Source organism: Symphodus melops, assembly GCF_947650265.1.
Source record: "Symphodus melops genome assembly, chromosome: 12".
In the NCBI taxonomy this organism is placed as follows: domain Eukaryota; kingdom Metazoa; phylum Chordata; class Actinopteri; order Labriformes; family Labridae; genus Symphodus; species Symphodus melops.
This window is the reverse complement of record NC_136702.1, coordinates 19,536,284-19,649,670: the sequence shown is the minus strand read 5'-3', so window position 1 is coordinate 19,649,670 and position 113,387 is coordinate 19,536,284. Positions and strand designations below refer to the sequence as shown.

Sequence of the window (113,387 nt, the reverse complement as noted above, 5' to 3'; positions counted from 1 at the left end):
CTTGGATCAGTGACATCATGGGACATCATCATCTTGGGCTCAGTCCATAAGGACTTGGGTTGGGAACTGGAGGTTCGCTGATTCAAGTCCTGATGCGGATCAAAATATGAAAGTTTTGATCCGCATTTGATCCAAATTTCTTGAGCACTGCTGAGGTGCCCTTGAGCAAAAAAACCAAACACTTACCAGCTCAGGGGGCACCTCCAGTGGGGGCAGCCAGCGAACTCTGAATCTCTCCATTAACGCATGTCCCCAGGTCCTGTTTGTGCATGTGTGATTCAGGCCTGTGTGTGAGAGGCATGCGTCTACAATAACAGAGTGCGAAATAGAGTTTCTCCCTCAGGAATTAATGAAGAGTATTTAAATTAAAATAAAATAAATCATGGGTTTGTGATGACACATCAAGGGGGGCTTGGGACCGAGCTTTACATGTGGCTATTGCTGCTGCTAACAGGAGGAGGTAGGAGACGACGGTTTTCCGTGGATTTTGAATTTTTGCACATAGATGTGCCTAAACATGCACAAGACACCTGGAACACACACTAAAGAGCATCTAAATTCAGAAAAAGGGATGGCCCAGGCTGGAATGAAACCCAAGGCTGCTGTACGACTTAGCTTTTATGACTCGCGCTCGACTACATGAGCTGATCATGTTGCCCCCTCTGCCTTTAGTGCTGATCTGGACTTCCAACCTTGGGCTAACCTCTTGTTGCTGCTAGATATTTCCACTTGAGCATAACAGCACGTAACTTTCTACAAATCCAACAGGGCAGAAGTTAACCAATCAACATACTGGTATCCAGTGAGAATGTCACAGTCAGTGAGCTATAATTTACTGCACTCCAGTGGATGGTATAGAGGGCTGGCAGCACAGCCCACTAATTGAGAAAGTGAGGTGATAAGGCTAACCAGATTCTCCATGACTTTCCAGTCTCTTTATCTTCTCATATATTCTAAGAGTGAAAGGCGGGTGCTGAAGTCTTAGTAATTAAGCATTTTTCCTCTTGAGATATAAGTGAGCATACAAATGAATCAACAGAAATAAAAGGTCACATTCGTCACTCATCCACACAGAAGATAGCAGTAGCTTTGACACTCTTTCGTTTTGGCTGATACAGGAACAAAAAGTGCTGCCAGGGAAGCTTCAAAATCCCACACTGCCATCACCTCACTGAACTGATTCCTTGAATTAATTAAACACAGATGGGAGGCAGGCAATGTTCTGTCCTGTAGTTATCTTGGTTGCTTTATTGCAATACAGTTGTAATTCTTGCCTGGATTAATTCCAATGGCAGTGTTTTCTTTTTAATTAAAGGGCTTGTGACACTTTCATTTACTGGAGTCTCAAGGACGAAGAAGCAAATGATCGGTTAAGGAAAAAGAAAAACAGAAGTCAGCAGGGACTGAGGAACTGATCAGTGTCTCAAATGTTCAGCTTCAAAGGAATAATATGTAGAATTGTATTAGAGTGCTTACATTCAAATAACTTGATTAAAAAAATAATTGCACCTGTGTTATATATCTTATTGTGAATACTTACAATTCCTGAAATATTTCTAGAATTTATCAAAGCCCGAGAAATCTGTCTGTGTGTCTTGTCGTAGCCGCTGTGACAGACACAATTTCTAAGGAGACACTGGATGTTATGTTGAAGACTGCTACATGAAAACAAACTACCATACTGTTGCTGTATGTGCTGCAACATGTACATTTTACTTTGATAGATCACTGGTAAAAGTATCATCATCTTCCTGTTTTGCTCGCTCTGTTTTCCTTGAAATCCCAAATCTTGGGGCCGAAATGTACCCCTTTATGTTATGAATTTAACATTGAGTGTAACATTTTTAACAATTTGACTTCAGAGGATGTTTAAATTTACTAAAAGAACATTTTGTATATTAAAAAGAACACCCTCTGCAAAGTTCACTTTATTTCATATAAGAACCATTTGCTTAGGACTGGGTATACTTTTATTCAGCAAACGTTTTTGGGATGTTTATTAGAACAGTCTTTACCCCCTGATAACACTCAAAAAATGATGTGGTCTGATCAAGGAAAGAGCATTCTTCTCTAGCTGCTGTAGTCCTGTAAAAAGTCCTACCTATCGCTGGTGCTGAGTCCGGATGGAAAGTAATGATGAAATTGCTCCATGGATCTCTGTCCTTACTCTGTCCTTTCTGTGGACAAGCGCGCATTTAAAGTCAATTACCACCATCTGTTGAAAGTATCCAGAGGATGTTATATTTTGGGTATTATACAGTATGATCATAAAGAAACATAACAAAAAGGATATTATGAGACCTTAAAGCTTCTGTTTATAACTTTGATTTGTGTCAGTTTTGGTGACTCATGTGGACAAAGCATGGTCCACCTCATTGATCTATTGATCTCATCTGATCAGGTTTTTTTTCCGGCTTTCTTTAACAGTATTATAAACGGAATTATTGCCAGGATAATTGTTAAAAAAAAATGCTGTTTATTCTAAATGTAGTTAATCACTCCAACTGACACCTACATCAGCAACTGTGGCTTCACACATTTAAATCAACTGCATTAGTCGGTCTCTATGGTGGCAGAATCTTTTGCTTTTGTACTTCAGAAAGAGGCATCCATAATCATCGCAGTCTGTTTCAGGACATGCTAAAACTCCTGAACAAAGCTTTAAGAAAATCTTCTCCTGTGGATCCCTGTTAGTGGCAGGGAGTTGTCTTAATGAATATAATACAGTATGTTCATGAAAAGATTTAAATGGATTTTGAAGGTTTTTTTTTTATATATTTATTTTTATCTAAGAGGGGATTCAATCACAAGAGGGGCTTTTTGGGATGTGAAGTATATGCTCCAGTTTCGTTCGCTGGAGGTCATACAAGAATGTTCAAGAATAGTCAAGAGGACAAAGAGACATTTATATTCGGATCCCTTTTTGTTCCCGTCACAGCACATTCTTTAGTAATAACATTCATTACTTCAAAGTAAGAGTAAAGGGAGAAAGCAGTTGCACAGTCTGTAGAAAATTGGTTTGGGAACTGGAGGGTCACTAGTTAAAGTTCAAGTGTGAATTTTACTTCCTGAGCACTGCCAAGCTACCCTTGAGCAAAGCAATAGTTGTGAGTGTTTCTGTCACTTACATTTGACAATAATAGCTGAATCAAATAGACGTAAAGTGGCAAAGTTTTGATTTTGTTTTTTTGTTGTAATGTTCATGTTATGTAAATCTGTTCTGCAAATCTGCATAGAAGCAGAAAAAGGAAGTAGCAACCATGGCAACCACTCAGGGGCTGAGTCTGTCCTTTTAACTGTGGATGTTTTTTGTTATTTTTGAAAAGCCAATAACAACAACAACCCTCTTCCGACACTTCAACATCTATTGTGCAGTTCAGAGGACAAAACAGTCCTGAGTATACAGTACATTTGTGCTCAATCAGATCACAGAACTGGACTGGACGGGGTCAAGCGTTCTCGAATCTGGGCAAAGGTCTCTGGTGTAAAACCTACCTTAAAGATGAGAACTTTTTTTTTTAAACTCATATGCATTTCTAAAATTTACTTTATTTGTGCCTGCATGAATATCTATAAATTGTTTTGGAAAATGCTTTTTTCCCCAACTTTAAACTTAAGACCAGCATGCTAAAGAGCTTCACTGTAACAAAAATCTCAACTCTAATCGATGAATCAGCATATTTGGTACGAATGTACAGTTAGCAGAAAATGTTAGCCCATTATACTTATAAAAAAAAAAACAGCAATCTGTCCAGGGTCTGTGTGATCCTCTCTGATTTATTTACACAAAGGTGTCAATGTGTGGGTGCAATGGATGACAGATATGATGCAGTTCTCCAGTGTCTGACTGCTTGTCAGACCATCTGTATCCGTCAGATGTATGAGACACAAACAACAAACAATATTCTGGGGTGCTGAGTCACCGCTTCACATTAATTTGCAAGAACACATCAATAAGTATCGTCAGAGACCTGCCAAGTGTTCCAGGAGTCACCATTTCTGACAGCTTTGCCATAAAATATGACCGCACTGTAGTTGTATGAGGAAAAAAGGCACACAGGCCAAATAATCTGTAACAATATATAACTGCTATTTAAAAAAAAAAAAATTTGAATTATTTAACAAAACTGTTGTTGCTGTTGCGTCACCATGAATGTATTTGGAGATCATAGAGAAAGAGGTTTGAGCCACATCGAAAAGTTTTACAATATCGTAGGACAACCTGCCATTAAATATTAATTCAGTTTATTTGCACACTTAGAAGAGTCAAACAGGAAAAAAAAATAAACGGTATAATTAATAAAAGGTGAGGTAGAAACCATGAGGGTTCATCTGAAAACCTCAATTTAAGAGATGAAGCAAAATAAAATAGAACAATGTAAAAAGACAGGACATACAGTTATTAAAAGAAATGACAAAATCAAGACAGTTCAGTACTTCCCACAAATCTTTCTGACATCGAACCACTTTTAAGTCTTATTTTGTACATGGAAAAAGATAGAAAATCAGTATGTAAATACAAATGTTTGTTTGGTATTAGATCAACAGATTCTCTATACTACTTTAAAAAAAAGCCTGAAAACAAATTTTTATTCCCTTGCCTTCTCTTGCTGTTGATTCCTTATCATTCCTTAGCACTCTGTTTCTTGGAAGACAATCATCTGTGTGTGTGTGTGTGTGTTTTTGTTTTTTTTATGCGGTAGCTGCATGCTTTCTGATTGTGATAGTTGAGGTTCACTTCTCAACTATGGCTGTGTGGGTCTGTGAGCAAGTGAAGTATGCCTGTACCAAAACTTAATATTCGTGCTGAGCTTTCAACTGGTGTTTAACTACATATGTAATAGCATTTAAAATTGCAATATGGAAAAATAAAAAAGTCTTGTTGGTCTGGTTTTCTTTTGAAGCTCATTAGGTGTATTTTTTAATAAAGACTCGCCATAGCCAGGTCAAGGTTGATACACCCTGGCCTATAGGAAAGATGCAAAACGCGTCATATTGCATCACATGAAGAAAACTTCCAGGCAAAGAAAAACATATTGCTTGTTCAGACCCAGGAGCAAACATCGTTTTGAATGGCTCACTGAAAATGCTTAATAACAAAGACATTTTTGAGAATATTGATATTTTTATAATTCACATTGACAGACAACAGTGTGGCATGATTTCAAAAATTCTTAAAAAAAATTTTTTTTTTCTCTCATACCGCTTTTTGGTTCTGATCCATTTCAAGTAATTCTAATCATGATTTATTTAATTAACATGAGAACAATTCTTAAAGATAACATTTGATATTATTTTTGTTATGATGGCAAACCTTTACCTTTTCTTTACCTTTGGACTGAGCAAGGAACTCATGATTTCAATTGATCACAGCTTAAATCATGTTTATGAGTCACATTAAATTACCTCTTTTTAAGATTAAACAATAAAATGGCCTTATTTGTCAAGCAATTACATTTTTACAGTAACACTTATAAAATGGATCTGGAAAACGACAGGTGAGGAGGAATGGTACCACTATTTCAGCCCTTCTTTAAAAAACGTTTTTTTCTCTTCAGCTGGATGAACTCCACAGCATCACAACAGTTTTGTTCAGTTTGAGCTTCTTGAGAAGTCGTTCAGTTACTTTGACCTCCTTAGTTTTCTTGTGTGCCCCTTTTTCAAGTTCTTTGACTTTGCAGTCATGGTGAACTTGTATTCACTCTCTGAGACCATATCTGTGATATTTTCCTTTGATTTCAAACCTTCCATTTCTTCTTGCTGAACTTCTTACTTGTGACCTTTTGATGGCTCCCCCCTCTTCATCCTTTTCCTGACCAAAGTCTAAGCAGCAGTTCTTTGCCTGTTAGTCTATCAACCCTATTATGACATGCAAATGCTCTGTGGGCTCGATAGTTTTCCTTTCACTTCAACGCATGTCACTGTCCTGACAATGTTTATTTACAGAAACATTTACAAAGACAAAGAAAGACAAAACACCACAATACAAAACCATGGTCAGAATCTTTTGGGACACTTGCGCATTATGCTGTGTGATAGATGCCTGACTGGAGGTCAATGTGAATGCAGCAGATTTTTCTTTCCTTGGGACTCGCCATTTGTGAATGGCATTAAAGTGCACAGCTTCCTCACTCATTAAAGGTTGAATGTTGGCCTAAAAAGCTGCTTTGCGTGGGCTCACTACAAGGGCGAGTGTGAATTATAAAGAAAACACATGCTAACAGCTATTCTTCGCTGTATAAATCACATTTGCTGTAACTGGGCACAATTCTTGACTTTGTGTGCGAGTTCCCTTTAAAAGATGAGTCCTGGCTGCATGCTGTTATACTTTGGGAAGATACCTTCACTCACACCCCAGCTTGGCTTAAAGGTTTCCAAGAATACAGAATATAACAATATCACAGTTAAGCTGTTATGTTGCTATCCTGAAAATGAGCACAGTTTCTGTGATAGGCACACGACTGCAGGCAAAGGCTTAGAGATTATCACAGCTGTTGGCAAAATTCCTTACTGTGACAGCAAGAGATAGCCTACTTCTGATATATTGTTTTTATATCAGAGCAGTGGATTAACTCAAGGCTGCCTGGATAAAAACATTTTCAAGAATGTTAGATAAAGCAAGCTCACCTTCACTTAAGTTTAACAATGTCATTTTTCAGGAAATATTTCAACTCACAAATGTCATGTTATTTATTTTGTAGTCTTTTAATTATGCACTTTAGGTTACTGATTCACAACTGGCCAGGGACTACAGCTGGAAATTAGGTGCAAAGGCTTGATGGGTTGAATAATATAACTGTCCCTAAAGCTGAAGGCCATCCTCGTTGGGAGGGGGGGGGGGTTGTTTGGGCAGGCCATCCTCACCAACAGTCCCAAGGAACCTTAGAGAGCTCAGCAGCATAACTATGAGCTGGTCCTAAGCCAGCCCTAACTATAAGATTTATCAAAAACAAAAGTTTTAAGTCTATTTTTAAAAGTACCTAGTTTGTCTGCCTCCCGGACCCCAACTGGTAGACGATTCCAAAGGAGCGGTGCCTGATAACTAAAGGCTCTACCTCCCATAGTACTTTTAGAGACTATAGGCACCATGAGCAGCTATATAGTAGCTTTACATTGCAAATACAGTGACACAGAACTAGCAACTGTGAGCATCTTTTATGGAACGATCTACAAAATACCCACCCCAAATCTCCTGACAGCCCTGGAGATAATGTCTCCCATTGTTGAAGCTCGACATGGGAAAAAAAAAAAAAAAAGTTTCTTGGCCGAGGTCAGGTGCATCACTGATCCCACTTGACAGCTCAGTTTGAACCTGTTGCTGTTTTTTTTTTTTTTTTTACGTGTGACAGGCTGAAGCCATCTTAAAACTCCACTGTGCAGCATTTAAAGAGTCTGTCAAAGAGGTATTTAAAAGCTTCAGTCTATGTCACAACATCAGGGTGTAACACAAACTGGTGTAATTTTCAGATGGTGAGCAAAAAGTATGCATTTAATTTCCTTTAATGTCTATTGAAATAAGTTGGTTCCTTTTGTTCTTTGCCTCGAGTTCACAGTGCTGTGTGAAGAGAATTTCAAAATCATATCTTTGGTCCATAGGGAGTTAGAGTCATTCCTACGGTCGTGAGGGCAGAGAAAGAAACAAGGTATTTGGTGGCAAGAAATCAATTTGATGGATGTCTGTGGAGAAGAACTTAAATCCACTCAGGGACTAAGCAGAAATCCTTCAGGCAAGACACAATGTGTCGTCATCTTGAGCAGATGTTATCACAAAACTTACAAGACCACTCTTTTTGATCACCTCTGTAACATATCGGGAACCCATCATTGATGAAGAAAAACACTTTATTAGTACTCGTAGGGGAAATTCATATACTTTACCCTCTGCTGTTGAGAGATGGTACACACACGTGCACAAACAGGATCCCATGGACTTACACCAATAGATATGTCTGTTAGGCAGGGCTAAGAGTTTGAGAACCCAAAATGCAGAACACAGAGTCAGAGGCAGGAAGCGGGTGCAAAAGGGAGTTTAATGATCAACAGGACTGTATGAAGATCCAGAAGTTCGGGGGAGGGTCAAGGGCTGAGTCGAGCTGGGGCGTTTGAGGTTGCTGGGGTGAAGAGTTGTCGGAGGAGTCCAGAAAGATGCAGGAGTGGGATGGAGGCAGGAGTTGAGCGCCGGGAGACTGTCAATGAAGGAGAACAATGTTAGAATGATAAATACGGAACAATGGGAATCAATTTTCTAATAAGCAGCAAGACCACAACTGACTGCGTAAACAGAGTCTAAGATCTGGCAGAGTGGTGGAGTTGAAGCCCAGTATTTGTAGCAGAGTTGATTGGAGATGAAGAGCAGCTGCAGCCCAACTCCTGCACACCAGAGTCCACTCCTGCAATCAAGAACACACACACACTGCAGGCCAGGATTAAGCAGTGGTCATGACAGTACCCCCCTTTCTACGTGCGCCTCTTGGCGCACCTCCTGGTTTGTCAGGATGAGTCCGATGAAAGTCCCGCACTACAGACGAGTCCAAGATTTGGCGGCGTGGGATCCAACTGCGCTCTTCTGGGCCGTACCCCTCCCAATCTACCAAATACTGTAGACCACGGCCCCGCCTGCGCACATTTAGCAGTCGTCTAACTGTGTAGACAGGCTGGCCATCCACCAACCTGGGAGGAGGAGGGGGAGGAATGGGAGGGCAAAGAGGGCTAGAGGAAACGGGTTTGACTTGGGAGACATGAAACGTAGGGTGAATGCGAAAGGAGGCAGGAAGCTTGAGGCGAACTGCACAAGGGTTGACAACGGACTCAATCTCAAAGGGGCCAATAAACCTGGGTGACAACTTCCGTGATACCACTTTGAGAGGGAGATTTTTAGTGTTGAGCCATACCTTCTGCCCTGCGGTGTAGCTGGGAGCTGGAGTCCGGCGGCGATTAGCCTGTTCCTTCATTCTTGTGGAAGAACAGAGCAGAGAGTTCCTGGCTTGTCTCCAAACTTTAAAACATCGCCGCATATGGGCTTGAATTGAGGGGACCGCCAATTCTTGCTCCTGTGCAGGAAATAAGGGAGGTTGGTAGCCGAGAGAACAAAGGAAGGGTGACATACCAGAGGAGGCGTTAGGCAGGGTGTTGTGGGCATACTCTACCCAAGGGAGTAGAGAGTTCCAGGAGGATGGATTGGAGGAGGTGACACAGCGAAGTGCAGCCTCCAATTCCTGATTAGTCCTTTCTGTTTGACCGTTAGTTTGAGGATGGTACCCAGACGAAAGGCTGGTGGTGGCTCCCAGGGCAGAACAGAAAGCCTTCCAGACTTGGGAGGTAAACTGGGGTCCCCTGTCAGAGACAATGTCAGTGGGCAGGCCATGTTGACAGAAAACATGCTTAACCAGAAGGTCAGCAGTCTCCCTAGCTGACGGAAGTTTAGGCAGGGCTAGAAAATGAGCTGTTTTAGAAAAACGATCGACAATATTGAGAATTACAGTTTTACCATCTGAAGGGGGGAGACCAGTAACGAAGTCCAGAGCGATGTGTGACCATGGACGACTGGGAATGGGTAAAGGACGAAGGAGACCAGAGCTTGGTTTGTTGGATGTCTTGTTTTGAGCACAAATGGAGCAGGCAGAGATGAACGAACAGGTATCCGCATCCATGGTAGGCCACCAGAACCAACGACGAAGAAAGGCTAGAGTCCGGTTCATGCCGGGATGGCAAGTTAGACGGGAGGCGTGAGCCCACATGAGAACCTGAGAACGGACAGCATCAGGGACATAAAGACGGTTAGGGGGACCATTACCAGGGTCTGCTTGGTGGTTCTGAGCCTGCTTCACCAGAGACTCAATCTCCCATGTAACAGCCGCTACCACACAGGTTGGTGGCAGTATAGGTTCCGGGTCAGAACTGGGCTCCTCCAAGAATTGCCGTGAAAGGGCATCAGGCTTAGTGTTGCGGGAACCTGGGCGGTAGGTTAGTGTAAAGTTAAATCTGCCAAAATACAATGTCCATCTCGCTTGTCTGGAATTCAAACATTTTGCTGATTGAATGTATGAAAGATTTTTGTGATCTGTCCATACCACAAACTGTTGTTCTGCCCCTTCCAGCCAATGTCGCCACTCTTCTAGGGCCAACTTCACCGCAAGCAGTTCTCGATTGCCAATGTCATAGTTTCTCTCTGCGGGAGATAATCTACGGGAAAAAAAAGCACATGGGTGAATCTTGTTATCTGTAGCGGCTCTTTGTGATAATACTGCTCCTACTCCAATATCTGAGGCATCCACTTCTACAATAAATTGCCGGGCAGGGTCAGGCTGGACCAGAATGGGAGCAGTGGCAAAACAACGCTTGAGTTCTTTGAATGCCGTTTCCGCCTCAGAGGTCCAACAGAAGGGGAGCAGTGTTGAGGTGAGAGCAGTAAGAGGAGCAACGAGGCGACTGTAATTCTTAATGAACCTCCTGTGGAAGTTGGCAAACCCCAGGAAACGTTGCAGCAATTTGCGGTTGGTGGGTGTTGGCCATTCAGTCACTGCAGAAACCTTTGCGTGATCCATTTGCACCTCTCCCTGTGCAACAATGTAGCCAAGAAAAGAGATTTTAGGGACGTTAAATTGACATTTCTCTGCCTTAACAAACAACTTGTTCTCCAGTAGACGCTGAAGGACCAACCGTACATGCTGCTTGTGCTCAGAGGGTGTCTTGGAGAATATCAGGATGTCGTCTAAATACACGAAAACAAACCTGTTTAGCATATCTCGAAGGACATCATTCACGAGGGCCTGAAACACAGCTGGGGCATTGGTCAAACCAAAAGGCATTACCAGGTACTCAAAATGCCCCAGCGGAGTGTTGAATCCTGTCTTCCATTCATCACCCTCCCGGATGCGCACCAAATGATAAGCATTGCGCAGGTCCAATTTGGTAAAAACAGTGGCTCCATGGAGAGTGGAGAAAGCAGAATTGATTAAGGGCAATGGGTATTTGTTTTTAACAGTTATATTGTTTAGCCCACGAAAGTCTATACAAGGTCTAAGGGTTCCATCTTTTTTACCCACAAAGAAAAAACCAGCACCCACCGGAGAGGAAGATGGACGAATGATTCCTGAAGCAAGGGAATCCTGAATATACTTTTCCATGGCCTCATGTTCCGGTCGGGAGAGGTGGAAAAGAGGGCTGTTGGGGAGAGGGGCTCCAGGTTGTAGGTCAATAGCACAGTCGTACGGACGATGTGGTGGTAGAGACAGTGCATTATGTTTACTGAAGACTGGTGCAAGGTCATGAAACTCTTCAGGAACTCCAGAAAGGTCAGGAGGCTCAGGCAGGATCCGGGGTTCGGTGAAGGCTGGGACAAGGGCAGAGTGCAGACAATTAGTATGACAAAACGTGCTCCATGAGGTGATACTCCCTTTAGACCAATCTATCTGAGGATTGTGCAATTTAAGCCAGGGGATTCCGAGAACCAGAGGGGTTTGAGGACAGTCCATGATGTGTAATTGGATTCTCTCTTGGTGATTTCCAGATAACCTGAGCATAATGGGTACAGTCTGGTGGGTCACCTTTGCTAGCAATAACCCGTTTAAGGCTTTAGCATCTACGGAGGTGTCTAAAACCCTGGTCTCTATTGCCAATTGTTGGACTATTGAACGATCAATGAAACTCTCATCAGCTCCTGAATCAACAAGTGCAGAAAGGGATAATGACTGTAATTGCCACAGGAGGGAGGCACTGAGCTGAATACGGTAGGGAGATAAACTAGCTGTGTGGCTCACCAAGATCTCTCCCACTACTGGTGAGCCACCTCTTTTACTGGACGTGTGGGGCAGGTGGCAATGAAATGGCCAGACTGGCCACAATAGAGACAGGCTTTGGAGGCAAGGCGACGGGTTCGCTCCTCAGGTGTTAACTGGGCTCTACCTAACTGCATAGGCTCTGGTTCGACTCTTAGAGTTTGGGGTTGTTCGGGAGCTCTAGTTAGAGAGCGGCCAGGCATTGCAGAAGTGACGTTTTGGAGTTTAGAACCCCTCTCCCGACGGCGCTCTCTGAGTCAATTGTCGATCTTAATAGCCAGCGAAATCAGTTCATCAAGGGATTCTGGTTCGTCCCTGGAAACAAGTTCATCCTTAATAATATCATTCAGGGCATTCTGAAACGCCCCCTGCAGAGCCTCATCGTTCCATCCACTCACTGCCGCCAGGGTACGAAAATCCACTGATAGTTCAGCCACACTGCGAGGGCCCTGCCGGAGAGAGAGCAGACGTTTAGCAGCATCTTTCCCTCGGACCGGGTGATCGAAGACCTTCTGCATCTCCGTGATGAAGGCCTTGTATGAAAAACACACTGCTGACTGGCTTTCCCACACGGCTGAACTCCAATCACGTGCAGTTCCTGACATGGAGTTAATCAAATAAGCTATACGGGAGCGATCGGTGGCATAAGAGAGGGGCTGTTGTTCAAACACTAAAGAACATTGAGTCAAAAAGGCTCTGCATGAGCCAAGATCGCCATTGTAACGTTCAGGTGCAGGCACGAAGGGCTCACGACCCACATGAGTAGGGTTAAGATCCAGGTTAACTGTAGCAGGAGGTGGAGGCTGAGGGGGCGTGGCCAGCACTGGTGGAGTAATGACCATCTGGGTGAGGTGATCTGTGAGGGTGGCCACTTGACCAGTGAGCAGACTGATCTGTTTTAACATAGATTCGTTGTTTTCAGAGAGAGCTCTTAAAACCTGCTCGTGTTGTCCCAAAAGACTGCCCTGGCTCGATAGAGCAGTCTGAACAACTAAAAAATCCAAGGGCTCTCGGGGGTCTGTGTCTGCTGGGTTCATCTCAGGGCCAGATCTTACTGTTAGGCAGGGCTAAGAGTTTGAGAACCCAAAATGCAGAACACAGAGTCAGAGGCAGGAAGCGGGTGCAAAAGGGAGTTTAATGATCAACAGGACTGTATGAAGATCCAGAAGTTCGGGGGAGGGTCAAGGGCTGAGTCGAGCTGGGGCGTTTGAGGTTGCTGGGGTGAAGAGTTGTCGGAGGAGTCCAGAAAGATGCAGGAGTGGGATGGAGGCAGGAGTTGAGCGCCGGGAGACTGTCAATGAAGGAGAACAATGTTAGAATGATAAATACGGAACAATGGGAATCAATTTTCTAATAAGCAGCAAGACCACAACTGACTGCGTAAACAGAGTCTAAGATCTGGCAGAGTGGTGGAGTTGAAGCCCAGTATTTGTAGCAGAGTTGATTGGAGATGAAGAGCAGCTGCAGCCCAACTCCTGCACACCAGAGTCCACTCCTGCAATCAAGAACACACACACACTGCAGGCCAGGATTAAGCAGTGGTCATGACAATGTCAGAGAGCATTCATGATCTGGTAGGCTTTGGTTACTTGCTCAAGGGCACCTTGGCAGAAGTAAGGAAGTAAACTGGTACCTCTCCAGCTACCAGACTAATTTGGGTTCCAACTAAAGTCCCTATGGACTGAGCTACTCTTGTCCAGACAGAGCTACTGCTGCCCGAGAGCTGTTGACAGCTTCTCTCTTTGACATAAAGTCCAAAACCAAGTGGATGGCCCCCAAATGTGGCCCTTTCCTCACCTTAGTCCTCAGTGCCGTGTCAAGTCTCCATATTACCAGGTGTGTGTGCGTAAATCTTTATATTTTGTCTGAGTACACTTTACAATAACGTGTCTCTCACCACAGCATTAGCCAACCTGTATCAAGTGTTATTGTTAAAAAAGCACAAAGAACAAGCTTGACCTTAAAGCAAAACTCAGGTAAACTCAGTGCAGCGTTTCAATGCTATTATATATCAATATCATTAGGAAAACAGCTTTGAAAGGAAAAGAAAAGGTCTGAAACCAAACAAAATGACTTCAGTCCCTGACTCACCACCCTTGTGAGTCAGTAAAACACCTACGTCAAAGACTGAATGGTGACAAAGAGGGAGACGTGTGAAGTGTAGCTTTTGTGTGCTGCTTTGTGATTCTTTTTGCAAATGTGGCTTCGGTGCCCATTTACAGAAACATAATAATTGATTCCCATTCATGGTTCAGCCATGCTAGGAAGCTTTTATTTATCTCTCCCAGTCTGTCAGCCTGACTGATGAAGAGTTACTCTTGCTGGAAATCACTTTGGCCGTGCTGATGGGCATCAATGATTCTTTCACTTCATGATTGTACTGTGACCAGCAAGCCTCTGTGCCAGGCAGGGTTCTTCTAAATGCCTCTCTCAAAGATTGCTAGGGACAGATCCACACTGGATATTGATCTCATCCTTGGATAAAATCAAAAGAAAGAAAATACACCACTTTCAGGACTCAACTAGGTCATCTCAAACTTTCACTTCACTCAGACATCTTTGTTTTTTTTTTTTTAAATCAGTTTTTCTTTACGCCTTTGATGGCAAAATTATGTTGTTAAGTTTCAACAATGACATTAAAACATTTTATGTCACCAACATCGACATTTCTCTTTCATATTTATTCTTCTCTTCTTTTTGTTGTTTATCATCTATATAATGTTTGTGATCTCGCAACACATTCTCATCATGGCAACCACTCCATTTGTCTGTCTTATTCTCATGTTTCTCTCCCCTGTCTGAATGACATCCATAAATCACCGCTCTCAATAAAAGCTTTCTCTGCCCTCTACTCATTGCCAGATTGTTCCAACCTTGGCTCCTCAATGTAATTATTGCTCCGTTTATGTATGTACCTGCCGCTCACGCTGTTGTGCACTGTGTCGGATTCCTCTGTGATTTGCAGGCACTACTCACTGACTACAATGGATACTGGAACTTCTAACTACCCCTCCCGTTTGCACATTTTTGAGTCAGGTTGAGATAAATTCCTGTTCACTAACATGACCCGTCTACCTCTCGTGCTTTTAGGTCCAGATCAAGACTATCCATACCATTAACATTTCTAAATAGTGTCATTATAGGATTTTGGTACGAGAAAATTAACTTTACAAGAGTTAAATTAATTCCCAGCTCTTTAGCATAATTTTGTAATTGGGATAGCCCTAAATTAGCTAAATCTTTCTTTGGCACAAAAATGCTTCTGGAGACAAGGACAATTTTGTCGATGCTTGCTATTATTACCTAATTAATGAGCATTTCAATTTGATAACTTCTTTCGGCAAATGCAAGGATAGAGGGATTGCAGGTGTTGCTCTATTAGACCAGAGGTGTCAGTGTGGTAGAGCTGTCGCCTTACAGCAGTTTTGTTATCATGCTGGCGCTCAAGGGCGACATCTACTGGATTCAAAAGTTGAATTCACATTCTTCCTTCAAGCCCAATCAATAGATTGATATATACACTGCTCAAAAAAAAATAAAGGGAAACTTTAAACAACACAATTTAAGTCAGTCAGACTTCTGTGAAATAAAACAGTCTGGAGACGCTGTGGAGAACGTTCTGCTGCCTGCAAAATCTTCCAGAATGACCGGTTTGGCTGTGGGTCAGTAATGGTGTGGGGTGGCATTTCTTTGGGGGGCTGCACAGCCCTTCATGTGCTCGCTAGAGGTAGCCTGACTGCCCTTAGGTACCGAGATGAGATCCTTAGACCCCTTGTGTGACCATATGCTGGTGCGGTTGGCCCTGGGTTCCTCCTAATGCAAGACAATGCTAGACCTCATGTGGCTGGAGTGTGTCAGCAGTTCCTGCAAGAAGAAGGCATTGATGCTATGCAGTAGGATTTTAACCAAGAAAGAACAGTGTCAGTAATGTTGAGTGAGTGTTCCAAAAGGGAAAGAAGATTATTATGGGTGATGGTATCAAGGGCTGCAGTGAGGTCGAGGCAACAAACTCACTTTATTTCCTCAGGCAGGTCATTCCAGAGTCGAGGGGCCCTGTTTGCAAAGGCTCAGTCTCTTTCGATTTAAGACTTGATTTTGGAACAACCAGAAGGGCATATTGAGGAAATATTAGGGGTCAACATTTCATAGATGTAATTCAGATCAAGACCAAGAAGAGCGTTTGAAGAGATCAGTAAAATCTTGAAACCAATTTTAAAAAGAGACAGGTAGCCAGTGGAGGTAAGCAAGGACAGGAGTGATTGGGAGGGATTTGGGGCTGATGATCATCAAGTCTGATTTTGCATAGTTGAGAGAGATAAAGTTGCTTTTTCAGAAAGAAAAAAAAAAAAAAAAAAAAAAAAAACCGAGCCAAAATTTCTTATTTGACTATAATTTAAACAATAATTTAATCTTCCTCTTAAAACAAAAAAGTACAAAAAACCTTTTTTTAGATGCAAATGTGTTTTAATCATTTCAACTTTCAATAAGTGCATGCAGCATCCTCTAATGTCTTTACCACACAATATAGTATATAATATAGAAGCCATAGAAAATGTTCAATGTATATGATTAAGGGAAGATTCTAATTATCTTGGCAACAAGCATCTATAGTGCATTACTTTCAAACTAGAACACCCAGCAGTGTTCATATTTGTATGACTGCGTTGCTGTCATGTGCGTGCTCTGCTATAAAGCAGGGATCATGTTAATTATCAAAAGCTGAAAATCCACAAGGGAGGTGGAGTGGAGCAAAGGACTGGACTGTAAAGTGAGGAAGATGGGGAGGCCTTAATTACATACTGAAGCAAGGTCGTGCACACAGTTCCTAGCAATCATATGAACGGGCCACTCAAACCCTTGCCTCTTCAACATTATAGTAATTGTGTTGAATACCAATAAATGCTAAATCAGACATGGAGAGAGCACCATGACAAAAACAACTTGTTTTAAAATTATGCAATTCCTCTCATGCCTTTGTTTTGAACAGCTTATTCATGGGGCCAATTTCAGGAAGCAGGTTTTGTGCAAACACTGAGTCATTTGACCCTGAAATTAGGGGAAACTCTGGGTTTTCTATTTCAGCAGGAGAGGTCTCTCAAACCTGAGAAAGAGGGGTAACTCAGGCCTGGTCTAGAGGGAGAGTTTACTTTAGCTGCCAGTCAGTTACTATGGTAACGAAGGCTGTTAACCCAACCTGTCCGGGAGCAGGTTTTCTTCAATGAACCCTGACTCTCTCCGTCTCCTGCCTCTTTCAGAGTCAGAAATGCTGTTTCATTTCCTCATTCTGTCATTAATTCTGTGTCATGCCTTGTTAGTGAAGATTCATCGTTTGTCTAAATAGACATCGAGTTTGTTTTGATACCATGATGTAAAATTACCCATTTTGTCGAACATGGAATGTATTAGACGAGCCGCCTCGAGATGAAGGTGCTGCATTACTCCACAGGGAATAAGAGCCGAATATGTCAGGAGATGCTAATTTAATTAGACTAATTAATAAACTAAACAGGATAAAGGTAAGAGGACATTTGGCCTTTGTGTGACTACACCATTATGTTGGGGATAAAGATTTAAATACACACTGAATGAAGTTCACCATGTTTAATATGACGAATATAATTAAAATAACACCATGAGCCAAGCTTGCTATGTTTCACTTCGAGCTGGCTTAATGTCACTGTTCTTCTGCTGGATTGCATCTTGTGAGAAATAATCCCATTTCTCAAATTGGGAATTGCCAGATTATAATTATGATTTTATATAAACACAAATTAGTATAATCAATTACTGGTTGATGTAAGCGGCTGTTTTTTCCTACAGAACTTCTCTCTCTCCTTTGCGTTGCAGCAGTGTTACTTCCCCCCCCCCCCTTCTCTAAAACAGTTTACATTCATCGCATTTCTGCATAAAGATGCGACTATATTTCGAGAGGGTAAAAGTACACCGAGTTTTTTTTGTTACCCGTTGCCATTGTGAATCATCGTATCAGGGCTCTATCAATGTTTGCTTTTTATTCTCATGGTATACGTGCTGAACACCAAATGAACTTACTCAGAGTTGATTTAACAAACTCAAAACTGAGCGTTTCCCACCGGAGGGTAAATTAACTCAGTTTGTTGAACTGTATTTTAGAAATGGGCCCATGCTTCCAAGCAGTCTCATACATAAACTGAGACAGAAACTTTTGATTGCGAGATACCTTGAGCAAATCGAAAACTTATTGGGAAGCCTACAACCTCCCCTCCCGGTGCTTTTCTCCGTTTCTTGTTCATTTATTTTTCATCTTACTTTTATTTTTCTGCTCAGCGCTTTGAGCCTCTAAAAGCGCTATATAAATATAAAGTATTATTCATGTCAAAATAAACGGTTTACAGCATGCAATGTTCTTTCCCCCATAATGCTACTGTGCTGACAGTGTAACCCTCGTTTCTGATCGTCTAACATTGAGTGACAAGTAGCAAATGTTCTGAAGGGTCATAACAGCTTTATTGAATCTTAAAGTAACTCATTTGTTACAAGTTGACATTTGTCTCAGTAATGCTTTATGCGTTACTCCCAACATGGAGGAGGCTTTGCATGAATGCTGATATTTTGATTGTCATGGTGAGGAGGTATCCCTCCACATCTGGTGTCTGGAAACTGCAAATTAACTGTATAACCCACACTCACTGTCACTCATTCTGTGCCAATGGTTGCAGGATAAAATGCAATCACTGAGGTAAACAAACACTGGACATTTAAACGTTTGCGTTGCTTGGTGACAGTGAATATTCTGATAAATTGAAAATCTTGTGGGCAAAACGAATAGATTGATCTAATTAACAGTCTTTGTTACAATGACTGTCAGTGTAAGGATGGAACATCATGTTGTTATATTGTCACCTTGACTGGTGTGATACAATGGTCAAACTGCTGTTATATATATATATATATATATATATATACACACACACACACACAGTGTTTTAATTGAGTAAAATACAGTGCTCTAAACAGACTCCACTGTCAATTTAACCCACAACATCGCTTCTTCTCGGTGGTGGCACTCGTGACATAAATAGGTGAAGTATGAACACAGGTTAATTGGCCAAAGAAGAAGTTGACAATTAAAAGAGAGGAAGAAGAAAACATCCGTGCAAAGAAGTTTAGACATAAAGCCGGGATGGGAGGGGAAACCCAGAGGAATTATTTTTTTTATTTTTTTTTTAGAAAAGAGATCTCAAAAAAGCTTTCATTTATTTATCCTCGACAACTTTGAGCTCCATGTGAGAGCTAAATAAGACTATGGCTTACGTCTCCAGCTTCTCACCCTGGGCTCCAGATAAAATAACTGCTCAAAATCTCAACCTCGTCTCCCTTTCAGTTCCAAAGGAGATCTCTTCAAGTTCTGGTATGATTTTAATTTTTGTCTCAACTTTTGAGGCTCTTTCCGAGTTCAGGTGGAGAACTCGCCTCCTTTCATTTTATTTTGATCTCAAAAGGAGCAAAAAGAGCATTGTGCTCTTTATGATAAACATCTATCTGTGACATGAAAATTTACTATTTTAATGCAATACATTCAAAAACATTTTAAACATTTAAACAATTTTTTTATTAGGATCCCCATTAGCTACCCATTTAATGGCAGCTAGTCTTTCCTGGGGTCCTCTTTAAAATATAGGTCTCGTTACAACCTTACTGGCCTCCACTTATTCTCTTGGAGACAGCTACGAACACATGTCCTTTAGCAAGACACTTAACCCCGAAATACTGCGCCCCTGCTGTGCCAGGGGCGAATCAATGGGATAAGTTGAACATATACCGGTGGGTTGTTGATTCGAGTCCCGGTGCGGACCAAATTTGGAAGTTTGTTAGGTAGCGAGAGAGGTGCCAGACAATTTCCTGAGCAACGCTGGGGTGCCCTTGTGCAAAACATCGAAAGACCATTCGAGGGGCTTTTATGATCTTCAGTTAATCAGCTATTGTGACACATTATTGAATGAGTCACTTGCAATACATCAGGTATCTGAGAATTGCTGAATCAAATATTGCAGTTATATGCTGCTCTCTCTAAAAGACATCTGTGACTTTATCGTTCTATTAGACCTATTCCCTTTTGACTATTATTAGATCACAGCTGCGCTGACATGAAGAACAGCACTCCCTCTCATGTGCTTCAGTCTGATAAACAACTCTGTTCCTGATGAATTACCACAAGAGACAAGGAGTCCCCAAGCAGCTTCATACACCCTCAGATGTTCATACAATTACTTAACTAAACAAAAAGGCAAGTGTTACTTCGTTAAATGTCTAAATGTAACAAAGGTAGCGACGAGGCAGCACAGAGAGTCTGACAACTAGTGTGGACCCACAAACAACAATGATTTGACGACAAGAGAGACTGAGATTAAATAGACATGGGGTAATCAAACACAGGTGAGACTAACGAGACAGGTGAAGACAATGAGGACAACCAACCCTGGAGGTAAACGTGAAACACTGAGGAATAACACTACAATATAAATCAAGAAAGACAAAAGATCAAGAGCACTCAGGACTGTAACAATATCAGCACACACTAGAACATAAGAAACCCAAGGAAAACAGGCTACAAAATAGAGGAAACACAAAAGATTAAACTAGGAAACACAAGGGAAACAAGAAGCAGAAGGATAAATTAAAAAGAAACTTGAACACTGAAATCAAATCATGACAGTTTTGCTTCAATCCTGTATTTATAACATGATCTAGTGTTGCTGCGGTACGATTTTGCTGACAAGTCTCATGTTTCAAATAACCGTGTAATCGTTTTTAATTTGAAGGCATCTTACAAATGTACTCCAAAGGCAAAAAAACTCAATAGTTGATATAAAGGACGTCATCGACAACATACCTGTCTATCAGTCTATAGTCCTTCTTACTGATCTAGGAGCAGGCTGAGTTTAAAATCCGTCCGGCTGTTGGTCTGCAGAGCTAACGTGAGTTGCAACCCTGATGTCTGTAACAGCAGGCTCTTTAGAAGAGCGTTGTTAAGCTTGGTGCTGCTTTCTTGAGACAGAAGTGTTCCACTCTGCACACAGACTACAGCTCACTTCTATATTTTTGTCATTTAACTTGACCAGAGGACAATAATGTTGCTATTTCCGAGACAGAAAGCTAGTGTCGGAATGAATGTTTGTTTACTGCACACAATGTTCTTCAACATAGACTCTTCAGATATAAGGAGTCCCCAAGCAGCTTCATATACCCTCAAATATTCAAACACGCATCTGTCAGCTTCCTCATCCTATCTTGAACACACTTCATAGATCATAACCTACAATATCAACAGTTAACTGTTGTGTATAAATAAGACATTTTGGAGTGTCGTGGCTAATGCACCGTCCTCCAACCCAATCTACATCCTCTCTGGACTTTTTGTCCCCACTCACTTAACTTAACTGAACACAGAGACAGGATTTATACAAATCCATCAAACTACAGGTATTACAGTACAAAAAGGAAATTAGTCCTTTGAACGCAGCTAACATTTGATTTGGCTCTCTAGAGGGATGCTTTAAATCCAAGGTCACATCAAAGGCAAAAAAAAACAACAACAATCCCTGCACATCATATAAGATGGCTAATGGAAGTTCAAAGGGTGACAGAACAGATACTTGTTGGAAACATGACAGATTTATCACCTGCCAAAGGGAAGAGGAACGGGAGGAGAAGGTGTGGATGGGTGTTAGAGTGTAAAGAAGACAAGACACATGATTCCCAGAATGAGACAACCAGATTCATTGTACAGTTTCTGCTGCAGCAGAAGAGGCACAAGTACCAATCACGATCCTTTTGTTGTGACAAACGCTGCATTTAATGCACAGACAAACATGCACATAGCAGACACAATCACTGAACATCCTTCAAATGTAGCCCCTTCACATTCAGCACATATGGGAATTTTAAATAAACAAAACACAATCATTTGTCTTAATAAAACAACCGATGTGCCAAGGAGAAGTATGTGCTACTGTCCGAGACAATGTTTTTTTTTTGCTTTGTAAGCAGTAAACATTGTAAGTAAACTGAACCTCAGGTGTTATCGGTAGAAGGCTATTTAAAGGTCAACATCAATACATCTCTTGAAAAATGATCAATATCTTCTGTATTTTTTCTTGACCTATTTTAAGAGTCAGAAGTAGATGAAAACATCTGTGAATATTTATAGTTCAACTGGTACATGTGGTTCAAGAATTTTTCCATACAACATGCAAGATTCTTTACAAAGTGGGCAGTCATAACAGGCAAACACATTAGGTCATCATGACACATTTCTTCAACTAAAATAATGTATCATAAGATGGCGTCCACCTCTTGTAATGGTATTTTAATCAAGCAGACAGGAACTATCTGATAAATGGCTGTAAATGACACTTTTTATGGAACTATGGATTTGTGTAGAAAATTCCTCATGAATAGTAATTTCCGTATACAGTGGATGTATTTAATCAAATGGCAGGATCTGTTTGCAATAACAGTTCATGAGTTTTCTTCAGCTATGTTACGCTATATGTTTGACTTTGGTCTTTGTATTTCAGTGTCATATTTCTCTGGTGTTTCTGTGTTGTTTCTTACTGTGGCTTATTATATCTTCAGTAGCGTACTCTAATTATGAAGTATCAAGCTAAACTACAACCAGTGAATGTGCCCAATGGCATGGATGGATGTTCCACTTGTATGATTCTAAAAATGATAAATGATGAGGTCTTCACAGCCGTAGCTCACTAAAAGCACCAACATTGATTTTGTTTCTCGATTTATTCAGAATTTGCAAGGTTTCAGTGTCAAAACAGTGGACATTGGTAGGGAGAAAAATCTGCTAAATAACATTCAGCTTCTTAGCATCTCACCATGCTTACATAAAATATTTAACTTTTTTTTTTTTAAATTTACATAGGAATTCATTTAGTTTTTAATTGCATAAACTAGTGGTTCCCAAACATTTTCGTCCAGGCCTACCTTTAGCTGAGGAAAATATGGTTACCCCCCCAGTGCACATCGACACATAAACATAAATCAGTAATCACTTACTACACAGCCAGTCACACGCTCCGCTTAAAAAACAATTCCATATTCATAAAATTAAATTGAACTGCAAAAAGTACAAAAAAAAGCAATCACTGTGACAGCAAACGCCTAACAGACCTCTTCTCAAAAAGGAGCAATTAAAAGTGATCCTGCTCCATGAAAAGTCCCTATTTTGAAGATGTTACAACAGCCATTGCTGGGAACAGATTCTTTTTCTTTTCTTTTTTAAACTGGATGCTCTGAAGATGAACAACTTCTTTGAGGAAAATCCACACAAGAGTTATACTTCCTTCAATAATTGATATGAAGAAATCGACAGGCTCCTCCGCGTGTGGAGGATGTAATGTGTTCAAGTGGAGTCTTATCTTGTTTGGCTTCATTCTGTAGATAGCTAATACTCTAGGAGACAACACACACAGTGGTCTCTTGTTGTTATCCAGGCGGGATATGACTAATCATATTTTCTTGTCTTTGTTTTAGTAGTTTGAAGACGTCTCTGGAAGACCACCAAAACATTTTTTGTCATGCTTTGCTCGCAGAGCAGAATGGCAGATAACACCACATCCCACTTATGGAACCACTGGCACATACAGTCAACGTTAACTTTGATACTTTGTTTGGACTTTGAATTACGAGACTGGAATGTGTAGGCAAAGTTCTTCCTTGGAACATTTTCATCAGTCCATACCGCACGCTTAGACATCCAACTACTGCTACAATGTTTCCTCTTCATCCTCGGCTGTTGCACTTGTATTAAAAACAGGCAGATTTTCCTTTAGCGAGATATCGTCCACCATTTTTGGCCCGCTGTCCTCAGGTTCCTCACGTATGGAGGCGTCTGAGTTACCAATCACGTATCCTGGGAGTGTGGCGTGCATGCTGATCGCAGGACCTGTACTTCGATAAACACGACTTGAAACAAGTGTGGTTGAACGTGTGGAAGGTCCAGCCCCTGCCAGGTGGCTGCTGGTGCTGTTGGTGTTGAGGCCGACCACCACATTGCTGTAGTGGTAGCGGCCACAGACCACTGGGCCCTCCCACTCAAAGGCCAGGTTCCAGCGGGTCCATGTCTTCTTTATCTCTGCTTGAACCTGTAGGGATGGGACTTATATAAACTTTAAATAGCAAGAGTTCCATAGCAGAACTATCATTCCCAGCATTTCTTTTCTCACAGAACAATTTTCAAACATTGTTTTTATGTGTTGGGTTTGAAAGTGCTAATTGAATCTTGTTCTTTATATTTCCATTTATTTACTGTAGACTGAGTATTACTAAGGAAACTGTCTTTTATTGGTCAACATTTTTACAGGTTTACAACTGTTACACAGTTGATGGATTTTCTTTGTTACTTTTTCAGAGCACATAAGTTATTTACTTCTGTCAGGACCTGAAGAAAATTTCAACCAAAATCTTAAAAAGAGTATCTGTAGAAAATTACCTACCCTGCCTTTAAAGTTGTTGAAATGTCAATCAATTAGTAGATTACAGTATTCGGCACATTCGGATAAAGCTCATAATAAAATGTTGCCTACAGTACCAACATATCAAAGAATCTCAATCAAACATTTTATTTCAAGAATAGTTTTTATATTGTAGTTTGTTGAGGAAATATGATGACATATTCATGACTTTTGTGTTCTGTTTTGTGTTGTTGCTACAAGGACAATTGGTTTGTGATCTGCTTTGAATGGAATACAATGAATTGAACTGAGCCTGAAGTAAAAGCTCTCTAATATTGTTACTGGGGACCTTCTAGTGGGCTTTGTGTGGCTATGTTTGCCTGCAGATTTTTAAGTCTAAAGATAAAACAAAAATGTATCCTATATAGCTCATACTTTTGTGATGTGTTAACAAGGCAAACTTTCATATCTGGATTGATATCAGTGCTTAATTGTCATTTTTTCATGTGCTTGAGGGACGTGTGATGTGGGAGAGAAAGTTGACAACCAAATACAGTATATGACAAGTGTTTATTCGTTGGAAGAGATAGAGAGTAACGTTTTACTGCAAACAAGTAGTTTTTTCCTTTGTGAGGTCGCTCACTCTTTCGCATCCGCGATGATGGTGAGAGAATCAAGCAACTGCAATGAGGTGTGTGTCACACTGATTGGCTTTGATTCAGCCCAGGTGTGGGAAGCTTTTATATACCCTGAGTCTCCAGTGCGCTGCGTTGACTCATTATCTCACCTTCAGAGGTAGTGAGAGGTGCTTCCTGTGTTTTCTCAAGTTCTCTCTGTGTATATATAAACACTAACTAAAATCTTTGTGTAGGAGTCAAAGCCTTTTCTGTTATAGAAGGTCTCGTAGCCCTTTCCTTTTGTTGTGTTTTTTTCTGGGTCTCCTGAACAATTTTGGTTTTAGGTTCCACCCCCTAAAACCAAAATTATATTTATATATATATATAATACTTCTGGGATAACTTTGCGACAACATTACCTGCTCTTTTGTTAATTCAAGAGTAAGGTCCTTTACCTGCTTTTTGTGAAGTGTCTCGATAATGCCTGTTATGATTTGACGCTATACAAATAAAGACTGATTGATTGAACATAATGTTACGCCATATTTTGCCTTTATTTGTTGTCCATACAAAACCGTTGGAGAACTGCGAGAAGATATAAGTCAGCTAAAAGAATACACGTCTCTCTCCTAATGCTTTCACAGACTGCAGTATACAGTCCACTCCCAGCAGCCTGACGAAATGGTGAGGTTCAGCTACCCTCTCTATGTGGAACCAATGCGTCTTGTAGAGACTTAAGACTCAATAGAGCTCCATGATAGGGTGATGTCTGGCTGAATGTTTAAAAAAACTAAATATTAAACTATAATTAAACAGCAAGCGCACACAGTGTGATGTGTTGAGTCTTGAATTTGGTTGCACGGAAAGGCTTCAGAAGATAAAAGGAGTTCTCCACAGGATGCATTGTGAACAACAAAAGTCAAGAGTGGAAAAAAACATTTTAAAAAAACAAAACTGATTTTTTTTTATGATGAAAAGTTGCTATTTTTTTTTTTTTCAATGGCCTAATGAAGTAGAAGCTGTACCAAGGTCTGTTTGGCTACAGCTATTTTTCAAGAACATTAGTCTGGCTCTTTGTACATCTCTTTTAGGATCAATACCTTTCAGACAAGGATGATAAACTCACCTCTCCGTTGCAGTAGCAGTAGATGATGGAAACAAAGAAACCCTGGAGGAGAGATAGTGACATGTATGAACACAAGAGGGGTCACGTCTAGAGATAGCAAGGCTTTATATACAGCTTGACAATAACATTGTATGACTGACCATATCTGTTTAATCGCCTCAAAAGGTTATCACGTGGAACACAAGATTGGGTTTTTGTACTGTCGTGGTTCACAATGTTTTTGTCAAAGTGCTGGGAACATGCAAGTGTTTGTGTGGCTTGTTGTACATCTTTGCTAGTGAGAAACTACTAGGAAGAGACTCACCAAGAAGCTTAAATAAACTGTGTTCTCATCTTTGATTTGATGATTATTCATTATTATCCCCGGGGGGCAATTCATTTTACAGCAGCCATTGGCACAGCCAACACATAAATAAAATGAACAATAAGTAAAATAAGACATATTCAAAGAGAAGAAAAGAAAATAAATAACCCAATTAACCCATAGACTCATCCTGGAAAGTTACAAATTGCAATGTTTAGAGCTGGTTCAAATATTTAACTGCTAATGGTAAAAATGATTTTATATACCGGTTTGACTTTGCTTTCCTAGAGAAGGCAAACCTTCTCCCTGATGGTAGAGGCCAAAACTCTGTGTGGAGAGGGTGAAGAGGGTCTGCCAAAATGGCGTTTGCCCTCCAGACACACCTAACCTGGTAGACCTGGCTCAGATCATTAAGACTGACACCGATGATCTTTCGGCACTGTTTAACAATGCCTCGCAGCCTGTTTTTGTTAATCAAATTAAGATTACCGAACCAGCATATCATTGACAATTTGAGAATAGACTCGACAAATGATGAATAAATCATTTTCATAAGTGAACTTTCAACATTAAAACTCCTCAGCTTCCTTAAATAAAACAGTCTTTGATTGACCTTTTTACAGATCCCATCTGTGTTGGTCTCAAAGGTCAGTTTATCATCCAGTATAGTGCCCAGGTACTTACACTGACTGACTGTCTCCACTGCTGAGCCGTTTATAATGGAAGATGGCAAGGCAGGTGGTTTCCTACGGAAGTCAAACCGCATGTCTTTGGTTTTTGCGACATTGAGCTGTAGGAATGACTCCTTGCACCATTCAATAAAGCTGTCCAAGACCGGACCATGGCCCACCTCATGGTCCTGCAGAAAACTAAGTATCACTGAATCATCAGCATATTTAATAATAGATTGTGGCAGCAGTCTGTATACAATACAAATAACAATGGTGATAAGACACACCCCTGGGGTGATCCAGTAGAGCACACCAGGGCCTCAGACAAGGTGCCATTTACGCGAACTCTCTGTGGCCTCCTGATCAGCCAGCCAGCCAACCAACCAACCAAAATATGGTACCGACATCTATTGCAGGAATTTCAGAGAGCCTCTGAGCAAGAATATGGGGCTGCATGCAGTTAAAAGCTGACAAGAAATCAATAAAAGAAGCCAATACATGCGTCTTTGTGCCCTCCAGATGTCCAGCAACACGGTCCAGCAGTGTTGGACCGTGTTGAGCAATAGTCTTTGAACAATAGTTTAAATCTCTCTTATGGACATGAGCTTGTGTAGTGCTTTTCTTGTCTTCTAACTCACACACTGATGGCAGAGGTTGCTATGTAGCGAGATCATCAGAAATAACTAATCCCATTCATACGCTGCCGATGAAGGGTTGAGTGTCTTGCCCAAGGACACATTGGACATGTTGCTGCAGGAGAGCCACAGCCGCCCCAGATGGTGGCCTTTTTTGTTAAATACATTTAACAGGGCTCACTTTAAAGTTTTAAGCCAATCTTGAAAAAGTTTTAAGAAGATAAAAAATAATTGGTTTAAAAAAAAAAGGATTGACTTTATAAAGTAAATAAGGACCTCACGGTATGCCATTCACATTAAATACATTGAAAAATACTTATCTGTAAAGATTTATGGTTATAGGGCTGAATGATGGTTCAACTATCGGCTTAAGTTTGAGGGATTTTGAGGACCTGTTCTGGATGGAGAAGGACCTGAAATCCACTTTGTCCATATGTTGTCGCATCCGATTTTAAATGGAGGGTGTTACGGATTCATTGGCTGAGGGCAGAACAAGTGTATGGGTAAACGTAGGAGAGGTTTTGTGGTCATGGCTTCAATGTTGAGCCATTGGCACCTGAAGGTGTAAATGTAAGCATTAAATAGTTTAGTTTATGTATGAGGTCTGTGTGCAAAAATGCACAATCTCACCTGCAGGCAAATTTCTCCACTTGATAACTTTACACATAAGAATCCTGTGCAGAAGGACTTCCGGTTCCGGTCGCAAGGGGATGGCAACTTAGTAAGAGAGCTCTCGACGAGAAGTACTTAAAACTGCCCCAAAGTGCATTAACTGACCGGCGAAATACTTGAAAACGAGGTTAAAGGGGCTCAGATGACGTCCAAAAAGAACAGAAGAGGTAGAAAGTCAGCTTTCGAGCATGCTGAAGACGAGGAAATGCAGCTAACGGAGGAAGCTAACGCTAGCTCCCCCGGGGCTAGCCGCGGCGCTTCCCCCGCTCCGAGCTTTGAAGATACCGGTACAGAGAACGAGGACGGTCCGGTAAGCTTGACGTTGATACTGACAGAGCTAAGAGGAGTTGGAAGAGAGGTGAAAGAATTCCGAAAAGACACAAAGTCACAACTGCAGGTCATTAGAGGTGAGCTGGACAAAACAAACGCCAGGCTCAACGAGATAGAAACCAGGGTTGCTGTGCATGAAGATCAGCTGCAAACAACTGACGAAATAGTTTCTGAGCTTGTAACATCGCAAGAAAAACTGAACTTTAAACTGGCATCGCTGGAGGCCTACTCGAGAAAGGAGACACTCAGACTGTACGGGGTCCCGGAAGGAGCGGAATCGAGCTCACAAACCATGACCCACTTTGTGGAGAAAATACTTCGGGAGAATCTCAACATCCCCCCTTCAACAGCACTACAGATCCAGAGGGCACATAGAGCACTATCATCTCCCCCTCCAGTCGGGTCCCAGCCCAGATCGATCCTGGTAAAATTTCTGTGCTTTACAGTCAAAGAAGAAGTGCTGAGGCTCGCGTGGCAGAAAAAAGGTTTTATGTGGAACAATAATAAAATAAATGTTGACCATGACTACCCTCCGGAGATCATGGCTATGAGCAAAGAGTATGCAGATGCACGGAGGATCCTGAAGGACAAGAATCTGCGGTTCCGGACCCTCTATCCAGCTCGTCTGAAGGTGTTCTATGAGGATGGAGCGAAAACCTACAACTCGGTGGAGGAAGCGACTGCGGACCTGGCGAGTCGGGGGTTCCCGGTGACTGTGATTAAACCACCGGCTACTCTTAGAGAGAAACTACAGAGATGGTCGTCTTGGAGTCGGGTCGGGGGTCGGCGGCCGCGGCAGAACCAGGGAGCTGCAGGCTACAAGGAGAGGCTGCAAGTATATAGACGGGAAGAGAACTGATATGATGTTATGTTCTGGACGACATGGTGAGATGCAACGGTTGTCGAGTTAAAATGGGTGGGGATTCTCTTTTCTAAGGGCGCCATCACAGTGGAAGGCCCCCTACCTCAGGGAGTAAATAGGGGTATTCCTTCAAGGACAAAGGGAAGCAGTGGAAGTGGTCCACTGCTGGAAGTGTGGCTAGGAGTGTTCATGCTTCAGTTATGTACCAACTATTTTTGTTTGTTTTCTATTCATGGTACTTGTTATTGTTCCGAGGGGGGTCTGCCTGCCGCTGCCGGGTTGTGGTGTGCTCAGTTAATACAACGACATGCAGAGTGAGCCAGTGAAAATAATTTCTTTTAATGTGAATGGGGTCTTGAATGTGGTAAAGATGAGTAAGATACTGTCTAAACTAAAAGAAAAAGCTCACATTGCCTTACTTCAAGAGACACGCATGAACCAAGCGGACCATCTGAGGTTGAAAAGGAAAGGTTTTAGACACGTTTTTTTCCTCATCCGTCAAATCTAAACATAAAAGGGGTGTGGCTACGCTTATCTCTGGTGCACTTAACTACGAACATATCTCAGAAGTCAGTGATGATGAGGGCAGATTTATTAGGATAACGGGCAAGATAGAGGGGTCTGAAATCACAATATTAAATGTGTATGCCCCGCCTGGGAGCGACTGGGTTTTCTATAGGAACATTTTTGATCTGATGTTGGACTCTCCGGGCACAGTCATCTGTGGGGGGGATTTCAACTTTAGGCTTGTTCCCAAACTAGACTCCTCTAATCCAACGACTCAGACTAACCCACTCTTGAAGAAAATAAACTCCTATATGGTGGAAATGGGGATAATAGACGTATGGAGAGAGCGGTACCCATCTATCAAAGGATACACACACTATTCAAGCTCATTTAAAGTCTATGCTAGACTGGATTACTTTTTTATGTTTACTGTGGATAGATTTAGGATTAGAGACTGTGACATACTAACAAGGGATCTCTCTGATCATAGCCCCATATATGTCTCTCTGCAGGTGGCAAGGAAAAATCGAAATACTCTGTGGAAACTCAACTCGCATATACTCAATGACCCTGCCATAGTATCTAAAATAAAGGAAGACATTAAAGAGGTTTTAGAAATTAACGACACAGGGGAGGTGTCACCGACTATACTATGGGATACGCTTAAAGCTGTAATGAGGGGTAAATTGATCTCCACTACCTCCTACCTGAAGAGAATCAAAGGGCAAAAACTAGCTGAGCTTCAGTCAAATTTAAAGCTGAAGCAACAAGCAGATGTTGACAACCCAAGCACCGCTATTAAGCAGGAGATTAGGAAATTACAGGGTGAAATTAATGATATTCACACACAGGAGGCCCAGAAGAACTTAACCTTCCTGAGACAAAAATATTATGAGATAGGAGGGAAATCAGCAAAATATCTGGCGTACAAACTACGTAAACAACAGGAGGAAAGTACAATACACAAAATCAGGAATCCTAAAACTAATGTCATGGAAACTAAATTGGAAAAGATCCAGGAATGTTTTGAGGTTTTCTTCAGGGATCTGTACTCACAACCTAGTGCCTCTGAGGAACATTGCATTGATACCTTTCTTAGCTCCCTTGATTTACCTTCACTCTCAGAATCTCAGAATGAGAATTTAATAAAACCAATCTCAGCTGAGGAAATTAACGCTGCTATCACCAGACTGAAGTTGGGGAAGGCAGTTGGGCCAGATGGGTATAATGCTCAATGGTACCGCTGCTTGAGGTTAGAACTAGTCCCACTATTACTTAGAGCGTTTAATCACATCCTTCAGGAGGGAGAAATCCCACCCTCCTGGAGGGAGGCAACGATCTCTGTTATCCCTAAGGAGGGTAAAGATAGGCGAGAATGTGGGAATTACCGGCCAATTAGTGTCCTCAATTTGGATTATAAACTGTTCACCTCTGTTTTTGCCCGCAGACTGGAGAAGCTGCTGCCTGTTCTCATCGATTTGGACCAGACTGGTTTTATTCATCAGAGACAGACGTCAGATAATATTAGGAGAGTACTACACATTTTAAGTCAAATTCATATAGAGGGGCCTCAATCAATTATAGGGAGTCTGGATGCCGAAAAGGCTTTCGACTCTGTTAGATGGGCTTTTTTGTATAAGGTACTGGGGAAGTTTGGTTTTCAGGTGAAGTTTATTAAAGTAATCCAGGCGTTATATGACAGACCCTCGGCCCACATCAAGGTAAATGGTGATCTTTCTGGAGCTTTTGCTCTGAATCGGGGATGCAGGCAGGGGTGCGCAATCTCGCCACTCCTCTTTGATTTATTTATTGAAACACTAGGCCAATTAATTAGACAAAACCGAAATATTAAGGGCATTATTATGTCAGGAATAGAGCATAAAGTAGCAATGTTTGCGGATGATGTGTTGGTCTGTCTGGGGGAACCGGAGAAGTCATTCACAGAATTGATGTCTACTTTGACTGATTTTGGCAGGTTATCTGGCTATAAAGTTAACATTATAAAAACTCAGGTGATGACTCTTAACTATGTGGCCTCTGCGAATTTACGTGAGAAATTTAAAGTAAACTGGGAAAACGAGAGTATTAAGTATTTGGGTGTCCACCTGACACGAGACCTTTCAGTGCTCTTCCGGGCAAACTATGAGCCAATATCCTCAAGTATAAAAGCAGATTTACACAGATGGAACTTGGTCCCTTTTTTGAGCCTTAGCTCTAGGATAAGTGCAGTTAAGATGAATGTGCTCCCCCGTTTACTTTACCTTTTTAGGAACTTGCCTGTGGAGGTGTCTGATAATCAATTCAGTGAGTGGGACAAATGGATCTCCAGATTTGTCTGGCAGGGCCGGAAACCAAGGATTAAATATGCCACCCTTCAACTGGCCAAGGAAAGTGGAGGGTTAGGTCTCCCCTGTCTAAGGAATTATTATTATGCTTCACAAATAGCTCCCCTCCTATACTGGTGTGATGACACATATATAGCTAGATGGAAGGAACTGGAGTCCAGCCTATCTAAACAGTTCCCCATCCAAGCAGTGATAGCGGATAAGGGTCTTATGACTCGCTTGGAAGGATTGGGGAATCCTTGGGTGAATCATACGCTTCAAGTCTGGCAGAAAGTGATAAATACTTGTGATATATATAAAATGTTGAGATCTTTCAGATGGTTCGCGCATGATTCAGATTTTCTCCCTAACAGACACGACTCTAGCTTTAAATCATTGTCGGTGCATGGTCTCACTACTCTCCTTTCACTCACTCAGAAAAACACTGTGCATAGCTTCGAGACCCTGAGGGACAAACATGGCCTGTCGCGGAACGATTTCCACAGATACCTGCAGTTACGGTCATATATTGTCCATGAATGTAAATTGGTCAACCTCTCAGCTGTTGAATCAGAATTTTTTCACATTGTAAAGAATGCATTAACCATGACCCCTTCTAACTCGATTTCAAAGCTTTATACTGCTCTATCCCATGCTGGTAATAAGAATACTTTTTACATTAAAGGTAAATGGGAAAGAGAATCTGGGACCCAGATATCTGAGGAGGCGTGGGGCGATATATGGTCCTTTCAGTGGTCAACATCCAGCTCCATGAGCTGGAGGGAACATTGTTGGAAAAATATTATTAGGTTTTTCAGGACACCACATCAGGAGAGGTATAAAGGGGAACATGTGCCATGCTGGAGACAATGTGGCTCGACTGTGGCTAATCATTACCATATCTTTTGGGATTGTCCCAAACTAGGTGTCTTCTGGAGGGGTATTCAGACATCTTTAAGTAAGGTTTTTAACACTCAAGTTCCTCTGAGCTTCGAGGTCCTGTATCTGGGTCGCGTCTCTTTTTTGGAACGCAGGAGTGAAATAAAACTATTACAGTTACTTTTGGTGGCAAGCAAAAAAACGATTACGAGAAGATGGTTGAGTCCGACTCTACCTTCTATTAAGGACTGGTTTGGAGTAACTCTTGAAATATTTAAGATGGAAAAACTATCCTATCAACTAAAAATTCAAAGGGACAAATTCTATCGGATCTGGAATAACTGGATTGTCTATATTACCCCCGAGAGAGCAGACTTTTTCTAATATCACTGGTACCACTATCTTATGTTTATTTCCGTGAATGTCTTTCGATGTCTCTCTTTTTGATGGCGGCGGCGGGTGACCCCCCTCACCTGGTTTCTGTTCTTGGTTTCATGTTTTCTCTCTTTTTTTTGTTCTTCCCTTTTCTATTGTACTTTAAAACAAAAACCGGATGGACATCTGTCATTACCTTTGTTGATATGTATGCTTGATGTGTGGTCATTTTCTGTCCATTCGAAATAAAGATATAATTTAAAAAAAAAAAAGAATCCTGTGCAGACATTTGCATGTGTGCATTGTATGGTTGCATTAAGCCCTGCCTGTTTTTGGCATTCATGACAAAAAAAAAAATGCAATAAAGTGGCACAATGTATCCAGTCATGAGACGGTATCTATAAAACTGATAACTTTGAAAATATTTTAAAAAACTGACAAGCGAATTCAACTAAGGCTTTAAGATTTCATCGCCCCTTCTCCTTCACAGTAATTTACGCTGATTGGGTGCACTTCTCACATTTTCTGTTAGTGTTGCCATGTGATTGAAGAGTTGATTAAAGGCAGGTATGTCTGAGTAAGCCTCTCACTTTTTAGTCTTATGAGACGGACAGTCGACAGAGCTCAATACATTTTTTCAGTGCCAATGTAATGTGTTGCTTTCAGATTGATGTGAAAATCTGTGAAAAAGCTGATGGGATGATGAAGGTGATAAAACTGCACAGGTTTGGTGGTGATGGGGAGGTGAAGGGGTTGCACATAACGATAGCATGCATGAAATGAAGAGAGACCCTTGTCTAAAAAAAGGCTTCATGATCAGTAATGTGGGAGTGGAGCAGGGTTATGGATAGATGTGACCAGGTGATGATTACAAGAAAATGAGAGCATAAGGAGGTGTTCATGTTTCACAGTATGCGAATAAGCAATAAAACCAGCATGCGGAAGGGAAGGTCTTGCTGAATGAAATTTCTTTGCCTCTTACTACAGAGGGAGGAAAGTGGACAGAGGCAGAAATCAGGGACAGACAGTGGGGAGAGACATGCGGCTCAGACGTAAACCCGAGCCGCCCGCGTGAGGACTACAGCCTCGATGCACTGCCACTGTGCCACCAGTGGCCCACCGGGGCAATTTTTGATATAAAATGTAAAGAGAAAAAAAATCTAATGACTTTATAGTGAACAGTTGTCAGGTTGTTTCCTCCAAAAAAAATACATCATTACATGGATATCTCATCTGGCAGTCCATAAGCTGCCTTCGGTGCATCTGAAACACACTGGTGTAAGAATAACTTCCTCCACCTCAACATAAACAAAAGAAATAATAGGCACCCCATCACTCCAGCCCCCCACCCTCATCAACAACGACACAGTTGAAACTGTTGACAGCTTCAGATACCTCGGACTCACACTAGACAAGAAACTCACCTTCGACCAGCACACAGCGGACATTCAAAAAAGGAGCCACCAAAGACTGCACGACATCCGAAAACTCAAAGGACTCTATGTTGCCCCCCCCCCCTCCTCCTCATGTTATACCAAAGCATCGTCCAGCCCATCCTGCTCTACTGTTCCTCCTGCTTCTTTAACTTACTCAGTCAAAAACCGAGCCAAACTCACCCGTGTCACAAACATTGCAGCCAAACTTATTGGTCTCCCCACTCCCACCCTGTCAGAACTCAATTCAAAGGCCATCACACGCATCGCTCACACGGTAGCACTGGACATCACCCACCCTCTCAACTGCCACCTCACCATCATGCCCTCCGGACGCAGATACAGGTCCCTGTTGTGCAGGAGGGCGCAATGCGGCAGAAGCCTGGTGCCTGCACTCATTTCAGCCCTCAATAAAAATCCACCTCAGTCCCAATCCCCGGTCCCCCCATAACCATATGCACTGTATGTTCCTGTGCCCACCCTATGTCGGCGCGCAGCCCTTAAAACTGTACTATGTTGGTGAAAAAGAATTTCCCCTCTGGGACAATAAAAATAAAATTCTAAAGTCTAAAAAAGAAAATCAGCTCTATATGACTGTAGTATTCAGCAGAAGAGAGAAGAAAGTTAGTGGAGGTGAAAAGCTGCTGCACTTAAACAATATCATAGATTTTTTTTCTGCAAGGGAGCTCACGCTGTTCACTCAGAGTATGGGATGGTAATCATCTCAGAGAAGCTTCAGGTGTTTGTGTGCTGATTGGCCCTAATTTGGTCCAGGTGTGTTAAAGTTATATCTACCCTTGAGTTGCAGCACTCTGTTCTAGCTCATTGTCTCACCTTCAGAGATAGTGAGAGGATCTCTCTGTGGGTCTTTAAAGCCTTGTTCACATCACACCTCCAAATCTGATTTTTTTTTTTTTTTTTTTTTTTTTTAGCACATCCAGATTGTATTTAGTTTACATTTTTCGGCAAGCCCTTGGACAGACTGCTCCAAAAGATTGTTATAGCCAGAAATAAGCAGAAATAATCACACTTCTGTCATCAATTTCGTTGTTGTAATTCCTGGGTGTAACCTGTTACCGTAGAACCCAATGTGGATCAGACCATGTCAATAAGGACGGGCAGATCAGATCTGGTCACTTGCAATGTGTAATGTGGACAGTCAGTGGGTTTCGGTTTGATCGATCTGATTTGGTGAAAAAACTCAGATTTTGGACCGTAGTCTGAACAAAGCCTAAGAAGTGTGATTTTGCATCAGCACTACTTGACCGTTCGGTGTTTACTGACAGCTCAGGGGTCCTCAATTAGCGGACTCCGGTCCAGATCAGGGCCCAAACGTGAAATGAATGGCGGACGAGAAAAATATCAATATTCCAATTTTGTTTCCGATCACGTATCTATCCTGTACTCAATGTCCTATCAGCTGTTGTTTAACGTCACTATATGGAAACTCATTGTGGTCGTGAGTGCTTTTTATTTTTCTTCTGTGAGTGCCTACTCTGTAGAAAGTTAATTTTAAGTTGGATATTTGATAGACGTTTGCTCTGCTTTGCTCCTGGTACACCGAACCTCCAACATAAAACTGACTTCACCACGGTCACACAGGTCATTATTAGCTAGAACAACGTAGTCAGATTTGCAAACGGTACCTGTTTAGTAAAGCAAAAATCATGGCCTGCTCCAAACAAGAGGTTTAATCTGAAAATTGTGAATTTAAGACAGATTGGACAGAGAAATATGCATTTTTCTGCCTGTGCAGAGCACAAAAGTGGAAACGTAAACATCAAGGTGGAACCCAATTTGACACCTAGAGCCTCGTTTGGCAAAGAGCAGAATTATGCAAAACCTAACACCAAAACAAAACTCACACCATTGTCTATGCCTGGCCCTCACGCCTTTTTGTGCCCATGTTTAAAGAACTAGTGGCACAAAAAAGCGTCACATTTCACACTGATGTGGACAGAACACATCATAGTTGAAATGTTTTGTGGATCAAATGCCTTTTTTTGTTTTGAGTTGGAATTACACGTCACTGTCCCAGACCCTGGACAGATTAGAAATTTGGTGAGTGGACCTTTTTTTTGAGGTTCTAATTGAGTACCCCTGTTCCAGCTGGTCTCGTGTAGTTTCTTGGTGCTGGGAATTTCTGAAAGTGTTTTTGGGGATTTCCCTTTAATCTCGTTTTTCGTCAGCTGCCCGGCAACTTTAGTTTGGTTTCTAGTCTGGGTTTTAATTTTAAAATAGAGCCTTGTTTGGCAAGAAACTTTTTTTTTTTTCAATATAACAGTATAATGAGAAAGGAGCACTGCTTTAAAGCCGTTTCACTTGCAGGTCGCTCAATGGAATCTCCTCACAATCACTTGTGTTTCAACCCCCATCATCAAAATGAAATAGTTGTAATAAAAATCATCACAAGAGTACATCAATAGCATCAATGTGCTTTCATTGGTTCCTTTTTCTTCCTGATACTTTTTTTTTCGGTTAAAAAAGAACAAGTGTTTTTAAACATGGACATTCTACAGACAATTATTTTGAGATTTTTATGCTGTTATTATAGAAACAGGACAGTGGATAGAGTCGGACAATAGGGAGAGAGAAACTACAGTGGCGTGTCAGCAGCTGTTTAGATAAATTATTTTCTTCGTACTGTAATCAAAGAATTCTAGATTTTTTTTTTTTTTTTTATAGAAAAAATCAAATTGGGTTCCACCTAAACACCGCAACACCTACCGTCGACTGTGTACACACACTGAACTTAACAAAACATGACCACCAAATAAAAAGCGTGGGGATTTTGACTTGTTTTATCGATTTTTTTAAAAAAAAAAGCTTTTGATTGTGTTTAGCATTAAGGGCTTTACTACAGACTTCTCCACTGTAGTATAGGGGCAAAATGTATGACCTGATTAAATGCATGTATTTTTAAAGGTGTTTTCAACAGGTTTGTGATTTAAGCCTGACTTTATTGAATGTATTCATGTTGAGTTGGATCAATGTGCTCCTCCTGGCCACTCGCTCCTTGACAGAGAAGTTAAGTATTTGTTTTATGCAGCAATAGTTGGACAAAATCCAAAAGTACTGTCAGAATTGAGCCCTGACAGTAAATATGAAAAAAATACATGTCATTATATTTCAAACACGCTCCAGATGTCACAGAGACAAATTTACCAATCAATGATCGTGTCATTGAACGCAGCATGAGTTATACCTTCCTCAGTATAACCATAACGGCATCAGGGAGTTTCAACATGGCAGTGAATGCACTTAAAGAACTCTGAATAAAATTAAGAGAACATTTTATAATTTCAATTAAAATCTGGCTTAAAATATTTGATATCATCCAGCATAACATAGCATATCTACACAATATTGAAGACATTTTTTCCCTATAATTTGAAATTAAATGATTCATTGAAAGAGCTTGTATGACTACTAAATCGTAATTTCATTTTTCTCAATCCATTTTACAGCTCATTTCCAGGTTTATGCTTTACACGGTTTTTGTAGCTCAGTCTGTAGGGACCAGAGGGATCTGGTTCACTGGTTCCAGTCCTCATGCAGACCACAGTATGGAAATTGATCTGGTCGATGGAGAGAACTGCCTATCTAATCAGCCTGTTGTACAAAAGTACATGTCGGTTTAGTTTTCAAACAGGATCACCTGAATAAGTCCTCTTGCCGAAACATCTTTCAATAAAGTTAAGTGGCACTGAGCGTGTGTGCAGGCATAGCTTCTTCTTCCTCATGTTCGTAAAAACCGTGTGAGTGTCCCTTTTGAGGATGAATAAAATGCGTCGGTCTCTTCTTCTTGAAATTCATAATAAACTCTGAACTTTAAGGAGAGTATGTGCTCAACACTCAAAAATGTTCTTTCCTTAACACTGAAACATAAGCTTGAGTCAGTCTAACCAAATGTTTTTAATAGGAAAGGTCGCCTACATGCACAAAATGAAATTCTTATTTAAACATAAGCAAAGTTGAATTGTGACACTGAAATCTCATTATCCAGCTGCTTGACTTAATGATGAAAAGCATTCTTGACTTGACACTGACAGTAATTTATAGAAGATAATTAAGGTTCCCGCAGCAGGAAAATGGAATGGTATGTCAGGTCGTCTTGACAGGTCAGATCAGACAAATTCAGCTTTTTATGGAACTATTTGGTTAAAAAAAAAAAATCGCTGCGCTACTTGATTAATAATGAATGCATAATAATTAACCATCATCAAAAACAATTTAATTCAGAAAAAGACGGAACGTACCTGAAAGGAGTTGAAGAACAGTTCACAGTACATGCGGACTTCCCAGCTCATTCCCTGCAGTGTATGAGGCATCCCAACAAAGATGATGTAATGGATGCCGAAAACCAGCACTAACACAAGAGTGGACTTGGCCAGTTTCCTGTGGAGACACAAACACACATGCAGAGGTGAATAGCCGTTCAGCTGTTCCCACCTGCTAAGAAAAGGGGAAAACGTGCTTTTAGTTTGAAAGAGTACATTCAAAATACATTAAATGTAATCTTAATTAACACAAGATATAAAAACACTGCATAGCTGCTATCTGGACATAGGACTAAACTTATACTATATAAGTTTAGCCCACAGACAAATGCCATTAGCATGGGAAGACCATTCATTTCCTGAAGCTTTGGTTATAATCTGTGACAAAGGAAAATGTAATTCCCAAATGAAATTGGACATTTGCCATTTAATAACCATTTTCAAATTGTTGGCAGAAATGATTCTTTGACAGACTAGAGGCTCTCAGCTTTGGTCATGAAGAACAATTTTCAGTATCCACTGCAGCAAACAAAAGTTTGTATATTGAGGGCAATTGGAGATTAGAGGCCCATGTTCCCACCAGTTGAAGATTCCATAAACAACATAGCCATGACACATTTTAGACACGGGCACTTAAAAGATCCAACCTTATATGCAAACCTTTTATTCTTTGGTTTTAGTTGAGCTGTTAATACAGTACAGCTGCATGTTTTCAAAGGTTTGTGAATTGGTGTGAGGACAACCATCTCTCTCCCTGCACATGGGGTGTAAAGAGGAAAATGGTAATACATTGTTTGCTGCCGTTGATCAGACAGAATAACGGAATAATAGTTGCTTAAGATTCTTTGGAAAAAATGCATGCATACCGCCAAACAATAGTGACTGAACATAATTAATCCATAGACTTCTAGGGATACAGCAACACCAAACAAACCTCAATGTCATCACAAGGTTAATGGAGCCACCAGGTCATGGGACTTCCATACATTCCTGTGCAAATCTGCTGAGCCTAAATGGTTTGCATCACACAACGAAAAAAAGACATTATTGTGCTCAACAGGCTGAGCCGTGGAAGTGTTCCAAAATGAGCAGCAGCCCTCACATACGTAACATAAAGACCAATAAGAAGGCAACAGGCTGTCAAATGCCCATGCAGTTTCAGTAAAAGGCTCAGTGCTGCCCTGTACTGCAGGGACATTTACAAATATTCATCATATGCATAGAGCTGTACAATATTCTATCTGTTCATAATTATGAGTTGGACATTGATGCAGCTGAAGTGCTATAGTGTGTTTGCTCTGTTCAAAGTACAAAGTTCAAAGTCTCTTACAAATCCAGTAATGAATGAGGCTTGTATCCTCATTATCTCATAGGCTCAGCAGCAGCAGCAGCTTGCGAATCACCACTTTTTTTTTTCTCCCCCTGCTTAACAGAGTTGACGATTCTTTGTTTGTCCTTGATTCTTACAACCAGCTATTTAACCCGAGAACGCAGCTGTGCAGTGCCACGTTGGCCACCAGATAACGAGGGAACGTCGACTCAGTTTGCCCTGCTGTGTTGCTACAGAGCTGCACAATAGTAAACAGCTCTGTCTCTGCTGTCATACATCCAATAAACAACTTTAAAGAAAAAAAACAAAAAAAAAACAACCAAACATCAGAGCCATCAAAAAGCTTGCTCAAAGGCTGCTCATGAGTTTCACCCTGGTGTGCTTCTTAGACACACAAGTACTGAATAACTGTGTTTCCAAAGTGGCTTAATGATGACAAAATGATACTGTGTGGCAGAACAACAGTGTTAACAGTAGCAGTGATGACATTTTTTTTTTTTTTTTGGACGATTTAGTTTCCCTCAAACTCAAGAAAAAAACGTTTGTCAAACATTTATTCTTCTGTTGATTTTATGGCTGCAATAATTATGAAACCTGACTTTTTGAAAGGGTCTATTATTACTATGTCATGCAAGGTGCCTTATTTTCTAGTCTAGTCGTTTATTTGTCCTGAGTGCTTTGTACTCTCCCATTAACCTGTCATTAATCAACACTAAATTGCGTGCTTAGACATGTTCGAGACCGAGATGAGGGTGGACTCGTACCTGGTGAGGTGGATCACGGACTACCTCACAGAGAGACCACAGTACGTCAGACTGAAGGACTGCACATCAGACACGGTGGTCAGCAGCACCGGTGCACCACAGGGGACTGTGCTCTCCCCTGTCCTGTTCACCCTGTACACCTCTGACTTCCAGTATAACTCTGAGCTCTGCCACATGCAGAAATACTTGGACGACACTGCGATAGTTGGTTGTGTCAGGGATGGACAGGAGGAGGAGTACAGGAGCCTGATCGAGGACTTTGTGACGTGGTGCAGTGACAACCATCTGCAGCTAAACACCTCCAAGACCAAGGAGATGGTGGTGGACTTCCGAAGGAACAAACCACATCTAGAACCTGTTTCCATCGGGGGGGGTCGACGTGGAGGTGGTCAGGACCTACGGGTATCTGGGGCTGCAGCTGGATGACAAGCTGGACTGGTCGCCTAACATGGACACTACCTGCAGGAAGGGACAGAGTCGTCTGTACTTCCTGAGAAGGCTGGGGTCCTTCAACATCTGCAAAAAGCTGCTGCAGATGTTCTACCAGTCTGTGGTGTCCAGCGTCCTCTTCTACGCAGTGGTGTGCTGGGGAGGAAGCTGCAAGAAGAGGGACGCAGCACGCCTGGACAGACTGGTGAGGAGGGCCGGCTCTGTGGTGGGTACAGAGCTGGACTCTCTGGTGTCAGTGGTAGAGAGGTCTCTGGACAAAATGCTCTCCATCATGGACAACACACACCACCCTCTGCACAGCACCTTCACCGGGCAGAGGAGCATGTTCAGTGACAGACTGCTGTCACAGTCGTGCTCCACGGATAGACTCAAGAACTCTTTTGGTCCCCCTGGCCATCAGGCTGTACAACACTTCACTGTCACGGCAGGGAAGAACCAGACGGTGAACCCTGGACTCTTTTTTCTTTTTTTCACTTTTTTCTCACTCCTCATCTGCACCGCTGACCTCAGAGTCAGCCTCCAGTTGGACACTTTAATGCATATTGATAGTCACCTTACTGAGTACAGGTCACTTTAATGGTAATCACTCTAATCATCTGGTTCCATCCTACTGTATTGTTATGCTACATCTGTAATGGTTGACATGATCACCCTAACTAGGTCAAGTTTCACTTTATTGTCTTCAACACTTAATGCTAATCTGCTCCTCAATAGTTGGGTATTTAAATGGCAATCACCCTAACCACCCCTGGTTTCACCTCATTGTTTTTGACACTCAATGCAAATCACTGCATTGACTGTTTAACGACTGTACTCACACCTCGGGCATAAGCTCAAAGACCTCTGTACATACACATGTAACCAGTTTCTTTCTTTCTTGGGGGATTATTGTATAGAGAGGGGAGGGGGACAGCGGGTGTGTATTGTAACCGATGTCTTGTGTCCTGCCTGTCTGTATACTGCTACTGAATGCCCTGAATTTCCCTCGGGATCAATAAAGTATCTATCTATCTATCTATCTATCTATCTATCTATCTATCTATCTATCTATCTATCTATCTATCTATCTATCTATCTATCTATCTATCTATCTATCTATCTATCTATCTATCTATCTATCTATCTATCTATCTATCTATCTATCTATCTATCTATCTATCTATCTATCTATCTATCTATCTATCTATCTATCTATCTATCTATCTATCTATCTATCTATCTATCTATCTATCTATCTATCTATCTATCTATCTATCTATCTATCTATCTATCTATCTATCTATCTATCTATCTATCTATCTATCTATCTATCTATCTATCTATCTATCCTTTAGATTTGTCGGTCACAACTCCTGTCTATATTTGAAGAAATACAAAATTGGATAACTATTCTAGCAGCAAACTGAGTCACATTATCAATCAATCTTTATTTCTATAGCACATTTAAAACAACTTTGGTTGACCAAAATGCTGTACACGCAAAACATACACACTATAAAAACAATAACTGAAATATCACAGAGTATAGAGTATACAATAATTACGAGCGTGAAAAAAACACTTCAAAACGTCGAGCTCAGCTTGTAAAGAGGTTTTAAGCAAAGATTTGAAGTTCTCAATGGTTGGAGCATTTGTATTGACAGGTAGACTGTTCCATAGATTGGGAGCAGCGACAGCAAAAGCTCTGTCGCCTCGGGTTTTTTCCCAGCACCTCTGGTTAGATGACCTCATTGCTCTGACAGCAGCATGGAGAGTCAACAGCTCGGACACATATTGCTGTACCATCGCATTAAAGGATTTAAAAAACAAAAGCGAAAAAATCCTAAAACCATCTGGAATCCCGTGAAGAGCAGCCATGTGATATGATCTTGTCTCTTTCCTTTCAGGAGATGTGCAACCGTGTTTTTAACGAGCTGCAGGCGGCGAAGCAAACCCTGGTCCAAACAAGAAGTTATGAACATGTTTATGACTCTTTCAAATTCATGAGGAGGGAGATCGACTTTAACCTTTGCCAGTAGACGCAACTGAAAAAAGCTCTTCTTCACAACTGACACATTTTTTACATCATTTTCTTTATGTCCAAAACTAAGTGTGTCCTGCAGAGAAGGTCAAAAGTAATACCTGGACAGCCTGACCAAGCCCAAGCATGGTCTATGTATGGGAAACAATGCAGAGGGAAAACAGGAGCAAGTGACTCATCACATAGAATGTGAGATCGAGATCACAAGTTATTCACGATTAATCTTGTTTTAAATAGTGTAAACTTCAGACAGAATCTTCGTCTAAATAAAGAGGTGCACATTTCTTTTTTAACAAAATATTGATTTATTTGAACTTTTTTCTTGTCAACAAACAACAATAATGAAGGTGTTTTATGTGCTCCATTATTTTTAATTAGTAGCGTACTGCTATGTGCCTAAATTCAGACCTGTTTTGGTCCCATGGTGTGAAATATTTTACTAAGGCATCTTTTCTAATTAAACGTCATCTGGTTGGTAAATAACAACATTTAAAGTTGTTCTATCTGTAAAGCAGGCCACGGCTCTCAGGAACAGACGCACTCTTTGCCTCATTATCAATAGATTCACAGAAAGCTATCATGGACTGTTTCCTTTGGCTACAAATAGTAAAAGAGAAGCTAACAGCAGAGAAAATGAGGGTAGAAGACAAAATAGATGGATGACAGAGAAGCAGACTTATATTATCAGAATTATTATATTAAGAAGGCAGAGAATTTACACACAGAACAGTTCATGGTCTGGGTTGTGGCCTTGTTAAAAGACTTGATCGATTAGAAAGAAAAGACTTTGACGGATATGATGTAGAGAGCTCAATAATATGCTCATTTATCTCTTCCGCTTCACTCTATCTCACCATTAATGAAGATGCTCTGGTCATCAAACAATTTCAGCTAAAGCTCCAACAGCTCTCCTGAGTAATTCGATTGATTAATATGAAGACCATTTGGAAGCATGCTATCAAGGAGATGAAGAAATCTGAATGCCAGATCTTACATTTTTTTGCAGTTTGTCTGCAGTCCTGTGAAGACTGCAGCATGCTATATTTGTTTAATTACTCCTCAGGAGGAGAGGAAGTGCTTTTTATCCAGCTGCATCTCTTTTATCTCTGCTGGTAAGTATAAGGACTGTGTGGATTCTAGGAATGTTTTAACAGAAAACAAGGAGGGTGAGGATCCTCAACATCAACCAAGAGCTGCTTCCTTCACTGAAACTTACCTGAAGGAAATGTAAACTGTCTTCATGCATTTATTCCATTGTTGCCCTTTAATGCACAAAAGTGCTATTCACAGCTGGCTGATGCATTAATTAGTAGGAAGAGGGAACTTGTGTGCATTTTGCTTCTCAAGCTGTGACAGCGACACTCTGTGGCATCCATTCTTTCCAACCAAAACATTAAATCCTGGCCAAAAGGTTAGTTTACATTATATACAAAAAAAAACATGTTTTGTATGATCTCTAGTGATGTGTTTTGTAATTTAATTGCAAGGCAGAGTCTCAGGAAGATGTCCATTTTGGGACAATAAAACATATCTTACTGTAAGCACAGTCAAAGTGTAAGTGTCCTATGGTTTAACAAATGTCAAAAATATACAGTACATCAATATTTGCAAATCGTGGCCACTTATATTTCTTTTTTGAAGGCCACTTCTCAACACGGAAATCCTTACATTTTACTTTATTCTCCTTCAAAACTTTCTCTTCCTTCGATCTTTCTGTGTGTAAAATGCATTGTACTTGGCTTACGATCAGCTTTCAGTTATAGTATGTAGTTACCACACAAGCTCAATCCCATCTGCACTGATGAGCAGTTTTCTCATCTCATTAAGTTGCAGCATACAATCAGCTTCTCTTAGACAACCCCATGTAATTAAAACGTTTTTATCTCAGACATTGACATCCGCAGCAACGGGAGAGCGCAACAGGAATAATTGTAGGAAAACAAATAATGAGCACATCATATCCTTGTGTATTTTGTGTGTGTGTACATGGTCAGGGGACACACAGTCACAAACTGTTTTTGTTTACTCTGAATGTGGTCTCCAATGCACAATTAAGTCCTGTATGACGAATTTGGCCACAAATATATTGTAAACATAAAATAATGGAGTCTATTATTACCCTTTTTTTTTGTTGTTGTTTTTTTCATTAATGGCGTCTGCCACTGGACTAAAGATCTTGGGGTTGAGTGGAAAAGAGGGAAAACTGAAACGACTAATTAATCAATACATTTATAATTTTACCAATTAATTGGAATTAATGATAACTAAACCAGAAAGAATGAAATAGTATTGTCTGAAACTCTTGTCTTATCATGGAAGCCCTGGTCTACGGTTTTCATGTACATATTTTCCTTCCCCCTCTTTCAATGAACAAACAATACCATTCATAAAGGCACTATGGAGTCAACTACTGAGTCTTACAGTGAACTAGAGCAGTTCAGTCATGCAGAGACACCGAACAATAGAAATGAATACAGTGTGATTTGGCCATTTGTCATTGAAAGATGTGCTCACAGCTTAACATTCAGGTAAAGCATGAATGAACTGCTGGCTTTAAAGAAACAGAGTACAAACCTGTACTGTTTCCTTGTGTCGTATCTCCCAGCGTTTGTCTCTCGAATTTTAGTTGCCAGCACTCGTACGATGTTCACAAACAGGATGAAGTTGAGCTGGAACAAAACGACAGAGGTGGAAAACTTTCAGTAACAGTCGGATAATACAAACTCATGTTGACTGGCTTTTTACAAACATACTGTATAAAGGAAAGCAGTCTAAAGATGTCCTGTGCCAATCTTGCTACTTCATAATCCTGGAGAATTTATAACACAAACTAACAACGTCTTAAACTTCTGAGGCATTTATGAACCTCATGTGATGTTCTGTGCCATGAAAAGCTATTTGCCAAGTTCCAGGATTTCTTCTGAGACTTATAAATGAGGCTGAAGTCTATGATGTAAATTGAGGCTTATGTTTTCCAAAGCCAGAGTACAGACAAGACAAAGGAGCTTTCCTTTAACCGCTCATACTGAGCTCCTCTTCAGCTGTCCACATTTCACATGATTTTTCCTCTCTCCACTTCCTTTCACTGAATCTTCTTTATTGTTATAAATAAATGTATATAGAAAATGAATACAGCAACCATGCTTGACTGTTTTAGAGAGAACCTGTTTTGATTGTTAAAGACTTAATGAGAATGTTTTTTTCTTTTTCATCCCTGTGACTAAATCGAATGTATGACATTGTTCAGTCATACATTACATACTACTGAGGTTAGCTCTTGACAAGCAGAGCTGATGAAATGTCTCTTCAAATATATTTAACTATAACGTAACGTGACAGGTGTTTGACATGTAATTATACAGCTAACAATGCATTCATCAAGGTGCAAAGCATTTTCCATTGGATTACTTGGAACATTTTATTTTGGCGAGCTGGTCAAATGGACTTCATTGCAAAGCATCAATAATTAATCGCCAAATAATATCCAAATGTATAAAAAACTAAGAAAACCTTGAAAGTCAACCTTGTTGCTGTACGTGTGAAGAAATCACCCAAATGAGGTTTAGCACTGGTTTAAGCAGGAAGACTGGTTTTATTCTCTCGTGTTCATTCAATGTTCTTCATTCAACTTAACCATTCGCTCTCTACCACTTCCTCTATCTCCTTGCTCTGGTGATCAGCTGTTTATGGGCATTTACTCTTTAAACAGAAAAAAGTGATTGCAGTGCAATCTCTGCGACCGCTCCAATTACCTCTGTAACCCACATGAATATGGAGTTACTAAATCGACATCTCAGTTAGAAGTGTAATCTCACACCAGAACAGTGGGTGGCGCAACCACTCTGTAACTCTCTGTTAGCGCGCACTCTCAAGGTCTCTTCCTTTTTGGCTGAGACGTCGTCCTGAAAGGTCGTTCCGAACAAGTTCAAGACTTCCCGGTATGAAAATACGATATAAGAGACATATATCAATGAATAATATCCTCATATCAATCGCTGATAAGTTGTCTGTTATTAGGACTTGAATTGTGTGTGAGAGAGTGAAGCTGAGGAGCCGCATCTTTCTTGTTGGTCCCCTCGTGAGCTCCGGTAAGCATAGATAGATAGATAGATAGATACTTTATTGATCCCGAGGGAAATTCAGGCATAGCCCTATGTTGCTAATAGGCTAAGCCTCCGTGTTAGCTTGTTGAAACTAATTGACCTCAAGATGTCCTATTCTGATACTTTTCTTAAAACCAATCGGAGTTATGGTATTGATGCCAAATGTTTAACACTACCGTGGTACAGACTGTATCATTGTAATTTGTGAGAGTGTCTTTAAAAAAGATCGCTAATGGCGCTAGCCGCTATGCTAACGGCTATCATTGTCAATGGAGTTTAATATGAATGCTAGTGCTGCAGTGATCGCAGCTAAGCTAATTTAATAGCACAGCAGTGATAGTGTGGTGCTGCATTAAAGGTGCATTGAACCTATTTCTTGTATTCAGATCATTTTGTTGAAAGAGTATCTGATGTTTAAAAGGTTAAATAGATTAAAAGGGTGTACATTTAAAGGAGTATAAGTTACATGTAAAAGCCGTTTAAAAAGATAAATAGTGCTTTAAAAGAGAAACCATTTCATTGTTTATATTACATGGAAAGTGTGATATGGAGTTCATGATGGATAATTCTCTCTTAGCACTAAGATACTTATGTTGTGATACATATCAATTCATTTTACAAGGATTGGAGTAATTTATAACCTGAGTAACTGGTTATACCTGATAAAATACTTGAATGATGGATATAAGTAATGAGGTCTAGTGATGAAGAGAAAGAGAAGATAGTAATTTGTGCTTTCTGCACTGTGTGTGTAGATTGGTTTTTTATTTGATCTTAGATCTGGACTGGATCGTTCAGAATCTGAACCTTTGCGGGTTCAGTGGCGAGCAAACCCAAGAGAGACGATTGACTGTGGATGGACCAGAACCCCGGTGTGGCCAGCCGTGGGTCCGCCCTCAGAGGACATCAGGACCACGATTCATTTCATTCATTCAGGAACCAGATAAGAACTAACACATTCAAACTACCCGGGTAGTGTTAGGAACATATACACAGTGTGCACACAACAAATCAAGGAAAATCTCCTTTCTCTTAAAGGAGAACTGCAGCAAAGGAAACCAAACTTGGACCTTCTGTTTTTTCTTTGTTTTTATTTATTTTAGTGAAGATCTTTTGATACTTTGGAAGAGTGTATTTTGTATGGAAATATCTTTTGTTCATTCACTGCATTGCCATATGTTTGTTGCTGAGGCAATAAAGGTGGTCACTGTTCACTTCCACATCTGCTCTCTCCTAGTGAGTCAATTAAGTAATTCCAGGTATCTTTTCCCGAACCTAGATGAATGTTAGCGCTCTTGAGTTTAGTTATCATCAGTGTGATAAGGCTAGAGGGCCCTACACCTCCATTCCAGCTCAGCAGAGTTCAGATACCGCCTCAGAAACCCACTCCTCATCACATCCTGCATTCTACTGTCACCACCACCAGTGTCTGTACTCCATAGGGGGTCATCCTACACTTCTGTGCGTGAAGTCTAATCGTCAAAGACATTTATCTTTTTCCTAACTCTCCTATCTAAAATTAAATAAACAACTTTGGAGCAATCTACAACCCAATAGTTCTATTATTTATTTCATTTCACCCTTCACTTTATGATAAACAAATCTCAAACTTTATGTCACACTCAAACTCTTACCCCAATGGCAGTCAGGATGGGAACCTGGTAGATCCACTTTATATTACCAGCACTAAGCTCCCAACACCTGCAGGTCACAAAGACACAGGGGAAATAGAGGTGAGGGAAGCAGGGGAGAAAAACCTTTAAAAACTCATCAAAATTGGAAGAGGTATGTTTGCCTGGATCCCTGCTTCAGAGGTCTTGCAGTTATTATTCTGCTCCTGTACTACAACTTTTTCCTTTGCCATAACATGTTACATGAGTGAAAAAAATGTTAGCCTTTAAATTATAGGGATAAACCATCTGGTCAAGAGGCAAAAACTACTTTCCGACCTAAATAGGGAAAACTGCCAGATCGGCTTTCTCCAGAAGACCCGTTTTTCAGATCTCGAACACATTAAACTCCCATAACAGTACAGTAACAGTACTAGTGGGGTGGCAATTCTTATACACTGCTTTCTTGCATTAAAGGTTGACAAATAGATGTGGCTGTGTTTACGCACCAACAGTATAAAACATATAATGATGGTTCATTATTCCAACATAATGAACCATCATTCTTATCTTGTTTACGCGCAAATTGTTCATTATTATCCTGCTCTATAGTGCTTGGAGATTTTAACAGTGTGCTAAATCCCAGTGTTGATCAGTCCCCTTCGAAACATAACAGATCTCAAAAAAGTACCAACCTATTAGTTTTTTGTGAGGAAATGGAACTACTCGATGCGTGGAGGACCTTGAACCCTAAAGAATTCTTATCTCAATCTCATCAGTCATTTTGTAGAATTGACTACTTTGTTTAAAGGGGAATCGTGGAAAGGATTACTGAACGCTCAGCTGGAACTCATGGGCTCTCAGATCACTGCCCCATTAGTGTTAGCTTTGTCCTCCATAAAATAATCCGCCTTGTAGACATTGACACCTAAATGCTCACCTCATGATCAACCCCTAGTTTAAAGATTTTATTTGTAAAGAATTGAGAAACAGCTCGGTGCTATTTAAATGGACCTATGTCATAAAATCATGCAAAGAACTTGAGGAAAAGTCTTAAGAAATTTCAACTTCAGTATGGCTTTCCCGAGGAGTATTTTTGTTTTGGGTACTTGCAGATTTTTCGCCTTTTTAGTAAGCGGCTCTGGTCTGTTTTTTTTTTTTGGTAGAGATTGTTTTTATTCCTTGTTATTGTGTCATTGTACACGTTAAACATTTCAATAAAATAGTTATTGGAAAAAAATAGGAAGAGGAGCAGAGAAGAAGTTAGGAAGTGTTATTAAAAAAAGAAATGCTGGAAGTGGAAGACATGGCAGACTGGGGAGAAAATTGCCACCAAAATAAATGCACAAAGTTTGAAAATGAATGAGAGCTGAAAAAAAAATGGCTGGAAGTTGTACGAGCTTTCAAACACTTTCTGGTTTGTCAGAATCACAGAAGCAATCATAAAATAGCAGAAATGGAAAAATTGATTATGAAAATATAGGCAGGTGGAAGCCATTTTCATACAGCTATAAACAGTAACAGTTGAACGTTCAACGGAATCGTAATAAGTAAAACTAAAAAAAAGTCTTTCATTTTTAGTGTTCTGGAGATTTGTCCTTTGTTCCTTTTGGCATTTTCAATGTGGCTTTACCCCATTTTCAATACATGGTAAACACGTTTACTTTTCCATTACTACCCAATATATATGTCACACTGAATTTCATATTGTCCAGTTTGTAATCTAATTTCCATGCCACAAAGTGTTTCTTCTTTGTATTTAAGGTTTCCTCCTTCACTTTCTGTGATCAAACTGACATAAGGCATCAGTGTCTTATAACTTGAATTGAAGTAAAATTGTCAATCCTTGCTTTATTTACTATTTTATCAAGTATTCATTAACTCACTTGTCAGCTAAATGATCTTAATAGGTATATTACATCACATACTGTATATGTAATGTGATTTGCACTTATCTCAGTCAAATGTGTTGTAAACAGATGGAACCAATGTCTCTTATAGTCAAACTGTTGAGATTTGTCATGCAGTCTCTCTCATATATGCATTTTCTTTTGTCTGACTATAACCTTCAAAGGAAACCTTGCATCATTTAGCAATCTGTATGGAAGTTCAAGGGGATTATGCAAACATGATTATGCAGTAATATGTGCAAACAGACTGCAAGCCAATGAATGGAATGTATTTTGAGTGTTGGGCACAGATGGTTTTTGAAAAACACATACCCATGTTGTGTGGTGAAAACGGAGTCTCACTGCACTTCACACAGTGACACCCTGAACAGACACTCATGGATAATAAAAGTCCTGCTGTGGTGAGGAGTCCGAACAAAAGCACAATTGGGACACTAAAGCTTTGGCAGCGAAAACCGCTTCATCTATTCTCAAATTTTAATTTGATGAATACAAAACGATAACCTCGAGTTCTGAACTAACAGATCCAGACTTCAAAATGTCTATTCATTCACTCACTGGAATTCTTGTCACGTTTCGGGTAGGAAAACAGGGAGGGAGGACCCAATTGCAGAAACTAAAATTTATTTACCAAAAGGCAAAATAAAACTAAATCCAAAACATCTCGAAACACGAGTGACAAAAAAAACCCCAAGAAAAAACAATATCCATAAACCATGAGGAGAAACACAGGGAGCAGAAACAGGCCACGACAACCGACATAAGACAATGAACCAACAGAGGACTGAGGAAAAACACAGAGACTAAATAGACATGGGGTAATCAGACACAGGTGAGACTAACGAGATAGGTGAGGAACATCAGGGTAATCACAAAGGCGGGAAACACAAGGAACAAAGAACACAAGACCAGAACAACTGAGGACAAGTACAAAGTAAAACCCAACACTGACACCAGCTAAAACCAGATAAAATAAAACAGGAAACACTAAAGACTAGAATAAACACAAGACTATAAAACAATCAACACAGGAGGGAAACCAGAGAGGCAGGGAAACACAGTAACACAGAAAAGCACGAGGGAATAAATAAAACTGAACTCAAAACTCTGAAATACAACCTAAACCAAACCAAACCATGACAGTTCTAAGCTATATTTCAGTAAACGAGTCAGATAGATTGGAGAATTGGCATTGACCTGATGTCATTGTCTGGGTGGAAAGCTCTGTGTTTTGTCACACTGCTTTTTTCCAATTATTCAGTTGTATAAATTAGGGTACATGAAAAACAAAGTCTTTCATGATTCCAGAATGTGCTAGTTTCTAAAAGACAATTAATGGCAACCTTTGTGAGAAACATCAGCCCACATTCCTAAAGTAAGTAAAATGTTATCTTGATGACCTGTTGGCTACTTTTAAACAACGAGCTAATGGCAGCCTTTAACCAATTCCTAACTACTCTTACGTTACTGGGATTAAAAAACCAATATGTAAGATGTCAAATTAATTTAGTCAAAAATGACTTCACTATTCAGGTCCAGAATGGTTTGTTGTTTAAAAAAAAAAAAAAGACAGTGGGCAGTTTAGATGCACTCCCACACAGCCGTTGTGGAGGCCCCTCAGTTAATCAGGCAAGCGAAAAAACAAGCAATTGTTCGCATCATGTTGATATAAGACTTGGATAACACGCAAATGTAGAATTCCATAATAGGTTCAAATTTACTATGAATGAATGCATGATTCAAACCACAACACAAAAACAGTTAATGTGTTTTTGTTAAACAGGTGAAAGAAACTGTACCATGTAAAAAGTGACCTCATCTGTAATTGATTATGTGGCAATCATTCCCCCCCTTTACTTCCAGACCGTCTGTAAACTGGATGAACAGTCTAAATGCATCTCTGACTTTCAGTATTTCAGTAGTTGCAAACTGAGGTATGCATGTTGTTTGACTTCATGCGGTCAGCTTCACAGGTGCATCCGATCACTAATTAAGACTCCTCACATGTTGATGTGAACAGTGTCTATGTGTGACAAATTGTTCATAATTACTAACTGTTTGACTAGATGCTATGATTGAGTTTTTATCAAAAAAAAATTTTTTGATTAACCAATCACAGCTTCTGAAAAAATGCGTCATACCTAGCAACAGGGTCAACCACGCCTCCTCACTGGCTGCGGTTACATGGACACAAATAAAAGCCTGATCCGAATGAAAACGCTGCATGTAAACATGTCAATCAGAATAGACTGATCTGATTAGGCTCATTCCGAAAGAAATTTCATTCCGATCGAGAGAGGTGGTTTATGCCGATCGTTGTTCGGATCAGGATTCATGTACACACTCGATCTGATGGTGTCTGCCTGACTGGGGTCAAACGGTCCTGACTGCACATGCCGGCCCCAGTAAAGTGACGTGTTTCTATCAGAGTCTGCTAACAGTCTGTGATCAGAGCGCACAACTTCAGAAATGATCGCCGTGTCATTTAAAAGTTTAGTCTCCGCTCTTGATCCATGAGGATGACTCATTTGTATCATATTTGTGTTTTAGGTATTAATGTGTTGTATTTATGCCTTTCATTGATACAAATATTACATTGCGGTAAAAAAAGAATCCACTTTGGAGTAATAGTTGGCATGTTTCCCAGCGAGTTACAGTAACACTTCTGATATCAACAGACTCATTGTAAACTATTCATTCATATGATATCAGCGTTGTCGCGCTAGCATTAAAACGGATTCCGCTACATCTGACATTTTTTTACCGTCAGCTGAGACAAACGATAATGCAGTGTTAATAAAAGTGAACTCAGAACTGAGAACTAATACAGCCTTTTTTAAAGTAGCCTAATGTCGAAAAGTGGCAGCAACTCATTCACATTTAATGTTTACAGTTGATCATTAATGAGTAGAATATTAAATTCAATAATCCAACCAATACGATCACGTTTAGACAGTCACAACCTTGAGAAGGTATAATAAAAAGGCTTGACATGTCTACATTTTTATTCCAACATTTTTTGAAGATATTTCCCACTTCGCTTTCAACGACAAACTTGGAAATAAAAACAGAACAAATCTTCAAAAATCTGATTTTGCAGAAAACAAGAATTCCATCTACTACATCCACCAAACATGTCCTCAAGTGAAGTGTCATATCGTATACATTTTTCTTCTAAGAAAAGCTAAGTGTGATTCACCTGATTCCATCTTTTTGCAGCTGTAGCAGAAATCAGCAGGCTTTTTTTTTTTTTTTTTTTCTGTAGCGCAATTATGAAAATGTCGTCAGAGTGCCAGCCTCTTCACTGTCAGAGTGGAGTACATTCGTTCTGCACAATTCCAATTCAAAGTGACATTATGTATCTTGTATTTCAGTTCATATATACGTGTTTATTAGCAGCCTTTTAGTTTGAGCTTACAATTCTGCTCATCTGGAACACCTTGTGCCTGGACCTCTTAAGATCTAACCGAGGATGACGCTTCTTTAGTTATAAGGACCTTGTGGAAACATTGTGCATTACGACATGTTGCAATTTTCACCTTAAAGGCTCTTTCGAAAGTGGTGGGACTATGAAAAATGGGAAGTAGCTTTTATCATAACTTCCATAGCGCAAAGTTTGTGTTGGCTCAGCAAGATGTGTTGCAGGAAGACATATAGCCTAATCTCTGAGTCAGTAGAGGAAAGTTTCATTGATAAACTCTCTAGCTAATAAATGACAACACTGTTTCAAACACATGCAACAAATGGAATGGGAAATACAAAAATCTATAAAACAACAAACACTTTATCTTGCAGTGACACCATCTTATGGTTAAGAACCAAGAACAGACCCTTTCAGAATACCCATGACCCGTTTACCCTAGAAAACTATTTGTATCATATTCGCTACACAAGTTTCTGAGACACTTACTTATCAACATGATCAATACTTTCCTTAAAAACTTGTGTGACGACCCCTGACTGTGTCAGTGCTCTTCCTGCTGTTTTGTATCTCTCTCTCAGGTAGTCTTCAAGCAAAAATGGGTGGAGCCAATTAATGTGATCTGATGCACCTGAGCACGCTGGGCCTGAGGATTAAAGTTGGCTCTGTCTCTCACTAGGGGGTCAACACTTCACACAACATTGCAACCACCACTGATTTACTGACTGTATTCTTTGTTTTTTTGCATAGCGTTAAATAAATACTGGAAAGATTTGAATAACTTAAAAACTGTGTTGTCTCCCATACTTTGTTGTGACCTCCTGAGCCGGGTCGTGACACTTGTTGTATATGAACTGATAAATGTTTTCTGCTCTCTAGTGGATTATCTTTCCACTGCAGGCAGAGGACCACTGCAGGCTTTTTTGATTTATATTGTTACTCATTTTTATGCATACTTGTTTTATTTAAAATAAAATAAAAATGTATTAAAACAATGCATTATTAATAATTTATTGCTTATTACAGTTAAATCGTGCTCTGTTTAACAAATTTGATACAGCAGGTATGTAAGGTGCTTTATCTGTGAATGGTCATGTCACATTTTTGTAATGTAATCAACATGATGAAAGGCAATTCAAGTGACATGGTGACAGGCAATGCATGAAGATGGAAGTTCAGGTAGCAGTGATGAGGAAGACGATTAATTGTAGCCCAGACAAGCACAGAAGTCCCAACAACAACACAGGATACAATCAGAAAGTAGTCAATGAAGGTTAATGCAAAAAGGAAATAATACAGATTGAGAAAAACACAGTCTCAGGCTCCATTTGTCAACTTCATTGCACGTGTTGAGGAAGGCATAGAGGACAGGTGTTACAAGACACCATATATGTATTTCAATCAGTTTGTCACTGATACTACAGGAAACTGCAAAACAAACAAAGAGATGGAGCAGGTTCTAGGGACACATGCATACGGGGTTAGTACAGATGTCCTGCATGAGAGTCAATTGGGAGATGGCGACAAAGTTTTTCTGTGATGTCTCGAGATTTTTTTCTCACATTGATGACACTAATTCACTTTTAGGACAAACCTCAGTGTATCTAATGATGCAAAGAAAGATACACTTTGGAGCTAAGACCTTGGTTAGATTAACAGTTTTTGTGCCAAACCCAAAGTGGAAAAAAAAGGTTTTTAAAAAAAACGTGCCTGAAATGTTCTATATTTCCAAAATGTTTTGTATGTCATGAATAAAAAAAACATGGCAAACACTTTTGGGGATTTTGTTAAAAGTTTAAACCATCTTAGTTTCAAAAATGTGAATTTTCTAGCTATTTTTGTATGTGTCAGGTTTTACAGAGAGCCTTTGGTTGTAAAAATAAAGACATCTCCTGACTCCTACAGGCTGAGAATCCTCATGTTGCTGTGGAACCAGTCTGAATCAGATTACATATCTGTATTGAGTTCAAAAAGGTTGACTGCCTCAGAGTGACATCTTTTAAGTGTCCTCATGCCCTGCTCTGGGCCCCATGGCTTTTTCGTGTAAGATTTCTTCCAAATGAAAGTTCTATTTCTTGCTCATGTACATCTCGATGTGTGACTACAGGAGCTGGGATCAAACTGCCATACCTGATTGAGGGATGACTAACTCTAAAACAGAGCTACAGCCACCCCATCTTCATTGAACAAAATATTGTATAGTATCATTCGATGATATCAGTTTAGATATTTGTTCTTCAGTTGACTTTACATCAATGCTTATCATGATACCTGCATCAGGTATAGGCTTTTTGTGTGCAGACTGCCAAAAAACAAACTACATTTAATCTGGATGTGCTAAAAAGCAGATTTGGAGGTGCAATGTGAACAAGGCCTAAAGGTCCTGGTGACATACAAAGAAAAAGAGAGGGTAAGTCTTTTAAAAAACAATTTTCTTGGAGACTGTCTGGAGAGGTGGGGTAGATTGTGATGAGTTCCAATAATGGCTGTGAAAATTGCATTGCTGTTAGGTGTGAGGGCCCCAGGCTTTTAAACATTATCAGTTGAGTTTCTTCAATTCCACTCAGCCTCTTTTTGCTGTAGTGGCTTCAAGATCCTTAAATTGACAAATGGTCTGTCCACGAAGACAGGCAGGAATGTATGACTGTCTTGTTCTGATTACTTCCAATAACCTGACAATTATAAGGAATAATGAAGCATATAACAGTCTTAAAATATGGAGAAGGAAGAACAATGCTGTATTATCATGTATCACACGGGACACATAAGAATACAGCTGCACAACGATTCATTAAGAGAAGTGTTACAGCAAGCAGGAGATGACGAGGGCAAAACAGGATGGTGAAATTTCTGCCACTTGTGGGCGGATGAACTTGCAAAAATCTATCATTGCTTGAATACATTGGGTGGTACTGATTTCAGCCATTGACAAAATTCTTGTTTGGGTGAGCATTTCAATTGAATTTACACATCCCCATACCATCCACTGACAGCTCGCAAGCAGAAAATAAATCTGTTCACATCATCCCGGCTGCAAAGAAAATATAAGCTTTGCCCCCCCCCCCCATCTTGATCTGCATTCAGGAAAGGTAGGCTGAAAAAAACATTTAATCAATTAAAATTGATTCTACATTTTGAACGTAATAAATCACTTTAATTCGTACAGAGCCTGAGGGACTCCACTTTTTTTAAAGGGACAAGTGTTTGTGTGTGTGTTATTTAATCCTAAGGTAGCCTACTTTACAAATATGCGCAGTTGTACAACTTTTTAAAGTTATTTTAGATCATTTAATAAGTAAGGCCTTATTTTTATTTTTAAATTGTTTAATCTTATGCCATTTTAAAACCTAAAATATCTCCCTGCAGCCTTGAGATTTTTTTTTTTTTTTTTTTGAGTTTGGTGTGGAAGGATATGCTAACATGCACAATCAACAGGCCAATACCCAATCTATTATCCTTCAGAAAGCAGATCCAGACTTCACTACAGCTTAAATCAATATTAAAGTAGGGAAAGAACCCATCAGCAAGTTACAAAAACCATGTGGAACATATATCCAAAGAAGTGGGTATTACATTGATTTGTTTGTTATTGTTGGTGGATGGAGTGAGACATGATGTTGATGATCCCCCAGATGTGCTCAATTGGATTCAGGTCTGGGGAACAGGCAGGCCAGTCCATAGCATCAATGTCTTCATCTTGCAGGAACTGCTGACACACTCCAGCCACATGAGGTCTAATATTGTCTTGCATTAGGAGGAACCCAGGGCCAACCGCACCAGCATATGATCTCACAGGGGGTTCACAGGATCTCATCTCGGTACCTAATGGCAGCCAGGCTACCTCACACATGGAGGGCTGTGCAGCCCCCCAAAGAAACTGCACCCCACACCATTACTGACCCACCACCAAATCGGTCATTCTGGAGGATCACGTCAGTTAAATGTGGCCTGCTTTCATCTGTGAAGAGCACTGGGCGCCAGTGGCCAATTTGCCAATCTTGGTGTTCTCTGGCAAATGCCAAATCTCTTGCACGGTGTTGGGCTGTAAGCACAACCCCCTCTTGTGGACGTTGGGCCCTCATACCACCCTCATGGAGTCTGTTTCTGACTGTTTGAGCAGACACATTCACATTTGTGTCCTGCTGGAGGTCATTTTGCAGGGCTCTGGCAGTGCTCCTCCTGTTCCTCCTTGCACAAAGGCGGAGGTAGTGGTCCTGCTGCTGGGTTGTTGCCCTCCTATGGCCTCCTCCACGTCTCCTGATGTACTGGCCTGTCTCCTGGTAGCGCCTCCATGCTCTGGACACTACGCTAACAGACACCGCAAACCTTTCTGCCACAGCTTTAGTGATGTGCCACCCTGGATGAGCTGCACTACCTGAGCCACTTGTGTCAGTTGTAGACTCTGTCTCATGCTACCACGAGAGTGAAAGCACCACTAGCATTCAAAAGTGACCAAAACATCAGCCATAAAGCATCGGACTGAGAAGTGGTATGGGGTGACCACCTGCAGAACCACTCCTTTACTGGGGGTGTCTTGTTGCCTATAATTTCCACCTGTTGTCTATTCCACAGAAGTGTGATTGACTTGGAATTACATTGTGTGGTTTAAGTGTTCCCTTTATTTTTTTTAACAGTGTATATTCCTGATAGAGGCATCTTACAGGACTTTTTTTAACTGGAGGCAATTTGGAGATATCATGGTTGAGTGCAATTTGCAAATGATATCATGCATATGTAATGTGATTTCAATGATTATTCAAATGTCACTACGATTTGGAACTATCTAACCTATTAAGTCTTCTCATACCTTTATAACTATGTATGTGAAAAACCAGGCATGCATACTTGTTCTCTCACCTTGCATCTGCTAGTGTTGCCCTGGCAACTGCCCACACCGCTACAAAAACAGCTGGAACACCTGAAATCAAATGAAACAAACAATGAACTGTGCTGTATTGCTACTGTCGTAGGACTTATTTTCGCACATTATTTTCGTCCTTAAAGGTTTTGATGTGAGAAGCAGTTGTGAACACAAACAGCTGAGTGTTTCACTCAGACTTATCCAGAGTGTCTCCTGCCGTCCCCTTAGAAGCTTTTCCACATGAAATGAGCTGGCATGAGAACAAAACGCGATATAATTATGATCATTTTCCTTTTAGCAAGCATGTGTTCCCTGCTATGGTTGCATGACCATAGAATGTATAGACACAACTGTTGCAATCTCCTTGCATGTAATTAAATCGCTTCATGATGTTTTCTGTTCGCCAGTATGTTTTTCTCCGCTGTGTTGTTAATGTATGCTGAACTACACAAAGAATTCATCTGAAGGCAAATGGTCTCCTTACAATGTCATAAAGGGGCATCCGTTGCTTTGATGTATACTTCTGTATCATTCTTTGATGTCTTGCATCAATAGGCCCCCGCTCCTGTCTGACGAGGACAGTCTCCACTGTGAGGTTGAATGTGTGACTAACGGGATTAGGAGGATTTCAGGAACTGTCCCGAAATTCTCTAGACACTTTCAAAAGTGCAAAACAATTATAGTCTCTTTTTGACCTGATTTATGGCCCAGTTTTCCTTTTTACCTCACATTGCCCTTGCATGACATACAAAAAGCCTATGACTGTAAATGTTTATTTATTGGCTTAACTTTTTTAAACTGCATAATCCACTTTGTCTTTCTATGATCCCCTAGTTAATATTAGTACCCATAGTGCATAAATTGTCTTCAAGAGCATCACATGCAGCATAAAATTAGAGACACTGAGAAACCCAAAACACATTGTTTACTACATATCCCCTCACTCACACGCAAACACACCCACACACATGCAGTCTCATCTGAACAACTTACTCGCTCTGGAATCTTACCTGTGTCATCCTTTAAGACATGATGCACATACTTTATAAACAAAGCACTACAGGGTTTCTGATTTGTTATTGAAAGCCCTGTAGCCAAGTAGAACATTGTGTTAATTGTGATTTTTCTGTTTTTCATTTAAAAACAGATGCATGTAATCCATAATTAGGTGCGTAGGCAACATGATTGACAGGAGTGCACGAATTATCATCAAGAATCTTAAAACCTGCCTTAGCTCCAGCACAGAAGTTGACTTAACGTAAGGGAAAGAGACGACATGTCTGGCATGGAGGATGCTTCCAGATGAGCCTCTCGAGCATCCTGCCATAACAGATGGCTGACGTTGCTCGGGCTTCGTCCATTGATGCTGGCTGTTTTTTGGTTTCATTTTAATTCGTCTATGTAAACTAATGTATATCCTTGTGTGTTTTGCAGGTTCAACAGGAGACTCATGTATACGTGTAAAAGTCTGGTTTTGCACTGAAAGGGTCAATCGGTGAAATCTATGCTTGAACTGCTAAATTCTATTAGACCAAGTTATTCCTGCGTTTGGTGCAAGCGAACAACAATGTAACTTCACATACACAATGTTCATAAAGATGTGCCTCTATCCATAGTTTTAAGAATAGCATGACACTAAATCTGTCAGTATATTCAAACAAGGATTGGTTTACCCTGAGAGGTCTGGCTACTTAACACTGATAATACACGAATACAGTGTTTGCACTGAAAAGACATAGAGAGATGAATTCATTCAGAATGCAAATCAAAATCCTGCTAAGCTCTTTAACATTTGAGCATAATTAACCATGGTGCATTAATGGTTTATCTCCCATAATACCTCTTTTTCCCTTCTTGGTGCTCCTTTCTGGTCAGTTTTCTTTTCTGTCAGAGCAGATTTACACGTATCTCTCATAACTCTGATATCATTCTGAGGGACATACTCGACCCAAACTTTAGAAGTCTCTATAGTGAAAAAGTGTATCTGCACAAGATGAGACAGAGAGCCGACATGTGGGCCTTCTTTGTTTTACTCTCCTTGAAAGAAAAGAACAAGTTCTGTTCAAGGAAAAAAATCCTTTCATCTCCATGTCTGAATGTTTGTACGTACTTCAGTGTTTGAAAGCAGAGTAACTCATTATATATCCTCCAAATGTCTCTTTCCAAACTGGCGTATTAATTTTTTTATTACACTTATATTTGGTATCGATAATCTAGATTCTAAACAAGCTTGTTTGCCTTTAAATCAAAAAAATGTGTTAAAATGACATTATATAGTCCTCCAAGCGGGCGGCACAGATTAGAATACGACCTGTTACTCCTTTCGCGTGCATGCGTGCGTGCGTGTGTGTGTGTGTTGGCAGCGTGCTCCAGCACAATGCCGGTGGCTGAGGCTGCATCCGCGGACTTTGAGAAGCTGACTCGCCGGCATGCATTCAAGCTTCTCCCCGCGGTGCAGTGCTCGGTGGAGGAGGCCGGGCTGGCTGTGGGAGAGCTGGTCGGCTGTGACAGTGTGAAATCGGCCTCGTGCATGAACGGGGCCATTGTTTTATTTCTGGACAGTACGGAGAAGGTTGGTCAGGTGGTGGAGAAGGGAGTGGCAATACGTGGCACCTTCACTCCTGTTTCCCCTCTTTTTAACCTGGCCACAAAAGTCACTATTTCTAATGCTCCCCCGTTTATAAAAAACGAACTGCTGGGGAAAGAACTGTCACGATTACGGACAACTGGTGTCACCAATCAAAATGGTTTCTTTAGGGTGTAAATCTCAAAAACTGAAACACATAGTGTGTCACAGAAGACAGGTGTTCATGATCTTAAATGAAAAAAAGATGCGGATGCTGCCGCTCGGAGGGGGGGGGGGGGTCCGCCGACCGCGGACACTACCGCCACGGGGGGAGGCCCGCTGACCGTGGACGCTACTGCCTTGGGTGGAGATCCGAGGACCGTGAACGCTACCGCTACGAGGGGAGGTCCACCGACCGAGGACGCTGCAGATTCGGGTTCTGCTGCTGAGGTGCCAGGCGGAGACCCGCCCGCGGATGTCGCCTCTGCCGTGTTTCCAGTTATGTTTTTTACAAGGCTGGATACATCTACTCCCATGGGGCCGTCTGGGGGGGAAAATCTCTCTCTCTCTCTCTCTCTCTCTCTCTCTCTCTCTCTCTCTATCACCCTGATTTCTGATTCTAGCCATTGTCAAATCCAAAAAATAAACCTTTAAACAGAAATGCGTAATTTGTATGCTCACCCCATCCGATGAGAATGAACCCCCAGAGGTATTTAGAGTCGGACCTGAAGGCCATGAAGATGAGGCTGTGGAGGAAGAGGCCCTCGACAAGGATCCAGTAGTAGTTGGTAGTCAGAAAATAGATAAAGAGCAGTACAGTCACCTTGCAGCCAATCTGATAAAAGACAGGAAAAAAGACAGTTGACACTTTTAAATCATCATTCATCTTCATTTCAAGTTGAAGTCTCTGTGATCATGCATTCTGACACCACAGGTGCCAATGGACTAGATGATCACATTAACAATATAAAGCACCTTGCCGTATAACTTTGCACAGCAATTGGGATAATGTTATAGAGCTCAAACTGTGTGTTTAACATTCAAATCAAAAAAGCCATCAGGGGTGCCTGTATAGCTCAGTGGCTAGAGGATGAACCCCAAGTACAGAGGCCGTTACAGTCCTTGTTGCAGCAGCTGCAGGTATGAAACCAACATTGGCCCTTTGCATGAGGGCTAAAGGGCTCAGACCAAATAACTTCAAAAATGATTATTATCATACAAGCCTTCGAACCCAAAGTAATTAGATGTCCATGGTTACCACAAACCAGATACTTAAGTTTTATGTACATTTATGTATGTTTTAATGTAAAATTCAGTGAGTGAAATGAGTGTTGAGTCTTGAGCCTTGCCTAAGCCTTGCTCACACTGCAGGAGTTTTGATATCCTACCAAAATAAAGTGTGAGACAATCATATCATGAAATCGGTATCACGTACCGTGTGAGTTAAACAAGTATTTACACACATCTTCTGCGCAACAAGTTTGTAAACCCTTAATATAATTATATCATATTTAAACAGATTGGGGACTTTAAGAGTGGATCTTTATGCGACCCACAGAACTAGATAATCTGGGAAGATAATCGGTTCTGTGTTTGGCTGTCATAACTCGATTTACTGAAATCATCAGAATGACACATTTATTTTAATTAGCTAATTAGAGAGACCTAGATTTTTCCATTCATCATAATCATCCAAGATCAACGTTTGGATCCTCTCAATGACATGGATGATAATGGAACTGTCAAATGAAATGTTGCTTAATTTGATGAGTAACTTCAATTAAACAGAATGCAGTCAGAAACACTGTTATTTCCATGTTCATGCATGCTCACGGATATGACAGAGTCACTGACTGCATTAGTTGTTCTTTTTGAACTGAAGGGTCCTTCTAAGAAGTTTGTTGTACAGCTTTATAATGAAAAAGATACCTTTTTAATGATGAAGGACTTTACATTACACACCAGGGACCTGTTTCAGACTGAAGGGTTTAACAAACTCTGACGATGATCTATGATTCACATGTAGATGGAAAGTTTCCGGTTCCTGAACAGCGGATTTAAGTTTGTTCAATCAACTCTGAGTGGGATTCCACGGAGTTCAGCACAAGCCGCCCAACATGCCCCCATGAAAAGCCAACCTTAATGGAGCCCCTATAATAAAAGTGGTCTTGGATTAGAAATCCTCTTGCTGACATATGGCAGCTACGAACACATTTTTAGAAAGAAACTGCTGCAGCAGCAAAAGAGTAAAACGCAGCATTGGAGAACAATGTTGCTTTTGTAACTGTGTGTGTTTCAAAGTAGTCTAGATATTATTTATTATTACAGGTAAAGACTGGTGGAATGGAATTGAACCTAAAATGGATTTTTAGCATCAAATGGGAGAAAGCAGACTTTCAGGCAGCTCATTATGTGAAACATAAGAACAAAGTTCAAACTGGTTGAGCTCATGCTGGTACCTCACATTAATCATATTTGACATTCAACAATGTAAATATCTTTCAGTTGCTTTCCATGTACATTTGCTTTATACCCCACACAATGCTGGTTTCTCACACATGAATGTCTTCACGCCTATATGGTTTTCAGTTTCTTAATTAGGCCTAATTAAATGTACATGTAGTAACGTAGCTCCTTCATCTATTCTAGAGGCTCTCCGACTAAAGGATATGCCATGTTTGACGACAAAGTACATGTTATATGGTATGCCTTATAGATGATAATAAAACATCCTGGCTAGTCATTAATTATGGCTTCTTTAAGTAAACGGATATGTTTCACTTTGAAGGGAACTATGTGTTCGACCACTGTTTTCTTTGCAACATTTCATTTCAATGTCACAGTTCTGAACATCTGAGAGGAAATGAAGAGACAACCGCATTTATAAAAACACATGATCACGCTTTTTTGAATCCTATTTTTAAGAAGATTCAACTAGTAATGTATTTTAAACTAAAGTGGATATCTGCACTCAGCTGGATGTGAACTGATATGTGGGGGAGATAAAAGTGAAGGCTGAAAGGCAGACCCCTCAGGCACGGAGAATCTCTTCATCTTGATAACCTCCAACTTTCTTGACTCAAAGATGCTTCACACTGTGAACTCAAGGACAGACTGTTCTTACCATCAACATCCCTGATACACAGATTTCAAAACCAAACATTTTCATTTTTGGCATTTACGTTCAGAATTTTTTGGTATTAGCGATAATAAATCCACACATTGGCAGCCTTAAATACCTCAGGGGCCTATAAAAATACAGACCAAGACAAAATAGAGCTACAACTCTAAAAATATCACATACAAGTAAGAGGGATTCAAGGGTTAATAAAAAATACAATTTATTTATGATGCAAAAATTATCTTCATTTTAAGCCAACCAGGATCACGGTTGTCTCACTCTTAGGTTGGGTTATAGATTTTAAAATTTATTTTATTTCAATTATTTTAATTTGAACATATTTTCGATTTAAAAATTTCAGTGATTTTTAAATTTTCTATTTTAATGTTTCCTTTCCTCGGTCATGATGCTTTTGATGTCTTGTGTGAAGCACTTTAAATTGCCTCATTGTTGAGATCTGCTCTATAAATAAACTTGCCATGCCTTAACCAAATATTTACTGTCTTTGTCCCCAATAAAAGGAAAATGGAACTACTTGTGGAAACTCTTCCACACCCCTAATGTTTTTGTTTATTTTGACGTTTTAAAAGCCAACTTAAAATCAATCCCTATAATCATTGTAATTATCATTCAAGGTCTAAGTTGTGTCTAACAGCTAGAGACAGAAAAAAAAACTGCATGGTATCTTGTACGATAATAACTGGAGCTTATTCTTGTTGTATTGCTATCACACTGTCTCGAATGGACCAATTAAACTGTTAAAGTTGGATGTGATCACAGCAGTTTTAATAGCTTTTGATGTCTTCATGTGAGTAGAAAAAGTCTCGTTTGGCAGAGGGTGTAATTACAGGCCAAGTCTTTGTCAACCCTTTCACGACCTGCTTCTTCAAAGTGGTGCAGATTGACCCCACAACACTGAGCTGAGTTTAAATGAACCGAACGCATGAGGTGATGCATCAGAAGTGTTCTCTGTGATTACATTACACAGCTTGACAAAACAGGACCATTATATTTACTGATAGATAAACACGGGGTTTAAAGTTAAAAACATTTAACTTGAGTTCTTGGTTCATGCTGTTGAAAAGTTTTACTATTTGCTGTTTTAGAGTTGGCACCATCATGTGTTCTCCCTTGGGATGTAACGATTCACTCAACTCGCATTACAATACGATTCACGACACAGGGTTCAAGATACGATTCTTTCACGACTTATTTTACAAAATGAGACTGAAGAAAAATTATGACTACAAAAGATTCCTTTAATTTTAAAGGAAAACACTTAACAAAACCTGCTTGTTATGGTTTTGTTTTGCAGCTGCCATGGTAACGCCTGTTTGTTACAACCAACCACCTCTGCTCTTCAGCTGCTGACGCTCACCATTTTGCTGCAGTGTCTGAAATTAACTTTTTGCCGGCAAAACACTTTTAGCAGCTGAAATAACAAATTGCGTTTGAGTGTCACATACACATCTGTTACAGTACATTGAACAGAAAGAGAATGGCAGCGTCAATGTGTTAAGAATTAACTTTAAAAAAAAATACCAATCCAAAAGTGACAAAGAAGGATAAACTGCAATATTCAACTGAACACTTTTTCCACCCTTTTTCCACCTTGCCGTTTTTCTCAATGCCAGTGTCTTTTATCAGTTGTTTTCAATGAGTAGATGAGTAGCGGCTGTCTGGATGAAAAGCGCAATCAACAAGCGCTCTGTAGTTGGAACTCTTTCAACTTTTTAGAAAGGCGATGTTGACGTCACCAGTGTTCTTTTTAAAATTGTATGATATTGCCTGTATTATAGCCTCTTATGGATCGTATCTTGTACCTGTATCCTCTTTGCTTTGTGTCTGCTGGGGCAAAAAAAAACACCTTTATTTTTAAAATAAAACGTGCAGTAAAAAATGACGGAGCCGTATCGGTCATACAGCAGCCATCAACAAACTGTGCACCGAGAAGAAAAGCGCTGCAGGTCCATCCTGTCTCTATGACAACAAACACTTCAAGCATACACTCCCAAGAGCACAGACACCTCTTTTCTGCCCAGAAAAACTGCTAGGGGGATACGGGGCTTCACATATATGTATACAACATACAACCGTAGTGCTTTATTTTGAATTTTTGTTCTTCATCTTTTCCACTGAAACTTTTGCATTCAAGGAGACGTAACAGATAGAATCTCTCTCTTTCTCTAACACAACATGGCTAGATCCCACACTTCCAGAGTTTCCCAAACCCGCCCTACACTATGCGCCCATGCGCAGACTCCCACTCCACGCTCCTGTTCAGTCGACTCAGGTCGAGTTTTTTCTGTGTCACTGGGCGGCCGGATTGCCAGCCCATGACTGACGCTGGAGGTGTGTCACATTGACTGGGTCAGTGCTTCAGCAAACAGCACAAACTAAAGGGCAACGAAAAAAAGCAAAACAAAAGACAAATACAGAGACCGTCCCGATGCGAGCCTGAATTATGTATTTAAAACAAAACCCACCTGGCCCGTGTCGAAGTTGAGCTTCGTGTTCCCGAGGTTTTCAGTCGTGTTACAGACCGATTTAAAACAGTCTACTTCTCTAAAAAAAAAAAAAAGATCCCAATTGGAATCTAAACTTAGTAGGAGGACATACTGGCTGCTGCATTGTTGTCAGTTTCTTGAATGTCTGATGATATAGTAAGGTCATTATGTGATTTAATTTGGTAAATATTTTACATATGGCTCATTCCAGAAAACAATGTAGCCTTATCTTTGCAACAAAAGCTTTTTATTCTCTTGGCAAGTCATATAAAGCAGCAAAATACACTAGTTTGGTTTGAATGACAGCCTGACATGTCCATCTGTCAGATAGAAAAAAAAAGGATTTAAAAACCAGTACTTACATACTGAGAATTGTCCAGTGGTGCCATGCTGACTGTTTTTAAGTTGTCCAGAAGAGCAGAATCAAAGTCCTGCAGTCCAGCACTGGAATGGACGACCTTGTCCTTCACGAAGATGCTGACTGCCCGCAACATGAAGGAAACAAACAGGTGCATGTGGATGTAGTTTCTGGTGCAGTGAAGACGCCTGCAGTGAACACAAAAAGGCAAGTAAATGTATGACAGCATCATAAATCTGCTGCACACGCTTACAGTGACTGTATCTGTAATGAGAAGCGACGGAGTGTTTTAGAGACCAAATCAAAGATACGAAAGAACTATTTGTAGACACAGACAGATGGACGGACGGACGGACAGATTAATTTATCCTGAGGGAAATTCAAAGGTTGTTTTTTTTTTTTCTTTCAAACCTTCAGAGGCTTTTTCACCATAAGCCATGTTGATGGCTCTTTGAACATTTCCCCCAATTGAACCAGAAAATGTGGTTGTCTTTTTGAAGGGTTCCTTTTCACGTATTCTGCTTTGATCACCTCTGTGACTTTGCTTCACAAAAGTTAACGTTTCCTTTTTTCCAACCTTCTACTTACCTCTCACCAAATCTACCCCCCTCTGTTTTAGTGAGTTACATATTCAAAACAGGCACTTATCACGGTATACTTTTAAACAATATTATGTAGATGTCCAATCAATAGTGATAAGTGTTTGAGTGCTGGCTGGCTGCACTGACTATGAAAGCTGCGTGCTCCCGTCCCCTGAGTCGTGCCAGCAGTGTCGACTCATAACAGTAAACGGTGAAAAACATTTCAGCAGCTCAAGCTAAAACTTTGCTTGGCTGCTCTTCGATGTGGCTTTAAGCTTTGCTTGAATGAACACATGACTAAATATTCAGTCAGCTAAAACATCTTAAAATGTTCCTTTGTCCATGACATACTCTGCATCATCTTGCAACAACTGCAGACAGATTGAATTTAATTTGGGATAGAAAGAAGTAAGGCTAAAAACCTGCAAAATGTTTATCTAACACACTGACGGGGTGTTGTCTTTAAAAAGGTGACCTTTCGCTGAAGAATGGAGGTTTGCCTTAAAATTGAATGGAAAACCTTTATTTACCTTTCTTACATTTGAAACAGCCTTCAAATAAGTTATAGATCACAGATCCGATGACGGTCATTAAGATGATTAATAGATGAACAGAGGCAGTTATACTCTGGCCAACACCTGCTCCTCATGCTGTGGCATGTTAAGCTACTCAAAGAGATTATTATTACTGTAAATTTACATCAGAAAAAAATCATGCTGGTTTTGAAATTTTTCCTCTACAGGCTCTTGAGAGATTGACGGGGAGGAATTCAGTTAAGTGTGCTCACTTCATTCACATCACACACTTTCTCAAGCATAAGGAGTACTCATTGTTGTTTCAGAGGTTTCAAACACAATCAACGAAATCCAAGGCGTCTGACCATCCTGTCAGATGAAGCAGCACAACGAGAACATACTGACTCTCTAATTTAGAAATCCTCGCTGAATATCCTTTTTGAACCTGTAAAACATGTTCTGACAGAGCGGAGCACAAATCCACTTTTCTTAAGACGCCATGCAGCTCCTCTGCTAACATGTTGAATTTCTTCTTTTCATGAGAAACTGTACTTAAGGTTTATTTACTGGTCTAGATCACTTCTCGCCTGTGCGCCGACGTGAGTGGCCGCACTTTCAGTAGCTCCGTCCCTGTCGTACTCGTCTGATATGTTATTCGTTTGTTGTGGCTCTGTGCCAACTTCTACTTGTAACTAATGTCTTGTGTCCTGCCTGTCTGTATACTGCTACTGGATGCCTTGAATTTCCCTCGGGATCAATAAAGTATCTATCTATCTATCTATCTATCTATCTATCTATCTATCTATCTATCTAAACATTAGATTATTATTTGCTTGCAGCGCAAACCTAATTGGTTTTTTTGTTAATTAAAAACTACAAACTATGACCTGGTCATGAGCCACATCTGATGTCTGTTGAAATGTTCTTAATGATAATAATGCCTTCGTTTTATATAGCGCTCTTCCAAATACACAGAAGCTTGTTTTAAATCGATTTTGAGCTGCTCAAAATATGTATAAGACTGAATATTACAATTAAATATATTAAATATGCTTTTGTAAAGCACTGAGTATGACGTCATCAAATAGAAGTACTCCTCTCTGGACCCCAACTAAAAACTCACTTCCACTGTCTCTGACGTGTCCCCGAAAAAAAAAAAGAAAAAAAAAACTTTGAAGGAGGCACAAATGTCCTGTAAAGAAAACGCTACTTTTTAAGTTCTTTTTTTCAAAGTTTGCCCAGCACAGCCCTTGCTCTGAAAGTAGGAAACAAGAAATGGTAGAGTGTAAGCCGGCCTATGTTTGCCCCCTAATATTAAGCTTTTGTTCTAGTTTGCCATTTATGTAGTTGTTGTGAAGCTATAGTAAGAGGTGATTAGTCAGTATGGCTGTCTTCTGCTGCGTTGCTGGTTGTTTGAAGCATTCTCATCGTCTCACTGCAATTAATTTAGAACTGCATCGACAGCTTTCTAACCTCGCTGATGTTTATTTAATTATTCGCTGAGTTGTTGTTTGCATAAGTATTAAATCCAAGCATTTGACAGTAGACATTATGCACAGTATAAAAAAAATGTTTCTTTATGATAGTTTGCCTTCCTGTGGAGGAATGTCCAATTACAGTATTTCATGTGTGTGACCCACAGTGTGCAATGACTGATAGCCTCTTGTAAACACCAGCAATTAACTCGAGTTAATTAATCTGTCATATACCAATTAACACTGCTGTAAGTTCCCCTCATATAGTGCCATTAAAGAAAGTAGAGCATCTGTTTCATGGTTACACAGCTGCTAAGCTTTCACTGCAGCACAAAGCAAAGAAAAAAATAAATAAAAGATAGGGACATTGAAGGTCTGTAGAACGCTAACTATGGTTTTATTAACTGTGGTGAGAGATTTTTTTTCATACCTGCATTGGCAGTGAATGTTTGAATGCGGACACGTGTTGCTTTTCAGTGAGTCTTTCTCTAGGGCTTAATTTTCTATTTTAAATATTTTTTCACAACCATTTATGCCGAAAATTCCTTTTATGGAGAGAAGGAACAGGAAAGGATCTGTAAATAAAATCAACAAAATGTGGCCATTAAATACTTTTGTACTTACTGTAAAAACATATTTTTCACGGGTGTTTGATTCAAGGGATCAATGCAATAAATGTGTGTATATCCATCTCTTTCTTGAGATTGAAGAAAGACTGAAGAAAAATATTGTAAATATATCGTATTGGTTGATATCAGTATCAAATCTTTTTCGCTCCCTAATATTAGTATCGAACATGGTCAAAAAAATGACATCCCGGTCAGGCTCTGGTTTGGGCATTATCTGGTTTTACTTATTTTATCAGTTCCTTTTCCCTACTTTTTGTCTGTGGTATTATAATCATCTACAGCCCATTTCCACCGAGCGGTCTGGTTTGGTTGTTTTTGGTACAGCATGCATTTTGCGCCATTTCCACAGACTAATCCCTTGAAGGTTCCCAAATAACTGACCCATACCGTCCTACTTTTTGGGACCCTTCCATTGGAGTGCCAAGAATATCGAGCCGACCATAAAAGGTGGAGCAAAACACTGAAGTCCGTTGATTGGTCAAAAGAATCGTCACTTCCCATGTTTAAAAATCCAGTCGATTGTTTACGTCTGTTTATTTCTCCTTGCTGCACACAGCCCTCTCTAAAATAAAGCTTGATTGAGTTTTGTAATAAAGAGCAAAATGTCAGTGACAGAGTAGATGAATTGCTGGATGTCTTCCATTGTTGGTTTTGTTTGTGTCATGCTTTTCTCCTTTGTTGAATTCATTAGTTAGTGATTAGCAGTTAGCTGCTATCATGTGACGCTATTATGTAGCTGACGTGCCTACCAAATAGGTCACGGGTGGCTGTGGAAACACAAACGGGATCAGTCTTTACGAATCAAACCATACCAAACCAAACTGTACCGATCCGTACCGGACTGCGGTTTGGAAACGGGGCTTACATGACACTCAATGACCCAATATTTGCATTCTGAAATGTTAAGCATTTTGAACACTGATCAAAAGTGGAGCCTGGTTTAAAAGTAGTAAGTGAGTAGTCATAAAGCAGAACTATCAGGATACAGATACACAACATGAAACATGATGCAGATGCCACTGTTAAAAGAGCAATGCCCTCGAAATGTTTCAAAAGCCAATGAATCACATTAACAGTAAGCACTCAAACATTGAATCATTTAACCTTTTGGTTTTTGTACCTGCAACAGTGATGATGGTGTTACCAATCACTTCATTACAAAGGGAGCCATGCATGTAGGTATCAGCCATTCCTCTCTTACCTGAAGTATCCAATGATGAAGATGGCCACAAGCAGAGAACTGAAGGACACCGCGTAGCCAACAGTGTACATGACATACAGCCGCTCAAAGAATTGTTGCTGTGAACATAGATAGAAATGTTTGCTTTAAAGTGCAAAGTTTAAGGTGGAGCACACAAGATTCACAGCTAATTTGTTTGATTCTGCAACTGACAATGATGATGCTGATGTGTTTGGTGCTTTAATCATGTCTTATTTGCTATTACACAGAACAAGGAAAAACATCAACACTATGAAAATGAAACAAAATTATTTATTTGCAAAGTAATAGAACTTTTAGACTTAACCATCCCAAATGGGAAAGTCTTTGTCACAGTACTGTACAGGTTTGACAGCAAGTGAGCCTTCCTGCACCTCAGGGCTCATTTTGTTTCTCCCAGAGGCCAGAGGAGTGAGGTGCTAATTTAGTGAGTGTGTGATGTCCTGTTCCGTTGTGGTTGAAATGCGTGTGCTGGCTTCACTGTTCGTCGCTGTGAGGTTGGATGAGCGGTGGCCAATTATTTTGGGAGCAGTGTTGGTAATGTGTGTACGTTTGACCTGCTTTGCAACAAAGTACAAAGGAACAAAATACGAGGATAGACTGACTGATTCTTTGATACAACAGGAGAGGAAGGTTCGGGTTTTTATCACTTTGTAAGTTGTATGATATTAGCTTGTCTTTTACCAATCGCTCAAATGCTGAACTAAGTTGTGCATGGGAAGAGGAACTGGGAATGCAAATATGGGAGTCCAGGGAAGAGGTCATAGAGAGGATACGATCTTCCACATCTTGTGCTCGTCTTGGACTTATAATTTAAGGTCTTATATAGGGTGCAGTTCTCTAAGTCTAGACTATCTAAACTGTAATCAGAAGTGGAAGACAAATGTGAAAAATGCCATGGCGCTCCTTCACACCTTAGCCACATGTTTTGTCTTTATCCTGATCTGAAAGATTTGTGAAAATTTTACAAAAAAAACTTGAGAAAATTAAATAGATGTTAAGAGGCTGTACAGTCATTTTGTTGCCCACAACTGGACCCTTTATTTCCGAGTTCACTAATTTAGAGGGGCCTATTAAAAAGTGGGCCTATTACTGTTGCTTCTTTTGTATTGCATGAATAACCATATGTGTGTTGGTCATGATGTGCTGAGTGGGGACATGGGGGGGGTTGTGCATTGTTTATTATTATTTACTCTGTAATTTAATTGTTTTCTTCTACATTCTTATCAGGGTTTTTGTGTGGTTATTTTGGTTTTTATGTGTATGGGACTGTTTACATAGGCATATAAAAAAGGGAGAAAAAAGGTCAATCGTATCTTTTGTTTTTTTTCCAAGAAAAATATTATGAAAAATAACATGTCTTTGTGTGTTTTATTTTAAATTGATTTGTTTAAAAAAAGAGTTGGATTAATAAAGTCTTAGCATGTCCATCTGGGTCTTAAGCTGTGACAATTAAAAGCTTTACAAACGCTTGCAAACTGGAGACAACATCAGGAGTTTAAAAGAAAAATTGTTTTGCCTGAACTCTAAGATAATACCATTTATTATAAGTGTTGCCAGACTCCAAGATGCAAACAACAAAAGATGGTCTAAGCTTCAGGCTGACAACTAAATCTCAAAGCTCCTCAACAACCATATCCGTACATGGATGAAGGTTTCTTTTTCTTAATTTTCTGATATATTTGCATTTTCCCTCTGAAGACTAAATGCAAACCTTTAACAGTCTTTGCCTCACATTGAAGCAACATCAAACTCTATGGAGTGCATGTTTTCTTAAACTGTCATGCTTTGGCAACGTTTAACAAGAGACAGACTGTGTGTGGACTGTCGCAGGGCAGAATGTGTCACAGGAGATAGCTTATCGTTTTAATGGCTACATGCTCCTGGAGAAAATGTAAAGCTGAGGGCTGTGAGCAACAAAGGCAAAACATTATGGTGCCCTTTGTATATGTGTAGGTGTGGAGATATGTGAGCAGTTTTTTAAAAACCAGAGAAGCGCAATGTTTCTTGGACAAATACATGCTGAAAGCTATCACTCTACGGTGTTAAATGAATAAATGTGTTTGTAGCTATCTATCTCTACAAAATAAAGACAGAGTTCAGAAAGATATCGGCTGTTTTTTTCTCACATAAATATTAGTATTGTCCCCAAAACGTCCAAATCAGTCGGGCGCTACTTAAAACCAAATGACCTTGAATCATATTGTCAATACTAGTTATACAGCCATATACAAACATAATACTGTACAGAATTTATTACACAAGTATGTTGAAAAGGGCCATTTGGAATTCATGAAGGGGCCTGTTGTTATGGATCTCAGTTGCACACCAGATAAGAAATAAATATTTGCAGAGGTTGCTCTTCCAACAGCCCACACTTACTCATAATACAAATAGCAGAATAATATTAATGTAATAATGGCCTCTAGTCTGGCCTCTAGTCACTAATGTACTTTATATATGAGTAAGATAGAAAGCATCACGCCTAAGCTGATAAGTCCTTCTGAAGCTTCAAAGTCTAAAATGAGATGCAAATAGCTCACAAGAGCTCTATCACTAGCAATCATTTTAATTCAATTTAACCAAATCAGATGAAAAATAGTCCCTCAGTACAGCGTTAACAGGAGGGGGTTGAAAGTCATACAAGGGTTAAGCTGAGTTCAGTGACTCTGGTTTATTTCTTGTCTTTATTTAGTGTCAGGGTTAGACACTGTTCCTCAGGGCAGTAAAGAGGTCGGAAAACATTTTTAAAAAACTGCATACAAATTATGAACAATTATTTAAATTGTGTCTAGTTGTTTTCATGTCTAACACTGGGCTTGGGTTACTTTGGTCTACATGTAAACTGTGTAAACTAAAACTGTTTAATAGGGGAAGGTCACTCTTCAAATCAGCAGCTTACAACTCAAGAGGAAAGGAACTGTTTCATAACACGATCTCAGATTACAATGGATTTGTTTCTTTCTTACAGAAAAGTACTTTCTAAGTGACTTTTTTTTCTTCATTCATAACTTTGTAGACTTGAAAGATGTGTGGACTTGAGTGGACATCATAATCCAACACAACCTTATTTTTCAGTTCATTACATGTCCCATGGGGTGGACAGAATCATTTCGAGGTTTTTCCATCTTGTCTTAAAGAGGGAAAAAAACACGCTTGATTGGATTAGAATCTACCTCCAGAGCGTTTAAATTGAATGTAATCTACTTAATAACTCGTAATTTTGTTTATGTTAAAAACACAACTTGCAATTTACTTATTTCTTACTCCCTAGAAGTGATTTTAGGTTGCCCAACAACAGCTGGTGTCTCAAGACACGCCACGACTCAGAACAGGAAAAGCCTGTACTACACTCACAAACTCTGCCAAATGTGTCCTTAAAAAATGTCTTTATTGTTTTAATACTCCACACTAATTTAAGTCTGAAGATACAGTTTGGATTTCTTAATCTGCTTAGAATATGTGGCCACACATCTGTAACAAAAAAGTTTGTGAACACATTTATATACAAGCAAGCAAGTCATACTTACTCTCCCTTCCTCACCACTGGGCTGCAGGAAGCGCAGACACTCTGAGTAGTTGGTCCATGTTTTGTTCCAACGGTCCACAAACACCCAGGAACCGTTGACATCACACTTCCTATAGGCATGACCTGTAAACAATACACTTTGACATTTACAACACACACACATCAGCAGCAGAGGTGAAGCTTTTCTGGTTAACAAGCACAGGTTACTTTATTGTTCAGGCTAATTAGACCTCTACTCAGAACTGTGTGGGTTGTTCAGAGAACACTTGATTTGATTGCTTCCTGGCCCTGTCAGAAACAGCATACATTTTTCCTAATTATACAAAGTATGGCAACTCATCAAGTATGTAGTACATACCTGATTCATAGTCGGCAATCTTGAGAAAAAATGCCAAGATGACAATTGACCATAATTGTAAAGAATAATATGTGAGCTATTCATCACTCATTTCCCCGACAATGCATTGTGTCTCTTCAAACTAAGTGGTTTTATAAGTGATGAAATAATATTCAAATAAGTATGTAGCCACGTTTAATACATTTTCTTAAGGCTAGCACTTACAGCAGGCTGTATGTAGAATTTAACATCAATAGACGTGTCATTACTTATCCCCGAACATTTCCTATCAGTTATTGTTACTGAACTATTCTACATGGTAAAGGTAATGTAAATAAACAGACCAAAAATAAAGGCTCAATTATTAATTCAAATATGAAGTCAAGTGACGAAGAAAGGGCATGCATTTGTGTTTACAAACTGCACATCAAACCTATGGTAAATACAGAGTACTATTTCATTTTAGTTTTATTTGATTTGGGATGTTTTCTGGGCAAGGAGCTGGTGTGTTTCCCGAGACAATGACAGTGCAAAGGTGAATTTAGCGCAAAGGACGCAATTGCACTCAGCAAGTACTGAGGATACTGACATTTCAGCAGAGAAGAGAAATATAATTTTTGTGAGATGTAATGCCATGTAGATAGAGCATGTTGCAAACAAACGTGAACCTCGTGTTGGCTTACAGGCACTAATGTTGGCCTGCTTTCTGTTGGACAGGCAGGTACAAAACATCAGCTCAGCTTGTGCTAATCTGCTAAATTATCAGCTTTCCTTTACAACAAATATCATTTTTTCAGATAGCTTGCAGTGGAGGTAAAAGCTGTAAAGGTACACAAAGTCCTGCAGTTTGAGTGAGTGAGTAGGCAGTGAGTGAGCCCAAGAGGAGGAGACCAGCTAAATGGTTGTGTTCACAATCTATAACAAACTTTAAGGATTGGGTAAAACCCACCTTTATCATTCTAACAAACCTTTAATGACAGGACCAACGGGAGGGGAGGGTTTTAGAAGACAAGACGTGGCACATTCAATAATGTTAAGATGATTTCCAAAATAGTGACCTTAGGATGACAGGTTTTGCTTTTGTATCAATACTACAGTTTGAAAGCGTATCGATGAACCGGTGGAAAAGAATACACTGGCGAGCATAAAGAGCAAGAAGCTGTTGTCTTGCATGACAATGATTATCGGTTGCAAGATTTAAATGTCATCCCTTCCTCCTGCTTGCAACAGTTCATTTTCATGATTATGACCTGCCGCATTCCCACATCAGCACACTAGGGGGCTTTCAGAAAAAAGTCAGAATGAGTCGGCGACCGTTTGCATTTACATGCAGCTCATCTCACGTAGCAGAGTTTTTGTGTATATGTGAATGAAGCATAATACATCAAACATTTAGCTGCTGTCTACATGTCTCTGTCCTGTTAAAGTGAATGCTGACTCACTTTCATACTGTCTTACTCGGACTCTTGAACAGCCACGATTAATGTAATTAGTATCACCTGTTCCTCGTCTGTGACTGATCAAAATGTCTGAAAACACGTTTTTTTTTGGTGAGAAAAGTCCAGCTACGTTCTATTGAAACAGAAGATTGTGTATCATTTATTAAACCGTGTATATTATTTATTAAAAACATTTTAAAACAAATAATACTGGAAATAGAAAATATTGCAAAGTAAGGCTAAATTTCTTCTCTCCATTTTATCTGTCAATCTTCAGTCCACTAGCTCTCTAGTGTTAGACACTTTGCATGTGCAAAGAAGACGTTTGGCCTTTGACCTTTGTGATTGAAGTCATAGATGTATGAAGGGCAGGGAACCTTGGTAACCAGTCCAGGGGTGCCGTGGGGCCAACAAATAAGACCATCCCAGTCAGGAGGGCAAACGTCATCTACTGAAAGAAGAAGAACAGTGAGAAGAAGTCAGGATCAGGATGCACAATGATACTTCAGCTGTAGAGTCACTGATTATCATCTGTTCACTCAGTGCAGTTTGTAAACGCTACTGTTTTTCACTTTATACCTGGTTTGTTGCTGATGAACTTAAAAGAAGGCCATTTACAGAATGTCAAGTCTGTTAGTACACAAATGATTTGTAATCAGTTTGTTAATGTGCCGTAACAACCCCTGGCATTCATGTCTGTTAGAAAGAATATCTGTGTTTTGACTCATGCTGATAAACAGTATTGTTTACACTCTGACCAACATTAAAGAAGAAAAATACCGTTTCTATAATGGGTGTTGTAAAGGCCAGCAAGAAACTGTTACAACTTTGAAGCTGTACAAGTAAAGACAAAACACTTATTTTATAAAAGATACATGTGCAGGGTTTCCACCCTGCTGACTTTCTCAAATCCACACAGTAGGCAAATTAAAGCATTACTATGAATGCCAGACTGTTTCTTTACAGCTATAGATGGTAAGCGCAGCCTGGATAGACTGGAAACCTTAATTGTTTAATGTTGACTCAGTTCTTCGTCGTAATTGGAAAGATTTATCTCTGTCATGTTGGTGTTTTACAAAGACAGAAGGAAAAGGAGATCAATATGTGACCTTTAATGGGAATATCTGTATTTCTTTTAATTCAGTGTTTACACTGGCATTTAGTGTTTTGCAGTTTTATTGCATGTCCTATTTGGCACTGACAGTTCACCATACAGCAGACAGGAAGTTTAAAAAAATGCAGTTTTAAAACTATTACCAGAGTATAAATAGGACTTTCTTGTGTTTCCTTCATTAGCATGAAAACCTCTTTTTTGTTTGAATGAACATTTCATCTTTGAGGTAATTATTTCTTCATTTTGTAACAGGCAGAAAAAAATAAAGCAGCGATTTTGTTTTTTTTAACTTGTTTTTTTTTCTAACCCCTCACAATGCTGTTTTCTAACCTTGATGATTTCAGTTGTGAATGTCAGCACACAATGTTGTAGAAAACCAATTCCTCCAGCTTGCTATAACACTGTACGATGCTGCTGTGTTATCATACATTGAAGCAGAAATTACCACATCATCTTGGAAAAACATCTCTTTTTTATGCTTCCAAATTTGTGTCAAATAAAATGCTACTGTTTCTATCCCTACCCATCTCTGTGTGCTTTTGTTTCAAAGCTTGCATCTCAGCAATTGAATGTCATGTGCTGACAAGTGAGATAGGAGAAGATCCTTTGTGGTTTTGGTAAAGAGGTAAGAATGTTTTTTTAAGAACATTCAATGATAACACTGTTCTCTATAATACTTGACTGTTGAATACCTTGTAAACTATTACATAAATAACCTTTGCTGGTCACGTTGATTTTCTACAGGTACAATGTGTTTGGCCAATTTCAAGAAAATAAGTTGTAGTAGAGAAATACATATAGAACGTTAGTTACGTACTGTAACTCCAGATTCTATGAGTATAGGCGCAGCCCTCTAAGGCTATCGCTATTGGGTTTATCCCTTGCGCGTATGCGCAGCACTGAAGAGTTGTAGTCCACGCCCACCCACGATGTGGGCCCCTCCCACGGTCAACCTGCCGGTATATAACCGGAAGGGACCATGTGTTCTGTTCCCCAATAAAGGGCTTTTCTTCAGCCGTTACGGAGTCAGTGGGGCCCACCGCTTAGAGGGCTGCGCCTATACTCATAGAATCTGGAGTTACAGTACGTAACTAACGTTCTATTTCGTATAGGCTTCGCCCTCTAAGGCTATCGCTATTGGGTTAGAGGCGAAGCAGGATGTAGTCAATGCCACACTGGGTCCGGAAGGTACCACAAGCACAACAACACCCCGAACAACCATTTTCCGCCTAACAGCATCAGGGGAAAAAATGGAACATCCCACTCTTATTGCACTGAGTGAGACATTGAGAAAACGGGAAGCATCCCGTAGATAAAAACGCACAAAGGAGCACGGAGAGGACCACGAAGCTGCCGTGCAGATGTCGTCCACCGTCACGCCCCCGTGCAGGGCAGCCGAGGAAGCAACTCCCCTGGTGGAGTGCGCCTGAATGCCCACCGGAGGCTCAGCTCCTGAGGCGATATAAGCCTGTGTGATGGCGTCACACAGCCAGTGTGACAGCCGCTGTGTTGACAGGGGCTGTCCCACAGAATGTGCCCTGTAGTGTACAAACAGCTGCTGGAACAGCGTATGGCAGCTGTGCGCGCAACATAGCATGCCAGAGCGCGCACTGGGCACAGTAGGTGAGAGGTCGCCTGCTCCCCAGATGTATGGGGAGGAGGAAAAAACCCCTCCAGCGTGATCACTCGCGACTTGAACTCGCTAGTGATGACTTTTGGCATGAACGCCGGGTTTGGCCGTAATACAGCCGAACTACCGTCCTCCTGGATCCTGAGGCAGGACGGAGCCACAGAGAGAGAGCTGACAGCTCACTGACACGTTTTGCTGACGTCAGAGCTAAGAGCAAAACCGTTTTAGCCGACAGAAAACGTAGGGGAATCTGATCCAAAGGCTCAAACGGCGCCACAATCAGTGCGCGCAGCACCAGTGCCAAATCCCATTGCGGGGCCAGGCTGCGCACCACCGGCAGAAGCCTCTGTACCCCTTTTAAACACCGCTTCACCAGCGGGTGGCCAACACCGAACGGTCACCAAAACCTTCGTGGCATGATGAAACTGCAGCCGTGTATGTTTTGATAGTGCTAAATGCCAGATTTCGGTCCACTAAGAACTGGAGGAAAGAAAGCACTTGAGGCAGAGGACACGCAGTAGCGGAGAGTTCTCTCTCTCCGCACCAGCGTTGAAACGCAGCCCACTTTGCGGCGTAAGATGCCGTTGTGGAGGCAGCCCGAGCGCCTTGAATAGTGCGCACCACATCCTGAGCCAGCCCCATACTTACCAGATGTGTCCGTTCAGCGGCCAAGCCCAGAGACGCTGGCCGATGATCGGGTGGCTCGTGAGCACGCCCCCTGCCTGCGAGAGGGCATCCCCCCTCCAAGGGATTTCCCAGGGCTCGCCTGACGTCATCTGACGTAACACGGGAACCACATCGCATGCTCGCGCAGCGGGGCGATCAGGATGGCGCACAGCTTCTCCTTCCTCACTCTGTCCAGGAAGCTCGAAATCAACGGGACAGGGGGAAATGCATAAATGAACGTCCTCGGCCATAGCCGGTGCGAAAAGGCGTCCACCCCGAGACGAGGGTCGTCCTTTGCGCTCAGGGAGAACCAAAAGGGGGCACTGTGCATTTTCGCGTGCTGCGAACATGTCCACCTCTGCTCTGCCGAACCTTTCCCATAACTGGGAAACCAGGTCTGCATGAAGGGTCCAAGATCCCGGACGAGGACCCTTCCTTGACATGATGTCCGCTCCCCGGTTTAGTTCGCCGGGGACATACAGAGCACGGAGAGAAAGTAACCGTGTGCTCGCCCAGACCAGCAGCTTTCTGGCTATGCCGAGAAGCTGGGCTGACGCCCTGTTGTCTGTGCTGATCAGCACATGATGATTTTTTTAGCAGAGGGATGCGTCTGTGAAAAAAACTTTTTCTCTGTATTTTTCTTTTCTTTTGTGATGCGTGACGTAGCCCTTCCCAGGGCCAAGTCCAATACAATGGATAAAGGAACGCGGAGCAGACGTCTCCGCTGCAGCCGGGGATCGATGCGTTAACAAAGAAACACCGCTGCAGACGTCTCATGTGGGGCAGGCCCAGAGGAATAACGACATGGGCCGCCGCTATCATGCCCAGCAGCCGCATGACAGTGAGATCTGTCACCGTGCTGTGTGGCTTCACTCGGCTTAATAGTCCTCTCAGCGCCTCCAACCCTCTGCTGAGGGAGCCGCGCTGACATGTCGGCCGAGTCCAACATCACCCCCAGGTACATTATGGACCGGGATGGGATGGGGGAGCTTTTCGCCCAGTTCACTATGAACCCTAAGCTCGATAGATGAGACACGAGCGCCCTCATCTGGAGGGCTGCTTCCTCTCTGGAGCGAGCCTGTAACAACAGGTCGTCCAGACAAGATAACACTCTCATCCCTGCCCGGTGAAGCGGAGCCAGAGCTGCTTCTACGCACTTGGAGAAAGTGCGCGGAGCCAGGGAATAACCGAACGGCAGACGGTTGTATTGGTACAATGTCCCCTCGAACGCGAAGCACAGGTACTGCCTGTGTTTCGGGAGGATGAAGACATGGAAGTATGCGTCCTTTAGGTCTATTTCTATGTCGTAGCCCTTCCCAAGGGAATCCCCGCTGACGTCACGCAGGGACTCCCCCAGTGGGCCAATCCAATCCAGCGGATAAAGGAACGCGGAGCAGACGTTTTTCCGCTGCAGCCGGGGATCGATGCGTTAACAAAGAAACACCGCTGCAGACGTCTCATGTGGGTCAGGCCCAGAGGAATAACGACATGGGCCGCCGCCATCATGCCCAGCAGCCGCATGACAGTGAGAGCTGTCACCGTGCTGCATGGCTTCACTCGGCTTAATAATCCTCTCAGCGCCTCCATCCTCTGCTGGGAGAGCCGCGCTGACATGTCGGCCGAGTCCAACATCACCCCCAGGTACATTATGGACCGGGATGGGATGGAGGAGCTTTTCGCCCAGTTCACGATGAACCCCAAGCTCGACAAATGAGACACGAGCGCCCTCGTCTGGAGAGCTACTTCTTCTCTGGAGCGAGCCTGTAACAACAGGTCGTCCAGACAAGATAACACTCTCATCCCTGCCCGGTGAAGCGGAGCCAGAGCTGCTTCTATGCACTTGGAGAAAGTGCGTGGGGCCAGGAAATAACCGGACGCGAAGCGCAGGAGCTGCCTGTGTTTCGGGAGGATGGGGACATGGAAGTAGGCGTCCTTTAGGTCGATGGACGTGAACCAGTCGTCCTGGTGAACACACTCCATATGTTGATTGTCAACATATGAAAATGGTCTGACCACAATCGATTTATTAGAAAAAGACAGGTCGAGGATGGGCCTTATCCCGCCTGTCTTCTTCCGCACGAGAGAAGTAGCGGGGTAATAACCCCGGCTCTCCTCCTCTCGCTCCCCTCTGGAGATGGCACCCTTCGTCAAGAGCTCCTGCAGCTCTGACCGAAGAGCCAGGCGTCCCTCCCCGGATGGCATGATCGTCTCCACTACCCCATTGAATCGTGGAGGGGGAGACGCAAACTGCAGGGTGTAACCCCGTTGAAGCAGTCTGTCCAGCCAGCTGTCCAGGGAACATACGTGCCGCCACACGGAGTTATGCTCCGAGAGCGGGCGTACATGTAGAGGAGGCTCCGCCCCCTGTCCATCAGCCACGTCAGCGCCCCGACCACTGCATGAGGAGCGAGCTCCCGTGCAGCCCAAGAGGGGGCCGACTCGACAGGGCTGTTGAGGAGCCCGCAGAGGCTCACACACAGGATGGAGACGGGAGAGAAAAGTCCACACGATGCGCCGAGCCAGCGCTCGTGGGCTCATGATGGCCCCCCCCACCTGTCCGCCGGAGAACTCACTGAGTGAGGAACACTCCGGTGAAAAGAGGACTGAGGAGATAACAGGTGTCTCGCGGCCGACGTCGCAGTTGGCTCATACAGCCCCGCTGGGTTTCCTTAGCACAAAAAAACGAGCTGGCTGTACGCTCATTGTGGGACTGGACCGCCAGTCTCGACATGGAATGAGCCAACAGGGACAATTTTATTAGCCGCAGCAGAGGCCTGGTAGGCACACTGGTGCGACCTGTCCGTCAGGCGCTCTGTTAACAGATCCCGGCTCGAAGGAGGGACAGGACGCCGTCCCGAACCCCCGGCCCGGACCCCGAAACGGCCGTCAGGTTAGCCTCCAAAGGCGGCACCGGAGGGAACCCACGGTCCGCCACCCCCCCCCACTTTTGTGATGGAAGTGTAGGTGGAGACCGGAGCCCTCAAGAGCCTCGGATCCGCCGCTGCCCCCTCCTGATAGGGGATCAAAGCCGGGAACCGCGGCCACACCGGGTCTCGCCGGACCGGCCGGAGAAGCGGAAAATCCCCCGCCATCTCATCGATCGGCTCCACCTCACGTGCCACCGGCACAGTGAGGCCCCGTCGGGCTGCAGCCGTTCTAATGATTCCCGGCAGCTCCTGAAGCAGACCCCCCACCACCGGCGGGGGCCGAGAGCGGCTCCCAGCCCCCACCACCGGCGGGGGCCGAGAGCCGCCCGCAGCCTGATTCCCAGGGAAGCCTGGGCAATCTAACTCGGCTCTCTGAACTATCCGAGCGGCTCCCGGTCCCCACCGACGGCGGGGGCCGGGAGCCGCTCGCAGCCCGATTCCCAGGGAAGCCTGGGCAATCTGACTCGGCGACGGTGTCAGGTGCATCCTCCAGCCCTAGCGACAGGGAGAGGGGAGGGATGGGAACCCTGACACTGACCCACGGATGGAGTACGGTGAATCCGCAGACTCCTCTCCATGGTCCAACATGTCCATCTCCCGTTCCGTTGTGCATTCCCCCACCTGCCACACCGGCTCTGCAGCTACAGCGAAGGCTTCCGCTCTCCGCTGCAGGTCATCACGGGGAAGGCGTAGGCAGCTGCTACCCATTGCCCGTGAAGTTAAAGCCAGGCTGGCATGCTCCAGCCCAAGGCAGGCCTCACAGAGACGGTGGGAATCAGCCGGCATGATGTACCCGGTCTGACACTCTGGACACACACGGATGGAAGAGGTAGACATGGTTAATTTATGTTTCTCTTACAGGTGCTTGTTGCATACTTACTCGCTGAAGAAAAGAGGGAACAGAACACATGGTCCCTTCCGGTTATATACCGGCAGGTTGACCGTGGGAGGGGCCCACATCGTGGGTGGGCGTGGACTACAACTCTTCAGTGCTGCGCATGCGCGCAAGGGATAAACCCAATAGCGATAGCCTTAGAGGGCGAAGCCTATACGAAATAGAACAGTAGTAGAGAAATGCAGAGCTACTAATGACATCTGGACAATAGACATTCTGAAATCTAGATATGCACCTCCAGATGATAAGACAACATTTACACATTTTTAGGACTTCTACATTACTTGCATTTTTTGTGTAAGTAACCCAGTGTAGGTTAATGAGTAAGTCATTTCACCAAAACAAATTCTTTGTGATGCTTTTATTTTGTATTTTAGATTGTCTTTAGCTAAGCGTACTTTACTTCCTGTTTAGATAAAACCAGTCTTACTCACGTAGGCATTTAAAGCAGGCATATAAACACCACCTAATTTAACTACTGTAATGTTAATTTCGGCCTCCCCCTGTAGGCCAAAGCTCAACTCGCCAACCAGTGGAGGTTGAGGACACTAAGATTTCCCGAGCCTTAGCTGCAGCTCTCTTTCTGCTGCTGAGGGACAGATCAGGTCATTTTGTCCCAATGATCTTACTGGCAACTTTAAAAGCATAGTAGGTCATTTCCTCCAGATACACTTCTTAAGTCCAAAATAAATCAGTCATTTGTAGCAGTTAAAAACACGTACAAACTCTGACCAATGTTTGCACTCAGTTCAAGTTTTATCAACCAGTATGGAGGGAATGCTACTTTCAAAATCATGCTAGTTTTCTAGCATGATTGTTTTTTTTTCAAAATTGGAAGGAACTTTTTGTATTTTGAACTCTTCAAAAAATAATGTAAATACACAATAACTAATTGCAGTGGGAAACTGTTGTGTTCAAATTTTTTGGAAAGAATAGTCAGGCTTTTATAGTTCTCCCTCGCTAACATGAAAAAGAAAAAAAGAACGAAATATGCCATCTGATGAGGCCTGGGGCCAAAATCTTCTGATTCTTCGATTTGAAGTCAAGGGCCACAAAAAATCCACTCAAGGGCCACAAATGGCCCCTGGGCCGCACTTTGGACACCCCTGATCTAGAGTGACATTAGTTAACTGCACACACCAATCCAGTTGAGCTGACAAAGAAAGTGCAGACGTTGCTGTGCTTTCTCATTGATTGTTCTCACTAACAGTCAACCTGTCGTCAATAACAATCCCCAGGTGTTTCTAAAACTAAACTAGTTCTGCAACCTGTCCCTTGATTTCTGTTTGGATTGATGGATTTGACGTCCTTCTAAAATCTATGCACATGACCTAGGTTTAACTGATGTTTATCTTTCAAATGGAATCAATGTTTCAAACTACATGACTTAATAAAATCATCTACCACTGGTCCAGGTGCTGCTGTCAATCGGTTTTAACTGAGCCTGTTTAATTGTAACTTTGGCTGAGGGACTTCTTTTCCTGTATAGCACACTGAAATTAATATAAGAAGAGAAATAGATTATGTAATGGATAATACTCATTTTATTAGTATTATTTCCTGATTCTCTTTCTGCTGCTGTAGTGAAGAAGGAAATAATCTGACAGAAGTGGTTCTTTACTCTCAGGGACATTTCAGCTCAAATGATAGTTCAAGTATACTTAAATTCTAACAAAGCATGCACGCTTTTTTTATTAGAAGTATCCACAGGGCTCCTGGAGAATAACACATGTGGGGAGCTGGGTGTTCAAGTCTGCTGAGAATGACAGCAACTGCAAAGTTCAACTCTTCATAGAAATGCTCGGGTCTGGAGATCTGCGGAGGGGCAAAATCAAGGACAGAGCGGCAGTTTCAAGAGAAAAAGAAATGAAGCAGCCATTCACATACAACCTGGCAGAACTGGAGAGGATCTGCAAGGAAGAATGGCAGAGGATCCCCAAATCCAGGTGTTAAAAACTTGTATCAATCCCAAGAAGACACATGGCTGTACTAGCTCAAAAGGGTGCTTCTACTCAATACTGAGCAAAGGGTCTGAATATTTATCACTGTGATATTTCAATTATTCTTTTTTTTAAAATTTGCAAAGATTTCTACATTTCTGTATTTTTCTGTCAAGATGGGGGTACTGAGTGTACATTAATGAGAAATAAAATGAACTTTTTTGATTTTAACAAATGGCTGCAATGAAACAAAGAGTGAAACATTTAAAGGGGTCTGAATACTTTCCGTGCCCACTGTAATACTATTAGAGAGTTAACTTAAATTACAATCTTGAGTAATCTTTCTGTAGCTGCTGGTTGATGATCCTAGCCCTAAATTGTGTTTTTTTCTCTCTCTCTTTTTCCCAGTTCTTACATGTACAAAGATGAATCGTTCACTTGGCTGAGAGCTACTGAGAGGCAGCACTCCTGTTTCAGGAAACAGATTTCTTCATTTCCTCTCTCCTCGGATTCGTTTCCTTGCATTTCTCCATGCCTCTTAGGTGGGAGGGATTAAGACGTAAGTGGAAGATACTTGGATGCAATTAAAGGAACTGAGATGTACCCACAGAGATTGTTAATAGACTATAGATAATCATGACAGCTGTGACTAATTACACAGGAAACACAGTAAGGCAGGGCATGAAACTAGACGCAACCGGAAACACTTCAGACTAAATTCAGTAATAAAGCAGTTCAGGGACAAGAGGTTAGTCAAAAAGTCAAAGTTAGAATTTGAGTATTACTTAAAATAGAAAAGTTGAAAGTGAATCTATCCATACATTTCTCTTTTGTTCGCTGTTTGATTAAAGTGACAAGGAGGCACCTGCGACCAAGTCAGACAAATGCAATGATTAGTTTTTCCCTCCAGTGTGAATGGGACATAATTGCACTCATCGCTTGAATTGTCTGTTGCAGTATCTAAAACCTATCAAAACCTATCAAAACTTCACTTTTTTGTTGGATGCATTTTGTGAGAGAGTGCAGGCCTGTCAGATTTGGAAAATAAATCAAACATCAAACACAAACAAACATTTCGAGACCCTCTGTTTATTTTTTCCCTCCATAGTTTGACATGATTTGGGCACATTAAGAGCTTACGGCTGACACTAACAACCCTGTCCTTTAGAACCTTTGGATAACTTCATACTCTACAGCATTAAGCAGCCCATTTTAACCCAGAAAGTGTAATATTTGGTCCCTCCTCTAACTGTTATAACCCAGTTATAGCAATGAAGCCAGAAGACACCAACCAGCTTCGTAAACTAGAAGCCTGCCTCAAGGACATCAGGACCTGGATGACCAGAAACTTCTTACTGCTCAACTCAGACAAGACTGAAGTTATAGTGATTGGACCTAAGAGCCTTAGAGAGACTTTCTCTGCCGATATGACGGCCCTTAGTAGTATTAGCGTAGCCTCTAGTACCACTGTTAGGAACCTAGGAGTTCTGTTTGATCAGGATATGTCCTTTGATTCATACATTAAACAAATTTCAAGGACAGCTTATTTTCACCTTCGTAATATCGCTAAGATCAGGCAGATCCAGTCACAAAATGATGCTGAAAAACTAGTTCATGCATTTGTTACCTCCAGGTTGGATTACGGTAATTCAATTTTAGCAGGGTGCTATGGTAAATCTCTAAAGACCCTCCAACTCGTCCAAAACGCTGCAGCTCGTGTTCTTACTAGAACTAGGAAAAGGGACCACATTACTCCTGTATTGGCTTCTCTCCATTGGCTCCCTATAAAATCTAGAATAGAATTTAAAATCCTTCTGCTCACCTACAAAGCTCTAAACGGTCAGGCACCATCCTATCTGCTCGTGGTGCCTATAGTCTCTAAAAGTACTATGGGAGGTAGAGCCTTTAGTTATCAGGCACCGCTCCTTTGGAATCGTCTACCAGTCGGGATCCGGGAGGCAGACACACTAGGTACTTTTAAGAATAGACTTTTCTTTTTGATAAATCTTATAGTTAGGGCTGGCTTAGGACCAGCTCATAGTTATGCTGCTATAAGCCTAGACTACCGGGGGAACTGGCACCAGGATCTCTTATCTCTCTCTCCCTCTCTCTCTCCCAGCTTCATATCTTATTACTGCTTGTCTCTATCTTTATATTCTAACCTCTCCTTTTTCTGGGAGCTCCTGAGCTCTCTTAGGTTCCTTGGGACTGTTGGTGAGGATGGCCTGCCCAAACAACCCCCCCCCCCCCACGAGGATGGCCTCGTTTTAAAGCATGCTATGATTTACTGAATGAACAAAAACAAAATGGTGTATATGAGGCTCTAAGAGCTAATGGTCCCTCCATGGGCACTCTGCATGCAACTGCCCCCGCCCCCCCATGTTTTCCCCTTTTATTCCCCCTTTTAGGCGGGTTTGCATACTACTCTTGAACACATTATACTGTATACTGCCAATAATATTAGTATGTAGTATTTGATTTTGAATACAGTTCTGTTTCATCAAGGATCCATTTGTTAAGAAGTTAAAAATATTTAAATGATTAATATGCCAAGGTTTTTATTGTACACCACATGGGAACAATACTTGTTTAAAAATGTTCTATATAAAACAGAAAAAAGGGCAAGGCTTGTAAAAGGCTTATTTATTAGACCCCCCATGTCCACACATACTTAATAGGCTGTTAAACAAAAGTCACTGAGGCATAACCTTAAGTTCCTACCAGCCCTATCATTAATCTCACATTATGAAGAGAAAGCAGCAGGGTTGTGTAGCATTTCACAAACATGTGACACTTCTTACCTGTGGACCCTGGTTCAATGTTGGAGAGGTTATGGTAGCATTGCAGTTGTATTTCATAAAGGATGTACATCTGCTCCTGTGCAGAGAGAGGACCATCAGACCCCATCTGTAAAAAATTAAAAAAAAAAAAAAAAACAAGAACAGGGGTGTCACGAAACACTACTTGTCACACTACACAATTGAGCAGGCAGTAAAGTCTATCAAAGAAGTTGATTCAGAGCGCAGCGTGAAATCGGTTAATGCGAGTCTGGACAGCAACTGGCTTCAGGCTACGCTGAAGAGAATGTCATTCAGGTCTGCCAAAGCAGATTGTGCTAACGTCAAAAGCTGCTCTGCTGCTGCCCACTGGGACTAAACCGAGCTGATCGTGCTGAGCAAGAATAAGCATTTGTGGTGTGCAGGAACTCAGGAACCGATCCACAATATGGATTGCACACCTTTTGTGCCGACTAAATCTGTGAAGATGAGACAAAAACACAGTGTAATTCACGATCAACACGCAAAGGTCAAGCAAAGTCTTTAAACCTTACATTGACACAACAATTACAAGAATTGGGGGTGAAATTGTTCTGAGTCTGTAACGATTTGACTCATTATGCACATGTGGAAATAATAGAGCTCAGTCAGGAAGAGAGCACAGAGTACAGCTCTGCACAGCACAGAGACGAGACACTTACTGCAATTAGATCCAAAACAAATTCAGACTGCACAATAGAAGTGCAATTTTATTGACGTTTTTGCGCTTAAGTATCATTCAGGAAATATGCATTGTGTATTGAAGTTTGAGACTGAGCAAATAGCGGGTACCTTCTGATCTTTTCTTTAAGAGGCAATGGAACGTGAAAAACACCGTTATCCATATCTGCCTGTCTCTCCTCACATTTTTAAATCACACCTTTCAAGGCAGCAGTTAACAAGACCGTGTACTTTTAACAGAGATAAAAACTCAGACTGCATGTGGCCATTAAACCTACAAAAATAACTTTCTTTAAAGAACTTTAAAAGCGTTTAATACAATACCCTCATGCTGACAGGTTTCTACATCTTGGAGCTTTGCTGCCATTTGCACATGTTTAACTGAGGCCATTCAATTACATTCGGGGCAAACTGGTCTCTTTTTATGCTAATGAGTCTAACTATGGTGCAAACGAGTCCAATTCCCAAACAACAGCCCTACAGTTATTGCCACAGGCAGTCAAAATGAATATCATTACATATGTGGAAGTTTGATTGTTATAAACCATGTTCCTGTGACAACAATTTCACTTTTATGTGACCTAAAAAAGATTGAACTTTATGCAAATACTATCTGTTTATGACAATATATGATAATCAGGGGTTGAGCAGTGTGACACTTAATCCCAGATGTAAGGGATCACTTTTTCCAGATGAGTGGAGAAAGGTCAGTCCATTAGTAAGAGTGTTACTTCATCTGGAAAGCCTGCTCTTGCACCCTTCAGGAAGGAAGGACCCAGTAACTGGTCACACTTCTAACAAGTAAGAGCTTATTAATGTAATGAAAAAGAACAATTCCCTCCCAGCTCACCAGGTTTATGTAGATAGAACTGAACACAGAATGAGAGCCTGGCTCCAGCAGAGAGTTTGAGGCATGGACAGATGTATACCGCAATCTGAACAAGTTCAGAATACTGAGCTGCAAAACCTTATGGTTATGTGTCATCTGGTATGTCGGAAGTGCTTCACTAAATCAGACCTTTAAACATGGCAGATAGAAATTTTAAGATGTGCAATGCAGCGCTAGCAGCAATCAATTCCCCATTAAATTTCCCCTTAGTCTGTTCTTCAAACTCAGAGCAATGAAAGATTTTGATTTGGTCTAATAATATGACCATGGATTTCATATTTTATCCATTCATTTTCCAGTCACTCATTATTGCCTTGTGAATATTTATATTGTTAACATTAGATTCACTTTAATAACTGTTCATGTTTGTGGGGTTCAAATACTCAACTGATGCTCAACTTCAACAACCAATTTTTTTTTTTTTGTCCATTAATCATTGAGCAAATCACACACGTTTAATCTCTTCTGACTCTGTTCAAATGACCAAGTAAAAGTGATCCTAGTAATTACAGACCACTATCCAAATTGCCCTGTCAGTTAAAAATCTCTGGTAAATGATAAACTAAAGATCTTTAAAATTCTCAAAAGTTGTCTTTAGCCCTCATCAGTCTTACTTCACCCCTTTGCACAGTACTGCCTCTGCTGTCACTTAACGCCTGAATTTCCCCATTGGGGATCAATAAAGTAGTATCCTATCCTGATACCAAAACGCGTTTGATACAGTCAATTGTGATCTTCTCATTCATTGAATGAATGTTTCCCCTACCTACCATTATATCAGGGATCTGGTCTGTAATATCTGTCAAGGAACATTTGTGAAAGTCTTTTATTTTTAACCTTGCAAGTAGATTTGACAAAAGCCTTGTCTCCATTGCAACAACAATTTTATTAAGTGTTGAGCTTATCCATGAGGCAAACTGAGTTACCTTCACAGACTTAACGTATTCATGATAGACAAGCTCAATAAGACTCCCTGCAGCAAAATAAAAATAAAACAAGAATGAGTGTTCTTAACTGTCTTCAGTGTCTCTGAGTTCATTCAATAATTGCTCTCCCTATCTCTAGTTTCTACAGAGGCTTTTTGACTGGACCAGGTACAACAGGAATGACACATAGTTTTTACCTTGAAGTTATAGATTTTAGGGAAGCTCTCATACTGAAAAAAGTCAATTTTTCCTTGAAGCACAGGACAGAATGTGGGTACTTCATTTGCAACCCTCTTTAACCAAACCACACATGATGATCAGACACATATCACACTCAATCTCCCAGAATAAAACCAAAGTAAATCAACTGGAAATAATGCTGCTGGGGAACAAAATCCTGGGAGCAACCCCAGTTCAAAAGTGAGCTGCCGGACAAACAAGTGGGTAGAATTCTCCTTAGACGGGCCTGTGTAGCAAGATAAGAATAGAGGAAGAAAGGAGGGAAATGAGAGTCTAAAGAACAGTTTTGATGACGGATTTAAATAAGGAAAGCTATAGTTTATTCAAAGGAGGAACGTGTAACTTTCGGATGTCACCCTTAAGCACCAGTATTAAACTAAAACAAACTGCTGTTTGGCAACACCTCCGCTATTCTGAAGCCTCTGCTCCCCTTCCCTACACCTCCAACCCATCTCCAATCGTGTTTGAACAAAGGAGTTATCAATTAGTATAATGAAGCGTCATTAGTGCAAGCAGAGGACAATTGCCTGTGGCCTTCATGGTTGTGTTAGCAGGCTAATAATGTTAGCACACTTCGCACATATGACCGTGGTCTAAACACTCTCGTGTGACATCAAAATAGTAGTCTTTGTAAGCTATGATATTCTTCTTCTCTCGCCATTGACTAAAACAGCTTCATACACATTGCTGCCCTGTCCATGTAAACATGATACAAACATGGCTATTTTTTATGCAGCTTTTAAAATGATGAAACATTCTTGAAATAATGAGTCCATAAAATTTGCTTATTTTAGATTAGAACCTTCATAGAAATGAGACATGATTTATAAACAGTAAGCATTAGAGTCAAACTGTACACATCCTTCTCTGGAAATATAATTGATGTTTCATGGTGCCGGTAGCCTAATTCTCAGTGTACGCACCCATGTACTGAGGCTGTGTTTGAATTCTCTCTTCTCTCTCTCTCTCTCTCTCTCTCTCTCTCTCTCTCTCTCTCTCTCTCTCTCTCTCTCTCTCTCTCTCTCTCTCTCTCTCTCTCTCTCTCTCTTCTCTCTCTCTCTCTCTCTCTCTCTCTCTCTCCTCTCTCTCTCTCTCTCTCTCTCTCTCTCTCTCTCTCTCTCTCTCTCTCTCTCTCTCTCTCTCTCTCTCTCTCTCTCTCCAAAAAAAGGCAAAAAATAAATCTTTAAAATAAAAGGAAACCTTCATGCAAACTAACAACACTTGGAGATACTTTGCTTTCAAATGTAGAGGCGTGTTTCTTACCCTCACTGAAGATCTAGGATCTATTCAAATGCAAATATTTAGTTGCCTGAGGATTTCAATATGTGACTTCAAAGGAGTAGCCATGGTGCTGATTTAGCTCACGTGTGTTTAATATTTTCATGTACACCAATGACTCAAGAGCCTGTTGACTTTAAGGAGCATACTTTTTTCCCAACCCTTGCTGAAATGATTGTTAAGACCCAGGCTCCATGCTTGAGGACCTGTAGTCAGCCCACGCTCTATGAAAATATGAGATCAGAGGGGCAACATATGGTGATAACACCTCACATGTCTGCACCATGATATATCACTGAAAAACATTTTAAAATTTAAAAATAGCCAATACGGTTTTAATGAAACAGAAGCTAAAAAAAACAGTGCTATCTTCGACAAGGCCAGAGCCAGCATTTATGACAGCTGCATGTCCCCATAAATGATGAAACAAAGGACCAATTAAAAATTTAATCCAGCAGCTGTCAGTCTAAAATCCATTAAGCTCAACACAGTTCAATGTAGACTGCATGCCATGTTCAATGTCAAAATGTCCAAAGATCTGAAACTACATTCCTTCTCATCCTCTGGTCACATCTAACAGCACTGCTCAACCGCTCTGTGTGTGTGTGTGTGTGTGTGTGTGTGTGTGTGTGTGTGTGTGTGTGTGTGTGTGTGTGTGTGTTGTGTGTGTGTGTGTGTGTGTGTGTCCACCAGTGAGTATAAAAGAGAGAAATGGGAGCATTGAGTTGCGCAGGAAAAAATGGGCTGTTGAACGTACGTAACACAACCCCAACCACAAGGTGGCAGCATCGGGAGTTACGACCCATGAACTGAGGCATAAAGAGTGAGTCAAGCAGTGGTTACAGGATCAGCGCATAGAACATTCATTAAGGTATCAGAGCAGAAGACATGACTAGCATGAGTCTTCAGTTTTTTAAAGATATATCCTGTACCTTCAATAGGGGTTGTTTGTTTAGGATGGGATGTAAAATGAATCATTTCCAAAGGTTAACTTTACGCAGTGCTAATTCTGTTCACCAGGTAATGCTATTCTAATGTGTGTGTTAGTATTAAGCTAACAAACTAAGATATACATCACAGTCTGTGAGGTATTGGGCCCAAACTGGAGAATGATGCACCAGCCATAGCTAAATATACCGACCCATTAAAAGGATTTACTTTAGAAAATCAAATTCAGAAAGGTTTACTTCTCGAATAAGAGGAGGTACATGTAAAATAACAAAAGCCTATGTCAGTCAAACACATCCTCCAATCTGCATCCTATCAGGCCACTTGTGGAGCTGCTTGGAAAAAAAAAAACAGTTTACACAGAGCAGCTGTTGTTGTTGCAGTTTTATAATGAACAGTTGTTACAGAAGCAGGCTTCAAGCTCAGTATGCAAAGGACGTTTGAAAACCTTGACATTTCTATTACACCACAAGAGTCCTTGATCATACGTAGAGAAACACGTTTTTTATTTTTCATTGAGTTTGTCATGTGACTTTACTGAACGTGGGGTCCTTTGTAAAGGGAACCCATGGCCTATATTTGATTATTATACAGACCTTGTTCAATCACTGCCTGGGCAGGCTATTGTAAGCAAAGGCTCACTGTTGCTTTGGCTTGGCATCCCTCTGTGGCTCTTAACAGTATTCACAGCTGCACATACATGCAAACTAAAATGTTATGCACACAATTGCTCCTCCTGCTCTTTGCCTGCAGCGCGCACACATCTCTCCTATCAACTGCTTATATTTTGACTGACATATAAGACAGTGGTGGAGATAACTTGAATTTTGAAAGTCTGTCTGCCCACTGCCCAAACTAAAATGTTCCAGCTCATCTCATAACAAAACACCGTTTTATCAGACTTTTGATTATTGCAAATCTATTTTTAGCCTTCCAACATCTCGCCTTCTATCCGTCCATTTAGCCTCATGACTTTCATCAATAATTTATTGACTATAAGTTACATCATTCAAAAATGGCTAAGCTGAACTAGTGCTAAACAACACTTTACTTGTATGTCTGTGCAACAGCGAATAACATCAAAAGTGAGCATGACAAAGAATCAATAATCACATTTATAGCCAACACTTTTACTAATTGATTTTTATTCATTCATTCAAAGCCTGATACAGCCATATCTGCATAAAACTGCAACTGCTAAATTTGAAATTTCAACTTGAGCAAACAATCTCTTTGATACTTTTTTTCATGAAAGCCAATCAGTGGTAGGAGTCCTGACCTTGAATGCATCAAAAATAACTGATCTGAATTCCAGTTAAGAAACAAACTAGCACTGAACCTTTTACAAATCCACATCATAGGGCTGTAACCTTTTTTTTCTTTTTTTTTTTTTAATAAAATACTTAATTCAAACCTGGGGTAGGAGGTTAACATTCAAAGAGTATTGAGCCGTTTGAATTGAAAATGTTCAATCTATCTTTACATCAGGCCACCTGGCGTAGTTTACAGGTTTATCTAGCAGAGGGCGCTCTCAGCATAACGTTACCCTTGCAGACCCCTTTGACTTAGGTAAATTAAATGACGGGTGCAATTAAGAGGATGCAAACTTACATGAGGTTTGGTGGAGAAAGAGGATGCAGGAGATAACCACAACTCTCCAAGCTGGCTCGTAAATATTTGTGCGTGCTAGGTAGGACTGGGCGATGTGTTTGGGTGGCGCAATTCCAGGTTTAAATCTATCAAACTTTTATGAAACATTTGTTATATTCATTATGAGAAAGATTATATAACTATTGTTCCATTTTGTCACGCGGGTGTAGTGCCAAGAACATCTGTGCACTTGTGAATGTGTGTTGTCGTTGGCAGGTTTGTTAACAAAAAATGAGAGGGTGCTTCTTCAGTCAATGTAATAAACCAAGAAAACATGACATTTACTATGCAAACGTATCTGGAAGGCACAGCAGACTATGCAGCACACAGAAGACGAAGTATTGGCTGGAAGTTGTTTGTGACCAACTGCTGGCTTCACCAGAATTATAGAAAAATTGTTCCTCGTTCCAGAGGAATATATCGGAAATATATATATCAGCTTTAGTAGACAATGATAGCTGAATGAATTCTGAGACCTTCCTCTTGTAGCATACTGCTATACCTTCACCCAGTGCGATCCTGTTCTAACACCATGCACAAATACCAGAGGGAAATCCACCACCAGCTGCCCACTGCCCCCATGCAGCCTGACTCACTTTCACTATTTGCCAGCTGTCAACATGATACCATCTTAATCAAAACTAGCACAGTTCCATTTGATTAAAAAATAATGTTCTTAAGTAAAAAAAGGGGATTTTGCTTCTCAAAACATAATATTTTGAGACAGTTTAGAAAATGCCACTGACACTGATCAGCTCAGAAAGTCTAAAATGCAAGAAACAAGCCAGATGATTGTTTTGATAGGAAACTAATGATCTATGCAAACAGCAGAAAAGAGCTGCTGCATCCTTGCAAAGTTGTGCATAAGAAAGATCAAGAAGGATAAACACTTTCCTTCCTCTGTCTAGAGGAAGTTAACATTTGTTTTTCCAAACTGGTTAATGTTGAAAACATAAATTAAAACATAAAAGATGTAGACCTAAATGGTTGCAAACAATGTCATACTTTACAGTTGTAGACAACTTCTGTATATGGGAAATTAGGTTTCAATTGTTTATACCCCCAAAAAGAACACATTTTTGGATGGGGAGCCTCTTTAAGCTGATGTAATATACAATCCACATCACTCGTATCTATTTCCCTCAATCTGACTGACTCAGAGATTAGCCTTTAAAGATGTAGACATTTCATTTAGCCATAGTGCAACCTATTTCCACACTGGTCATTATTCATTTAATTTCATTTCCATGGCATCAAAATGTTGCTATTTGTTGCAGGTTTTGTTCACACTGTGTCCCTTTTATTTTTACATTTGTGTTTGTATGTTTTTTTGGCGAAAAGAGCTGTCCGTGGTGCTGGTAATGCATGAGGCATTACTGTTAACAATTCAAAATTACACAAGAGCAAATCTTAAATGGCTTACGCTCTTATCTGAGCCATTCACAGGTAGATGACTAATAGCCATGACAGTACGGAGATTCACTTTTCAGAATTCTACTCAGCCATGCCTTTTGTTATACTATTTGGCGTGAAGCTCATCAGTGCTATTATCCAAAGCCAATCATTTGAAATCTAAGAATGAAGTACAATTATGGAAAACGTAAGACAAACACTTATTCTGAAATATCGCTGGTCTGTCAGATTGTTGCTCTGTTGTGTTCACAGTGACACGTTAATTAATATGAAGTTAAATTCCTTTTATCGAGAGATGACTCCGGATCCTTGTAAATCCAATGCTTTTTTAAACCAGTTGAGGTAAATTATTATATCCATTATTTTATGAGGGGAAAAATCGATTTCCCTCATGAAATCGCCTATTTTAAAGTGGGTTTGACAATTTAATGTTTCCTTACCTGTGCGTCAACAGAAGTCCAGCACAAGAAAAAGTTGAAGAGTGGTATCCACACAAAAAAGTTCACACTTTGTGCCTCTGTCTTCATCTCCATCAGCATCAGAAAAATCCACTATCCGTTCATTAGCATCCAAGCAATCCCATGCACCATGTCGAAGAGCCTCACATTTTAAAAAAAACTTTCACAACGTGTGGTCCCAAAAAGAGAGAGCGCAGTCAGAAACTTAGGGCAGTATACTTTATCAGATCCCAAATTTCCACGTGGTTTAGCCATTCAGGTCCTGCTCTTATAAACTCAGAAAAGTGCTCGGATCTGAGTGCCGTGCCATTGCTGCCTCTGCAGAGCAAAAAGTCAGGCACACACTGGAGATCTCTGTGGCACGCGAAGGAAACCACAAAGCGCTCCACGGAAACCCGAGGGGAGGCAACGTGTGATACTGATACATCTCCTCCACTTGTGCGCACCCTTTACCGCAGCTTTAAAGGGTGCGTAAATGCTGCCTCACTCTTCCTTGCACTATACACCACCATCATGTGATTATGATGCTCCCTCACCTCGCGCATCAAATTCATGGCACGTGCTGTTGACTTGTTAGATAAGGATGCTCACCATTTTTTTTTTTGCGTCACCTTTGGCTGAAATGTTTATCACGAGGTCACAAACGTTTTTTTAGATGACATCTTTAGGTCAATGTTTAATCATCAAAGCCTGAGACTAGAAGGTCATTTATTCCAAAATGTATTTTGTCACCATGCGGGGGATATGAATTATCACAAAATCAGATCAAACATTTCTTTTTTAAGTCAAAATAAATTAGACTTCCAACTATGCATTTCTGTTGAGAAAAATACAGACACGCCAACAAACAGAAAAAGGATTTGTTTGTGATTCAATAGCCTATTTAAATTTCCCCACTTTCTGTAAACGCAGCACAGGTGAAAGATCAACCAAGCTACTTACACATTGATTGAGCAAACAATTATTGCAATTATCAAACAATTAACAGCATCTAGCCACCTGGGAAAAGAAGTAACCTTGGTTACGTTTCTTCCACCACTAAGCTTCGAAATGGTTAATACGAGATCATTCGTTTATTGCTAACTTACTTAGTCTGTTTCCTGTTCGGTTCTGAGCATTCAGCCCCGCAAACATTCTGCTTGGAGAGCCGTGAGCCTCAACCCCAGTAGTAGGTATTGAACGCATGTGCAAACCCTAAGTAATTAGTAATACGTTTAGTGTGCTTTTCGTAGAGCTTTTAGTGCCATAAAGTCAGCCTCAGGACTTGAGTGGCTGCCTGACGCTTAAAATGGTCGCTTAATCGCTTAGAGCCTCATATTTAATTCACAACTTCTCAACAGGAATTTCAAATGTGTAAAGCTTGTTACAATAGCTTACATGTAACGCTGCATTTGAGTCATTGGTCCAAAGTTAGTGGCTCGTAGGCTGAATTAATTTAGCCCAAATGATCAACAAATGAAATGGGAGTGCAAAAACAACTGTCATTCATATTGCACTAGAGGAGAAAGGGAAGACAAGCCTTGCTACCCCCATTAATACATCCCTGAGTGCAACTCAGTCAGTTTCATACTTGGACTGCAGTCCAAATATGAAAAAAAAACATGGTTAACAGCTCTAATTGATATCTTCTGTAACTTTATAGTGTATGTATTATAATATGTGAGGAGCTAGAATGTTAAGTGAGAATTCTCCCTGACAATTTAGCATTTCCAGAAAGACATTTCATCCCATTTTCTTTTTGTTACTGTAAGGGCAGTCTAGGCAGTGCTTTTTCATGGCTTATCTATCATAAAGTACTCCTTGAAAGCACTGTAGCTTTTGTTTTACCTCTCCAAAACACATCCACTGACATCTTGAGAAGAGAGAATCAATTTGGATTCAAGATTGCATTGACAATGAAATTATCTTGTTTTCTTTTGCCATGGTTCCTGTTCTGCAGCCAAAGCTTGCTGAACTGCTTGTGGATTATATTCAGGCAACCAATGGAAACAATAACTCTTTTTGTTTTATTTAACCAGGTATATGTCACTATTGTGTTTTTACACAAAGCCTTTAAATAAAGTTATAAAAATCAATTAGCTTTTTTTTGCCTCCATGGCATTCCACTAGACATGCATTGTCATACCATAACGGATTCTATGTGGCATTGCAGTATCTATTGTTTGTATTTGTGTATCCATTACAGTGTATTCCTTGCAGATTGTGAGCTTTAAAAGGGGCTCACAAAAGCAGCGCAAATTGTCAACCCAATTCAAACCATGTAACATCAGATGATGAGCCTTTCCCCCCAGCTTGTGCTGGAGAAGGATTGTGGTATACTTTTAGAACATCTCCCCTATTAGCAAAAATTTTAGTGAGTATAAAACTAATAAGCAGCTGGCTGCAGTATGACAGAAAAAATATCTCTGTTAATTCATCCAGTGATGATTAGCGTACAATTTTACATCAAAGCACTTATTTCTCCTCTGCTCAATTAGCAGTAAAAGGTCAAGCACTTGTACTTTCACAAGTTCTCTTCAGCTTCTCACTACATATTTCAACCGCTGCAGCAGTTTCCGTCTGTCCACTCTATGGACACCTGTTGAGAAACAAGATTGAGTGCCCCGATGTAACCACCCTTTGAGCAAACTTACAGCCACTCTAACACTCATAGGGACTTGAAAATGTAATGCTTTTTTTTTGCTGAGACGTCCTTCCAAACACATCTCTGTTGAAGCACTTGCTCGATGAAATATGATTGTTTTGGCATTCAAGCATGACCATGAGTCGACTCTTAAACCTGGACATGTGAGGAAGTTCGAAAAAGGGAAAACACATAAAATGCTGCATTCTGGTTGATGCATTGTAAGGGGTTTAACCAAATGTCCCTAATGCTGAATCTATAAAACAGACTGGATGATAGAAGATGGCATAACTGTAGAACAGACAAGTTTAATGATCTCTGTGCATCCGCTAAATACAGTTCACAACATATGTCACAAATTCCTTCCAGCTTTAGATACCTCTATACATGGTATGGAGAATCATATTACCTTCACTCTTTGAGTGTCAAGCATCTATTTAGAACAATCTCTCATTACACTGCTAGTTGAGTCAGTACCTTTTGCTTCAGAGACATTCCATATGATATGTTTCTCCAAGTATGGCCATAGTTACTTAGAATAGAATGTAGCCTGCTCCCATCAAGATCATTTCTACAGAGTGTACCCAAACTGAATGAATACACAGAGATCCGTACTATCATGCATGTATGGAAACATGGTGTGAGCTTTCCTTACATGTGATGTATTCTTTTTTGTTTTCTTTTGACAACTATTGTTTTGTTTTCAAGGAATTTCCTTCTCCACCTTCAGCTCCTGTATACTTATGTTATTTTTTCTTTGTTCAATTTCCGCATAGGTGAAAAGGAAGTATATATAAAAAGGTGTCCCATTTGTTTGTTTTTATTACGAAAAATTTACTGGTGTATCAGAATTTTGCCAGATTAAAAAAACCCATTGCTGATGCAATCCACAACCGTTTTATTCACTTTTCAATGAAAGTAAAGCCATCTCCCAAGCACCTAACCCAAAGTTGCTCTCACTGCTTTGTCAGCCATGTATGGATGTGTGTTAATAGACTTAGTTACTCTTAAAGGACACTTAATAGCAAGCTCTGACATCAGTGTGTGAATGGGCGTAAAAGCACTTTGAGCTGTTTAAGTCAGCTTACTATTTACCATTTCAAAGGAGAGAGTTCCAAAGCCAGAGGCTGTCACATTGAAGGCTCTGCCCTCAAAGGTCTGCAGGTTAGTGTGGGTAGGGAAAAGCGACTCGTTGGTTTAATCAGGATGTGTCGAGTACAATCAATACATTTGATTTACTTCAATTTCCCATGAGAATGGGCAATTTCCAGTTATTTTCTCAAGATCAAGACTTATTATAATATCTCGCAATCAGCAGATAGGAAAGCGTTTTTTCCATTTGATTTAAGTAATTTTTCCTGATTATCAAAGCTTGTTTTCTTCTGACCATAGTCTGCAGTGCTGTCATTAAGCCAATTTGTTTGTTTTGTGCTTTTGCAAGTCTGAAAACGGAGCTAAAGAAGCTGAGTGCTTGAGAAAAAAAATAGCAAATTGCTTATTCTTATGTAATGGACAAAATGTATGGACGCATATCTGCATCGGGCTCTCGTAGTCGAGTAATGAAACATACAGAAATAATCTCCAAAAACATTTTTCATCTGGATGCATTGCTTTACTTAACTGTGACTTATGTTGCCCGGTAGACGAACTCAGAGGGAAATCAACGATGTGCGAAAAGATGTTTGGGGTTTTTTTTTTTTTTTTTTCCTGCAGTCAATTAAATGTCAGATTTAAAAGTTTAACCATTAACCATCTTATCTTCAAAACGGTAGTTGAAAGAAAGGGTGAAGCCGTCATGACACAAAAAGTTAAAGCTCTTCTGAAAACTCACGTAACGCCTCTGGTGACAAACAGCCAGAGAGTTTGGCTGCTCTGCTGCTGCTTCAGCTTTAAGTGCCGGAGATGAGAGAGTAGCTGATTGAGATGGAGTGCAGTAAACCCTGCCAGCTCTCTTTCCTGCAAAGAGGTCATGTTGTGATGATGCAAATTAGCCATTTGTTGAGCTACCACATGCGGTCCACACTCCTGTTGTTCGTTCTGTGTGAAGAGTCCATCCTGTGGACAATATTGAACACCTCCGTTAGATTCTAACACTTTTATCACAGTTTCTCTTACAACACAACAATTATTATCTATGTTTTCAACCAGTGTTCTGTAACAAGCCAGTAGTTGCACATATGCTATGCAGAATGAAATCAGAGAGGGGAAAATACAGTATATTAACATGCTTTTGTTACATGTAACTGCTTTTATGCCTAGAAATGAGGCTCTAGCGTAAGTTCAGTCAGGAAGACTTTAAGTGATCCATGATTCAGGTCTTTCTCAGTCACCCAATCTTACGCTATCACATTTCCACTGTCATTCTCAAGCTGTCAGTCTGGGCTGTCTTTAGGCTAATTAGCTATCCTGTCAGCGGATCTCATCTGACCAATGGCACGGCGTTCCTTCCTCATTTTCAGCCTATCATCGTTCAGCTCTCCTTTTAAATAGGATTCTTTCTCTACCCTAGTTCCTTCATGCTGGTGTTTGTGTGCCCCTCCACCTCCCCATCACCGCCTTCTTAAGCAGCAGAATCATCCATCACTTCTTCATCCCACTCGGTCTCATCAAGTGCTCAGCTTCACTCCATGGGGGGAATTATCCTAATGGTGCTGAGAATTTCCTTCTCCAAACTCATCATCCACCCCATAGAGTCCAAGCGCCAAAGACTCTGGCAAGTCACATTTCCATATTATCATTGTAATAAATAATTTTATTAAGATCCCTTGTCTCTCCTGATTGAACTAGAAAGAGGGAGAGAAGTAGAGAAGTAGGGCCCCCAATGCATAAGGGCAGACTTGAGTAATGAGTAATGAATCCATCAAAAACGTATAGGTACGGGGGCGCCGATAGCGCAGCGGCAGCGTGCGCGCGCGTACCATGTTGCGAGGCTTTGCTCCTCGCGCGGGCGGCCCGGGTTCGCGTCCGGCCTGTGGCCTCTTTCCCGCATGTCTCTCCCCACTCTCTCCCCCCTTCCGACTCTATCCACTGTCCTCTGACTCTATCAATAAAAAGGCAAAAAGGCCAAAAATAAAAAAATCTTAAAAACGTATAGGTAAACTCCCACACAATCTAACTAGCAAACATACCTGACAAAGGTTCAGTACCAGATGTTGCAACTATGCGTTGCAATGTGTGTTTTCAAGTTAGACGGCGTGCAAGAGTTTACTTTTAAGTAACCCCTAGGAACCACATGATTAATATTTCTCACGACTGTGGCTGAACCCAAGTGCAGACCAGACTGATAGGTGTAAAAAAATATATATATTGTTTTTAATATGCAGTGGTAGGTGTCCAGGGCTGGGGTAGAGGCAGTGAGCCGGAGGTGGTTGGCTTGGTGGTGTGTGGTAGATAATCCTGGAGACAAAAAACAATCAGTTAGAAACAATGGTAGAAACAATGGTACAGTACAACAATCCGGCAGAGATTGTGTGTTGGAGCAGGGTTCTTGTAGGTGACAGCAGGCAGGTGATCGCAGGCAGGTGTGGTAATTAAAGATCTAGTGCAGGGGAGCAGAGTGAAGAGGACAGCGTGAACAGGGGGAGGGGAACAAAAGGCCCTCACACAATATACTGAGATGAGAAATAAAATAAAAACACACACACCTCATGCAAACAGGAGTCAAGGAGCAGGTACCATGACAATATTCGTTCATAAAAAATATGGTGGGAATTGAAAGGAGATTGAACTTAACACTCAACCCTAACTGACTCTCACAGTGCTAGTGGTTTTAAAAACTTCCCAAAAGTATTTTTTAAGAGGAGCTTTCATTCAAGAGATCTGCTGAAGAAACACACATATTTTCTGTCTCACATTCCTCTCGGTCATTCTCCTGGTCTTAAACATTGTTATTCCATGATCAGATACAATCTTTTAACAAAAGTTAAGGTTGGATATTAAGGTTAGACGTCGGATTCCCTGTTTATTATGTAAAAATTTCCATGGAATTTAGTTTTTGTTGGTAAAACTAATGTGAATTAAAGACTTGCATATGCATACATCAATCATTCATATAGAATCCACTCATCAGTAGTCAGACAGTTATAATCACAGCTTGCTTAATGCTTGCTCTTTATCGTTGTTCTACACATGCTAAATGATCCTACACAGAGTTGATTAAACTAAAAGCAGTTTTTCTGGACAACAAACTCAGAGCTTTAGACTGAGCGTTGGGTAAAACCTTCTTTCTCCACCCGGCCCCTGGATTTTGAGGAGAAAAAGTGGGTTCATGCTGCTCGCTCTTTGTTGGAAAGGTGCATGCTGGAGACTTCCCATGCTGGGATTGCCTGGTACCTATTTTGGGAATGTACAATCAGTCTCAGTTGTGCATGTTTGAGAAAATTGCCAGTTGCCTGTAACACTGAAGAAGAGTGTCTGCTTGAAACATCCCTGGGGCAATTTACACGTTTCATTCTGAGCTGTCCTTATCATTTTTCTTTTGTCGCACATTCATTTAGGATTCAGCACCCCTGTTGTCATGTGTATGAACATTTCTGCCTTTATTGTAACTGTTGGACCAATGTAATCCTCATCAGTCTTACCTTCTCTAACAGAAATCTGATACATACTTGCAATTATTTCAAATAATACCTCCATTGTAGCGTTCCTTCCCTTCTGTCTTCACAGCATGAAAAACAGCTGACGGATATAATAATGATGGAGGAAAATGCAGGATAGAATACTTTATTGTTTTCGTGACCAAAACGTTTGTGTGCAGATTTATACTGATAGTGCAATGCTATTGTGGTAAACTAAAATAGGAAGCAGTTCCCAGAAATATGTTTATGTTGTCAGCAGCTTAAAGTGGGAAAAAAAGAGTGGAAAAAACTTTCTATTATAGCTCCAATGTAGACTGTACCTTCACAGAGGTTGTATATTTACTGAATATATGAGGAGACAATAGAAGGAGAACATTTCTCCCTCCATATCATCAATTTAAGAGCACTTTCACACCTTCCCCTTATAGATGGAAAAGAATAGAGAGCAGTTTGTTTTGTTTTTTTGCAGTGTGTATCCCAAGCACAGTGACAGTTATTTTCCAGCTCTGAGTTTTGCAACACTACTGGATACAAAGAAAAAATGCAGCAATAAGTGTGACTGTAATATTAACTCACACAAAAGGGTTTGTTAGGTTTTTTTAGTCATTGTTGCAGATTAACGCTGTGCCTAAACGCTGCTTTAAATTGACTCCAGCAGCTGAACTAAACCAAACAAAAATCTAGTGAAGGATTTATCAGCTTTTAAATACCTCTGAGGGAACAGCTCAACATCACACCATGCATCAATTTCTGCAGCTGTGTGTGAAAAGATTTTTTTTTAGTTTTAGTGCTCATTGACAAAACCGTGCAGTGTACGGTCCACTTATAAAAAGTGTTTTTAGGCAGTCAGTCTTTTCTTATCGAGCAGTACATACTTGGAATACTATACCTACAGAACAAAACAACGGCTATTCAAAAATCAGTCATGCTGCCATAATCTGGATTAATGTAGTTTGTCTTTACTTTGAGTCTCTGTGCGCTAATGCCTGTCTGTGCTTACTGTTGGCTCCTTGTCTGTTTTGAAGTGTCTGTGCGCTGCCTTATTAATTGTTTCTATGTGTATGTATGTTTTACTGTGTTGTTTGATCTTTGTTTAATGTTTTTGTGCTGCATTCTTCGGTTTAATGTTTTCTTAAATATCACTAACCTGCCAGGGACTGCAGATGAAGATTAGCCTGCATGGCCTAATCTGAAACATTTACATGTGTGACTTTGTTGCCCTATAGTAAAATTAATGTGTGTAGTCCCTTTTGAATGAATAAAATAAATGTGATTTTTGCCTATACTGCATACACCATGACATTTCCAATGCTTCTCCAAAGATTTTTGTCACTGCTGGAACATTTTGTAAAGAGGTTAACTCTTTGTTCCTGGTTTCTGGTAAATGTCATGATGGAAGTGCAGCAGAGAGCCCCTATTTTTATATCATTACTACAAACGTAGCACTTACGGAGTGCGTATGTGCCTGGTGCTCAGTGGGATGTTCGATCAATAGGTCATTTTGAAAAATGATGATAACATGTTGTATATATCCTTCCTTATTCCTGAGGGTCAGCTAGTGGTAGCTCTTATCAAAAGATGCAGCTTTAGCATCCGTCACCAGGCTACCACGGCTCACACACCACAAGACAGCATCGTTAAACCGTGTCTCAAAACAAACCCTGAAATATATATATGTCAGAGCATTGTCCACAAGGCCACCAAAACATGTGGGCAAATAATTGTGGTCACACACGAGAGCAGGAATGTTGGCGAACGGGGATGGGAGGTCTGGAGAGATGCCAGTTCCCCCCCATTAGCTCAGGAGCTCTAACTCAAGCATGTTGTTAACACTAATGTGTAAACCAGTCCCTTTAATGTCCCCAACAATCTTTTTATTAGATTAGAAAAAAGACAAAGGCCACACCTTTAAGTTTCAAGTCCAACATTTTATTTACTTTGAAAATATCAGTTCCAAACATATTTCAATGAAGTTTATATCGTTCTTCAATCACCTCCGTCCTAATCATGTCTTTTGTCACAGAGAGCTGCAAAGAGAAAGAGAATGATACAAATCAGTTGTGTCTGAAATCCCACGTCCCCATTTGATGAATCAGACAGGTTTAGGGTCACTCACTGTCCTCGGGGTCGTAGATGAAGTCTGGTTCTCCTGTGAAACCAAGACACCTGGCCTGCTTCATGGCATGTGCCAGTTCATGGTGCTTGATATGATTTTCTTTAGCTAGAGACAGAAATAAAAAAACAGATTAAAATAAAGAAATGTTTCACATTACAAAGGACGTCTTTTCTTTTCTCTTCATCTTACCCATCAGGTAAAATGCCCGATAGCTTTCCACCTCTGCAATGGTTTTTGGCTCATCAATGTTCATGATATGGATTAAATTATTGTTGGTCCTGCTGTCCACGGTATAGAGCAGACACCCCTCACAGGTGGGCAGGGAATGGTACGTGCAGGTGAAGTTGGACTCTGACAAACACACACATTTCCATGTGAAGCAGACATTGTTCCAGTGACTCAAATGAAGGCGGATAGGTTTACTTGAACAGCAGAAGACAAGTGTTTACGGTAGTTTTAGAGCCATGGGAGCAGCTCGGTTGGTCCAGTGTTTTGAGCTACATGTTATGATCAGTGTGGTCATGTGCTCAAAGGTACAATGCCAACAGGTTTGTGTAAATTGGAATATTGTTCTTCACGTTTCACATTTCATGCTGCAAAGAGGAAGTGTGTTCTTCGCTTTGTTCTCACTCAGAAAAACATCTTTCTGTTAAAGTGATCAACATGGGGAATAGCTTTCATGTAGAAGTTAAAACAATTCAGTATGAGGGTAATTGGAAAGTCACACTGACACAAACTCTTCTTTGTGTGTCAAAATGTTTCAGAACTGACAAGTTAAAGACCTTGAAATTATATCACTTTGGCACCTAAACCATCTTGTTCATTTTTTTTGTGAAACTCCAGTTTGCCTTTTATCTCGTTGGTATATATTGGACAACAGAGGCCTTTCTATGGATCAGTTGTGACATTTGTTTGGACAAACTCAGATCACTGATTAACAGAAATGACATTGTCGAGCTCCATTATCAAAAGACATTTGTGACTTACTGTCAGTTAAAGCACTGTTGGAATGAACAGTTACAGGGTGGGATCCATACTTGCAATATGTAGGACTGGAGGAAAAGACAGTAGAAAAGACAAGTTCAGACACTTCATTGTAGAAGAGAATATGTGGAATAAAAAACCTGTTTGGGACTGGAACAGTCCAAAGTAAGTGTTACAAAGGATGTGCATATTTGAAACCAACATCAGGAGAATTTGCATGAACAACAACGAGTCTGTCCTCAACCAACAAATATCAAATATCTATCTTTCAACAACTGTGTTCTTATCTTAATGATGTTGTTCTTGTGACCAGTGAGCTTATGCCTCAGTCTTCTAGCATGAGAGCATGCATGAAGCCATCAAGTCAACACTTGTTTTCTTTAAATACTTCATCATTTCAAAAAATAATAATTTTGCCATGTTGTTCTTGGCTCCTCGAGTTTAGTTCTGGTTGAACTCTAGGACATACTGTTTCTTCAAAGATTTGATCTATAAGGCGACTGGTCTTATTTGAACTGCTGTTTAAAGGAACAACACTGAATTTAAGGCAGCATCCATGCCAGGCTTGGATAGAAATCTCCATGTGAGTAGTTACTGACCCAGCATAGAAAAAGGTCACTTGATGTGCAATGAGGATGCATCTCAGGTGTTGTCTGGAGTCATCTGCGTAACAGTTGATCTGCTTGTAATGGTTATGAATGAAGCATGGAGGAGTATACTCATACTCACTGCCTGATCCCAATATCCTGAACAAATTCCTTGTGGTTTGCTGATGTCTGAATGAAGTCTATCCACTGGCTCCGGGTTGTCTTAAACAACTGTCTGTGTGGATCACTAGTAATCCAACCCATGATGAAGATCCACCTGCCATAACTCTGCAAACAAACAAAGTCAATAAGGTACAAATCTTTATCAGACAGGCCACTGTGGATCTAATGTTGTATGGTTCAATTTCAGCTCATTATTACAATCCTATATCCATCTTTTATATCAACCTAGACTTCAGAAACTGGGCCAAACATCATATTGAGATAATCAGAAGCACTTTGTGAAAAAAGTTGTGGAAGTGCAAAAACCTTTCATGTGTAACCTTGAAATAAATGCTTAGCAATCAATTAGCACATGTTTAGCATAGATTAACACGTAGACTGAAATCAGAGAGATATACACAGTTTAAATAAGACGTAGTAATAGATTCAAATGTCAGTTGTTGAAAATCACAGCTTCACACCTAGGCCGTACTGTAGACAAAGGATAGACATCTGAGCCCCACGTATTCATTCTTATACATCAGCATTATGAAAACCTGAAAAGCTATCTAAAGAGCTACTTCAAATCCTTCATGCTAATATAAAGACCCGGGAGGGACACATAGGAGGCTTACCGGTTCAAAAGTTGGAAGAGGTGTGATAAGAGGTCTGCATTCCTCAACAGTTTGAGCTGAGCTGCTCAGGAGCAAGCCAGCCACCAGGAGAATACCACTGAACCACAGATTCATGATGATACAAATGGTTAGCTTGACTGGAAGAAAAAACCAAGGAAGCTTTTCTCCTACGAAGCTGAATGACTGATTCTCACAGAGTCACTCAGCCTTTATAGAAGCTGCTCATGGTAGACTTCCATGTGACCTGGCTTTTTGGACTCTTCATGTTCTTAGAACTTTTAGCAGACCTTGTGTCCCCTCCTGTTTACTTTAACAGGAGATTCTAGGTGTGCACACTAAAGTGTCCTCAGAAATCCAAAAAGCAAAAACACTCCAGTTTGCTCATCAAACATTACAGATGTGTGGACTTGTCCTGAGCTGCCCCAAAACATGAACACACAGAGAACATGTACTGTCGACATAAAGAAAACCATCAGCTTGAACTCTGTCGTGGTCGGGTTAAAAGAGGTAAACTCACTCACTTTAGCATCGCATGACAATGGACAGATCAGACTGAAAGGATGAAACAGAGAGTAATATGTTAATTATGAATGTTGATATTGCAATAGGTGTAACGCTGACATTAAGCGTTATAGCAATTGGAGTCGCAGGGGTCCATATCAGCATGCCGTCCACACCAATGATCCAGAGAAACTTACAAGACAGGGATCTCAAGGTTACCAGGTACCATGAGCAGGTCTGATAATGGAAGGCTCTACCTCCTGTAGTACATTTAGAGACTATAGGTACCATGAGCAGGTCTGATAATGGAAGGCTCTACCTCCTGTAGTACATTTAGAGACTATAGGTACCATGAGCAGGTCTCATAATGGAAGGCTCTACCTCCTGTACTACATTTAGAGACTGTAGGTACAACGAGCCGGTCTGATAACTGAACTCCACATTACCGTTTTGAGGGAAAATACAGCCTTATTAGCTCTTTAAGATTTGATGGACCCTGAGCTGTAAGATCTTCCAAAGAACGAATAATCGAAATACTGTTCTGGCTTTTAAAAACCTTTTGGAGATCCAAACTCATTGACTGGCCTCCACCTTGGCTTTGTTGTTATTGTGCGTCATTGTGTGTAATGTACACAACAGCTGTGCTTAAATAATACGCACGATATATCAACACGATATATCCTGAATTTCCCTCGGGATCAATAAAGTATCTATCTATCTATCTATCTATCTATCTATCTATCTATCTATCTATCTATCTATCTATCTATCTATCTATCTATCTATCTATCTATCTATCTATCTATCTATCTATCTATCTATCTATCTATCTATCTATCTATCTATCTATCTATCTATCTATCAGAAAGCTCTTTCTGCTGTTCTTCCATAATCGTAAAATTCAACAACCACAGCAACCACAGTCTCATCATCTATTAGCTCAACAAGAAACAAACAAGTTGCAGTATGAATCTCTGATGATAATATCTTGATAGAAACTCTGCTGCTCTATCAGCTATGGTCCACATTTATCAAGTCCAAAGACATCATTACTGTTACGACCCCCTAACTAAGACACGTTTCAACAGGGAATCGAACATAAAAACACTAGTCCAGTCGTCTCCGATCAAGAAAATTAAGTTGGGATAACATCACAAAACCTACGGGATGATTCACAAACAAACAAAATGGAAGTGTAAGTCACACAGACCAGCCCACAAAGGACAATCGGACTGAGCACTTACCCTCTAGCCCTTTAATTACATAAACAATGTAACCCTTAGACCAGAACAAAAGCCGCGAAAAAGGTAAACTGATAATCAGGGTTCTCAACCAACATGATCAACAAATCAACAGAGGTTTGACTCTCAGGAGCCAGGAACAAAAAGTGAGAGAGAGAGCGGTCTTGTTGGCTCCATCGAACCCGGATCTTCAACGCACACTCGGGCGGTTCGCTACCGAATGTGAGGCGGCTGGGATGAGGATCAGCACCTCTAAATCTGAGGCCATGGTTCTGGAATAGAAAAAAGTGGCTTGCCCTCTCTGGGTCGGTGGGGAGTCCTTGCCCCATGTGGAGGAGTTCAAGTATCTTGGGGTCTTGTTCAGGAGTGGGGGGAAGATGGAGCATGAGATCGACAGACGGATCGGTGCGGCGTCCGCAGTCATGCGGTCACCCTATCGGTCCGTCGTGGTGAAGAAGGAGCTAAGCCAAAAGGCGAGTGTGGCGGGGTTCTCTTATTAAACACCCCCAAAAAAAGTTTGAAAAACACACAGGCGTAGTCGAAGACTGTGATTGGTGGATTTATTTTTCACCGGCCTACATAAGTGCAAAATATTTACAAAAAATGTGAAAAATATAAAACAAACAAAATAGAAAAAGAAATATTTACAAAAAATATTTACAGAACAAAACTCCAACATGAGTAGTGAGCAAACAAACTTTTCTTCCTCAAGCTGTTAACTCCTCTGTAACTTGACTTCACACTCCCGATAGTCTCAAACAGCCTTCCTTTTAAAGAAAAAGCCCCTCCCACCGCGCATTATGATTTGCATAATATTTCTAAACAGGCATTTTCTTATAAATGAATGGAGTTTTCACATGTACCTCCCTGTGGATGCCTCACCACTAACTTACCCTTTTTTAACTGAACCTTTTAATCACCAGACAGCCACATTTCTGTCGATATATTTAAAACAAACATTTCAGCAATCAATAATATTACGTGATTGTAATTCGGCGCCACGTCCGCCTATTTACCTGGCGGAAATGTACCGCCTCTGTTTGCATCAGAACAGGATGCTGCGGAGTGCGTATCCAACGCCCTGAATGGTGAGTGCGCTGAAAGTTGATATAAATGTATGACAAAACAAATAGAGCTCACAAGTATGCACCCTTGGTCGCACTATGGAACGGAAAGGGAAAGGAGGAAGATGATGTGTTTAATTGCGTGATAAGGAGCATTGGCAGAGAGGAAAGTTTGGTGCGCGTGTGTGTCAGTGTACATGTCAGCGTGTGTGTTGGTGTGTATAAAGACCAACTGCGAAGAGCCGAGAAACGCAGGAAAAGACACCAGAGGGCAGCAGGAGCTCCTTTGTCCTCTGGATTCCCCTTCTCCTCATGCGGACGAGTCTGTGGCTCGAGGATCGGCCTTAACGCCCACGAGAAGTGGCACCAACGGCAACGACAAGATCCCGGATAGAAACGGCTGAAATGGGCTTCCTCCGTAGGGTGGCTGGGCACACCCT

At 40.9% G+C, this 113,387-nt stretch overlaps 2 protein-coding genes across 2 annotated transcripts; both read right to left on the bottom strand.

The window, feature by feature from the left end:
- Positions 1 to 23,404: 23,404 nt before the first annotated feature.
- On the bottom strand, positions 23,405 to 98,828 carry pth2ra (parathyroid hormone 2 receptor a). Its single transcript, XM_079358376.1, has 13 exons — positions 98,440 to 98,828; positions 89,960 to 90,065; positions 78,324 to 78,437; positions 76,212 to 76,333; positions 72,664 to 72,761; positions 68,267 to 68,450; positions 62,958 to 63,111; positions 59,707 to 59,767; positions 49,543 to 49,609; positions 46,380 to 46,474; positions 39,221 to 39,359; positions 25,970 to 26,011; positions 23,405 to 23,917 (listed from the first exon to the last, which is right to left on the bottom strand). The coding sequence occupies exons 1-13, from the start codon at positions 98,536 to 98,538 to the stop codon at positions 23,540 to 23,542; spliced, it is 1,659 nt and encodes a 552-aa protein (XP_079214502.1). The 5' UTR covers positions 98,539 to 98,828; the 3' UTR covers positions 23,405 to 23,539.
- An 8,742-nt stretch (positions 98,829 to 107,570) lies between these two features.
- LOC306833059 (uncharacterized protein) lies at positions 107,571 to 110,370 on the bottom strand. The gene is made up of 6 exons (XM_079358116.1): positions 110,142 to 110,370; positions 109,487 to 109,632; positions 108,761 to 108,825; positions 107,963 to 108,124; positions 107,774 to 107,878; positions 107,571 to 107,684 (listed from the first exon to the last, which is right to left on the bottom strand). The coding sequence occupies exons 1-6, from the start codon at positions 110,253 to 110,255 to the stop codon at positions 107,659 to 107,661; spliced, it is 618 nt and encodes a 205-aa protein (XP_079214242.1). The 5' UTR covers positions 110,256 to 110,370; the 3' UTR covers positions 107,571 to 107,658.
- Between the last annotated feature and the right edge of the window lie 3,017 nt (positions 110,371 to 113,387).

Coding starts and splice junctions, on each gene's coding strand:
- LOC306833059 (XM_079358116.1), bottom strand. CDS start 110,255: ATGAATCTGTGGTTCAGTGGTATTCTCCTGGTGGCTGGCTTGCTCCTG. Junction 108,125..108,760: donor CAACAGTGCTTTAACTGACA/GTAAGTCACAAA, acceptor TGTGTTTGTCAG/AGTCCAACTTCACCTGCACG. Junction 107,685..107,773: donor CATCTACGACCCCGAGGACA/GTGAGTGACCCT, acceptor TTCTCTTTGCAG/CTCTCTGTGACAAAAGACAT.
- pth2ra (XM_079358376.1), bottom strand. CDS start 98,538: ATGCTGATGGAGATGAAGACAGAGGCACAAAGTGTGAACTTTTTTGTG. Junction 90,066..98,439: donor GGACTTCTGTTGACGCACAG/GTAAGGAAACAT, acceptor AATTTTTTACAG/ATGGGGTCTGATGGTCCTCT. Junction 78,438..89,959: donor CATTGAACCAGGGTCCACAG/GTAAGAAGTGTC, acceptor TTCTTCTTTCAG/TAGATGACGTTTGCCCTCCT.